Source organism: Paramormyrops kingsleyae, chromosome 16 (genome assembly GCF_048594095.1).
Source record: "Paramormyrops kingsleyae isolate MSU_618 chromosome 16, PKINGS_0.4, whole genome shotgun sequence".
NCBI classification, from domain to species: Eukaryota; Metazoa; Chordata; class Actinopteri; order Osteoglossiformes; family Mormyridae; genus Paramormyrops; species Paramormyrops kingsleyae.
In genome coordinates, this window is record NC_132812.1 from 8876466 (window position 1) to 9020644 (window position 144179).

At 46.7% G+C, this 144179-nt stretch overlaps 3 protein-coding genes and 2 long non-coding RNA genes across 5 annotated transcripts in view; 2 read left to right on the top strand and 3 right to left on the bottom strand.

Annotated features, from left to right (window-relative positions):
• LOC111849062 (transmembrane protein 163a) overlaps positions 1-1516 on the top strand; it is a 38005-nt gene extending 36489 nt beyond the window's left edge. Inside the window, exon 8 of the mRNA XM_023821588.2 lies at positions 1-1516. This exon is cut by the window's left edge and continues 437 nt beyond it. The gene's annotated coding sequence lies outside the window, so the exon portion shown is untranslated.
• Positions 1517-2915: 1399 nt separating this feature from the next.
• mgat5 (alpha-1,6-mannosylglycoprotein 6-beta-N-acetylglucosaminyltransferase) lies at positions 2916-60985 on the bottom strand. Its single transcript, XM_023821651.2, has 17 exons — positions 60800-60985; positions 48356-48761; positions 42268-42447; positions 32166-32242; positions 31558-31647; positions 29563-29634; positions 27974-28135; positions 27423-27592; positions 26137-26271; positions 23132-23265; positions 14160-14293; positions 9235-9384; positions 7997-8143; positions 7371-7487; positions 6040-6114; positions 5573-5730; positions 2916-4811 (listed from the first exon to the last, which is right to left on the bottom strand). Exons 2-17 carry the CDS (start codon positions 48594-48596, stop codon positions 4613-4615), a joined length of 2241 nt encoding a protein of 746 aa, XP_023677419.1. The 5' UTR covers positions 48597-48761; positions 60800-60985; the 3' UTR covers positions 2916-4612.
• Positions 60986-92788: 31803 nt separating this feature from the next.
• LOC111849060 (parathyroid hormone 2 receptor-like) lies at positions 92789-122824 on the top strand. Its single transcript, XM_023821587.2, has 13 exons — positions 92789-92999; positions 96752-96851; positions 100592-100702; positions 101063-101184; positions 101330-101427; positions 102294-102477; positions 110660-110813; positions 112273-112333; positions 113128-113194; positions 117921-118015; positions 119415-119553; positions 120495-120536; positions 120883-122824. Exons 1-13 carry the CDS (start codon positions 92829-92831, stop codon positions 121261-121263), a joined length of 1725 nt encoding a protein of 574 aa, XP_023677355.1. The 5' UTR covers positions 92789-92828; the 3' UTR covers positions 121264-122824.
• Positions 105293-110671, bottom strand: LOC111849061 (uncharacterized). Its single transcript, XR_002839449.2, has 2 exons — positions 108832-110671; positions 105293-106700 (listed from the first exon to the last, which is right to left on the bottom strand). It is a non-coding gene; the product is annotated as an uncharacterized lncRNA (long non-coding RNA).
• Positions 122825-140361: 17537 nt separating the features above from the next.
• Positions 140362-141662, bottom strand: LOC140578795 (uncharacterized). The gene is made up of 3 exons (XR_011983070.1): positions 141366-141662; positions 141036-141183; positions 140362-140570 (listed from the first exon to the last, which is right to left on the bottom strand). It is a non-coding gene; the product is annotated as an uncharacterized lncRNA (long non-coding RNA).
• Positions 141663-144179: the final 2517 nt, after the last annotated feature.

Sequence of the window (144179 nt, forward strand, 5' to 3'; positions counted from 1 at the left end):
TTTATTCTTAACGGTGCCCCAGTGGTTGTAAAAGTTTAGTGTGATTTCCCTTCTTGCTGGTTTTGGGTTTGGGGCAGAGTCCTGTGTGAGGGCCGGCAGCATATATGCTGCTTGGTCCTGAATGTAGGACAGGTAAAGAAGGCATGTTAAGACCAAGCCCAGACACTAAAATGTCAGCCTGCATACTGAAACATTTATCACATACAAGCTGTCACAGGACTCTGCAGATTCATTCGACAAATTATTTTTGAATTTCTTGGCTTATTTTGGTCATTTTCGATATAATTTCTCTGGGGGGTGGTGGGGCTTGTAGTTGACCTTCACCAGGACATTAAGGAAGCTGTCATTCAGATACATTTCCTGGGTCAGAGAGAATTTGACTTACAGGAATCTCAGTCTGAATTTCACAGCATTTTCACCAACAGAAAAACCCAAGAATACCTGGTCAGGAAAGTGATCCTTTTCAGAATGCATATAACCTTTTGTTTTAGATATTAATACATTTTGTATATATGGTGACTCTGGCATATACCATCTATGAAGTATGTTTATATAGTTATTTTGGTTGCGGCTGAACCTTGCTGAGTTCTGCTGAGTGCCGTCATGCTGGCTCGATGTCGCAGTCCCTCGTAGGACGTGTCGTCCTGTGGGTCGGAGGCCGCTACCCACCAGCCACTGTAATGCACGCCACCTTCTGGCGGCTTCCTCACACAGCCGGTCATTCAGACGCACTTACACATTCCCTCAGTTTCTTATATGGCACATTATCAGGGGAGACTCAACAAGCACATGCAGATAGCCGACTGGCTAATGTCGCCGACTGCGGCCGGAGCACAGCCATCACTGTATACAGCTGAGAGTGTCTGCCGTCACTGTATACAGCCGAGAGTGTCTACCGTCATTGCATACAGCCGAGAGTGTCTGCCGTCACTGCATACAGCCGAGAGTGTCAGCCGTCACTGCATACAGCCGAGAGTGTCTGCCGTCACTGCATACAGCCGAGAGTGTCAGCCGTCACTGCATACAGCCGAGAGTGTCAGCCGTCACTGCATACAGCCGAGAGTGTCTGCCGTCACTGCATACAGCCGAGAGTGTCAGCCGTCACTGCATACAGCCGAGAGTGTCTGCCGTCACTGCATACAGCCGAGAGTGTCAGCCGTCACTGCATACAGCCGAGAGTGTCAGCCGTCACTGCATACAGCCGAGAGTGTCTGCCGTCACTGCATACAGCCGAGAGTGTCTGCCGTCACTGTATACAGCCGAGAGTGTCTGCTGTCACTGTATACAGCTGAGAGTGTCTGCTTTTCTGATGCTTTTGTGAAGATGATCCAGTGATATGAAACTGCTGTTTAATGGATTACTGCTGACTTGTGTACAGAAATTATGTTCTTTTTGGAAATAATTTTCAGCAGAAATGTTTGTTTTTATTTAAGTTTTGGCTAATTTATTTTTTATTTAATGGCAAATATTAAATATTGACGTTGTCACATTATCTGTATAAATCTGTGAAATAAGCTGTGAAACTCTCAGTCTCTGTACTGTAAAAAATTTGATGGCCTGTGCTATCGGTTATAAAACAAGTAAACCAGGGCCAAGCACACACACACACACACACACACACACACACACACACAGGTTTGTAATTATCTTTGTGGGGACTCTCCATTCATTTCTATGGGGAAAACTCTAATCCCAACATGATGACCTTAGCCCGGACACCCAGCCCTAACCTTAACCATAAGCAACAAAACAAAATACAAGACTTTTGGTATTTTTACTTTTTTGATTGTGGTCACAGATTTCTATAAAATTGAATTTTGGTTCCCACAACATGAAAATAACAGGTATTTAACACATTGTGGGGACATTTGGTCCCCACAATGTAATGTATATCTGAGCCACACACACTTGCACAGACACATGCACACTCACAGCTGGGACATCACTGCACTCTGCATGCAGAGCATGTTAATGAGCTGACTGCACGTGTGATCAGCCTCATTAGTATTTTCCCAACTTGATGGAGGTGGGGTTCCATGACTCATCTTGGCCCCAAACGGCTTAACACAGTTCAGCTTATATGGCGACCTTGTATGGAGCTGAACGTAGCCGGACCCTGTGAGGTGGGGTGGGGGGCGGGGGGTGGTCTGGGGACGGATTTCACGTTTGACTGTAAATACTGTAATGGCACTGTGGACAATATTTACACACCGCGTGCTTAAGGGAGCTCTCCTCTGAGTGAGGTGGGGAACGAGAGAGTTTATTGAAAAATAAAATCGATCCTGCTTATCCATCAAAAGCAGCTGGCATGAGTGGCTTGTTTCCCTCCGGACAACCACACTGTGCCGTTTAACCAGAGACCCAGTGACTTTTCTTTTAATTCAGTACCTGGCTGCAAAACAGGCTTTTATATTTATTTAAGAGACACTTTTATCCAAAACTGCATACATTTTGAGAAAGTGGGTCAGACAGCCACTGGAGCAAATGGGGGTTAAGGGCCTCACTCAGGGGCAAACGGTGACATCACTCTGCCGAGCTGGGGATTTGAACTAGTGACCTTCCGATCACAGGTATAGTTTTGTAACCCACTGAGTCACATGGCGCCCCCACATGGAAACAGCTGGAATTCCCATCTGTCATCCCGCAGATGGGAACTCCTCTGAGGAACCAGAGGACAGCTCTGACAGTCTCTCCTGGCGTGATTGCGTCGAACCCCGTGCACTCCTACTGCCAACACGCGGACGAGGTTGGGTGTCTGAGCTGCTGCACGCAGGACGCCATTCCGACTCCGCAGACCGTGCTTGCCGGTCCTGGTCTCTGCTGAGAGGTAGACCATCTGTAAGTCACACTCACTGAACACACCTCTGCAGGAATGCTCAGAATCAAAGAGAGAAACACTACCTGCACCAGCAATATAAGAGGATGACAATCTGTATTTAAAGTCGTGTCAGTCGAGAGATCCGAGCCTGCAAAAACACCATCGCTGTCCCAAACTCAAACAAAGTCACGTGGTAACAAAAATAACAAGTTTCTGGTCAGACAACTTCCACTGTTCTTTTTACAAATGCACACACTTTAACAAACTTCGTTAAATTAAATCTTTTTCTTCCTTAAAGGAAATCTCCCCCGTCTTTATAAATAAAAACAAGCAAAACATTTTCAACAGTGATACAGATCTGTATATAAAATAAATTAAAAAGCAGACCTTTAAACCCCATATGAAGAATGCACACGTCTTGTGTATTGATTCGCCTGACAAAGTGCAGTGTTTTCTTTTAAAGACTTTCCACAGAATCAGCAGGCAGAATAAAAATCCCTTTAAAACTTTAATTACCCAGCCCAAAATAAATAAATGTATCAGTAGATCAAACTGCACAGGCAGTTCCTGTTTAAGGGATTAAACCCTATGAAATATAATATCAATGACTGAGGTCTATAGCAACCACACTGTGAGCGTGATCATAACATGGCTATTGCTGTCTGGTGTGTAACAGCAAGTCATCTCTGACCGCTTTCTTGCTGCTCCCTGACCATTAACTGACCGCACCCTGACCATTAACTGACCGCCTGACCATTAACTGACCGCACCCTGACCATTAACTGACCGCTCCCTGACCAGTCTGGCCCTCTCAGCCCACACAGAGAGCCCACAGTTGGATTTGTGGTCTCAGTCAGATATGTGAAGGTGCGTCACACCTAAGAGTTAAAAAAAATACTTAAATTTAACCTTCAAGCCCCTGTCAGACAGCATACTTTCAGATAAGAAAGACAGTTACATGCTCACATTTTATCCAGAGTTCCAGTATTTTTTACTGCCTTTAGAAAGAAAATTGGGCATATGTGGTAATGCCAAAGCCTGTCAAGTCAAGTGACCAATCGCCAGATCACTTGTAATAATAGTTTGCATCCCCCATCCCCAAAAGGAGTTGGATTAGAAAAGACAACAGTTAGGCTCTATGAAAAAAGGTAACTACAACAATATTTAAAAATAAAATTAACCCCGTATCTAAAATCTGTACACTCTGTATCCGCTGTGTACAGCCGCTGGCTCCAAGCAGAATGTCTCCAGCATTACTGAAGTTGGTCCCACAAACGTGCATCAGCCTAACCTCGTGTGTCCTGGTGTTTCCTGGTGATGCTTGACATGGTAACACATTTCTGCGTGTTTATAAAGGTCTATGGACTCAACCCTCCAGCTCAAGGCCCAGAGACCAAGCCCACGTTTACTGGTGATGGCATCACTGGTTCGGTGCTGTGATGATGAGCTTAGAGGCAGAAATGGTGACATTCAGCACAGCCCCGAAACAGGGGAGGGGTGTGACTGATCACCCCCCATCTCTGTGCCGGAGAACCTCAGGCCGCCATCAGCTTCAGTCCTGCCTGCTTCACCAGCCCTGCCTGCTTCACCAGTGCCGCTTCAGGTGCCAGAAACATCCCACCAGTGGACTGTGCTCCTCTCCCTCCCCTCCTCCCCACCAGTGACTGGTGTGAAACATGGTTATTCTAGTTTGATGTGTCAAATGGTGACAACATGCTCTGGCTCTTGCACCACCGACGTGTCCGTGAGTCTTGGCCTGGTAGAGTCCTCCTGGACGGTGAAGCTGGGAGGGTGTTATAGGCAGTCATGGCACAGTGCCACCTGGCCCTTCCTATAGTCCCGGCAGGGGCAGATGCGCTTCAGTGAGGGGTGTGCCCCAGCGCAGCTGAAGAGCAGCAGGTCGGCCTGGAAGATGCAATGCTTGCGCGACTCACTGTAGGCTGGCACTAGCGTGTCGCTGGACGACTCGGCGGTCTGGCAGTCCACCCCGAACCTGCCCGGGGAGAGAGCGTCCACTGCTGGTCAGAGCTGCAATTACACCCCCCCCTCAGGAAAACTCAGAACACATTTAGATATATATGAAGGTTATATAGACTATAACATGTGGGGTTCTGCAGGTTAGGTCCAGTGTCTGTGACTGGAAGGTTGTTGGCTCAAATCCCAGGGTCAGCAGAATGATGTCACCATTTGGCCCTTGAGCAAGGCCCTAAATCCCTTACTGAATGACCCTGCTTTCTCAAATGTATGTTGCTTTAGATTAAAGCTTCTGCCAAATAAATTATAATTATATAGTACAGAACGTATGTACTACCAGTAAGTGTATTAAATGTAGATGCAGCAGTATCTAAAAAAAAGAAAGGTAAAACTTTGAGACACAAAAACTTAGTAGTAACTCAATTACTACTGAAGTACAAATCATGAACAAATATAGGGACTACTTCAATCATCATTCATTAATGATGATTGAACATGAGATCAATACTTATTCATTATAGTTGTTCCTTCAGTAGCTCCTTATAAGTTCATTAGTAATTCTTTCTGTAGGTTACAAAGGTTTACAGAATTAACAGATTAATTATTGGGATAGATGTGTTTGTAACTAATACTTAGTACATAAGTAATAGCATACTACATTATTTGTCTCCCCTCAAGTAAAGTGTTACCCAAAGAATCAGCAGCACCATGAAAGTTTTGGTATCGCATTGCCATCTACTGGCAGCAGATGCACATTGCAGCATGACTGCTGCATCTCACCTGGCCAGGGCCTGGTCCTTGTTGAGATGCTGGAAGAATGACGGCTCGCAGATCAGCTGCTCCTCCTGGCACACCTGCTTGCAGGACTTCCCCGGCCGTGCGAGCCTCACCTGCAGTGCGCTCAGGGGGGGCCACATCACCTGGCCGTGGCAGAAGTCCTGGGTGGGGAGGGGGGTCTTAACTTAACAGAGGGGATTCTCAAGGACGTGGTCATACCCTGGCTGTTACTACAGAGTTAGCAACTGAGTCCAGGAAGAGTCCTTATTTGTTGAAAGTAACACAAAATTAAATACATTACATATTTTTTAGAAATCCCTTCATGTGTAACACTAACATTTGGTTGCATCAATCACATTTTTGAGTTTTATTTGGAACATGTATCAAGCTACATTTGGTGGTTCCAAAAAAGACCCCAAGAATTTCAAAATGTGCTATGGAAAAACAAATGAAGTATGGAGGAACGGTACCTGGTTCTCGATGAAGGCGTTGACCCTTTGCAGCATCCCTTCACATGTGAATTCATATGGCAGGTAGGGTTCAATCTAAGGCAAAAAACATAGCAACCATTCAGCTGCCACTGCTGTGTGATTGGACGTTTGTGGTGTCAGTCACCGTGATGTCACTGTCAGGCCTGGATTTATTATCATTCATCCTTGTTCATCATAATTACAGTCAGCCAATCTTGTCTGTTTTTATGAAATGTGTAACTACATGTTGATGACCAAGAGGGTGAACTGGGAAATGAAATCTGTCATAATGCCAGTCTTTGCTCTTCCATTTCCTGTAGTTTGTCTGCTATTTTTATAATAATAAAAAAGTAGATATTGTCTAAATACACATTTTGGTTTTTACGTGGAATTAAATGGCTGTACAGAAACCTGCCTTTATCACATCTAATTATGAATGTTTTTAAACAGGTACCCAAAATTACACTGACAAGAAATTAGTCAGTGTGCCCGTCTGTGTTTAGAGGAAGACTTTGAACAAACATGCTCACAGTAGTCGGGCAGCCAGGAAGGCCGTTTTCTGGATAATCGCTGCGGCGTGAGCCAAAACGTTCCACATCACTTACCACGAAATGTCAAACAGTTTCATTATTAATGGTTTTCTGAGGATGACTGAAGAAAATTAATGTCTGAGTGGTTCTCTAATGACATCCTGAAGGAATAATGCTCTGTGTCATCATTATATCACATTAAAAACACACGTAACTGGCACATTAAATCTCGCCCCTAGAAGCTTCAGTCAGACTCCCAAGGCAGAAGCGTCACCCAGTGACATCATCATAAAGAGCCCTGGGAAACTGAAATCCCCCCCCGGCGCCGGAGTCTCTGGCGTCACCTCACTGAAGATAAATGGCCTGCTTCAGGACCGCAGAGATACACAGGATGTTGGACAGGGAGGGTATAATGCTCTCTGACATTTCTCACTAAAGCACCTTAAAGTCATTTTTATTCTGCTATTTATCAGAGGTCTCAAAGTACTGGCCTGGGGAGACGGCTTTATATGGCTCGTTACATGTTTTCAATTTATAATTAAATGGGGCCCGCAGGTCGGGGATTTCATTTTCATTTAAGAGCTCTGCATAGACTTGGATTTCTTATAGATCAGCGAACTATAGACGTTACATAATTTTTTTATTCTCTCTTGTTACTCCTTAGGCTCATAAAGCTCAGGTGGCCCCCTTGGGAGAAGAGCTCCTCACTAGTGGCCCCCAGGTCATTCGAGTTTATTTTTTACGGGAAAGTAACACCACCACCAACAACAACAGAAGCAAAGCCAGGCTATAAGCAGAGACCTTCTGGCTCAGGATGGACCGTATGGCCTGTTCCACCTCAACGGGGTCGTCGATGTTGACTGTCCACACATGGGGCCGACCGATGTACACTTCTGCGTAGGGGTGCTGGGAGGTGAGCTTGGGGGAGGGGGAGACAGATGTAACCATGGTAACGATGATAGCAGCAGCTGAATACTTCAAACATGGCTGCTCCATTAGTCTCTTCAGGAACTTCAGATCCACCCCCCCACCCCCAACCCCGAAGAGGCTGATGGAGCATGTGACCTGCAGTATCTTCTCTAGCACTGAGGTACTCACAAAGGGGGCAGGATACCCAGGATGCCATCAGCTTCACAGATAAAAAATACCACACTGAGCACTGGCCTGAATGAGGCTCACACTGGGAATTACCAAACATCCCATTACATCCTTCATCAGAATCATGTCCTGAACCTGACAGCTTAACACGTAGACTAACTGCTTGGTATTTGACAGTTTATCAACAATCCTACAGACAGTTGCTGTATTGTAACAGACATGTAGCACTAAAATAATCATAGTATCTTATACTGTGTGCCTATCTCAGGTACATCTCCACCAGAATGAGCCTGGAAGACCTTCGAGGTGAAGGTCCCGCCCCCCCCCACCTCTCGCAGCGTGGGCTTCCCTTTGAAGAACTCCGTGTTCTTGCTGCTCTTGGGAGGGCTGAACCTGGGGTTGAGGAAGGCGCAGCCATTGGCGATGGCCTCTAGGGGGGCGGGGCCCTCGTAGGGGAAGGAGAGGCCCACGAAGAGCTGCGGAGGAGCCACAGATCCATCAGCAGAGACTCAGCGGCGCCGGCGCGGCCAGCTTCTGGTGCATATGGCTACAGCCAGAGGCGGGTGGCAGACCCATCAAACAGAAAGGATTAAGGGCCTGATCTCAGATCTGCCAACATCAAGGTGCCCATGCAAGGCACTGATCCACAGCCACCCGGCAATCTGTGTGAAATACATGGGTCCGCCTTGGCGTTTTAATCCGCTGTTGTAATTGTTATGCTCTGACTTGCTCATTACATCAGACTCGACTATCACTTGTCCCAGGAAATGATCAGCAGGCAGGACCCTCTGAAGTCTGCGTCTCATGGCTGAAAGGCCCACACACACAGCATTTCCTTCAAACTCTCTGGAGGTCACTGCCAGCTTTCCGTCTGCTCGCTGGAGCCGTGCTCTCCTGCTCTCTGCCAGTAGGTGGCGGCAGAGGTGCACCATGTGGGCAGCCAGAGCACAGCATGTTACAGACTGTCTAACTGTCCTGGCAACAAGGTGCCCAGCCATCTGCGTGGCATGTTCCGTCACTCCTCAAACGCCTGGGGTGAGGGGCGCATTGTGACGGAGCTGGATGCTGATCTGGGTCTATGTGTAGCCCCCACAGCCATTCCCAGGTTGTAATGAGATAATCTGACTGCGCCCCCCTGCTATCGCTCACCACACTCCCCCCCCCCCCCCCCACCACTCGCATTTTCGTTTTTTCCCCCTTGCCCTATTACAGTGAGCATGCAAACCCGCCAGAGAGATTTATAGGGTGCTAAAACCCGCTGTGAGCCTTGCAGCTGACTGATTGTAAAACCGGGGCAGGGGCTGGGGGAGGGGGGGGTAGGTTTGCTGACTAGCATTAGCCAGTCCTCAGTGATGACGGTGTGGGGACGTCATGCCCGAGCGGTTCTTAGGGCTCCACCACAGGTCAAACGGGTACATTTAAGACTTGGAGACCCCATAGTACTAAGTATCGGTGATGCCCCTTCAGAGAGTCACAGTTCTGCTCTGAAGGTCTTGGGGGTTTAGCTGCTCATTCCTGTAACAGCCTCATTGCAGACTCTGGGAGACCCCCCCCCTGCCCGCCTGACCTTGGTCTGCCGGAGGAGCAGCTGCAGGTCTCGGCCACTCAGGATGCCGTGGTTCTTCACGTAGGCGGGCAGGTGCAGTGTGCTGGTACCGTGCACCGTGCCGTGCACCTCCGTGTAGCTGTGGATGATGTCCAGGTACCGCCGCTTGTCCTGCGACACACACAGAAACATGCCGTTTGGCGCGCGCCGGCTCACGGCCCCCCGGAGGCCATACGGTCCGTGCCGACCCCCGTACAGAACGTGGCGCGCTGATGGACATGATGCCGACAGTCCATTAGGAGAGGCGGAGTCTGACCTCACGGCCGGTTCTAATGGAGCTAACGGGCCGCACCCAGAACAGGAGTTGGCTATTTCGGGAGGCGAGCGTTTTCAGCATCCGTCACGCACGTCAGGGAGCCTTACTGTTCACGTCTGGGACAAGTGAGGACTAATGCAGAAATGCACGTACTGTTCAGGAACAGAGGGATCTACACTGAAATGCCATTTAAACTGTGGCTATTAATAGCAAACACACAAAACAATGATTCGCCTGCCTCCTGTGAGTCACTGGGACTGGCGATGGTGCGATTCCCCCAAACTAACAACCTGCCATTTTCAGGACTTTTTCTGATTTTGTCACCGAGACTCAGTCGCTCTTTATAATCACTCCCCCACCCCAAACCCATTGTTATTAAAGAGGATTAAAGTAAAAACCCAGAAACAAAATCAGACCTCGCGGCTTTCCAGTTAAATACAAACTGGTTTTGGGGTCGCGGTGGGCGTTCTCCCATTACACTTCTAAGTGGGGTGTTTTTATAACGTTATCTTTATTTTCCAGCATGAGGAGCAGTGTCAGACTCCCCCCCCCCCCAGACATAAACCAGACAATAAACACAAACACATAGAGACACATAGAGACATAGATACACAGACACATAGAGACACAGATACATAGAGACACAGTCACACACACACAGAGACACATAGAGACACATAGAGACATAGATACACAGACACATAGAGACACAGATACATAGAGACACAGTCACACACACACAGAGACACATAGAGACACATAGAGACATAGATACACAGACACATAGAGACACAGATACATACAGACACAGTCACACACACACACAGACACATAGAAACACAGACACCCACAGACACACAGAGACACAGAAACACACAGTGGCATTCTGTGGCCACACTTGTAAATGGCACCTTCCCGCCCGGTAGGTGGACACACAGGTGTCACCATGGAAACGCTCGCCTGGAGGTCATGCATGGCCCTGTAGTGCATGCCAAAGCATATCAGCTAACCGCTTCCGCGTTGGCGTTCAAGGACACGACGCCAGTAAAGGTCCCGCCTGCCGGACCTCCTGACAGCAGCGGTAAATGGGCCTCGTTTCTGGAAAGAGCCGTCGTGAAGGTGCTGGGTACTGGGCCATGTGTCTTTGGGGCCTTAGAAAGCTGCACTCCTGGCTGAAAGCCTGTGAGATTTTTATGCTTAATCGATTGGCCTCAATTAAAAATGCAGTAATACAATTCCATTCTCATCTACAAAATACATTCTGCTCTTTCAATGTGAAAGGACAATTTGAAGCTTTATTCAAAAAGTCATTTAAAATGAAGAATGAGAACAGTCTTCATTGTATTTCATTGTTCCGTTTCATATTAAATCAGACCTTCTCTGTGACTCCTCGCTAATCATTCCCAAATGCCTCACTGGCGGCATCACAAGTTTGCAGATGGATGGTGCTCTCTGCACAGTGTACAGCTGCCTGCATCTTTGTCACATACATGTACCAGTAGGACCCAAACGTCCCCCAGAAGTTCCCCAGAAGCTCCCCTGAATCTCGCCGGTCTCTGTCTATACTGACATCCTTTCCCTACTCTCCCTTCTTTCTGCTTCAGGATGTTTGTGGATCAGGGTGATGAAGGATCAGGGTGCCACTGGAGATTTTGGATCCCATGAAAACATATCATATGAAGCCCCCCAACCCAGACCAATCCATGTCCCAAATTGTTTAGGGCCCCGCCATGTCCTAATCGTCCTATTCCCCCCCACCCCCCCCCTTGTGGAGTACCCGGAAGGGGCGGAAGGCCCAGCACAGACCCCGGGCTCAGTCACACTGCAGCAGTGACGCTAGCTCCTTGGCTGCCATCCACGGCTCCCGTGACCCATGGCCCCGGATTCTGGAGCGAAGCCTGATCAGGTGACGGATCTGACTGTAACTCAGGGGACAGATAAAGACACAGGCCTTTTTAAAGCCTTTCCGCCAGTCCCTAACCTGATCCCAGCGGCAGCACCAGTACGGACAAAGCAGGCTCTGTGTATCTCAATATTCTGCACTCGACATAATTTGTCATTGTATGTGAATGTCGAATTTTATCCTTTCCAATAAAAAAACTCACCAACCATTTTGTCTAAACTGAATGTCACCGAGCTTTCAGTCGCTCAGACGGATATGAGGCATGTTTCACAAGAGCTCTGCAAAGAACAAAGCATCAGATATTTATCCTCTGTGACAGAACAGGCTCCCACTGCAGGTGTAAGAAGGAGGAGCCATCCTCCATTACAGAAAGGAGGTGAGAGTAGGTAGAGAGAGAGAGGGAAAGAGAGATGTGAGAGAGAGAGAGAGAGAGAGAGAAGATGGAGAGAGAGGAAAAGATGGAGAGAGATGGAGAGAAGGAAAGAGAGAGATGCTAGAGATAAAGACGGAGAGAGAGAAAGATGGAGAGAAAGGGGAAAAGACGGAGAGAGAGAGAGAGAGAGAGAGATCATCCATTAGATAAGTCATGAACCTCTGTAAACACACTCAATTTCAAAACAAGCATGTTTCTGTAAGAGCAGCACAGTAATCAGAACAGGACTCCAGCGTTACTCAGACATGTCAACATGACACGTCACTCCACGCTTAGGTCTTCTGGCCGATTTTTAATGGCTATTTTTGAGCTGTTGACAACCGTAGCCACCGTGGAAAGATGTTATTTAGTTTCCTGCGAGGCCCTTCCACAGAGTCAAGCAGAAGGATAAGTGTGAAGATCACAAAGGAGACAGACCATTTGTGCCGGAGTGAGGGGAGACGGTGAGGAGCAGCATGGGGGTGCTACTCAGGAGACAACGAGGAGCGATGCGGCCGGCTAACAGATGGCTCTCTCAGCGGCATGTGGAGTCCCATAATCAGACGTAATATCACTCATAAAGCAAACTGATCCCCTCGTGCTGACTGAGGCCTTTCCCATGAATCCTGATTGGGCAATTAGTTGGGCCATGTGACACATACTCAACAGGAAACCCTGAGCGTATGAAGGCGATGAATGCTCTGACCCCTGGCAGTCCTGCGGGGGATGAGCAGTTCCAGTCAACTGGGCCCCCGAAAAATCTATCTATCAGTGAGGAGTTTGGCCCAAATCTCCCTCGTCTTCAATAGTTCTCAGGAAAAACACGTATTCATATCGATTAGGTCAATCTGGGACCACGGTCCATGCAGGACCACCCTGGAGTGTAACACAGCAAGGCCTCATCCAAACAGCCAAACAGAGAATATGCACAGTGCCTAAGGAAAATCACGGGCAGGCTGATTACAGACTGAAGTCGACTGGTGTCAGTCTGTCCTTCAAGGAACGTGTGAAGGGGCTCCTTCGGGTTTGACGGCGTTTCATGTGGAGAATAAAAGATGGCATCTGTCAGGGAGGCTGGCAGAGAAACGCAGGACCTGGGGGTGTGATCTTTGCTGATGTGAGGTCTGTACCTGGCAGACCGCAGGCCATCAAACTAATAGGTCGTGCAACAAATCATCAAACCAGTGTTTCCCAATCTGGTCCTCAGGGACCCACAGCCGATCCACATTTTTTCTCCCTCCTAGTTCCCTGCCAGACAGTTCACATTTTTGCTCCATCTGGGAGGGAGCAAAATATGGACTGTCTGTGGGTCCCTGAGGACTGGATTTGGAAATACTGATCTAGACCGTACATATAGCACCCACACCCAAACACACAAGGGAACAGAAAAACAAGATTGTGGCTTTTCTGTTCTGCATCACTTCTGCTTTTCCACAGGAAGTGGATGCTAACGGCCTAATGCTCCGGATGGGCCAGGAACCTGGGTTCCAAAAGTAGGCCCTTTGTGCTCAGTCTGTACGGCCACTTAAGACAGCTGGGGAGTGGCTCCCACGGACCTGAGATCATTGTGTAATTTTCCTTTCAGAGGTGTTAAACTCAAAGACCTTTGCACAGCAGTTTGGAGACTGGCGCAGTGTAGATCGTTGCGGAAGAGGATGAGCTAACCTCAGCTCAGAGGAGGACAAGGGGCGCTTAGAACCGCTGTGTTCATTTAGGTTCGACCCGGATGATTCCTTATAGTGACGTATCACTGTATTCACATAAGGTAAATACGGCCAAAAGTCCCAAGTAAAGGAAACCAGCGTTTTCATCTACAGGAGAAATGTCTAAGCAAGCCTGAAGCCCCCCACCCCCCAATCCTCGTCCACACCGTGTCTGACGCCTTTGATTTCCTGCCGGAAATTACGCTGGGGGGCACTTTCAGGGCCTGTTATGCGGGGGAAATCGTTAGGTGTCATTTTCGCCAATTAATCTGGCTAACCCTCACTTAGGTTAAACAAGCAGTTCAGATTTATCTGTCCATGCTGTACTCTAAAACCGTCGGTGTGACATTTCTCTGCATCTGAGAAATAAACATGTCAGTTTTTCTTTTGATAGATGTGAGCAACGTGATAAATAAAGCAAAATAATGAGTGTCGGTGAGCACTGCTTGTCCCAGCCATTTTCTAGCCAGTCAGTCAGGATCAGGATCAGGATCAGGATCAGGAGTACGAGCTACTCCAGTCGTCAGGGGTGGAGTAAGGCATTGGCTACAGCCCAGGCTCCCCCCACGCCCTGTTCCCCTCAGCCACCTCCCCGCCCCTACCCCAGCCTACCTTCCAGAAGCTGTCCACCTTCCCGTAGACCAGGGACTGGTTCTGCCTCTTGATGTCGTCGATGTGTCGGATGTCGCTGGCGTTCAGGTGCTGCTCCACCACGAAACCCAGGAAGCTGTTATCCGGGGTGTGAGCTGGGGGGAGGGCGAGTCACAGGGGCCCTGAGACATGAGCGGGTCCAAAGAATTCGTTACGTAAAATATATCGTTAAAATATATCTGAGGCAGGAACCGAAATCAAAGTGAGTGGCAGATGGCACCAGACAGTGTGACATTAATGACACCATGTTAAGTAGGGTGACCATAAACAGGTCAGTCTGTCAGCAAGAAAGGCTGTGGCACGATGAACAAAATCACACCAGTCGTCATCAAGTCTCATCACCTTCCTGCACTCATACATTTATTTGTAGTAATAAAGTCTCTGATTGGATGGATACAGAGATGTTTATGTCTCACCGCCCCGCAAACAATGTAATGCTGTTTCACTGCCAGATTTCTAAAGGGATCTTGGGCAGGCATTTCAATGAGCAGGGTGAGTGCCCTTAACCGCTACGCCCCCTGTCCCTGGATCCGTGTTATATACACCTTCTCGAAATGTCGGCACGGGGGGTGGAGGGAATATAAGCTTCTCTCAGTGTAAAATACTGGCTCATCTTCCCAGGAGCTCAGAGCCACGGCGGCGAATTGGCTGCGATTTCCTGCGGCTCCATCTGCCCAGCGAGAGCAAAGCACACAGTCACACTGTATTTTTGCAGCTCTCTGCAAAATAAACAAGCAAACAGATTACGGAGATTTAAAAGGACAGGATAGTAAATGATAAGGAAACAGGTTTATATTCTGAACAGGGAGAGAAGAGGATAGAAAGGGGGCAGCGGTGATGTTACGGCGAGAGCGCCCCCTACAGCGCGTCTGCGTGTGTGACCTCACTGATCCGCAGAGCTACCGACACCTTCACGGGCCGACTGTTACCGTAGCTACGCCGACCGTAAATCTCAGAGTGGCATTAACAATGGGCGCATTAGCGACCAGGGTGGCCCGCAGAGGCATGGGAGGGGCCCGGGGCCTCACTTGGGGGAGGGGAGTTCACTGAGCGCTGCGGCAGCGAGAGACGGCCAGGCGAGAGCGGAGCGGCGAGGGTGATGGGATGCCAGTGTGACACTGCTGGTGACGCGTCTGTCACCACATGCAGAATGTATAGAGGATCGGCTGTCATTTTTTTTTTTTTTAAATGTGAATCTCCTGGTTAACTGTAAGAATAGCGGTCGGGGGGGTGGAGGCTTGCCATGCAGGGGGGAGCCAAGCCCCCTCGAAACATGTGGCTCCCCGGCGCTGCCCGTAATTCCACCATTTTACACCCCCTTCCCCCACTATGCTTGTGGTGCAGACTGTGAAATCCTCAAAAAAGTAAACAGGCCACAACATCACATTTCCCGCTGTGCAATGGCAGCTCCTCCTGTCTGGGGGCCTGAGACAGAAATCCTGCCCCCACCCCAGAGACACACACACACCCGCACATGTAGGGTAAACATATCCTTATGGGGACCGCTCATTCATTTCAATGGGAAAAATGCTAACGCTAACTATGACAACCTTAACCCCAACCCAGCCCTAACCATAACCATAAGTAACCTAACAAATTACAAGAGTTTTTGCATTTTTAGTTTTTTCATAGCAGTCACCAATTTTTATAAAATAGAGTTTTATAAACCAGGAAACCGGTCCCGATAAGGGAAAAAAAAACGGATATTTATCACGTTATGGGGACATTGTGTACCCATAAGGATAGGTAAACCCACTCGCTCGCACATGTAGGGTAAACATACACACACACACACACACACACACACACAGAGTCAAGCAGCAGTGACGAGATGCTGCACCAGTCGGCAGCTCTTGACAAGCTCCCTTCCACCTTCGCTGTTGCTGAAATGTACCACTGTCACCACGGGTCACTTTACGTTACTGTGACAGGAATGCAGCCATCGCCCGTGTGCCTGAGGGCACGAGGGCAGCTCCTTGAGGCCAGGGGACAGCGTGTATCGCTCTGCAAGCCGGGGACAGACAGATTCACCGGGGAGAGCCGTGCCTCCTCAGGACCAATTCCATCCTGAGCACAATCAGAAACAAACTATACAGTGTTCCCTAGGGCATGTCAACCACTCCTGTACTTTCAAAGCCCGCCAGCGGGGGCGCCAATTCATCAGCGTGCTGAGAGAGACGGCCGGCAGGACGTTTGCTCAGCACGACGACAAAGTCACGGAAAGAATATGACACCAAACACACGGGCGACGGCGTACACCCGAGAGGAGCTCATTACAGGTCTGCTGGGGAATGTCACATCACGGCACGAAGAGCCAGGGACACAGGCGGAGGTCAGGCGAAGGTGAACCGCGATCCCAAGTGAGGGAGGCACCAGGGAACAAACCAGGAAACACGCGCGGGATACGACACATTTCAGAAGAATGTCCCATAATGCCGAGGCTAGTGTATCAGGTCCAGCTGCCCGTGATTTTACCCATCATGCTTTAAAGAAAGACACTCTGTGAGAGGGATGGTCGGCCATTGGGGCATATTTTGTGTGAACACAATGACCGTGGTGATGAGAGCAGGGGTGCGGCAGGGAAAGACACCCTCATCACCTGGGTGCAAATGCAGATCAAGAGCTGGCCTGCAGCGTCTGTGCATTAGAACACCTAAAAATGTACTTTCGTCAGCAGAGAACATATCCAGTGCTCCTGTGAAGCGTCCTGTGGTCAGGTGAGTCATTCCTCATCCTGCACTTGACCAGTCAATGAGTACGAGTGACGCAAAGCAGAATTAGCCTGCGGGCTCCCCTGGCGATGGGCTGGGGTGAGCTCAGGTAAGTGCCGGCGTATTCACTCTGAAGCATTTACATGGGGAGGGGGGGCTTTCGACAGCATGGCAGGAAGGGTGGGCGATACGGCAAAAATATCATATCACAGTTATTTTCAGATAGGCTCATGATCCACGATCTTATCACGATTCTTTTTTATGTTGGTTTTTAAGTCATTTTGCAAATTACTGAATGGTAACCGTGTCGATTTTGGAAAATCCAAACTAATTCCATATTACCGATGTTTTATTCTTCTTGACCAGCCCCTCCACGTCGCCCATACCATTGCATTACCAACTGCGGGGGTGTGTTCCACATTGCATATTGCATGCTGGGACAAAGGCACGAAAGGGAGAGAGGAAGAAATCCAAGGCATTGCCTACTGTTAGCTATTACCAGTATATTGGTGTGTCGGAACGGATTTGGCTGACAAAACAACTTTAGATGCGTGTACGAGCCATAGAACTGCAACAGATAGAATGTGAACCGTAGCACAATACTAATGATCCCTCCGTAAAGACAGATTGTTGAGACATTTTAATCGTTTACGATCTAATACTTCGAAATCATATACTTCTGATGGGAGTCTCCATCCACAGAGGAGTTAGCTGCACATTCACACTGGTTCCCATTATACTGTTAACTCTGCGGCAGTGATGAAATCATAACAAACTATCAAATCTGAGTGCCAGTGTGGGTGGCACTGTGTCTCTGAGGGTGGCATTGTTACCTCACAGGTTGGGCTTTGAATCTTGCCTCTCCTGCGTGTGTGTGTGTGTGTGTGTGTGTTCATGCGGCAAGTTGCCATGCACTTCTGGTGTGGCGAGCCCACATTGCACCCTGCAGACAGGCTAACTTGTGTACAGTCGAACCTCGTTACAACGTACCCCGTTTATAATGTCCCGAATTCGCGTAATGCATTATTCCATTTGCCGGTATCGCTTAGAACGTACACCTTTACAGCGTAAACTTCGATATAACGTATGATTTTCAGAGGAAAATAGGCAAACTGACCTTCGTTACAACGTACAGCCTCATCTTCCGAGCGCGCGCACAATTCAGAATCGGCTGTTGCCGGCCATCTACATCGCTTAGCAACGCCTAACTGTATGAACCTATCCTCACGAAGCATTCCACGCCGGCCGGACTCCTTGCATGCAGCCCCCGTTTTTTCATGGTTTTGCATGGTGTCATGCTGCCGCATATCAAGCAAGATGCCTGCTAAAAGGAAACGGATTTCGCTGACCGACAAGGTGGAAATAATTCAGAAATATACATGGCAGCCTTATACTGCCGACGCGAACTAAGTTCTGAAACTGTGTGGTTATTGGGGTAATTGTGTGACATATAGTGAAAGAAATTAACAAAAGACAGATGTCTAACACATGTATCGAAATTTATTTCAGCCAATTGAATCATATACAGGTGCATAATTTCAGTTTGACATTAGGTTACAGTAAGGCGATTTGAACGATAAGCCGGCAGTGGATTTTGCGTTATGTCGGCTGTCTATGAGTAACTGATATTAACCTAGTTTGAAGAATATAGTTCCTATTATATTCTTCAAACTACACAAGCTGTATGTCATAGTGTCAACTTGAGGGGTGTTTTCTAAAAGTTTTTTATATACATTTTGTGTTCATATTCATTTTGAGGGACTTGGTTACAACGTACTATGGTTACAACGTACAAATTCTTAATGTCCCCCGAGGTACGTTGTAACGAAGTTCTACTGTATCTACATTCCCGATAGTGCTTGACTGAGTGTATCTGGACTGGCATCCCATCCAGGGTGCCACCTTGCCTGGTGCCCTACACTGCCTGGTGCCCTACACTGCCTGGTGTCCTACACTGCCTGGTGCCCTACACTGCCTGGTGTCCTACACTGCCTGGAATAGGCTCTAGGCCCACCGTGACCCTGAGCAGGATAATCGGCTTTAAGATGGATGCACAATGTCAAAGAGGGGAGATGAGTCTGCATTCAGTCTGGACCTGGCAGGGGTCCCTCACAATCCAGCAAACATCTGACACTGATCAGCGCCACTGAGGTTCTGCTCAGAGATTAAAAGGATCACGTGGGTGCAGAATGGGGGCAATTTCACACCCCCGAGGCGCCTCCCCCCAGACTGGATTACCTCTCGAGAGCCAGAGATGCCTTTCTGGCAAAGCTTTCATTTGGCCGTGATTAATCACAATCAAGTGTGTATTTCTGCCTGATTGGTAACAGGAAAACAAACCATCTGTATAATAAAAAAACATACATTAAAAATAATGTTCCCTATTTCACTTTTAAATTTGTTAATAATTAAAAATATTTGCAAACACTACCATAAGCTAAAAGCTTTCTTACAAAGATCAGATTATTGACAGAAAAGGTATTCTATGAATTCCATGTCTATATGAATCCATGAATGCATTCATAACACATAATAATGCAGTCACAAAGCATTATAAACATGGCTATAAAAATTTATCAAAAGGCATAACACATTATAGCTATGTCTATTATGCATTATGAAGGCTTTATGAAGCTCTCATCTATGATGCACTACAGATACCTTTATAATGCAGTAAGCATCCTTAAGTCTTATGCTGACCATTATAATGCATTATGAAGGTATCTATAGTGCATTATAGATGAGAGCTTTAAGTGAGGTATTACCAAAAAAAGCATTTATATGCACTGGAATACATATATGCACTGGAAGGGAAAATAACCTTGAAACATCCATTGTGTCTTTGGTGCAATAAGGAGATGATCATCCCATCATACTTAAAGTGGGCATATGGGGCACCACAGAGGGGTGGGTCTTTGGGGGGGACCAATGGCGTGGGCCTGGGTGGCACCTCTGGGGGGGAGCGTGTTTATGGGGGGGACCTATGGGGTGGGCCTGGGTGGAACCTCTGGGGGGGAGCGTGTTTATGGGGGGGACCTATGGGGTGGGCCTGGGTGGAACCTCTGGGGGGGAGCGTGTTTATGGGGTGGGCTAGAGGACACCCCAGGGGGGCAGGTCTATGGGGTGTGCCTATGGCGTGGGCCTGGGGGGGCACCCCTGGGGGGGTATCTATGGGGTGGGCCTAGGGGACGGCCTGGGGCGGTAGATGTAGGGGGGGTCGGCCAATGGGGTGGGGCTAAAGGCTGGCCTAAGGGGGTGGACATACTGTAGCGGGGGCGGATCAATGGTGTGGGACTAGGGCCCCATAAAGCCTTTAAGCAGCCTTTAAAAGCCTGACACAATCCCAATGAGATGTCAGAACAAACAAGACATGGAATGCAGCTAAGATCTGCTACACAACAACACTGATTTTCTTGTTTTTCTTTTTGCTGGCCGCACTTGCTGTCACTGGGCCAAGGTCAAACGAAATACAAACGAAAAACATGCTTTTATTCATGCGTACCTCCGTGTTACATCACTCTGTGAAAAGCGGGGTTCCAATAGGGCCCGTCGGGATATCGAGGGCGGCCAAACTGGGCTCGAAGGCAAACCATAGGGTGTGTGAGGTGAACAGATTGTGCTGCTGGGAATCTCCGCAGAAACACGGTGACTCACGCAGGACGCGGGCCGGGCTCGTCTGAATCTGCGGAGTAATCACTTCCCGCTGTAGCTGTTTTTACACTCCTAAACTCCGGACACTGAGACACCGGACGGCAAATGCCATCGGTTCCAGATGTCGCTCACACTTGAAGTCACTCATCCTTTATGACAATAATGCCACTGTCACCACTGCTGTCACTACTTGCTGGTCCACTGATCCTTGCCAGGGGTGAAAATGGGGCCACGAAACTCACAGCGGGTGGGATAGGCTGCTGGAGCTGTCAGTCACCATCTGGAAGCTAAAAGCATTACTGATGGAGGGCGGAGCATAAGAGTCAGCGAATCATAGGGGTGGATGATCCCGGTGACCCGGAGTCTCCGGACAGGAAGCAGGAAGTCTACGAGGTGTCCATCGCTGACACCTTGCAGGAGGTGTCCTTCCTTACTGCCTTAACGGCCCATAGTGTGAAATATGTAACACATTTCTTCAAACTAACTCATTAAAAGTATCTTTTGGGGTGAAAGCAGACATGAAGGCAGGTCTGTTTGCTCACGATATCAGGAGAGATACTCAGAGCACTGAAAGTGCACGCCTGTGCTTAATGTGTCACAGTATCATTGACAAACATAAGGATATATACGTGATGTTGTTCTTTACCCCTTCATCGTGCACCTCCCCCTTTGGCAAATTTGCAGAGGTATGCAGTACAACTCAGACATTAGTGGGCTGATATTGCCGACCCATAACATTATAGGTGATCATAAATGTTTAATGGGCACAATGAACCGGATCTCCTTAAAACACTGAGTGATACTGGAATAAGGATGGGCTGCCCAGTTAATGTATGGCTCTTTGGATTAGTGTCTGGAAGGTTGCTGGTTTGAATCCCATGGATGGCAGTGTGATCACTGTTGGGCCCTTAACTGCTTCAGGGGTGATGGGTAAAAGGCCCTGTCCTCTAATCCCTGTGAGTTTCACAGCAACCACGATGGGAAATGCCAATTATGACGATGCCCGATCAGCTGTGCAGGTAGGGGGCGCTGCAGCCCTACAGGTCAGCCCTTAGCTAATGGATATAAGTCAGTCCAGGGCCTAGACCTCTGAGCCACAGGTCATGTGACGAAAAGTAGAGCAGGAACAACTCACTCCTGTCCAGTGCGGTCAGCCCGTTAATGCAGGCTATGCTCTGCTCAGCATTTCCAAAGCAATCTTGCTGTACCGTAGTAAGATCACCTCCTGAGGGGTATTTCAAATGCCACACGGAAACAAGGCTGTGGGTGGGCTGATGCCCAGAGATGGTGACTGGCTGAAGCCAGACATATAAAATACCTGCGGCTGATCCCTCCCCGCCACCCTCTTGCCATGACAGACGTCACCCCTGCTTGTGCATTTCGGCCGAGACCTTTGAAAACCCGCCGTTGTCATCAGACACTCCATGAAAGGAGCTGCCCCCCCCCCAAAAAAACCCCCCGCTGCTTACAGAGCTGTGAAGGGGCTCTAACTGGGGGTTATGGACGTCGCTATCGATAAGGGCTTAGAGAACGAAGCAAAGACTGCAGTGTATTAATGTCTTCCTGGCAGCAAAGAGCCAAAATCCCTGATTAAAAGGCTCCCACCCACCAGACAAGGAGGACCAAGGCCCTTTGGCCTCAGAACAACGGCACATATAAACACATCTGCTTCCCAGCATGCAATTCCCAAAACGGAGCCAATGTCCTTTTGTTTACATGGATTCATCCAAGTCTCTACAATGGTAATGACTGCAAGCCAAGCCCTGGGCTTCTCTCTTTCCACACTCTGAAGGTTGCCTACTGATCAGTCGTACATTCCAGTACTCCCAGTAAACATACTTAATATTCATCATGATGTTTATGTAACGGCTTGATGTTATGGCAACACGGATGGTAAGGGAGGGGGATGTTACCCCCCCCCCCCCCCCCCAGGCCGCGCTGAAGAGTAAGTCTCAGTGATAGGGGTGTAATACTGCACGGTACAAACTGAATTACCTTCTGGGTCTGGCGAAAAATGTGGTACGAGGCTAAATGCTGTGTTTTGGGTGCATGAGAGACAGCAAAAACTGCTGCATAATCTTTGCCCATGTAACATGGTGTTAATCCGTGCCACAAAGGTCTGTTAAACTTAAGGGAGTTTTACTTACACAAAAATGTTCTGAGGGCAGAGAGATATACCCAATCAAATAATTGTTGTCTGGTGGGTTCAGAGAGATAACTGATAAGATTGTAGAGGAGGTGGGTTCAAGCAACTAGTGGAGGTGGGACCATTACATCTGGTTGGTTAGTCCCACCTCCTCTAATTGCATGGGCCCACCTCCTCTACAATCTCATTGGTTATCTCTCTGATCCAATCATTTTTCATTCTTCCCTCAGAACATGATTGTGTACATGACAGTCCCATGAGTGTCTGTTACGGTGACCAGGAAGGGTAGGTGAAGTGCAGAACTTTAACATCTAAGCTTCTTTAGAGCTCCACCGCCGACACGTGGCAGATTACCCTACAGAGTTACCCCACGCTACCCCCCTCCCGTAACCACGCCAACGCCTGGTAGCCTACGGTGGACTTACGGAACATGGTGTTGAACTGCTGAGGGTTGAGGTTCCACTTGCCCCAGGGTGTCTTGTGACCCTTGGACTGGGCGTAGTGGGCGTGGTTGAACTCGGGTTCGGTGCCGAAGGAATCCAAGACTCGCAGCATGCATCTGGTGAAACGGAAAGAGCCGGATAAGAACATAGACGTTCACCCCTAACCATGTTAGTGTAATCCCATTTCAGAAGCTGCCTTCTGATAGCACCCAGAGGTTACCGTAGTTACCTGAGTGGCTTTAACTGAGAGATATTTCAATTTCCCCTTTTCAGCTGTGATAAGCATTTCAGTTTTTAACAGTGGATTTGAGTAATCCTTTCATTATTTTGCCTTTCGCATACAGATCCCAAACCGTGATGAATCTTCCAGTATACACTGAGAAGTAACAGGCATGAATTAAATTTCAGAGGGGGGCGGGTAATCATGCACTGTAGAGGCCAGGCCCCAGGGCCCTGATGACCAGGCAGATGTTCTGCAGATGGCCAGATGTTTGTTCAGGTCTATCCAAGATGTTTGTTCAGGTTTGTCCAAGATGTTCAGCAAAGAAAACCTGGAAATGGGGTTACAACTGGGAAAGGGATATTCTTGGGGACAGGAAGTCTGCTCGCTGCTTACACATGAGCTACAGGAAACCCGACATTTTCAGGAAAAAACGCATTGGCTTTAATGGCCGGCAGAGCAGACAGTCTGTAAATCAGGAGGGGGAGGGGAGTTTGGTCTTCATGGAAATGACCAAGTTTGTGTAAAATCACATTCACAGCTGAAGACGGGCTTCTCCAATGAGATCCCTGGGGCAGGTAGAGGTTCAGTCCCCCTCACACCTTAACATTAAACTGAACACTAACTGGCAGCGACCTTTACTGAGCACTTTGGAACACATTACATTTACTTAACGGACGTTTTTATCTAAAGTGACATATAATTGAGAAAGCAGAGTTAGCCAGTTCATGGAACAACTGGGGGGTTAAGGGTCCATGCCCAGGGGCCCAACAGAGAAATCGCAGTGCCGACGCTGGGATTTAAACTGGCAACCTTTGTTTTACAGGCACAGCAGCCTAACCCACTGGGCCGCACACGCCCCCATTAGTTTGGATTAGACTGGATCAGATCGTTATTTAGAGTCTTATTTTTACAGTTTCATAACATTGCGGTGGTGGAAAAGCATTTTTACAGGCCGGATTCCTGCTGAGAAGGAATGGCGTGTGACAATATGCGTGCTTGCGTGTTTGTCACTCTTCGGGAACATTCCAGAAAAACTTTGCCGCCGGAATGAGAAGAGTTTACCCAATGCCAGACATGAACACCCACTCCATCCAGCCAGGCGAGAGGCCTGACATTCAGGCATACGCCAGCTGCAGGGCACTGACACTCTCACTTCCTTAAATAAGCATCTAGTCAGCTTCCCGAGACGTGCCGTGTATTAAACTGCAGCAGAGAGGGTCCCAGCAAAGACGCGTTCATTAATCAAGGTGAAGTATGGAGCCCTCTCTATCGCCCCACTGTTAAAATGCGAGGTGCTGCCTTGAGACAATTAAAGGGGGGGGGGTAATTAAGACAAAGAGACGAGCCGTCAGGGCCACAGGTAGACCCCTCTCAGACAAATGAGCTTCAGCAGAGATGAGGACAGCTTCACAAAGGGAGGCTCTGCCAACGCTGGCTGTCAGTGCGTGGAAACACATGCATCCCTGTCGCATTTCACAGAAATCAAATATCACCACGGAAGGATCCCTGAAAGCCTGTCGTCTGCGGATCCAGAAACCAGATGCTAGAATTTATCTTGATAAGCTCTTCACAGGGCAGCGGCCGTTAGTGTCATTTTCTTAAGCTGGCGAAGTAGGGAAAGTAGGCCTTTGACTGGCATGTGAGACACAGCCTGATGTAGTCGCAGCGCTTTCCAAATAAGGGAGCCGTGCCAGCTTCACATCAGCAAAATGTGCTGCCGTAGTGACTATAAAAAGTGCATAATCACAACAGCCCCAAGGCAGACAACACATTATGCTAGGAAAAGAAAACCAGAGGGATTTTTTTAGCACTGAACAGTTTTTTTTTTTAAGTCACAAAAAATCTGCTGCTCAGAACTGATGACATCGCAGAGCTAAGGACACCAGGGCCAAGGGTCTCTGGGCTGTTCCCTCCACCCTGCGGAGTCTGACAGCACCCCAGCAGGGGGATACTGCTGCATTTTAATCAGATGCAGGGAACATGCACTTGGGAGAATAATAATAATAATAATAATAATAATAATAATAATTAAATGAATGAATAACCATTTTTTGACAGGGGAAAAACCTAAGTTCAGGTGTTCAGCACAGAAAACATGGTAATTGTGCTTGTGAGCTGGTTATGGTTAATGCTGGTTAAAGTCAGTCAAAATTGGCTACATGGGAACATTTTGGTTTCCCAATAAATTACACCAGCATTGGAGAGAGAGTAGCTGAAAGGATCAAGACTGTCTGTCGGCTCTGTTATACCAAACTCGGATATGTTGCTGGAAACGCATCCTAACACATGCTAACTCATTTGAGATGACATCATCCGACTGCGTCTATGACATCATCCGACTGCGTGTATGATCAGAGCTAGGTAGAAACCGCCTCTGTTTCTGCCAGGAAATTCAGACTGGGCTAATAATTATGGCTATAGGGGTGTTTATTGCTACAGATATGCGACCAAAGTCTGCAGCAGAGAAAACGGGGCTTCATTATAATCGTCATGATATAATGTTATATTTTTTATTTTATTTTTCATACATAAAGTGCAAATAATCATCTCTTAGGTTTTGTTATTCAGACACGTCGACGGGAGCATAGTCTATGTATTGCGACTGTTCCTAGCTGTGTTTGTGTTTGCAGTTTTAATAATAATATCTTTACCCTTCCCAAATTCAGATTTCCTTGCTATATTGAAATTGCACCAAAACATGAACCCAAAATGGGGGTTTGTATTGAAGTGTAAATCCTGTGTGCCGTTACAGCCTGACACTCACTGGTAGTGAACCCAGGACGGCCCCAGAGTCTTCTTGAACTGCGTCAGGCCCACGATGTCGATGTAGATGAGCTCCACCACTCTGTCGCCTTGGGTGGGGCAGCTGGACTTGTTGCCCATCACTCTCCTCATGATCCTGGGCGGAACAGAGAGGGACAGCAGGCTTCAGCACAGCAGAGATGGAGGGTGATCCACAGGAAAATGCCGAGAGTGGTGTGGAGGGAAATGGAGGTGATCTCACGTGCACAGGGGGCATGATGCAGGATATCTGAGTGATTATGATCGAGTATCTGATGTGACAGGGTATCTGAGTAATTATGATCGAGTATCTGATGTGACAGGGTATCTGATTGATTTGATTGGGTATCATTCATTTAATTGGGTATATGTCTGATTTGATCACATAACATTGATTTGATTGGATATTTGTTTGATTTGATCGGATATTTGATTGATTTGATTGAATTTCTGGTTGATTTTATTGGGTATCTGATTGATTTGATCAGATATTTGATTTGATCGAGTATTTGACTGATTTGATCGGATATATGATTTGATTGAGTATTTGATTGACTGAGTATTTCATTGTGCATTGTACATTGTGTGTGAGGGACCCGTCACACAAAGCAGCAGGACAGTGTGGATGTTGGCTGGTTCGCAGAGTTACTCATTCCTGGGATAGATGGAAAACACGTAATTCCTGCAGCAGCACAATAGTGCATCCACATCCACAGGGGACTCCTGACCCTCCCACATGCGACCCCGCCCCTAGGTGACAACAGACGACTGACCAGATGACTGGGCTACCATGACTGCAAGCCAAGAGGTGAGGCCGCCGGGGGGCCGCAGGGGGCCTCGGGACGGTCTGTCACCCTGCCGGACCCCGGCAGTGAAGGCCTAATTAAACCGTGCACCTGTCCCTACTCCAGCACAGCGCACATAAACTCCTAATCAGCCTGCGGGTGACCTGCATTCCATTTGAAATTCATGGGGCAGGTTTCCTGCCGTTAACTGAAACGTGAATCAGGAGTAAACCCAGCAGATAATCAATGTCACCATCAACTAGGAGATCTAATGTGTGAGAAGTGCGCAGGATGCAACCCTCTGGAACACTTTGTTTAAATAAGCTCCCTGGCCCATCCCTGAGATCAGCGTACCCTTAAAATAACATTCAGTGTAGTTTTATGAGACCGCTAGCAAACCAAGCCTGTATCAGAATCTCTGTTTCTGCAATCTGTATCTCAGAGGGCGGTGTGCGCCCCACGGTGGCGACAGGAGGCGTCTCACTCTTTGAGCTCCGCCAGCGAGGCGGAAATGCGGATATCGTGCCCCAGCAGGTAGAGGGCGGTAATGAGGTCACTCCACTGCACCAACTCCCCCAGGGGACCCCCACTGAAGGCGTTCTCGGCGATCTTGAACCCGGACTCCTTGGTTAGTAGGCCCAGGTGCACCAGAATCTGCAGGATGCGGGCGGGGGGGAGAAAGTCATCGCTGAGCCCTTGGTCTCTGTTCTGCAGGTGACAGCCTGGTGTTGTTCTGGGTGATTAATTCATCCAGGCATCAGATGACATCATACGGTGCTGTTACACCCACAAGCTTCCTCCTCTGACATACTTTATTATTGCAGAAACAGAAGCTTTTGTTAAATCGATATTAATCTAAGCCCAGCCAAACATTACATAATGGCTCCTTCAGGATATCTAGAGCAGAAGTTAAATTAGACCCCAGAGCTTTGCTTGTTTTAGGGGCATGCATTCAGCACAGCTGCCGGACCCACACGCTGAAGGCTCCTCCCCCAGGACGCCCCACCTCTTTGCCCCGTAACCCCGCCCCCGCACCTTCTTCCTCTTGCGCTTGGTCAGGTTCTGCTTCCTGGCCAGTGAGCGGATGGCGCTGACCCAGGGCTCGGCCATGCGCTGGATCCGCAGCATCATCCAGCGGAACTCCTCTCGCCGAGACATGACCTGGTACAGCTCTGCGAAGTTGGTGCGGATCTCCGTCTGGGGTGGGGGGGGGGGGGGGCACAAGAGAGCAGAAGATCAGCTTCCTGTTGGTGAAGGTTAGGGGTCACTACTTTAGTTCAGGGGTGCGAACTCTCACACTCACTCAGCAAATCTGTTATTCCATTGTAAACTTAACATTAGCTACATCAAAAACCTTGGGCAAGTTTGCAAACCCTACAGACTATTTACAAGGTAATAAAACAGTTATATACACTTAAATGTGTGTGCACACTTCTCGAATTGAAAATCTCACTCCAGCCAGTTGAAGGTGGCAACCCTAATTCAGTTTTGTGTTTTATTTTATTTTTTGTATTCTTTTATTTTTGATATTCTGAAGAATGATGCCTTGGCACAGCAATTTCCCTCAGGATAATCTTATCCCGTCTACCGACGCCTCTTCATAAAGGCACAGTGATGGTACACATGCAGAGCCGGTCACGCTGGATGGTCACGGGAGTGCCGAGGACAGATCCTGTCATCGATGCTGTGTTTGTGCTGACAGTCAGTAGGCATGCTCAGCATGCTCCATTTTACAGAAACAAACGGCATACATAATTCACTCCGACAATAATTAAGGGAGCCATTACTGGATGCCTGTGGCTGTATATGAGACACCACTCGCTCCCCCCCCCCCCCCACAGCTGGGTCACTGGAGAAGTGAGGCAGCTGGGGGGGACTAGGTTTCCGGACGAGGTGCGTCACTGGCTTGAGCGGGTGTCCCTCGGTAACCAAGCCCGTCGTGCCTCATGCTGACACGTCTGTGAGGTGCCTGGGGCTGTCGGCATGGAAACAGGCGCCGCTCCGTCACCATGCCTACTGGGCAGAAGCTCGCGAAGAGTGGGAATCCAGCAGGTCAGAGCTTCTGCCTTCATCACCACTGAAATCTTCGTCTCCTCATAATCATTATTTCATTATTACTGTCTTCGTTATTAATACATCACTTAAGTGACTGTCTTACTGAGATCATAGCTTTGCATTACACTGCGGTCTCAAAGATCAGGGTCACACTGCAGCTTCATAGCTTAGTGTTACACTGCGGCCTCATAGCTCAGGGTCACACTGCAGTTTCATAGTGCAGGGTTACACTGCAGCTTCATAGCTTAGCATTACGCTGCAGCCTCATACCTCAGGGTTAAACTGTAGCTTCATAGCGTAGCGTTACCCTACGGTCTCAAAGCTCAGGGTCGCATTGCAGCCTCATAGCTTAGAGTTACACTGTGGCCTCATAGCTCAGGGTTATACTGTAGCTTCATAGATTAGCATTAAACTGTGGCTTCGTAGCTTAGGGTTATACTGCAGCGCTGCATAGCTTAGCATTAAACTGCAGCTTTATCACTTTGGGTTACACTGCACTGGGGCAGCTCCACCTCACCACCTGGTCGTTTAGAGGGACAGGCGGGTCCTGCTCAGCCTGCCACACCCACCTGGCCCTTCTTATCCTCCTCCAAATTGAGGTGCTTCAGCCTCCAGGGTAGCCGGGGGCACCAGTTCTCCACCTGTGGAGTGAGAAAAAGTGGGAAGTGGGATGTCAGAGTGTGCTGGAGGTGGGGGGGTACAAGCTCACTCGTAGGGGACATTGGATGGGGGATGCAGGGGGCCGGAGAAGTAGCCAGGCCTGCTAATTGGCTCCATGTACAAGCAGATGCTGCCCAAAGCCCTCTGCCTTTGTTCTCACTTCAAAGGTGTGGATACGACCCGGTTCTGGTAGGTGGACCTGTGACGGCCCGGCACCTGATCTGATCTGGCTGACACACTTCATGTGACGGCAAAGCAGTGACATGTTGACGCAGGTGGACGTGGCCTCACTCTGAGCAGCCAGAACACAACACTGAATGTATCCATACATCCATCTATCTTCCAACCACTTACCCTGATCAGGGTCACTGGATGTACTCTGCTATCTAGCCTCTCCCAGCAAAAACATCCCACTGAATGCATTTCAAATATGCCGTATCAAAACCAAAGCTGGCTTAAATTTGACTACCTTCCAAAGCAGGTCTAGTAAAGTAATGATGATTAGTGCAGTCACTCGTTCACAAGGACACGCTGAGGGCACCGCAGGGGAAACATGATCCCAGATAGGGGGCAGTGTTCGGAAAAGCAGGGTCACACTGCAGGAACAACGAGGGAGACCAGCGAACACGGTGCTCAGGTCAGACTGTTAATCTCCAAAAAGCCCCCACGCCTTCCCTGTGCCACAAACAGCCATTATCAGTTAAGCTCAGCACACAGATCTCCCTTCATCATCCGATTGGCTGCATGTGTTCTGTGCACACACCTCCCTCTTCATCACCTACGTTCTGATTGGCTGGAGACACTGTCAGCCCATACAAATCACCCATGGAAATGGCATTCAGCTTTTTTTTGACAGCCTTAGAGAAGAACAGGACTCGCAATCTTGCTTTTTAGGCTGGTTACTGAAGATTCATTCAGGGATCCTCAATCTCGGAGACCTAAGCTCCAGCCTATGATGCTGGTAATTATTCAGGATTTCTGAACTCTTTTTCAAGGTTAATCGTGCAAATTTGAAATACACGCTTGTGCTGCTGAATGGGGTGAGGGGGAGGGCGAGCGCATTGGAAAGCATGCAGATCTCCATGGTGATTTTGAGGGTCACATGACAGTGGAGCGCTCTGAAACAGCCAGAGAGACTGCGGGAACTCTACAGTGCCTGGACAAAACAAACAGGAAGATTAAAACGCTCCACAATGGCCCCCCACGATCCTGACCAGGGCAAGTGGTTAAAAGATGGATGGATGGCCCCCATATTTCTAATCGCATCACCTCTGTAATAAATGAGTCACTTCCCAAAGCTTTGCTGTATTTTTTTATTAAGCGGTGTGAGCACAGGTGAATACAACCGGCCTGCCCGCCACGTCATCCTCAAACCAGTAGATCAGCAAACAAACCCACAGAATTTTGCTGGGCGACCTCATGGCTCATTGGGTTCATGGACATTATTGTGTATTTAGCTTTAACAGGAGGGGCGTGCGGCTGATCTTCACAGCAACGCTGCGACTGACACACCTCTCTCCAGGACCACGATGCATCTCAGAAACTCCACACTTTAAATGATTATTTTTCCGAATCAACCCCTAAAACCACGTGACCGTTTATACGGGGAGCGCTGTTACATCGTGAATCATGTAAATAAAGTTTGGATTGAATGTATTGGATGTTTGGCTCTCAGCAATGTGCACATTGTGTTAGCAATTAGCAGCTAAAGGCTTATTCCAAGGTCTTATTTTTGTATGACATGATGACAGATGTGTTTAATGAGAAACAAACAATAGTGGCTATTTACTTTTTCGAGGTGTACGTCAATGCTGGTATGAAGCCCGTCACACTCAGAGTACGTTAAACACCTTCAGACCCACGCTAATGCTATACGACGGGAGTTCGACACTCTGCTGACTGACCTCACTCAGGTAGATGAAGAAGGAGCAGGTGGAGCCGTCGACACCATACCTCCCGTAGCAGGGGTCTGACCGCCACATGTCCTTCATCCACTGAGGAAGAGGAGGCACACATGAAGGTACGCTAACGGGAACGACAGCGTCATCCTGCCAACCCGGTCACACTGACCACAGAAAAGACTTCATGATAACCGTTTCACTTTCATCTAATACACACTGAAATAATGCTCCACAGATATTGCGTGATGGGAAAAATACGTGAAGTGCAGTTTTCACAAAGAGCTGATCAGGCTGCTCTGTAACGCACCAGAAAACAGCCTCCGGTATTTTCATACCTGTCTTCCTGCATAATAACTATGCCATAAAGAGCGGAAGGTGGGGAAGCGTTTTGATAGTTTCCAGAAGCATCCGTGCATGAGAATTACCAGGAAATGAATGTAGCCTAATGTTTAACAATATGCTCAGGTCCTCTTCTTAACCAGGTAATTCAGTGGAAAGTTGTGATTAAAAGGCAATTGCATGGAAAGTTATCACCAAACACATAAACCACACACAGGGATCCAGAGTAGATGGCGACACATACTGGCGGCAGTAGAGTGACGCAGCCTCACCTTCAACTTGCCCTCGCAGTGCGGAAACCCCTCCTGAGAGGGCAGCTCACATTTCTCCTGGGCGCCGTTCAGAAGCTCTGGGGAGAGGAGCAGATCAGGGCAGTCAGAGAGGTGGGGGGCACTGACCGTGCAGGGGTGGGTCTCCTGACCAGAAAGGTGAGGGGGTATTAACACCGAAGCTGCACCAAGTCACAGAGGACAGGAAACAGCAGAGGCCAGAGCGTCGAAAACAACCACCCACGATGCCCGCCTCAGGTCACCTGACCACGTCAGTATAACAGAGTAAACACTGGGGTTGCTTATTCTGAGGCCATAGTTATAATTAGCAAAGCTGTTTGACCATGACGTCAGGCTGCCCTGTTCCAGAGGTGTGACACTACTGGCGTGTGAAGGTCTGCACACATATACGCACCCAGAGAAGTGCATGCATGGGGGAGTGAGAGAAAAACAAACCGCTCACACAGACAAACGCGGGCACTCATGGCTGTCGCCACTCCAGCTGCCATCCGGGAATCGTTATTTCATCTCCTGCCAAAGTGAGTGAAAGAGCTGGCAGCGCACCTGCTCCCAGCTTGATTGGGCAATCTGTGGGGGACTTCAGAGACCCTGCCCCATCCGCATGGCAGTGAGCTCTCAGTGCTAGATGGAGAGCTTTATACACACCTGATGCAGGCGACAGATAAGCCGGGCTCATTCGAGACAAACCCATCATCTGCCCGGTGTATCAAAGACCAAAAGTGTCCAGCATGGTAGGCGGTAACTTCGGGGTGAAGGTCCCAAATGGGACACTCCTCTCCGCTAGGCAGCGGCACTTTCCGGAACGCTGTCGTGTCTGTCACTCCCGAGGGGGGGGGGTCAAACAGCTAAGCTCATAATGCATAAGCACACAGACCCCAGAACCAACCTTGTCCCACCCGAGACCAAAGCGGAACCTTTGAGAATTCACCCGACTGGAACCTTTGCCAAAACTGGGTCAGGGATTACTTTCCGCAGGCCATTAAATCAGCACCTCCTGGATCTGCAGAAGAATCAGAACTGAAAAGGTTCCAAATCTCGCCATCTTCAAAGAGCTTCATCTAAGGACCCAATATTCAAAAAGCTCATTGCGGGAGCACTGATAGCCTTAAATCAGTACTCTTAGAATATATAGTATTCCTAGTTAACTTCACTAAAAAAATAATAAAAAGTGTGCATTAAACACACTGACAAGGTGTTTTTTATATAAAAAAATAAAATAAAAAAAATATATATATATATAAAAAATAAATAATAAATAAATAAATAGACTTCGAACGTCGGGAGAACCTGTGGGGTGACATCATGCAGATCCTACAGCCAGGAAGCCGACAAGGAGCAGGAGCAAACATCTCAGAACTTCCTGAGGGAGTCAGAGAGACTCAGCAGGGTGACACTAATTCACTTACACACAGTGATAGGCTTTTTAAGCAATTGACAATACAGATTAATTAAGACATTATTTCGGGATATTGTATTATCTGTATATACACTACATTTTCACTTATGTATCTTGTGCAATACATGTGTGTATGTTTTTACTCAACTGTAGTACTGCTAAACAAATTTTTGCTGCTCAATGAACAGTGACAATAAAGGTTCAAATCCTATTACGTTTCTTATAGCTCTGCTGTAAGCAGCTGTGGCCCCTATGTTGGCTCTATTCGCCCTCTGCTTCTGCGGAAAGCCGAGACCATACTATTCACACATCATCAAAGGATTCTGGTACAGAATACAGCTCCAGAACATTCCCAGCACAACTGGCAACAGTTGCTTCTCTCTCTGAGTGTCAGTTTAAGCTGGTTTGGATAAAGATCCCATGATACACAGGTGAACCCGGCAGCTGATCTGTCACCCAGCTCAGGCTAACGGTGTGGCTGTAATTGGTAAAATAATGTGGTGACAGATAGGGGGCACTGCACTGGGGGGAGACCAGGAAGTTACACGCTGATAAAAATGATTTGCTCACTTGGCAGGGATGTGACAAATAAAGAGGCCTATTAGGCTCCGTTTCCCAGGGCAACGGATCTGGGACGATTAGGGGATGTAGACGGATTAGGGCTTTTCAATCAGGCAGCACAGAAAGGGGCCAGGGTAGCTAGTGGGTGAGGCTCCTGTTTACCCACTGAAAAGCGCCTATCATCAGCTCCCCAGTAACCTATCACTGGCTCCCCGGTAACCTATCACTGGCTCCCCGGTAACCTATCACTGGCTCCCCGGTAACCTATCACTGGCTCCCCGGTAACCTATCACTGACTCCCCGGTAACCTATCACTGGCTCCCCAGTAACCTATCACTGGCTCCCCGGTAACCTATCACTGGCTCCCTATTTACCTGTCACCAGCTTCACACTAACCTATCACTGGCTCCCCGGTAACCAATCACTGGCTCCCCGGTAACCTATCACTGGCTCCCCACTAACCTATCACTGGCTCCCCACTAATCTATCACTGGCTCCCCAGTAACCTATCACCGGCTCCCCAGTAACCTATCACCGGCTCCCCAGTAACCTATCACTGGCTCCCTATTTACCTGTCACCAGCTTCCCACTAACCTCATAGTCTCATGCACCCAGGTGACGGGCCGGAAGCTGACCCAGCGGTGCAGGCCTGCCCTACGTGAGCGGCCCATCTGGCTGGCATACAGACACCTGGCTCTGCAGCGCCGTCCGGACACCAGGCTGCCGGTGGGGTAGGAGCCGCCAGCGGGGGGCTTCGTTAGCATATCTCAGGCATGACGAGCGGCGCCCCATTTATCCAGATCGATTAAGAGAGGAGAAATGAGCAGGAGAACCCCATGCTGAGCGACCCACCCACCCCCCCCCCCCCCCCCCCCGAGAGCTGCACCCTACAGGCTGTTCATATCCCTGCTGTCGCCGGTGCATGGTGTGGGGGAAACAGCAGCCGACGAGGAACCCGGGGGCCCGAGTCGCTGCCTGGCCATCCGGCCCCGGACGCTTGTCTTCTCCCCCCAAAATGGCCCCCTTTGCAACTGAGGACAAAGGCCAGCTTTCTATCCACCCATCATGAGATCTAAAGAGGCTAAAATGGGTCCGTAACCAGCCCGAAAAGCACCGTGTATGGACCCGGGTGCAAACGGGGTCCTGCCCTGGGTGTTTCTGTTCATACGCATATAGCTCTTCGTATTCAAAGCTGGGCACTTTCTTAAGGAATGTGCAGGCAGTCGGGTTTATAGCTACGTTCAGCGTAAAGTACTCTGGCCAGCGGCCGATGGCTCTCCTGTGAGCCATAGGGCCCCCATGGTGCGACTAGAAATTAGGAATCCAAAGCAGATGGAAGGTTAACGACTGTGAAGCAAATACATATTCAGTTTATTCGTAACGGCAACGTGTTAAACCTTATTAAAGGTAACATATGCACTGGATACTTTTTGGGCCCTTTTTCACCACACCAAGCACTGTACTTTTGGTACTTTCCCTTTTTTATTGACTTCCAGTCGAGTACCAGTAACAAAAGTTCCAGTACCTAAAGTACCAAACCAGCTGGGGTACTGCTTTAGTACTTCAGTACTTCGGGCTGGGAAACGCTTTCTTTGTTGACAGGTTATGCAAATAGCTTGCCTCTAAAGAACCGCAATCTTGAAAAAAGTTACAGATTCAGAAAACAATGATAGACAAAGTAAAAAAAAATAATTGCGATCTGGTCGGAAGAACAGATACAACAAAAAGGTCAGTATAGCATAACAAGAAATTTAAAAAGTATTTTGTATGATATACTATGACAGGATGGATACAGCAAAGATGAAAATGATTATGATTGCAGTGCTCATGCGAATGCAGTGGATGTAAAATTTAAACAGATTTTTAAACATATATTGGATAATCTATAAAAGGAATAATCATTAAAATTGCAAAACTAGTTTTCTATGACAGTAAAAAATTATAGCGAAACTGAGCTGTAATGCTGTAATCTAGCTGACTAGCGATGTAAGAATTGTATGTGCATAACATGCGATGTGGGTATTAATATCACACACTGTCCAGCCCTATAATACAATTCAGCCATTTTTCAGTACAAATACAATTCAGTACAAAATACCCCGCCTCACGTTGTCATGACATTCAGTGTCGGTACCAGCTTTTACGTCACTGGAAAACCAACACCTTGAAGTACCCTACTTTTGGTACTTTCTCAAAGTACCAAAAGTACGGTACCTGGTCCAGTGGAAAAGCACCCTTTAACCCTTCAGATGCTGATAAAGGGCAAACACAGCATCAGCAGCATCTGTGATGAAACAGGAAGTCTCATCCTCGTGGGAGGAAGTTCCAGGAATGTCCAGGTAGGGGCGCTCTAGTAGGGCCACATACATTTATTAAATGATTGAAAGCATGGCGAATGTAGGAATCAGTAACTGGACCCAGTGGACAGTGACTAGTTTTGGGACAAATGAAAACATAATTGGGGCCCTAGCCATCTTGGGACTTCAAACACAGTGCAAAGACGTGGTCCATGACCTTGGCTAGCAGCATACAGTCATCTGTATGGCAGAGTGATAATTACTATCATGCCCTAAAGGGTCTTTTCCATTTCCAATCCTCCTGGTCACATGGGAAAAGTAAGTATCTTTCTCTTACAAAGACAGAAAGCAGTTAAATCCTTACCGCTCACAGATGTGTGAATCTGGCTACCGGCAGGAGAAAATTCTGGAAGCTTTTGGCACATTAAAAACAGGTGGAGAAAGCGGTGGCTCAGAACAGTGCAAGGTTTAAATACAGCTCCTTAAAATTCCAAATTCAGTCCCAGGAAATTCCCATCGCAGGTAATTTGTGCTTTAGGCTTCCAGGTGGCACCAGTGATCTCACGCGACGGGGAAACATCCAGCATTCCTCCTTGATTTTCATTCCATTGTTCTTCCGAAAAAGGCCCATCATCAGTCGGTGCCATTACAGGCGTGATCATCCGGCCGAGCTGGAAGGCACTTTGCGGAGCCTGGCTCTGCACACTGCGCCCTACTGGTGCTTTACAAGGGGGGGTTTAACTGCAGGATGCACACAAAGGGTGGGGCCAGCAATACTTTTGTTATGTGCGGGACCTGCTTCCAGAGAATATTACGTGCCCACGTGCCACAGAGCCAGCAACTGTGCCAAGCCCTCCCCTGATAGACTGACATATCGGTCCACATGTTGACATGCAGCTGTCGTGGGTTTGAAACTGATCCTCTATTCTGACGAACGATAACCTACGGTCCACCCTGTGGTCAGGGGCAGGAAATTACACTCCACCCCGCGGTCAGGGGCAGTAACCTATGTCCCACCCTGTGGTCAGGGGCAGTAATCTACACTCCACCCCGCGGTCAGGGGCAGTAACCTAAGCTCTACCCCACGTTTTGGGGTCGTAATCCACACTCTACCTCGTAGTTAGGGGCAGTGACCTACGCTCCACCCTGCAGTTAGAGGCAGTGACCTACGCTCCACCCTGCGGTTAGAGGCAGTGACCTACGCTCCACCTTGCAGTTAGAGGCAGTGACTTACGCTCCACCCTGCGGTTAGAGGCAGTGACCTACGCTCCACCCGATAGTTAGGGGCTGTACCCTATGCTCCATCCCACAGGAATCTTACAAACCTTTGTGCACAGCCAGCTGCATTACAGACAATCACTCTGCAAACAAGGGTAACTATGACGTGATCACACACACTGACAGAGAACAGACGCATGAAAACCAAATCTGGAGCCCTCAGTGGAGAATGACGACCACAGTGAAACAGTGGTGTAACTGAGTCCATCATACAAAGCCAGGTCTCAAACCACAGAGACAAACATGGGCTTGAGACAGGATGACACCCAACAGCCATCCCTATAATTATAGGAACATGTGCTTTTCCGTGGCACTGGGAATGAGACAGGATGAGCCATCAACCGTCACCCCATTCGCCGGAAAATCACTGGCCTAAGGCAAGATGCAAAAAGGCAGAGACAGGGGAAAACAGCCAGCTGTAATCAGAGTGATTACATCATCATGCCTCCATGGTCACTCTGCTCCGTGGAATCCCTGCCAGGCCAAAGATTATACCGAAACACCAAGAGCAGGAACACTGGGTGCGGGATTCGAGCATGCAAGCCTGCTGGATAGACATGGAAGCCAGCAGGACCATATCTCAGGATGGTGTTTTCTGCACGACCCTTGGCGTTATACAGAAATCGGGAAAATGAAAGGATTAATGAATGGTCAAGGCATTCGCACGGAAATCCATATTTCTGGAAAGATCCAGTTATTATTCTCTAAAGAGAACCTGAGAATATGATTTTGGCTTTAGTGTGAGTGGGCAGAGTCTCCCCAGGGCTGATCAGCATTGAGCGAAGGCACATTCTGCCACGGCGAAGATACACAACCCCACCTCCTCAAGGACCCGCCATGGAGTCACCTCTACAGTCACCATGCCTGACAGAATCCTCCACCTGATACTGGGAGTAGAATTACGCCTAGTCAGCAGAAGGCTAAGGGCAGACAGTCAGAGGGCTGCTTTTCATAGCATTTTCATTTCAGGCTTGTATTCTGTGTCTACAAGTAGCTGAAAGCAGGATAACAGCTTCACAGGCCTCGTCCGCGGACGCCTTTCGGACACTGACGTGTAAAATCCTAAGATGTATCTTGGAGTTGTTGCTGCCTAAACCCAAACCCAGAACTGGGCCGGGCATGCTGACCTAACACCCTGTGCAGTTATCCAAGTGTTTGCCGGGAGCTGAGGACTGAGGACCCCCCCCCCACCTGTCCGCTGCAGCTAGCCGAGTATCTGTGTTGGCAGGTTTGCCCTCACTTGCCACAAACACCCCCCAGCGGCGACCAGACAAGAGAAGAAAAGCCCCCCCCCGGCAGCCAGAGGTCGAAGGGGGGGGGCACTGCATTGATCTTTTAAAGCGATCTCTTTCAGCTCCTCGGATTACACTGGGGGGTCAGGGCTGCGTTTAGGCTGATCCCAGCGGGATGGACACATGCCCCCTCCGGCTGGGTACATTCCTTTGTTGACCCAGCGTTTCTGAAAGTTAACTGGCGGCTCTGACGCAGGCCGATGGGATTTCGCCCAATCAATACCTTCTCACATAAAAAGTCAGGGGGGTTAAAGGCCTATCAGATAAAGCCACGCGTGCCAGACTCAGAACTGGAGTGTGGGGGAGGGGGGCATGATGGTGGCACAGTGGCGTCTTTCTGCATGTGAGATCTCACTGACATTAAAGGGGGGGGGGCAGGGGGAGTACATGCAAGTTGCTCATTGTCACCAGAACAACGAGCACGTTGTGGCCGCGTCCGCATGGCTCGGCGAGGTGGACCTGGAGGAGGACAGCGGTAGCGGGGCTCTTTGTAGGAGGATCGCTTAGACTTTTTGGGATCAAATGCGAAAATCAGAAGACGCTTTGTTCTGCAAATTAGTCATTGGCCCTGCGTTATGTCTGGAGCTCTCAGTTTGCACTATGTCAACAAAGCAAACTAAAAGAGAGAGAGAGATGCATTATGGGAAGGTTTTTTTTAAACGAAGCCAAGAGAACACTTCGCAGAGAGCCTTGTGGTTTCTACAGGTCCCACTAAACTCCTTCATGCAGGTTCATTCTAAGAAAACGGCTTCCTCTGGTTACGCCTCATTGGCTGCTCAACAGACACCTACTCTTGCTGCTATCTCAAACTTTCCCATTTTACAGCTCTGACAGCTTACTGCCAGAGTGAGCAGGAGTACAACCCGCGAGGGAAAGTAACAGACAGTTCATCTAGTGCCGAGAGGTCTCATCAGCCTACAGTAACAACTGTTAGGAAAAAGAAATCGATACGTTTGCATCTTTCCTTCAACCTGCCTTTCAGGGCAACAAATCGATAGTTACATTTGCCTAGTGCTGTTTTCAGAGTGCGGAGAACATTTATGAGATGACTTCAGGGCTATTTAAGGTGACACTCGCTAGTCAGTCTACACAAATGATCCCAGTAGCTCAGGGAGTCGGAGAACGGGGGAATATTTCATCTTAATCCCATGACGGATTGATTGCTCCCGTCTGACACATTAGTCGTGGAAGATGAATGTCGAGGGTCTCTCGTCCATCATCCCATAAGGTCGTTATTTCTGTGATTTTATGGTTTTAATGACATCGTCTTGTAGTTAAACTGTTACTAATGGCCCTCGATATGAGCGAAGACGAGTCAGCGCAGATCGAGTTTGGCTCAGCGCCAATCTGTCTCAGGCCCCCCAGCTCTGAAGGACCTGGAGAGGCGCAGCAGAGCGCAAGCACTGAAGAGCTCTGACGTGGCTTTAATTGAGACCTTGTGAAGCTGGGGTTCCATCCGGAGGGGCTGCATGGGGAGCCCTGATGGTTCTGTCATTGCACTGTCACTGTGTCGCCTCCCCAGTGTCCCCTCTCTGGGTTCCAGGTCCTCGCAGATTCTATCTCTATAATTGGTTTCCAAGCCAAGCAGAAGAAAGGCAGCTCACCTCCGTCAGCTGGAGGAAGATCGCTTTTCTCTGTACAGCAGCACCTTCAGGAGAGCCCCTGCCCCCAGCATCTGCCCCCTGCCCCCCCCATCCCCCCCCCCCCCCCCCCCCCCGCACGCCAGGGACTTCCTCTGCTGCTCAGCTGCCCTCATGTTCCCATTATCGCTAACGGAAAGCTGGACGTCCAGAGGAAAACAGGAAAGGCTTTGCGGGGCGTTTCGGGCCGGCTGATGCTCTGGCATGATGGGTGACCTAGGCCACATTACGCACAAGGAACAGAATGTTCTGGGGTGCCCAGGAGAGCTAGGCTCGTTACGGCATTGACCTCACCGCGTGGGTTCCCGTGCGGTCAGGCGTCCTGGACACACAGAAGCCGAACGGCAGCGATCCGACTTTCCTGGCGTGCCCAGAATCGCCGGTGTGGAAACAGCCCTGCTGTTAGTAACACAATCATTATGACTTTATTTTAACCTAATTGGGTTTCTACACAAAGACCCCTTTGAAAAAGCTGGCTACTGAAATTCCTTCCCTGAATCCAAAACCAACACAGCGTCCATTTTCTCAGCTGCACAGTCCTAAAAAAATCGTAAATAAAATCAATTAAAGCAATAAGAGTGGATGTTGTGCTAATTGGATTACTAATCTGGATTATTTATGGAGCGAATCCTTTAAAAGGGGTTTCTGTACCCTTGCAGACTGAAGCGTTTTTGAGTAAGAGCGTCATTAATGATGGACGCTCAGATGTGCTATGGCGGGGGGGTTGGCAGCGAGGACAGAAAGAGGAGGCAGACCATGGGGTAACAGTGAGATTATATGGTGGGAGAGAGACTAGAGTGATAGACAGACATATATAGATAGAGTTGACCCTTCTGCATCATGAGGTTTCAGTTCAATATATCATGGAGTCAAAAGAAATGAAATGAGATAGATAGATGCAGACAGACAAACAGACAGACGGATACAGTTGACCCTTTTTTTTCCAATATATCTCAATATTTCAATACATCGTGGGGTTGGTAGAAATTAAAGGAGAATAATTTTTTGGGAGTTTTTGGGAGTTCTGTGAAAGCCACAGATGGACGGACAGACAGACAGACAGATAGATAGATAGATAGATAGATAGACAGACAGACAGACAGACAGACAGACAGATAGATAGAAACAGACAGGCAGAGACAGACAGATGAACAGACAGACAGACAGAGAAAGAGGCAGAAAGATGGATAGATGGATAAAGAGACAGACAGACAGACAGACAGACAGACAGACAGATAGATAGATAGACAGACAGACAGATAGATAGAAACAGACAGGCAGAGACAGACAGATGAACAGACAGACAGACAGAGAAAGAGGCAGAAAGATGGATAGATGGATAAAGAGACAGACAGACAGACAGACAGACAGATAGATAGATAGATAGATAGATAGATAGATAGATAGATAGATAGATAGACAGACAGATAGATAGAAACAGACAGGCAGAGACAGACAGATGAACAGACAGACAGACAGAGAAAGAGGCAGAAAGATGGATAGATGGATAAAGAGACAGACAGACAGACAGACAGACAGACAGATAGATAGATAGATAGATAGATAGATAGATAGATAGATAGATAGATAGATAGATCGATCGATCACTGGCAGACCCACCGGCCACGCTGACCCTCTCCCTCTCGGTGTTGCTGGTGCTGGGTGCTGCCTGGCTAGGCACTGTTCCGTTGGTCAGGTTGCTGCCTGAGCTGTTGTACAGCATGTTATCCACCTTGGACTCCAGCCGGCCGAGTCGTAGCAGGATGTTGTCCAGCAGCACGGCCAGCGTCTTCTTGAGGTCTGCGGGGGACAGGGTGGTGAGCCATCCGGAGTGAAAGCCAAACCCTCCGCATCTCCCTGCAGGGATAGTTGGTCCAAAGCCCCCCCTCAGGGCCCCCAGAGCAGAAAGAGTGTAAATCGTCACATCCGTGATGAGGGATCACAAAGTCACAGCAACCGAAACCTGAATGCAGACACAAATGAGATCCATGGCCCAGGCGGCCCCTGACTGTTCAGGGTCTCCATAACCTCTCTGTGTCTGCCGTGTAACGCTGGTGGGGCTGTGAACACAGCAGGGGCAGGTAAGCAGCATTCGGGGCCGCCTGACTCTGGGTCACGGTGGTGGGTCATGTTACTATGGTAACCGGCCATGGGTGCAGACTGGCTCTGCTGTCAAATCCCCCCCCCACCCGCACCTGTACCTGTTTCCCTCTCCGGATCCATCCGCCAGCCCCGGGGCAGAAATCCCCTTTATTTGCAGTTGGGATGATTTACTCAGGGCACACTGGGAGCAAAAAACAAAACTGCTTTATCTGCGGGGTGGGTTGTCAAGCCCTGGAATAGAATGTCTCTGGTGGTATTTAAAAGCAGGGCTGGAGGTAGTCTGTCAGCACGGCCCCTCTGCTCCGGCTCTGTGTCACCGTGGTGGGGTGGGCGTGCTGGGAGTTTGCAGGCGCTCCTTACTCAAAGGGCTGCATAATTCCCTCGGATCCCCCTGGATCATCAGCCATTCGGCCTGGCCCACATCAGCCTGTGGGTTGCCACTATTCAAAAACAGGCTGCCAATAGGGAAAGCATGGCAGGCCGCTGCCCCCAACAGGAACGGGTCTGCTACTGCGAATAACTCACTCACCCATAGATGACTTACACCAAACACCAGAAAATATAACAAAAGCAGACACAGAGACGATGTCAAACAAGGATTTCGTATGACGTCCTAGTACAGCAATGGTTGCTTTGTATCCATGTCTGAGATAGGGATGATTTTCAGTTGCCATTTCTCTGAGTCTCTAGATATCTTTGGTCCTACAGTATAGTAGAAGAGACCTAACACATAAACAGCCAAATAGGCTCGGTTCCCTCCAGAGACGATGGCCATAGAGCTTTGAGTTGCTGTTCTCATGCATCACTATCAAGGTTTTTTGCATCCTTCTGACGTGTTCGCATCTGAATCACAGTCCAGAACATTCCCCAGAGTCACAGCATCGCCAAGATGCAGAGAAACTAGGCCAGAATGTTGTCCGGCGATCTTCAAGGGCCCTTGGGATGGAATAAAAAATAAATCTTGTCAAATGCTTGTCAGATGCTAAAAATGTCACTGTTCCGGTTGAGGAGTTCATCATGTAGACCACCAAACAAACCTGAGCCACTTTACCCTAAGTGTCATATGCGCCAGGCTGGTCAGCCGACCTCTACACACTCTCCAGAAGGACACCGGTACCTAACAAACACTGTCTCTGTGCAGCTTTGACAGAGATTGGCACCACGGTGAGTCTGATGAGTAGCCCAGATTTGGGCTGAAATCCTGCCAATGACATGACTGAACATTTTTGCGGGCTGCATCATGCAAACGAGGAGTCCCTACTGATAGGCTGAGCCATCGCAACATGCCAGTGCGCATCACACTCTGAATAGTGCTGCAGTGATGGGAATCGCCACGGCGACAGGGATAACTCTCCACCTGCTGATGATGTCCAGTGGAAGAACAAATCGAGACAGAGGATGGACCAGTTGCACGAAGGTCACATGAGTAGGTACCAATAAGATAAGGACGCCTGAATGGTGTGACGACCACCTATGCTGTCCATCCTCCATTAGGATAAATGGGAGGGGATGGAACCTTGAAGGAGCATCATGTGATCATCTTGTCTCTAATGTTATTTTTTTCTGACAAATTCCTTAATTCTCTCTGGCTGCCTAGTCTCATACCTGGGCTTTCACTGGAAGCTCAGCCCAGCTGCATTTATGCCTAGTCGGCACCTCGATAGCCGTATGTTTGTAATGTTTGCCTCACTCGTACATCCCTTTGGACAAAAGCATCTGCTAAATCTGCAATGTGTAAATGCCCGGTTCCGCCAAATCCTGGCCCCAGCTGCAAGTTAGTGACATCACTGCTTCTGATAGCAATGGTAAAGCCCTACAGCCCTCGCTGACCAGCAGGTGACCAGTTCCACGTTCCACGAAGGGCAGGAACCTCTAATCTGAAAGGCCGCTGGGCACAGTGGGCGGGCGTCCCGCTTCATGGCACTCAGTCACAGACGCTGTTTGTTGGGAAAGTCAATAAACAGGTTTTAACTGAAAGCTTTGAGTCTGAGTCGCCCTGGTAAAAATACCATCGACACGAAACACGATCCCTTTGATTTAATCAGAAAAACAAATGAAATGACTTATTGTTACTGCAGCAATGTTTATCTTATGAAGACAAACTAAACCGGGTCAGTGTTCCTAAGAAAGACCGATTAACTATTAACGACGGTAAACTCAGTTTCCCGGGAGCTTAAAGGACCTCAGAACGGACTGTGAGACTTCCTTGCTCTGTCTGTCCCATTTTCAGCAGGACATGAAGGAAGGGGAATCGTGGGAAAAAATCTTACTGCCCTTACCTTGCCTGGTACCCCTTCATTGACTTGGGGTGCTGCTGTAAATACCGTGGCAGCCATTGCAGGCTGTTTCCACGGCAGCCGCCGTACACCCCCCAAGATCCCGCACGCCGCTCACCGGAATAAAATATTTACGGGAAAACAGCATGAAATGCAACGTGAGGCATTTCTTCAGCCTCACAGTGCATCTCTCCCTTGCAGCCACCTCCGGACAGCGCCCCACCCCACTCCAAACACTCGCCCCATTGTCAGAGGCACCGCTGAACTGATCAGGCACTGATCAAGCAATTTCTATTAGCAATGACAGTGGGTGGAGCTAAGAATCACAGACTACAAAGGGAGCAGGTGGAGGAGAATGATCTGTGTGCCCCCCCCCCCAACCCGACCACCACTCCAAGGTGACCCGCGAGTTGCAAGTCACATGAAAGATGTTGCAACAGACGGCTGACATCCCTCTTCTAAAGAAAGTGGTCTTGCCTGAAACTGCTCAGAATTGCACCATGAATTACCAACAGGGGGTCTCTCCTCTGGTCTGTCTTGAGATGCAGACCTCACCCTGGCTCTGCGCAGTCCGGCCTAGCGGATGGATGACTGCGAACAATACCCCCCCCCCCCCCCCCCGCCCCTGGCAGACTGGGCCGTAACTGGATCCATCGATATCCACTTCCTGCATCAGTGGTCAGAAGGTCAGGGGAACAAAGATTCTGTGATGGCCGATCCTTCTCGATAAAAATACAATTATTTCAGTGGTGAATGCAACTCTTTTTGGAGAGACCAAATATCGAGTGTCGGTGGTGGGGGTGTATCAGAGCCGACGTCACAAACACCACCTCTCCCAAACTCCACCTGAACACTAGTGGGTGTTCTTCACGACGCAGGACTGCCAGTAGAGTGCAGTATGTGTGTGTGTGATCACACCCCCCACCCCCAGGTCACGGCTGCCGACTTTCGCCCATTTTCCTGGCCCGACATTCACTGGACGTAACTTTAAAGCTTTAAAAACCACCAAACGGGTTGCAGCCAAACGCCAGTTCTGGGCCCGAGATCCCCATGCTGGGATATACTGTACATTTCTTTACTTTCGAGACACCTTCCCAGCGCAGTACTGGTGCGGTGCTGGTGTTTCCTCGTTACAAGTCTAATTCATATTCAGAAACACGTTAAGCAGTGTTTGCGGAGGGAAACAGGGAGCGGCACCTCTGACTGAACGGACGTCGTGTCGACACTAAGCCCATGAAGAGGCAGCTTCCAGACATTAGCCTTGGCCTCTGCTGTTGTGGTAAACGGCATAATATCAGCTTGATTTAATTTATCAGAGTGGGATAAAAACTGCGCTGTACTGTATGGAGTGCTCAGCATGGCAGGAGATGATTGTGAATGACTGTTTTCTGAACTTTGGGTCTGGGTAAGGAAATGGCGATAAATTCCAGGGCCATGAAAAGCCTAAGGTTTAGTTCTGATGTTAGGGGCCCCTTTTAAGACCCTCGAATGACGGGGTGAGATTGCCCCCAACACGCTCATTTTGCGGGGCAAGGGGCCTGTGTACATGACTGCTGTAAGACAATTCAATTAGCCACAGTGGTAATTCCCCCCGCTCCTCTGCCGCTAATTTCCCATGACCGCCTCAAACGGCACGGCAAACAGATGTACCGTCCCTGTCGATTCCTCGTGCGTAAACTCATTTCATGCCTTCCTGGAGATAATTCTCCCTGTGCCTGAAACCTAAATAATCATGCTCAGTTAATGATATCATTATCCAGATCTGGGATAATGGAGCCACGTTCCGCCTGCTATCGCTGTGGGAACCATCTACTAAACGGACCAGGGGGCGGCCCACTTTAGCGACTCCACCCATGCCCCCCAGGGGACTCTGGCTGGGGCCCCTCCAACTTCAGCGCCAGTGTTTTTCAGAGAACTTTGGGGGAACGAGGCAGAAGGTATACAGTGGTCAAGAAGTCAAGGGTCCTAAACTAGAGCTGCAGTTGTACCCTTGAGGGTGGAGTGAATTCTCCAGCTGTGTACAGTAAATGGATATAGCAGAAACTTCATTAATTACAATTCAGTGAATCCTCCGCTGAATGCTAGCAGTTCCCCTCCACAGGACACCCCCCAACAGGGAGGACCAGGCCACGTGTCCGATGCGGTGACGTGACTGCAGCCCAGGGGAATCTGATATGCAGGCTTCAGGGCTTGCTGGAAGAGCTGCGTCATTGCGTGTGGCCCCGATTCAGTTACGTGCCCCACTGTGTCATTCCTGCCCCACATGAAGCTCAGCTCACTGGGACTCTGCCTGTGATCGCCTCAAACAGCTCATGTGACCACTGACCTGCTCCGTCATTGGTCATTCCTTGGTTATGGTCTCCTGGCAACAGTAGATGTGTGCGGAAATCGCATTTGTCTAGTAGGTCCACATGGTACTGTACCTCGCTGGCTCCTTGACAGGTGTTTGTTTGTGATGTACTATCTGCCTTGCTTGTATATCGATGTGGATAAAAGTGTGTACTAAATAATCAAATGGAAATAAAGTGTTGAAAAGTTCCAGACCACTATGATGGGGTTGCTTCAATGATGAAGTAGCAAACCCCCCCCCCAACCGCTCATGACGCACCAGACACTTTCAGTATCACAGCAGACCTCAGCCCAAGCCCCCCCACCCCATGTGAGAATTTTTTCCAACCAGAGGGAGTCCGACTCTCTTCTTCTGGGTCTCCTCCAACACCCAAGTTTCGGTGGGTCACGTGTGTCGTCACCGGCTACTAAAGACAGCACAATGACGGCGACCTGCTAGGTCAGCCCCCCCCCCCCCCCCCCACTCTTCAAGCTTCCAATTCCCCCCCGAATCACATTATTGCTCTGGGTTCAAATGCAGCAGATTAAAAACCCATTTCCCTCTGTGAAATAGCAAATCGATAATGGGTGACTATTAAATTAAATAACACAGTCTTGAAACTTAATAAATGCATTATATTTCCTACAATAGATCCATTGCATGTATAATATATTTGTATACTGCAGGATAAAGGCTATTAAATAATCACCATCCATCCTGAAACCGCTTGTTCAGAGCAGGGTCACAAGGTGGGCCTGGAGCCTATCCCAGGCAGCACATGGGCAGAAGGCAGTGGTACAACCCAGACAGGCTACCAATCCAACACCAGGCATGTGCACATCACACATTATGGACAACTTAGAGACATCCATACTGCATGTCTTTGGACTGCAATAGGAAACCACATGACATGAGCGGAATTTGCAATCCATACACACACAGGAAGAGCGCCGGCAGGATTCGAACCTATGAGCCGAAACACCCGGTTGGCCACACTCACCATAGGCAGTCATGGTGCCCACGTAAGGCCCGTCCATGGCCCCGTGGTTCTCCTCGGCCAGTGCCTTGACGTAGCGTTTGCTGAGCTCCAGGATCTGCTGGCGCAGGGCGTCACTGCTCTCGTGTTGCGACCGCTGCTGGATGGTGAAGTGCAGCAGCATCATGCCCCAGATGAAGCCGAAGCTGACCAGGAGGAAGCCCAGCTTCTGGGAGGACAGCTTCCACAGGTACGAGGAGCCCATGGCGGCCGGGCGGCAAGGAGCGCGCGGGGGAGCGAGGCTCAGGAGGAGAGCCGGGTCATGGCGCCGAGGGGGGGAGAGGGTGCCGAGCTGAGTCCCTGCCCTCAGGCGTGCCACCCCCCCACGGAGTCAGGCACGTCCTGGGCGGCCCCCGGGCCAGGAGTCATCCTGTGGGGAGAACACAGGGAGCATGTTCCTGAGCATCCGAGAGGCAGATCCAGTCATCTGGCAAAGGAGCTGCTTGTTTACAAGAGACAAAGCCTCAGAGGCCACGCCCAGCCCTGTCCGACCGCACCTAATCATAAGCAGGTACAAACCCTTTTGGCCTCCAGAGCCCCATCCTGGTCTGAACTCAGACTTCCTGTACACTATTGCTCAGTCTGCCCCTGCTCCTCTCACCTCCTGCATTCTGTCCCTCCTGACCCTGTCACGTGTGAAACTCCCAGCAAGGCAGCTGTGTCAGAGCTGCTGGGACCAGTGTGCCAGGCCCCGACATTCACACCGCGTTCAGATTCGCTGAGGTCAGGCCCCCCACCCGCTCGCCCACATACCCTCACGCTATATAAGTCAACCTACCCCCCGTCTGTGTTCAGATGTAACCACGTGATTGTGTAGGGTTTATAAGATCTCCCTGCTTCTCGGCTGATCTGGTCATTTCAGTCCTGCCATTAATAACTCCCAGTTCATTAATCCATCCATCATAAATGAATGCAAATGACAAATCTATACTATTAAGATAAGATGATTTAGCACTAAGTATTAATCCTTCTGCAGGGATTTCAGTACATGGCTGTACCGATCACAACTCTAAGATAATGCTTTACGGCAAGGTGAGGTGCTCAAACATATCTCACCATAATACATCTGTCCGTCGTCCACATCTGCCTCTGCTGTGCTCTGCAATTCTGAGATCTCAGACCTTATCCCCGGAGCCATGGCAACACCACAATGTCACTGGGAAGCACTCAGTCAATGTACGGATAACTTAGTGACATCACTTCACCTGATGGCATGTTTTAGGACAGCAGGAGGAGACCGATAAACCTGCAGGGAACCCAAACAAACGCTCGGGGGAATGTAAGAAACTACACACACACAGCTGGGGGGTGGGGATGTAACCAACAACCTACAGTGCGGAGACACCATGATCCTCATCAAGTACATTTAGAGTAAATTATGAAACTGATGGAGTTCCGGTTTGGAGAACCTTTCTCAACAGGGAAAACTACTCTACAAATTAATGATCAACATTTTAAAAGACAAACACCAGTTTAATAATAAAATGAATGAACATAAACTTTTGCCGTGATACACAAGAATCCCGCTATACTGTACTGTAGCTCTCCAACAACTAAAAGCTAAGCAGGCTGTCAGGCATGTATCTCAGGTTCAAACTGGGCTGTGTGTTTTGAAGAGGATGACTGGCCCTGATGATCCCAGTGAAGTCTGCGCTGTGACCCAGAGCCAAAAAGCAAGAGATAAGAACACAGAGGCAGGTGCTGTGGTAAGGAGGCCGTCCCCGTGTTTCCATGACGCCAGGATTTCCCATTTTTGTGCGGATGATGGAGATCATGCAGCACTGGGAGTTCCTTCTCTCTGACTCTACAGCCAACATCAGGCCCTCTTTACAAAGAGTGAATTACGGTCCTGATGTCTGGCCGGACTGCCGCTTAGGCAAACCCAGACCGGCACTGTGGCGACCTGGACAGAGTCGAGCTGACCTCACATCCCGAGGCTGGACCCGCGCCTTAGAGGCTGCTGTGCTCAGCCTCAGGGCTGGTCTTTAACCACAGGACGAGTCACAGGCAGTACAGGTTTGACGCCTCCATGCCTGGGGGAGGGGGGCTCCTGCCGTACCTGAGTGCTGAGGTGTGAGGGGCGGAGTCCTGGGATGCAGATTCAGGATGACAGGTGTACTGGGGGGGGGGCTGGGGGGAGGGGCGTGAAGTGACAGAGATAGTTGGTGTGACGCGATATGGGATCTGTGATGGCGGGAGGGCATGACACACTCACAGCGGCACTCAAAGCTGAGACATGCTTCCCGCACTCAGCTGGGGGGCAAAATGACCACAGCCAGACGCACACTGTGTAAAACCGTTTGCTTACTTCTGCTTATGTTTCCTAGATAATTACTCTGACAGATAGATTAAACAGATTTATCACAGTTGTTTCAGCACCTGGGAAATGACAGGGCAGCCTGGTGGCCCTGGATGTGACCTGGCGATGAGGGTGAACGTGTTGCTAAGACAGGCAGATGGCACGGTCCTTGGGCATCCTGTGGGGGGCGGGGTCTGCGTCACACGGGTTCATCGCCAACGGAAGCGCAGGGACTCGCTGTGTCACACGCCATGCGACACCAGAGACCATCTATCCGCCACTAAAATCGGAATCTGCACTGGGGGGTTGCGGGTTTCGGAAGACCAGAAGGCCTCTGGGGGCAGATCTGAGGGGCCCACTTCCACAGACAGATCCTCCAGCCACTTATCCTGGTCAGGCAGGATGTCCCAGCCAGCACGGGGTGGGGGGGGGGGCACTCTGGATGGGATGACAGTCCACATACATACACAATTATAACCTATGATGATTACAGCCTAATTGCAGGCTAATTAGCCTAACTACAGGAGGAAACCCACGCAGATGGGGCAACATGAGATTCAAACCCCCCACCATCGAGCCATCAAACCCATATCTCCTACAAAAATAACACATGAACTTAAAGTAGTAAGCAGACTGTCAATCTGTGAAATCAGACCATGATGTGAGAGGGTAAATGTCACATACAGGAATAAAGCTCTGCAGATGTGTGAGAAAGTAAATCCAGGGCCACCAAGAAGCAGCTTCCCCAAAATCCAGGGTCTGACAAGGACCCCGCAGGAGCCTCACAGTCTCTCCCTTACTGACGACGCTCTACATCATCTTAAAGGACGGCAGCACTGCAGAAAAATTGCCACAGAGAGATGAGTGCTACTTGGCAGCAGCAGAGGCCAAAGCGCCACACGTTTCTCACATGCACGGCTCTCTTTTAAATGCGATACCTGCTGCAGTCTTTCAGAGGCGGCCAGACGCGTTCTGAGAGTGGAATGACACCTCCTCACGCAGTGACTCACTCAGCGAAACGGACAGAGAAGCTGAGCTCATCCGCGACGGACCCTCCTAAAGTCAGCGAGAAAGCTGGCCGGGAGGATCGGGAATCCCTCTGTCATGCGGCGCCAGAGTAACAATCGTCACGCAGAATCGCAAAGTGAGCAAATCCTCTCTTAAGCTTTTATGGTGGATAAAAGCTGCTCTGTCTCCAGCACCCCTGCACCCCCGGCCCCAGAAAAGGCTCTTTGAGGATATGGTCTTCGTCCACAGTGTAACCACACGGGTCAGGAGTGGAGGAAGCTCGTTAGCGTAAACGAGGGCGACTCACTAGAGACAGATTGATGAGCCTCCAGGGTTCACATAATATACTCTGAGATACCCCCCCCCACCTGCTTCCCAGACTGTGACAGTGTGCTGGGTGATACTCCATCACGTACGAATTAAGTGAGACTCAGGGTAGATGCTTTCACCTCAGGAAGGAGCAGCTCTGTCATGAGGCCAGCCTCACCTTTGTTCAGTATTTTGGTTTTATTTTATCCCCTAACGTCTGGTATTGTTAATCTATGTCTTTGCTTTGTGTCTCTGTTTACGGTAACCCAGCCCGTGCCTTGTTTAGTTACGTCTTGTTTTACTTGTGTTCCTAGTCTCTCCTTGTGTAGATAGCCCTCGAGGTTTGTGAATGTTTCTTACTCTCTAGTGCCTGTTAATTGTAATATACCAAGGGGGGGAAATCTGAACCATGGACAGCCGCTGTGGGTGAGGGTTCTTGGGATGACCTCTCAATCAGCCAATAACAGTGGGTTCCTATGACTGGAGTTGAGAACCACTGCTTTATTATCCCAAAAACCCACAACCACACTGGCCCTCCATGGATCCGGTTTGCCACCCCTGTAATATACCTAAACCCCGCCCCGAGTCCCTAGTAATTGGTTGATTAATTATGTTTCTCACCTGTCCTTCATCTTTTTGCGTTAGTAGCGTATTTAAGTGCCTGTTCTTGTTCTGTTCCTCTGTGGTTCATTGTGGCTATTTTCCTGTGTTGTTGTATGATTATTAGTTGAACTTACATAGTTAGTTATTGTAGTTTTCCCTCTGTTCCTCCCTGCCTTAGTTTCTGTTTTATCAGTTTTATTTTGACCCCTCACATTCCCTTTGTTTTCTGGTTCTCCCTTTTTGTCTGTTTTCTTCGTAAAACCCTAGTTGTTGAGAGCTGCTACATGTCACGCTTCGCTGTAACACGCATGGGATAATCACTGAAAGGAATCTGACATTAAACACGCACTAAGATCAGGAATGCCTTCTGTGCATGGAGATGCAGATCAGCGGGGGAACTGAACAACACAGCCTCTTTCCAACCTGTGGGCTGCACTGCAGCACACAAACAATCACCTCTGATGAGTGCAGATGCTTCGGATTCTTCGACTCCAATGGCGTGATACCTATTCATAATTCATGCGCCACGTTGAGACGTAAAACGAGCTTCATGAAAAATGCAGAAACCTACAATGGAGGCTGATTAGGGGGGGGGACGTTTCGCACACTCATGAAAGCATGCCGGTCCACATTCACACTCGAGTGGAAACATATTACCTGTTACCAAAAAGCTGAGCCTCTGCGTCACTTTGAAGGGACTGAGCACTGAGCGTGACCTGACAAGCTGACTCTCCCGGGGGTGGCCCGTCCCCCCAGCTGCAGGCCCCACTCTCCGGCCTCCGCCAGATCTCCTCCACTCAAAAGAGCGAGAGAAAAGTCTGGAAACTGGGGCACATTATGGTACAGACTTACCACGGTATGTCAGACCCCCCACCGAGGGAAGCTGAGGATAGACGCCATGGGTGTCTGGTTCAAGGACAGCAATGGACATCTGTACGTCAAACTTGAAAACCGCCCTGGACAGAATGACCGCAGAAAGAGGACACCCCTGCACCTTGACGACCAGGGGACGAGAATGACACGTGCTTTTCCTCGGGTGTCCAGAAACGGCACATTCATCAGGCCCTCGGGTCTGTTAGAACCTTCACAGTGCACGTCTCACGCTCACACAGCCATGCTAATGCTAATGCTAATGGCACGCCGCTCTGACGCTTCATGCCGAGAAGAAAGGCCTGCCGTCCCCGACAGCAGCTCAGGCACCCCAAACATCACAGGAATCCATCCAAAAACCAATGCACTACTGCTCCTTTAAGGTTAGGGGAAGGTTAGGTCAAGCTGTCGGGTGCAGAAGCACTGACCTTCCTCGGATTCTGCTCCCACCCCTCCCAGCTCATGGCATTTAACTCCTCAGATGTGTAAAACGGCGCTAGCATTTAAGTTGTGTTTACATTTCTCACAGGAAATGTGTGAAATGAAGGCGAGAGGCCCTTCTGGCTTTCAGCCGCTCCTCTAGACAGACCGATTCATCAAGACTGCAGATAAAAAGGCACAAATGGCCCAGCTCCTGTATCTCAACCATCCCGCGCTGGTCGCTGGTCGCAGACGGGCAGCCATTTTGCTCGGCCCGTGTGCTGGTGTGTGCGTGGCTTGGGCCGCTGGTGGGGACGCAGTTTCTCACGGCTGGCTGCCTTGTGCTCTAATTGTACTGCGGGGGAGACTCAGGTCCCAATCTCCCTCACGAACAACAGGCCCAGCTCGTCAGGAGATCAGACTGCCTTTAATAACCACCTTCTGGGGACATTAAAGCTTCCAGGTAAAAGATGGACATTATTTGAAGTAATGTGTAAAACGAGGGGAAAAGGCAGAACCACAAGATTTTTGGCTTCCTCTCCCTTGAAAAGCATCTGTACTCTGCATTTCCCCTGAAGAGGAGGTACAGGCCACACGGGACGCTCGCTTGCTTCACTTACTTACCTGGTGAGGGCACCCCATTAACCCCTCGCACCTCACACTCAACAAGGGAAGAGGAATGGGACACCCCATTATACAGGTCCGTCAGTGCGCTGACATATTACCTCTCCTACTCCACGGGGACATCGAGGTTGGTAGTTAACCACAGTAGGGTGGTCCAGCTGCTTTGTGGAAACCGGGAGAACCGCTCACTGTTTACCTCAGGCCAGTTCGCAAGGTCTACCTGGTCATCATCTAGTTTTGTAGCAATATTGAAAACCATAATGCATATCACAGACCGTTCATAGGAATCAGTGAGTTTAAAGCTTCTGTATAACACATCTGGCAAAGGGTTCAAAGCAGGTCATTTTCCATTTGCGATTCCAAGGAAAGGGAAATATGTTCTACAGGGAAAATCAGATTGAGGATAACGACTAGATCCTCTTGGACTGGAATACTGTGAGTATGAACATTTTAACTTGCTTATCCTGAATGTACTGACCGCATGAACAAAAATAATTCAATTTTTCCCTGATCTTTTTTCCAGCAACGCGCAGAACGCAGCGACGAACCAGCCGAGCGGGTCGGTGACCCCAGCAACACCAGTGAACAGGAGGTCGGTGTGTCCTGGAGGACCTCATCCATCTCAGGTGACTCAGGCCAGACAAGCTTTTTGCATCCCAGCTCAGCTGGGCTAAATGTCTGCTGCGAGCAGGGTTCTGGAAAGAGACGTGTGATTGGTCCACCAGGGTGGCGTAAGCGGGACTGTGTGGTTCTCAGGTAACCTGCAGGTGTTGGTCCCCAGCAAGGCACATGCTGTTCCCTAAATGTGCCTAAAACTGGGCTGTTACACTTTATGCTATGGGGAGCCAGTGGGTTTGATTCAAATTAATGTGCCATCTTCTAACAGGCAGAGACTAAAGCTACCTACTGGCCAAAGCGGTACAGGGCCCCTCTCTTGAGAAAAGGGGCATCTAACCACAAAAGTGGGGGGGGAGAGATTCCTCTAACCGTCCAATCAGACACAGACAAACAGAAAGGGACGTGGGGTGAGACTCCCAGAAGCTTAATGAGGCCTGGAGTGGTTTGAGTTCAAGACGAGGTGGTGAGACTCGGGGTCTCAGTATCTCCGCAACGACACACACGGCAGGCAGATTTACGCGCAGACACACCAACACACCACAAGAATAAGTCCAGTGGCTACACAGCCCCCCCTGAGCTGCGATCCTGCGGGAAGCACGGCTACAGGGCGTGACCTCTGAACACACTCAAACAGGCCCCTTCCCCAGGGGGGATATACAAGCTCTCCAAGACAAGGGTGGCATCCAATTAACAAAAATAAATGTCCTAATTGAGGAAGTGCATAAATGATGCAGACTTCCCTTTTGTATGAAAACAAACAGAGATTTGTAGATGGGGATATTTCAGGGACTCGTGACTAGTATAGTATAGTAGAGTGGAATAGAATAGAGTAGAGTATAGTGTGTGTTTGTGAACATGAGGATGGATGGATGGATGGATGGAGGGATGGATGGATGGATATTTGTATTCCCCTGGCAGAAATCACGCCAAACCCTCTTCTGTATAAACATCCTACAGTTTGTGCAGCTAAACCCACTGCTTGCGTGTCATTTCATTTTAACATTACTAGCCATTCTATCCAAATCCAACCTGCTGTAAGAGCAAGATTATTTCTAAACAAATGTTTCATTTACTCCCTGTCTACTATCAGTTTCAATTAGTCTATGAAGAAATGGACAGTGAATGAAGTAAATTCCCCAGTACACTAATACTGTATGACAGCAACGCCAGTGGACAGGCATTCCAGATTCTGCATATGCCAACAGTACCGGCACAGATTCCAGCACGCCCCTGCCACTGCAGAACTCCGCGTTACAGGGGGAATGCCCTCCACGCAGACAGTCAGGTCCCAGCCTGCACGGAGAGAGGAATTGAGTGCAGGGAGCTAACCAGGAACACCGGAGTGCCGAATCATCGTGCCTCCCAGCAGGAAGACTGCAGCCCCACTCACAATATGAGCTTACTTTGTCAGTAAAAGGTCAATTCCACATTCCAATAATTACCCATCATTTGCCATTGTTCAGAATCTTTCACATAAGGTCCAGTGTCAAGTTTTTGAGTGTGTGTATATGAGAATATAAACAGACAGGACTGAGACGGCACATCCTTGAGGGTTTAGAACGTATCAGGGTGTGGAGCAGACCTTCTAGAGTCCTGAGATTAAGTCAGAGGCGTGTGACACCCCTGCAGAAGCCAGTGAGCAGATAACTGCTCATGTTCTTCCAATACAAAGGTCCGCATTCCTGAGGCCATCGTAGAACCAGCCTTAATTACAGGCTCACCGTCTCACTTCACCGTGAAGACCTGCACTCGGCCCACAGAACATGGAGAGATGGCCTTCTGCAGACCAGACAAGCACTCAGGCAGAAAACCAGCCATCGGCGGTATAGAGAATCACCTCCACAAAAGGGAAACGTGAGCCTCCGTCTAACATGGACAGCCACACCTGTGCCGTTACGCTGAAAAGCCAGAGCTTATGGGCACATGGATGCAGCGGGTGGCTTAGTCACCTAAGTCTCCATGCTTGTGCTGAGACAGTCGCCGGTTTGAGTCCAGCCTCAGTAGCACAGTCACATCTGTGGGCCCTTGAACAAGACCCCTATCCCCCACCTTGGATGTAGATGGCTGTCCTTTGCTGCCAAGCTTGCTCTCACCTACATAAGTGTCTACATGATGAGGTAGGCAAACAGAGCTTCTCCTCACAGGGACCAATAAAATATCATCATTTCATATACATACCATCTGTTTCATCTTATTCAACATAACAGAATGACATTTTGAGAAATTTATTCACAACTGACTTACATGGCACGCAAAAATTGTTACAGTACATCTGATATCATCTGGAGTTAAGTCTAGATTTATTCAACCATGAAGGTATTTCACCCTTGGGATCAATAAAGATTATCTAATATAATTTAATATGAATGGAGTTTCTGAAAACAACAAAGAACCGACTTCTGCTAAGGAGAAACATCCTGTATAAATTATACAAAACACAGAAAACTCAGTTTTTGTGCTTTGCTTTTCACTGGTGCAAGACACAGCAGGAGAAAATCTGAGGGAAGCCGCAGATTAGAATAGGAGACACTGACTAAGACTCAGAACAGATGGGCAGTCCATCAAACGTTTGCAGGGGGTTGTGAGCTCGCAATGCTTTCGCGGGGTGCAATCAAAGCAGCCGCACATGTTTACTCAACACGCCACGCTATTTGGGCCTGTTTGAGGCTGATGCTTCTCACAGGTTGGATCAGATGCACACGCACAAGGGAATTAAACAAATTCAGGATGTTTCACTGCGAGACTGCAGAGCAGTAAGTAATTCTGAGGAACATCTAGAGAAGATGTAGAAAGATTTATAAAAGCAGGAGGTAGGGTTAGGGAGGATTAACGGCTGATTATTTTAAGGACTCTGAAAACCAGACGGTACCTTCTTCAGCTAATTTATATAGAAATAGTAAAATATCCTGCGGGGGTTTAAAAATAAGATAGAGAATGGCGAGAAATGGGAGTCTTGCAATTAAACAGCCCCCCCGTTCCTGTGTGTGGGACACAGTTAATCGTCAGGTCTCCATCCTTTCCCTTTCTGCAGAGAGCATGTATATTTTGGTCTATGCCATTTCACACAGGAATGTTCATTTGTGATTCAGCCTCAGCAGATTTGTTTCACCGTGCAGAGAGGAAGCGAGACCAGAGTGAACCGTAAGTTTCCCTTTCCGTAAAAGTGCCAACAGTGTCAGGGGAATAAAATAAGGACCTGAATCAGCATGTGGAGGGGGTGCAAGGCAGGGGTCTTCCTGTGATGATGGGTGGGTCTCTTCTAATTGGGAGGGCGGTAATACGGTCTGTAATTCCTGTGAGACAGACCAGTGTTTCTCAAGTCAGTCCTTGGGTAACCTCAGACAGTCCACATTTTTTCTCCCTCCCAACTCCCAGCCAATCGAGAACACAGAATACCTGCATGGTACAGGAGTACTATGAGCTGAAAGGGAGCAAAAATGTGGACTGTTTGGGGGTCATCGAGGACTGGTTTGACAGACACTGAGATAGACTGACATTCTGGCTCAGATATGAACTTGATTCAGTCCAGAGATTAACTTGTTATAATTTAAGAATCTCAAGAACATGTCTGGTGACAAAGACTGACATTTTATTCAGCTTCGCTCCTAGTTAATCTTCTTCATGATGCGTTAGATGTGTTTATAGATTTTGCATAGATGTTCTCAAAGCGTCACGTTTTGGTTTTCCAGAAAGGTATGCATTTGCACAGTCTACCTGCAGTCTGAGAAATGTACCACACGAAAGCATTTTGCCTGTACATGCAACTGTTCAACAGCCTGCCTTAAAACAAGATTCATCCAATCAGTGGAACAATAAGAGCAGTTACTTTAGTGGAGATCACCCCAATGCCCTAAGATGTCGCTCTCATTCTTTTCAGTAAATAGAGCTCCTGAATTTTTAATGAACTGGAATAAAGGCTCTAAATAGCCTTTTCCAAAATAGCTGTTTAAAGCGGGATTTTCTTTGGTCTCTTTAACACATGCAACCATGCATTAAGGATGCTGTCACATGACCGCCACTTCCGTGGTATTTACACACCTTAAGGGTCTACGGACACTGCAGAACTCTGGCACAAACAGCTGACTCTGGCGTATAAACCTGCGCTGCTTCCTCCTTACTGTCTGTATGTCACATTCACAAACGGAGCTATTGCTGCTCTATAGTCCAGGCGAAATGCCTGTCATGCCGCCCCCATTATCGCACGAGCGCTGCCCATTCTGTCGGGTTTCTCTCCTTTGTCATGCAAATGGAAAAACCCCTGCTGGATCATGTTCATATGAAAATATTGCCCTTTTCAGGAAAAACAAGGCAACTCGGGGCAGGTGGCAGATATTACCCTTATACGGGATACCCTAACGTGCCTTTGGAAAGCGCCTTAAAGGAGAATAGTATGAAAAACACAACACTGGACAGAAACGCACTGTTGTCTGTGAGTATTTACTGTAAAAATGCTGCATTCAGTGTCTGTTTGTATTTTTCCTTGACAGCCCAGCCCTAAATGTGGGAAACTCAACGCCTGACACCAGGGAGGCTGGACTTGCAACACCCCAACCAAGTTATGGTTTTATTGGTCATGCAGTGTTTTCACCTTTAGCAGAGCACAGAGACGGACAGGTTACTTTGAGCAGAAATGCCGTTTAAAAAAATGGTTTTGTTTTAAATTTAAGCGTAAAAGACGCTTCTTACCGTTCAGCGTTTTGTGCACATGAAACGGTCATACTATCATAAACTGTATCTGTCACCTACGCTCCACGCAGTCATCGCTGTGCACAAATAATGTCTCTCATGTACATCACTCAAGTATTATTTTTCCGTTTCTATTCCTATGTGTCGATTGCGGCCCGACGCGGGGACGCGCTTCCTCGGCGCTCCGTTACAGGGGCAGAGCGCGCGCAGGTGCCCGCTGATTCTCTTCACGCAAACACCGGGAAACACGCAAAGCGTCTCATTATCTGTCAGCACATGGAAGCTGATCAGCAAGCAGATGCCAGTGAACCGTGGCATATGAGGGAAGAAAGGGGTACAATGAAAAAGACCTACTTCATAAAATCATGTAACATATGTAACACAGCTGTAATCTTCCTACAAACGTCTTCAGTAACTTCAGTAAGTTGCTTCTCATAAATAAATCTCAGGCATACTACATAAAACAATAATAAAATAGTAGAAGCATATATATATATATATATATATATATATATATATATATAACCGCTATATGTATAGCGGTTATTTAAGTGATTCGGTTAACACCACCTGTGTGCAAAGTGAGGAGTATTCCCATCACTCTAACGCAAACCATTTACAAAAATAAGCAACTACACAATTAATTATGAAGATTACAAACACGTAATACAGCATCACGTAGTCGGCTCCAAGTCTATCCAGTCGAGAGTCAACAGCATTAAACAAGATTCAGTACCACTTAAAATACAAGAATCTAATAATATTAAAAAATAAACCATTCCGTTTCCTCCATATCGAAGAAGATGAAGTAAAGCATCGTGACAGTCATTCTTCCCACGGTGATACGCGATGTATTTACCTCCTTGCGCAGTGGGCAGCCAGCGCTCCCGATAGGCGCAGAGAATATTGCGTCTCAATAATTTACCCTTAAAAAGAGGTATGAAAATGATCGCATATGGATGGCGGCGTACCTTTTACGTGCTTTTTCCTCCGTTACAGATTGTACAGTTATGGGTCCCCAGGTCTGCGGATGACGCTCTTCTGGAGCAAAGACGCACTAAACGACACCATGCGTCCGCTACTCAGCCCCGCAGCCGCCTCTCAGCTCCGAGCAGCGAGTGCATAAAGACGGCGGCGCTTAGGTACCGTCTCTAAACTCTCCGAGTACTGAAAGACTGCGGAGCTTAGGCATCATCTCTAAATTCTTCGTGCTCAGAAAAATGCTTAGGCACTGTCTCTACATGATCGTACTCATCAAAAACGAATACTCATTTTCAGAAGCATCGCAACAATTTAATGACTGTATAGTCAAATTAGTATTTACCAAATTTATACTCGCCCCACCTATTTCGTCTGATATGTATAGAATGGGGCTGAAGTGGTCACCAAATATTTTAATCAAGTATTTAATTAGATACTCAATAAGCAGTAAGTACAAAAGCATGTCACATTATTTAAATATTAATATACATATTTTCGGATAATGCTATTCATTATCAGAGGTTATTCCATGAATTAACTGACAAAAATCTATCATTCAAATAAATCGATTTAAATTTTTTGTTTGTAAAATTTTAGGCTACCTACACCGAACAGTGTATTTGCATACTTTATTGCAATCTTGTTGTTTATGTATTTGTGTTAATATTTTTCTTTCTGAAAAATATGAGGGTTAAGCGAACAAACCCTAGATTTGACCTGCTCGGTGCTCACTTTCATAACTTGATATATGTCGCCATCTTGTGGCCACTAATCTTTACAGTATTTAAATTTATCTTGGTTACTTAAGGCTTTTTCTCCTCATATCATTTTTTTTACAGTGCACAATGACTGTGCTTTGACGATAGGATTAAAGGAACAGATGTTTAGGAAAATTAGTAATTAATTTGGCAATGAAATTAAAGATAGGGTTGAGTTGGATATGAATGTGATATTATTGACAACTGTATATTTGTCAATATGTCAAATGTTTAAGAATCGACCAGCGGATAGGCCTATATTAATATTAATAATAACTTTTAAAATCCATAAATGAATGCTAAAAACAATTCTAATTTTAGTTGCTGTTTGTCTATTGTATTGTATATCATTTTGCTCAGAGCGTGTCAATGTCATACGTACATAATCACGCTATTCCAAAAATAATCACAATCTGCAATTTTTAAATTGTAAAAGCAATTTATATTTTACGTTATGTAAAATGTTCACTGAATGCTTCATCTGAAACGTATGTTTATTGCTAAGTACGTTTACATATAATGAATTTGTATGTAAATTAACCAGCAAAAATCTGTAAGGAAAATGTATGTAAATTAACTGGCAAAAATCTTTAAAATTTATTTGGGGTAGCATGTGGCTCAGCGAACAAACCCTCTGTGCACGTGATCAGAAGTTGGGGGAGGCATAAGTACAGCTTCCCCACGGGGATCATTTTTTAATATTATTATTACTTTGAATGTCCTGCAAAACAATCAAGGACAATCGATACAATATAATCAATAAATTATGCACATACAATTAATATCCATTATCATTGAAAAGGTTTTCATGCATTCGTTACCAGGTATATATGATTTGCCTGAATCTTTTAAAGAGATTGTCATTACTCTGACATGAGGACATATTTTTGTCTGACCACCAGGGGGCACCAGAAAACCAAAATTACGCAAAACAGGACAACAGTAGAGATGGGTGACACCGCTGATTTTTCGATCCAATACCAAGCAATTATCGAGGTGAATCTTATGCCCATGAGTCTTCCCCCCATCCCATGGGTAGGCCATGCCTGATAGTAGTTCATGTCGTGTTCCTTTTAATAGTATAAACATTTTAATTTATATAGAGGAGCCGTTATAGAAATGGATGGATAATTAAATGTAAAAAATCAATATTTTGATGTAAGAAACGATTTTCAAAATGAAAAATGCAGATAAAAAAATAATGGACTTTTTAATATCGATCCGCACATTATGTGGTCCGTTTTTTTCTAACCAAGCCACTTAGCAAAACGCCTTTTCGGTAACCCCCCCAGGTCCACAACTGCTATCGTGGCGCCCCCCGCCAGTCAAAAAGTCTCTGCACGGTCCTGACACATAATGTCACTACCAACAATTCCTAATTCATCAAAATGTATTTCAATGAAAATCTTAGTCTTCGTGTTTCACTTCGTCTTGGTGTTTTTTTCCAGCCAAAAAGACATAGATATTGCGTTGAGCCCGGGGTCTTCACTTCGGACAGAGATGTTTCCATTGTTTTCGTTGTTTCCCAAAGGAGGACGTCCCACGGTATAGCTCAGCCCTGAATTTCATGGACATTATACATTATAAAAATAATTTGGCACTTTCAACCTTCTCTCCATGTCCACAATTTAAAGTAACTAGATCTTCAGAAATGTCCAGTTTAACCAGCAGGCGTCATGGGCAGAAGCGGTGATAGGTCATTATACGAGTATAAAAAAGTGAAACTTTTAATATAATGCCTTGCATCACTTGGCTGTTGTCAGCATATTTTGATTGGTGTGCCAGTAATAATTTGAAGAATAGCAGTAAAGGTATATTATAATAACACATAATACAATAATAAAATAATAAAGTGACTAATTTACTAGATTACTAATAAGACACAACACCATGCTCAATTAGAATGAGTGATACAGCCAATTTTCTTTTCAGTCATATACTAAGTAATACCAAGGTTGGTATCACAATACTAATGCTGTTATTCAGTGTATTGACAATAAGATTTGCCAATGGGGCTGTGTACTGGGTCCCCTGTCATGGCAACAAATGTGACGATCCACTTGCGACTGAGAGACAGAGTTTATTAATAAACAGAACTGAACACCAAAAGGGGAAACTGCAAAATAAAGGGACCTCGAGGGGTCAAAGCAAAAAGAAGAAAAACAAGGATTAACAAACCAAAGAAACAATAACAACACAACTAGGGAGGAGGACGAGGGGAACCAAGCAGAGGAACATACACACAGGAACAGGAGTACAATGACTAACTAAAGAACAGAGTAGAAGCAGGCACTTCAATACAAACAGACAACCAGACTAACGAGGGGGCATATGTGGCAAATGAGAAAATTAACCAATCAACACGATACGGGGAAACGGGCAAGAGGTGGAGAAACTTGAACTCTCACAATCACCGAAACTAAGAACATTAATCACACACTGAGAATTATTACACTAGGAATAATTAACATGGAACCAAAATACAGAAGTGAACTAGACACATGCAGGGCAAACCAAAGATTGGGAAATCAAAAACAATGAAACAAACATGGGGGAAATAGAAATCCAACAAATACTATTAAACAGCAGATGGTCCACAGAGGACAGCCTTGAACTCATGACCAGTGGGTTAACAGTCCCTGAGTCACATGCTCAACCCACTGAACTATGCAGCAATCCTGGGAACCAACAGAACACACTAGAGCTGAAAGGCTAGGAGACAGAGATGGGGAAGAGGATGGCCAGCAACACCTGCTGGCCAAACACAGACATAACACATAGGACGGGATGGATACCTTTCATATCGAAAGAATCACCGTTTCAGTATCGATCTGCACATCCTTACAAAACAGCTTAAGCCTCAGAAAGGAAATATCAGAAATCCTGCAAATAGCACTGTTTATGTGTAATGTAAAAACTTGATCATATACATAATAACATCCCGACACTACTTTCAGCAGTTTGAATAGTATGAAATTCTTTTTTAATTAAAAACCTGCCTGCTTTGTTTGGAGTGGTGGATATATACTCACCTAAAGGATTATTAGGAACACCATACTAATACGGTGTTTGACCCCCTTTCGCCTTCAGAACTGCCTTAATTCTACGTGGCATTGATTCAACAAGGTGCTGAAAGCATTCTTTAGAAATGTTGGCCCATATTGATAGGATAGCATCTTGCAGTTGATGGAGATTTGTGGGACGCACATCCAGGGCACGAAGCTCCCGTTCCACCACATCCCAAAGGTGCTCCATTGGGTTGAGATCTGGTGACTGTGGGGGCCATTGTAGTACAGTGAACTCATTGTCATGTTCAAGAAACCAATTTGAAATGATTCGAGCTTTGTGACATGGTGCATTATCCTGCTGGAAGTAGCCATCAGAGGATGGGTACATGGTGGTCATAAAGGGATGGACATGGTCAGAAACAATGCTCAGGTAGGCCGTGGTATTTAAACGATGCCCAATTGGCACTAAGGGGCCTAAAGTGTGCCAAGAAAACATCCCTCACACCATTACACCACCACCACCAGCCTGCACAGTGGTAACAAGGCATGATGGATCCATGTTCTCATTCTGTTTACGCCAAATTCTGACTCTACCATTTGAATGTCTCAACAGAAATCGAGACTCATCAGACGGCAACATTTTTCCAGTCTTCAACTGTCCAATTTTGGTGAGCTCGTGCAAATTGTAGCCTCTTTTTCCTATTTGTAGTGGAGATGAGTGGTACCCGGTGGGGTCTTCTGCTGTTGTAGCCCATCCGCCTCAAGGTTGTGCGTGTTGTGGCTTCACAAATGCTTTGCTGTATACCTCGGTTGTAACGAGTGGTTATTTCAGTCAAAGTTGCTCTTCTATCAGCTTGAATCAGTCGGCCCATTCTCCTCTGACCTCTAGCATCAACAAGGCATTTTCGCCCACAGGACTGCCGCATACTGGATGTTTTTCCCTTTGCACACCATTCTTTGTAAACCCTAGAAATGGTTGTGCGTGAAAATCCCAGTAACTGAGCAGATTGTGAAATACTCAGACCAGCCCGTCTGGCACCAACAACCATTACACGCTCAAAATTGCTTAAATCACCTTTCTTTCCCATTCTGACATTCAGTTTGGAGTTCAGGAGATTGTCTTGACCAGATCCACACCCCTAAATGCATTGAAGCAACTGCCATGTGATTGGTTGATTAGATAATTGCATTAATGAGAAATTGAACAGGTGTTCCTAATAATCCTTTAGGTGAGTGTATGTTCAATGGCGTAGGACAGAGTTTGATGGGGGGGCACAACTTAATTTAAAAACAAAGGTCTACATATTCAGGAGGATGAATGAATCCAAATGAAATATTGGGGGGTGCATGTCCCCCCTGTCTCCCCAATTCCTACGCCCACGTATATACTATATATAATTGATATCATTTTCAATGGAAGTTTGCCTTTTTTGATGGGTGATTAGCCTCAAACATGGGATTAACCTCAAATGGGTGATTAGCCACAAACGGGTGATTAGCCCCAAATGGGTGATTAGCCTCAAATGGGTGATTAGCCTCAAACATGCGATTAACCTGTAATGGGTGATTAGCCACAAATTGCTGATTAGCCTCAAATGGATGATTAGCCACATATGGGTAATTAGCCTCATACGAGTGATTAGCCTCAAACGGGCGATTAGCCACAAACGGGCGATTAGTCTCTAACGGGCGATTAGCCACAAACGGGCGATTAGCCTCAAACAGGTTATTTTCCTCAAACGGGCGATTAGCCTCAAACGGGTAATTAGCCTCAAACGGGTAATTAGCCTCAAACGGGCGATTAGCCGCAAACGGGCGATTAGTCTCTAACGGGCGATTAGCCACAAACGGGCGATTAGCCTCAAACAGGTTATTTTCCTCAAACGGGCGATTAGCCTCAAACGGGTAATTAGCCTCAAACGGGTAATTAGCCTCAAACGGGCGATTAGCCGCAAACGGGCGATTAGCCTCAAACAGGTTATTTTCCTCAAACGGGTAATTAGCCTCAAATGGGTGATTAGCCTCAAACATGCGATTAACCTCTAATGGGTGATTAGCCACAAACGGGTGATTAGCCTCAAATGGATGATTAGCCACATATGGGTAATTAGCCTCATACGAGTGATTAGCCTCAAACGGGCGATTAGCCACAAACGGGCGATTAGTCTCTAACGGGCGATTAGCCACAAACGGGCGATTAGCCTCAAACAGGTTATTTTCCTCAAACGGGCGATTAGCCTCAAACGGGTAATTAGCCTCAAACGGGTAATTAGCCTCAAACGGGCGATTAGCCGCAAACGGGCGATTAGCCTCAAACAGGTTATTTTCCTCAAACGGGTGATTAGCCTCAAACGGGTGATTAGCCTCAAACGGGCGATTAGCCACAAACGGGTGATTAGCCCCAAATGGGTGATTAGCCTCAAACAGGTTATTTTCCTCAAACAGGCGATTAGCCTCAAACGGGTGTCCTATTTTCCTCCATGCAGTGGCACAGCGGCTAGTGCTGCTTTGTACCACTGCTGCTTTGTACCACTGCTGCTTTGTACCGCTGCTGCTTTGTACCGCTGCTTGGAGTGCACTGTACGTCCATCCCCCTGTGTCATGTGGGTTTCCTCACACAGTCCAAAACCCTGCATCTGGGAGAGCTTGCATCTTCAAATCACCCATAGTGTGTGCACTTTGATGGAATGGCATCCCATACAGGATGCAGTGTTGAGAGTCGCTCCTGGTTCTGACCAGCGCAAGTATTCGGAAGATGAAAAATAAGTTAAGTCAGCAAGTTAGTTACACTGGCGCACAAACATTTCTAAATATTGCTGACTGTGTGCATCAGTAGCCATGGACTGTGTTGAAAATACGGACATTAAACTCCTGTAGAGAATGACATACATCCTGTGTAATACACCCTCTGGAAGATGCATTACTGTGTGATCTACCTTCTTGCCCCCTTAAAAGTCCTTGACCAAAACACTGAGAGTCTCATTTCATTCCCTTTTATCTTCGAATTGTGCCAAAGCCTTTCAGCCTTATCTAGCTCAAAAGCCCGTCAGTCAGAGATTCCACCAGAGTGAGAAGCCAGCAACTGAAAGCAGATAAAACATTACAATGACAATCTGATATGTCTGATACTGTGGGTGCCATGATTTCTGTGTGTCTATGAAGAAACAGTAGATCCTTCATAGCAGTCGCTATTGCTATGGAGCTGCTGTTAATTTGGCTTGATTTTTATTCCTGTGGGCACATTTAATTAAGTCCAGCAGGCACATTTAAAATTCAGATGAACATGAACAAAGTTTTAAGTATAAACTACAAGATTTTGGTTTGTTTGATCGACATATAGTGACAAGGATGGAACGTTCTAGTCCCTATTAGCTCAACAACTGGCTCATAAATGAAGCAAAATCACTCAGTTCAAACCTTTATTTGTCTGTGTAGCTGGCTGAGTGTTTGTAGCAGTAAGCTCTCGTTCTCACAGTGAAGTGGCACACAGATCCTGCAGTGGAGGCTCCCAGAACCTCATTGAGAATCTCAGGTTCCACAAATCCCAAAATGCTGCACTCTGAAGGCTGCAGTTTAAGCTGGAAGTCAGGGGAGACCTGATCTGAGGTTGGGGTAAATCTCGAAAAATAAGGCTGTCCTGCTCACTCTGTATTTGATCTGTGTCGATTGGCCCTTGTTAAATTGTGAAAAATAAAACTGCATGTTCAGTAAATTCCCATGTGTTGTTTTTTTTTCTGAATGGAGAATCCAATCTAGAGATCTCAAAACTGGCACAAGAGACAGAAGTATTGAATTGTAGAAACAGACATCTTGGAGTGTGTTCTGATTCCATACATCAGCTGCCTTTCCTTCATCATCAGCTGCGCATCACAACTTATAAGAGAAACAGCTTTTCTTACTTGACGTTTAACACAGATCCTTTGGTTCACTTGCCTGCCACTATGAATAAAATGGTAATCTAACTGGAACGGAAACACTGTAGTAAGTACGCATTACCGATTAGTGAGGGCGAAAAACAAGGGTCACACTCAGTGTGAATGGCTTCCTGTGAGATGTGTGGATTCATGAAATTCAGTGAAATTGAGTTGCCACTTTACAAAATGACTTGTTGAATCAACAGTGTAGTACTTGAATAAGTGAAGACTGAAAGGAAATAGCAGGTATCAGTGGGGAGAGGAAGGAAATTAAATGGCAGCTCACATAAAATTATTAATGACGCATCAAACACACATCTAGTTCTTACAAGAATTTTGACAACAATCCAATTGAATGTAACCTGGTTCCGTACTGCTGGAATCTCGCCCCTGAGACGGGTTGCATTTGATTATAAGGAGCCTAAGGACTATTCTGACAGATTGGAAGGCACCTCTGAGACTTTGGAGACTGGGGATACCTATACCAGTACTACAGCTTCACTCAGTGCCTATGGGGTTCCAATGTTAAGCACTGGGAGATTAATCTTTTTTTTTCTTCTCTGTAGCACTTTGAGATTTGTTTTAATGAAAAGTGCATTAGAAATAAAATTTATTATTATTATTATTATTATTAATCTCCAAGCAAGCAAGCAAGGTCAGTAGAGCCTGCAGGGTTGAATGTCAGCGCCCTGCATCATTTATAGTGAAGGATGTCAAGCTTGATTGCCAAGGGCGGTAACTTACTGGCCAAGCTGGCATATGAAATCGCCTTTTCCATTTATTTCAGATTTGCACTCGTTGACGGGCATTGAGTTCCTGCCAATTTAAGCCCACAAAACTGCCTATGTGCCACTGCAACCTCCCCGCGTTACAAACTCACTGCCAAAACACAGTGAAAACACGAGAGCATGCAGTGAGTTGCTCCCTGAGTCCTTCACTGTGTTGCTCAAGCGAAGGAGACCTCTGCTCACTTGCCTTGTCCAGTAAAGTGTGTCTTTCACAACACGAGCTGCCTGCCTTTCCTGTCGTGTGGCAGAAAGTGACAGGTTCAGAAACTGACTTGATGTAATGTTACTGTAACTCACTGCACATTTTCTAATTATGCAGTAAGTGATCTTGTTAGGATTGGATAGTATTTGCTGAGAATGAAACTCTTACCCCTCTAACCAGCATGAGGTTCTGAGCATGTGCGGGGTGTGGGCTCCTCACCACCTGAATTCACTGGGCGATGGCCTGAAGTAGCGTGGGCAGAGAGACAGCCTCTCGCTGTGCCTCAGAGACACCTTAAGAAGGCAGTGGGCAGGCCTCAGCATTATTCCATGCTTAAGTGGAGATGGTGCATGGGTACTAAAATCATCCACTCATTCTTTTTCTGTAACTGCTTGTCCTATTCAGGGTCACAGAGGGTCTGGAGCCTATGGGACAAGGCAGGGAACAACCCAGGATGAGGTGCCAACCCATCGCAGGGCACACTCACGTACACCATTCACCATTGTGGGGAGAAACCGGAGAAACCCCATGAGGACACGGGCAGAACATGCAAACTCCACACACGGAGCCATGGCGGACTCTCGAACCCTGGTCCCACAGGTGTGAGGCAAAAGTACTAATCACTGTGCCACCGTGCCACTCCATTACTCAAAGCCCTATTGGGAGAAGGAAAAATAGAGGAGTTAAAATTTTTTTTTCTAGTTTTTAGCTGTTGAAAAAAACATTTTCCAGGATTTATTTGTAACTTGGCTTTTTTTCCGAATCACTATTTCAGACGTGCGCCTTATTGGTGTGACCTGCATCGCTGGCGTTCCTGGGTCTTGGCCGTGATTGGTCATGTTTACACAGCCAACACTGGGCTGAATAGATGGAAAAAACACGCAGTATAGCACGAGGAGCACTGCTCCCACGGTACATCTCATTATGGATAAAAAACACTGCCATAGCAACAGGGTCAAGGACCAAAACTAAATCCAGAAAAACCCAATTAGGGTGAGGTAAGATAAAAAAAAACATAAAACAAATCCGAGCAGCGATGCAGTTCATTACAGAGTAGATGTAATTTAGCGTGCAGACAGTGAGCGTGTGACTCAGAGGAGTTTAACGCTTTATTTGACTTTCAGCTTTGCGGGATATTTCTGTGAGGTGCTGAAGGTCCCAATTAGCATACTGTCCTGAATGTTTTCACTTTTTACATTAGAAGAGCCTTTTGATATGAAGTCCACTTTTCAGAAGAAACAATGCTGCTTCGGTGCCTTACTGCCACCCCCCCCCCCTGCAGGGTATTATCAGCTCAGCTGCATCCCTGTCTTCATATCTGTCCCTATACAGGTGACTGCCAATGCAAAAAGGCAGTATATGAGCAAACCATCTAATGCTTAAGGTGGCTGTTGGCACATGGAGTGAGTCCCTGAGGTAATAAAATAACTGATTTATAAAATCCTGTGTAGGCCCAGCTCAGATTATGCATGTTGTTTAAAAGTTAATTAAGCAGCAGGGATCCTCTAGGGACCGGCAACCTTCATGTTATAGCTAATGTACTTAACCACCATGCCCCCCGCTGGTTAACTTATTAATGCACCCTATTTTTTTTGTTTGTTTTTTTTTTTGCAGCGCCGAAAAGGGCCCCCACACCTCTACATTTCCTCTTCTGATGGCCTGGCAGAACTTTTCAAACTACCTATCACTCATTCCTGGCACACATAGTCAAAAGACTACAAAGGAGAGCTTGAGGCTTTTCAAAGGGGCACCACAACCATTTGATGTGTCTTTAAATCAAAGTGTTTGAAAAACTGAAATGTTCCTATGCATACAACCCAGTGCTTGTTATAACAAATCAAGTTAAATGCTTTGTCCATCCATTCATCCATCCATCCATCCGTCCGTCAATCAATCCATCCATCCATATTCCAATCCCTTATGCGGTTTAGGTTTGCAGTGAGCCTGCAGCCTATCCCAGATGAGATGCCAGTCTGTCACGAGGCATACAACAGAGTTTCTGGACTGCAGTGAGCAACTCGAGTACCAAGAGGAAAGCTGGATCAGGAGAATACAAACCACAGACTGTGCAGTTACTCACATAATAAAGATAAGATCTTGACATCGGCACTTCCTCCAACTGTACCATTCATGTAGATTCAATCAATAAACAAAAAACAGCTCAGAAAAACATCTCTATCTTTGTCTTTTGTTCAGTGTGATGGTGGACTGGGGGGGGGGGGGGTTGCAGTGAATGCTACATTCCTTGGGTGATATCAGAAAAATAATAATAAAATCAGCTATATCATTTTGTCCTGTTTGGTATTGAGATGTGAGTGTTTTGTGTGCAAGACATACCAGGAGTAGGAACTAGAATCCTCAGTACTGCAGGCCATATGGTTCTCACAAGAGGTTATTTAAGTGTAATAGTACATATAATGAGTGGGACATTCACCTTTAAGGGTGGGGAGCAGATCAGGTCGTGTGACTGAGGTGACCAACTTTTGGATGGTGTTGGAATAGACCAGGAAAAACTCCAGTGAAGTTACTGTAGTAGTTTCTCTGTTCTCCTAGCAAAGACGGATCTTCATGCATGCAGGTGAAGATCAAAGACACACAGATTTGCTATGTGACTGAGGTTTCCTGAAAAGGTAGGGCCATGATAGACGGCACTGCGTGTTTTTGAACTCTCCAGACCACTGAATGACTTGGGTAGAGACACTTTGTAGATGAAGTGTCCATTGCCATGGAACGTTCAAGATCACAGGTGACAGTGGTGCCATACGCATCACCGAGCTTTTAGTGCAAGCATGGAGTGTCCGACTCCCACTGCAAACGTTAATCCGTCTTGTGTGGGACGCGTCACCAGCTGATGCATCATTTTTCTTCAGGAAATCCGGCTTGTGCATGAAAGAACCAGAATGAAAGATTCAGCCGCCCTTCCTACACCCCCGCTGACGGGCCAAGAGGGGTAGGGGGTGGCGAATAAGGAAGTGCCTTTGAAGTCTCTCTTTCTCCTGTCTCTCCGCAAGTCTTTCGTTTTTGTTTGAAGGAATGAAGATTTTTTAGAGAAGGTTGACATGGCTGTCATTGGTGAAAGTGACAATTGCAATAAATAAAAGATGTTATAGCTCTAATGCATTTTGCAGCTTTACTCTGACTGGTTGATGCCAGAATTCGGAGAAGGTTGTTTCCCAACCATCCCTAATGAATTCAGGATTTTGATCATGTAGCAAACAGGTTGAGCAGCTCAGCTCAGAGCAATGGAGCTCAGAATTTTACCACTTCTTATGCTCAGCCTCTTCATTCTTATTCATTACCCCAAGGTCTATGGCCTGGTAATAAGAGTTCAATCCTGGAACATAAAATTCCTGAGAATAAGTCACAAGTGAGTCATGCATCTCTATGAGGGGGTCATATTCCCCTGGAAAGCTTTGTGACTGACCTTGCAAAAGATGCAAAGCTTGACAGCTCATTCCCATTGGTTGTGAGCAGAATATACATGTGGGAACAGGAAGTACAAGAGCTTCTCATAGTGAAATCTCCTCTCCATAGAGGTTCAGCAGAAAAGCATGCAGGAACAGAGTTCAGCCATCATGGTGTGATCATGACATCACTCAATGCAGGCATCCAGCATTTCGCCTGCTGTAGACATTTTGTGTAGACATTTCAACAATGCATCAATGACATCGATGTTTAGAGTCATGTTGATGTCATTGATGCATTGTTGGAATGTCTACATAACGCATAACTCTTGTATAATAGACAAACCTTCAGAAAGTAAATCACAAGGTGTCATTCAAAACGTGAAATCACATTTCTCTAAAGCAGAACTAAGATTCCCATATTATGTCTCATTTGAGATAGAAGAAATACTGTTTATTAGGATATTTTCCCATTATAACTTATAGAAGCAACATAACATTGTATATTATCCCCAGGCAGACAATAATTTCAAAACTCTGTAAAGAAGTTTTATGCCCCAAGAAAAAACACATAAATTTCTATATTTTAAAAGAATTGCATTTCAGAAACAGGAAGTTACAATGAAACAAATAGGATATCCCATAACAGGGAAGTTACAGTGTAACAAAGAGAATACCCCAAAAACTGGAAGTTACAATGAAACAAATAGGATACCCCAAAACAGGCAAGTTACAGTGTAACAAAGAGGATACACCAGCCATACATGGAAGCAAGTATTTTTTTTTCTTGACAAATTAATTATAATAGAACAAAATACTTATTTTCATAATTTGCCCTGATGTTGACAAATTACCTAGAGGATTCTTAAATCAGTATGTTAAAACAAAGAAGTTTAGAGGATTTTCCTAAAATCCTGTTTTCCACAGGGAATAGTGACAGAAACTAGCATAGGCTGATGCCATCTACACGTCCAACAAGTCACATGGCTTAACAATTGCATAAAAAACAATTTCATAGCATGACTATGAGGAGCTATTTGGATTGGCTGATCTCAGGTCAGCCCAACCCAGGAGGAACAGCAACCTGTTCATAAAATGCTGAGTAGCATACATACTCCTGGCTTACTTACCACCTCAATGTACCACACATCATCAGGGAACCAAACCAGAGCAAAATTGCAGCTCCTGTTTCATGGAATAACCTCATATTTCTTATTTCTCATTCAAACATCAGCCTTGAGATGGTCTGCAGGGAGGGCATCTAATCTGTCCCACCCATGCTTCCATTCCAGCAGTCAGGTCTGACCATGGCCTCCAAATCAGAAACACTATTCACACAAATAGTCACATATTTTTGTGTGTTAATTATTTAGGTGGATGTTGAGCATATTTACAATTCTACATTCATATCTAGTATTGAGGACTCAATGGGGTCATAAGCAAAGTTCAAGAGGATTTTAATTACACATGGTGGAAAACACAACTTCATTTTTATTTTAAATGTGTTGTCTAGTGGCTATTGAACATGATTATGTGGGTGGTAAAATGCCTTAAATCTGTAAAAACACACTGACATAACTGAATCAGAATCCAGTTTACCTGCTGCAGGCATGGCCATTATCCATGGCCCCGCCCACTTCATCATGGCCATGCCCACCCCCGATGACCCTGTCCACCTCCCAATGACCTGCGTGTGGGATCAGCCATACCTGCCATCAGCACCTTTAGGCTCATCTTGAGAAGCTTTGTGATTTGCTTCTTCCTGCTTGCCCGTCTGTTCTCTTAGTCTGGCTTTGTGGGTTTCTGAATCTGTTTCTGATCTCTTAGTTAGCTGGTTCTGTTGCGTATGTGATCTGAATTTGTCTGATTGGTTCGGGTTCATTTGCTGGCTTTTAGTGCTGCTCTGTGTCTTGGTGCCTAATCTTGCTCGGTTTTACAACCTTGTCTTTCTCCTGACTCCTTTGTGCTCCGAGCTTGAGTCCGTCTCAGATTCCTTAGCTGCATGACATTAGAGCAACCTGAGCACTCAAAGAGTAAAGAGTGGATGACGGCACCCCGTGGGAGCCTACACACTTGTGCAAATTAATTGAAACGAGTTGCCGCGTCTCTGTGTAGACAGACTGACCACAGTGAAGGGAGACATCACAGTCACATTAATTCATACTTATTGTCTTGGTCTGAATTTAGGACCTAGTGGATTGATAAAAATTGTACGGGAATAACCCGGGATGGGGCACCAATTCATCAACTCCAATTAACCTTAGCATGTTTTTGGACTGTGGGGGGGGGGGAAACCAGAGAACCCGGAGGAAACCCCACAACTCAGGGAGGCACCCCAACCCCAGAGCATTCATTTGAAACATACATGGATGGCTGAAGTACAGTCATACCACCCAGCTCTAATTCCATCTGAGCAGGCCTGCCAGTCAGTGGGCAGAGTGCCTCCTCTGTCCACCCACTCAGCATACTCTCTGCCCTGTTGGCTGTGCAAACCAGCAGGTCCCAGTGTATAGTTCATGGTACACCCTGCGAATGTTAATGATATCATATTTTCCTTAACCTTTTCTGTTGTTGTGACAACAGCTTTTACTTAAAGGAATTCAATGGTCTGTTAAATTTGTAGACCTTCTGCGAGGCATATAAATATTAATGTGCAAAACAAAACCTGAGCATTGGTCACAGGAGCTTACTGTGCTCAAAAAATAAGCAAAAATAAGCATCGTTTATGACAGTTTTAAAATAATCACTCTGAAAGATGGCCGGTTAATTGGATTATAAAACACAGACGCTCCTCTACTTACGAATGAGTTACGTTCCAAATGGCCGTTTGTAAGTCGTTATTCAACATTATTTTAAGGGCATACGCAAGTACAAAGCACTAGGATGCTGGGAGTACGCATGCTACGCTGCTGCGCGGAGGGAGTAGCAGCCAGATGTCGTACTAGACGGAATTGCCGCAGAAAAAAAACACCTCAGTACTGCCTGAAAGCCCGAGTAACAAAATTTGTGTCCTGACTGTCATCATTTTGATGATTGTCTGAAATATTACACCGTTCTGAAGCATATCTATTTGGCATCTCTCGAAGAATGCTCCGGAAGCTTCCGGCTCACCTGCAAGGTCTGCAGTGTGTTTCTTTATGCTTTGTGCTGGATTTACCGGGTGTTTGTTGACAAGCATGAGGAGAACACGCTTCCCAAGATGCCCTTCACAAACTCCGTGTCCAGTTTGCTATGCCTTTCTGCTTCGATGAGTGATATAAATGGAGAGTTCCTGAGCTATGGGCATGTGCTCTCTGCCCCCTTAATCAGGCTTCAACCTGCTAAGGATAATGAAACATCCATGAAAACTCAAAGCAGCTGGATTTTCTGTTTCAGCCGCAAAAAGGACTGTTTCGAATTTAGAATTTGGTGATCAGTGGTCATTGTCAGCACACCACAGCACACAGTGCGCAACAACGAAATGTGTCCTCTGCATTTAACCCATATGTGACTTTCGTGACATAGCAGGGGGCAGCTAATTCAGCGCCCGGGGAGCAGTGCTTGGGGGTGGTACCTTGCTCAGGGTACCTCAGTGGTGCCTTGCTGGTCGGGGATTCGAACCTGCACCAGCAGTTCCCTTAATCAAGATGCTTCACACAAATATCTGACCTCAGTGATCACTTGCTGACATACTTTGATTGTGTGTCCCGTCCAGGTGCCCCCTCCCTTGTGCTCTTTGCTGCCGGAGAGAGACTCAAGGCCTCAGGCAAACCTGTGATGAATGGATGGAAGATGAATTTAAGCTGCTTTTATGTCTCTTTCCCCCAGAAATATACGATGTCTGCCATTTTTGTACTTGAGTACTGATAAGGCTTCTCTTCTCTCACTTAAGGGTCTCAAAGACATCAAAGTGAAGTAGAAAGTATTATGATTCATATGACATTATTCATGTGACTGGGAAATATGTGATGCTAAAGATAAGGGTCTAATCAAGTCTTAAGGCACTTCATTCTAGTTTGGCAGTCATTATCAGTGTCCTTCAGGCATGTCGTATCCCACATGATAAACAATGGTGACTTGGTGGGTATGGAGGAGGGCTCAGACCCCACCCCCTGCTGGTGCTGGTGGCATTTGCAAGGTTCCCCTGGCTACCCTAGCCTCCTCCTGCACGGTTTTGTGTGACTGTCCATGAAAGATGGCAGCCGCAGCCCTATCACCAGCGTCCTGTGCGATGGGTGATGCTGGATGATCATTCTGAAACATGCCAACATTCAAAACAAAATTCAGTAAAATACAGTAAAAGTTCTCCTATCCAGCAGCACTGGGATATGCTGCAGGATAGTTACTCTTGTGTTCTTAAAATGTCAGATGAAATTGGACATTAGATGAAACATGAGATTGATAGTGGAACAGGCGGAAAGACAGTAAAGCGTGTCACTCATGCGGGAACCGGCGTATGCACTGCACGCTTTTCCTTATTTTTAGCTAGTTTGGTACAAATGTTTAATGGAATAGTGTTATTAACATTATTCATTTTTAATTGGTAACACTTTACATTAACTGTACCTTCGTATTGCCTTTAAATGCACTCATAGAACATTCATAAGCAGCATTTAAGTATCCCTTAACATACATTAAAACAAACATCATATCATTATACAGTTAGAATGTTTGATAAAAGCTGTAAAGGAATTTTGAATGCTAAGGTATGCTTACATGCTGCTTATGAATGTTCTATGAATGCATCATGAAGGTGTCACGGCGGGGCACGGGAAAATAAGGACGACGCGATAGCGGACCAGTCCGGGGGAAAAAAAAGGCTTTATTATCTTCTCCGTAAAACCAGGAAACCAGGGAAAAAGCGGTAGGACAGAAATGGAAATTCTAAAAATGAGGAGATAGAACAGGCAGGGGTCAGTCGATCAGCGTCGGTATCCAGGGGAACAGGCAGGGCTCGGAATCCGGGGACAGGCAGGGGGTCAGGCGATCGGCGTCGGAATCCAGGGGGAACAGGCAAGGCTAGAAATCTGGGGACAGGTAGGGGTCAGGCGATTGCAGTCGGCAGTGAGAGGGCTAGGCTAAGAATCGGAGGTCAAAAAAAGGCAGAACAGAGGTCAGGGAAACAGGCATGCAGAGGTGCAGACAGGCAGGGAATAAACGCTTGAACTTAGCACTGAAGGCTGAAGATCTCACGTCAGCCAGACGCGAATATAAAGGCTCTCCAATCACTCCGACAGGCATCAGCTGGTAGAGGAGGGCATATGGTAATCGGTCCTGCCGGTTCTCGGGACCGGTGTGGAAGAAGCGCTCCGGCTGCTGCTCGACTCCCGTCTAGGGCAACCCTGGGGGCGTGGCAGGGGAGCCCTGCGTGATGTCATAGGGGCTTCCCCTGAGCGATCCATGACAGTACCCCTCCCCCCACAACCGCGACCCAGTGGACGAACATGCCTCCTGGCACGCCGGCGTTTGAGGTCAGAGATCAGAGATGGATCCAGCACATGCCGAGCTGGAACCCAGGACCGTTCTTTGGGGCCATATCCCTGCCAGTCGACCAGATACTGAAGGCCACGACCACTTCACCGGATGTTCAGCAAGTGACGGACGGTATACACCTCCCCTCCGTCGACCAACCTGGGGGGAGGAGGAGGCAAAGCAGGAGAAGCCAGGGAACTGACCGCATGGGGCTTCAGCAGGGATACATGGAAGGTAGGATGGACTCGCTGCATGGTCACCGGAAGATGAAGACGAACGGCCGAGGGACTTATGACCTTGGTGATGGGAAAAGGACCAACAAACCGGGGTGCCAACTACCGAGACGGAACCCGTAGCGGAAGGTTCCTAGCGTCCAACCACACCCTCTGTCCCACACGGAGAGTGGGAGCCTGAGACCTGCGGCGGTTGGCATATCTCTCCATGCGTTTACGGGCACGTAGCAGGAAGGACCTGGCCATTTTCCAGGTCCGTTGACAACGACGAAGAAAATGGTAGACGGATGGGACCAGGACCTCCTCCTCCTCAGCTGTAAATAAGGGAGGTTGATAACCAACACAACACTGGAACGGGGACATACCTGTGGAGGATACGGGCAAAGAATTATGGGCATATTCCACCCAAGGAAGGAAACCACTCCATGATTCAGGTGAGTGCAAGGCCATACGACGTAGCATCCGCTCCAGGTCCTGGTTGGCTCTCTCTGTCTGTCCATTGGACTGTGGGTGAAATCCGGAGGACAGACTCGCAGTGGCACCAAGCTGCCTACAGAATTCCCTCCAGAATCTGGAAACAAATTGTGGACCCCTGTCAGAAACAATGTCAGACGGTAGACCGTGCAGCTTGAAGACGTGGTCCACCACTAACTGAGCCGTCTCGTCAGCTGAAGGCAGCTTGGGAACAGGAACAAAATGCACGGCCTTAGAGAAGCGGTCCACAATCGTGAGAACTCCTGTGAAACCTCTGGATGGGGGAAGGCCTGTTAAAATCCAAGGATATATGAGACCAGGGGCGTCGGGGAACAGCAATAGGCTGCAATAGACCTGCTGGAGCACGGAAGAGATTCTTATTACGAGCGCACACCGGGCAGGCCGCGATGTAACCACGGATGTCCTGCAGCATGGCAGGTCACCAGAAGCGCTGTCCAAGAAGTGCCCAGGTGTGATGTACGCCAGGATGGCAGGCTAAGAGGGAGTCATGTCCCCACTGGAGGACCCGGGAACGCAGGAAGTCAGGGACAAAAAGACCGTTAGGCGGACAACCCCTTGCGGGCTGGACGAATCGTTGAACAGCCTGGACGGCCTCCTCAACCCCCAGGATACTGCTCCAATGAAGCGGCAGTCCGGCAGAAATGGCCCCGGGCACTCCTCTCCAAACTGCCGCGACAGGGCGTCAGGTTTGCGGTTCTTGGAGCCCGGTCTGAAAGAGATAAGAAAATGAAAGCGGTTGAAAAATAGTGACCACCTAGCCTGGTGTGCATTGAGTTGCTTTGCTGACTGAAGATATTCGAGATTCTTGTGGTCCGTGAGGATCAGGAATGGGTCCTTAGTGCCATCGAGCCACTGCCGCCACTCCTCCAAGGCCAGACGGACTGCCAGCAGTTCTCGATTACCGATGTCGTAATTCCTTTCGGCTGTGGTTAGCTTATGGGAAAAGAAAGCACAAGGATGCACCTTATTGTCTGTCGCGTGTCGCTGGGAAAGAATGGCCCCTACACCAGTGCTGGACGCATCCACCTCCGCCACAAACTGTCGAGAGGGATCGGGGATCTGGAGAATAGGAGCCAAGGTGAAGCTTCTGCGAAGAGCCAAGAACGCCTGCTCAGCCACTGGGGACCACTGGAAGTGGACCTTGGTAGAGGTGAGTGCCGTGTGAGGGGCCACAACGGTGATGTATCCATTAATAAAATGCCTGTAAAAATTAGCAAACCCCAAAAAATGTTGTACCTCCTTCTGGTTGTGGGGCCGAGGCAACTCTGCGATGGCTCTGATCTTCTCCGGATCCATCCGAAATCGAACCCTCCCCGAGAATAAACCCCAGGAAGGAGATCGACTGCTGGTGAAACTCGCACTTCTCCGCCTTGACAAACAACCTATTAACTAATAAGCGTTGGAGGACCTCACGCACACATGTCTGCACACATGTATAACGTGATCCTGTTCGGACTGGGAAAACACCAAAATGTCATCCAGATACACGAAAACAAACTTGTGCAACATGTCTTGCAGGACGTCATTAATTAACCCTTGGAACATGGCCGGTGCGTTGGTCAATACAAAAGGCATAACCAAATACTCGTAATGCCCAGAGGGCGTGTTAAAAGCGGTCGTCCACTCATCTCCCTCACGGATCCTAACTAGATGATAGGCGCTTAGTAGGTCAAGTTTGGTGAACCAGCTAGCTGTAGCACATCAAGAACCGAGGATAACTGGGGTAAGGGATAACGGTTCTTGATGGTAATCTGGTTCAGCCCGCGGTAATCAATACAAGGCCGGAGAGTACCGTCCTTTTCGACGAAGAATAACCCCGCTCCTGCTGATGAAGGCGAACGCTGAACAATTCGAGACACAAGCACTATTTATGTAATCCTCCATAGCTTTCCTCTCACGGGTAGGTACTAGGGGGCGAGGTACCCGGTAATAAATCGATCGCACAGTCAGAAGGTCGATGAGGAGGAGAGAGGATGCCCAGGCCTTACTGAATACCTGTTTCAGGTACGAGTAGGTGGCAGGAACCGAAGACAGGTCAGGAAACTCCTCCTTCTCCTCCGGAACCAATGAAGGGAGAGCTGTGCAGAGACACTATGAATGGCAAAAAGGACTCCAACCCATAATGGACCACTTCTTCCAATTGAGGTGAGGATTGTGCTTAACCAACCAAGAGTGGCCTAACACTATAGGTGCTTGGGGAGAATCAATCAAATACAAGGATAGTTCCTCCATATGATTACCCCAACAGCAAGGCTCACCGGAAGTGTAGCGTGGGTGATGGTGGCCATTCGACATCCATCGAGCGCATGGGTCACCAACTGCGTTGGACCGGCGTGGTAGGCAGACTCCACTGGCAGACCAGCTTGGTGTCAATGAAATTGTCATCCGCTCCGGAGTCCACAAGGGCGGCCAAGGGCTGCTGGATCTCAGCATAGGAGAGCAGCACCGGAAGGAAAGTGCATTGAGCGAAGGAGGGAAATATAGGAGTTACACCCACCAGGACCCTCCTCTTCACTGGTGGGTGCGTCCTTTTACTGGGCATGTCCCACCTGCGCACAGTACAGACAGGCATTGGCAGTCTGTCGCCGTTGTCGTTCTGCAGGGGATAAACGGGTTCGGTCCACCTGCATGGCTTCAGCGTGGGGCTCAGGAGAGCTCACACCAGCTGTTACCTTGGACACCCGAAACATCAAACAGTCTGTGACGTTCCCTGCGGCACTGACGGAAGCGGTTGTCCACGCGAATAGCAAGGCTTACAAATTCTTCGAACATTGCTGGCATTTCTCTGGATGCCAATTCATTTACGTTTTCAGACAGCATCAAACTGAGCCTGTGCATCCCAGCCCGTGGACAGCACAAAAGTCTGAAAAGCGATGGCGAAATCAGACACCGAGTGGTTGCCTTGACGGAGCTGGAGTAATTCGTGTGCTGCCTCTCTGCCATGTGTCGAGCGATCAAAAACCTGCTTCATTTCTGCAGTGAATCCCGGCAGGGTAGTACAAAAAGGTGCCCCGGCTTCCCACGCTGCAGTCGCCCATTCACGAGCGGGTCCGGTCAACAAGGTAATTATGTAAGCCACCCGGGTTAGCATTTACTATGTAGAAGGCTGCAACCCGAAAATCAGGGAGCACTGCGACAGAAAGGAGTGACAGGTTCCTGGGTCACCATTATACTGTGGAGGCGGGGACAATCGGGGTTCACTGATCGGGGTGATAGTGGAAGGACGAACCGAAAGGGCATGTTGTTCCTGAGTTGCTAGGTCTGTCAGGCAGGTGTTAAAAGATTCCAGGGAATCGCCGATCGCCGTGAGCGCAGACTCATGCTGCCCAATCAGGGTACCCTGCTTTCCCAGGGCTTCAGCGAGGTGCTGAATGTCCGGTCGATCCGCAGGGTCCATCCCGATGGCAAGATCTTCTGTCACGGTGGGGCACAAGAAAATAAGGAGGACGCAATAGCGGACCAGTCCGGGGGAAAAAAAGGTTTCATTATCTTCCCCGTAAAACCAGGAAAAAAGCGATAGGACAGAAATGGAAATTCAAAAAACGAGGAGATACAACAGGCAGGGGTTGGTCGATCAGCGTCGGTATCCAGGGGAACAGGCAGGGCTCGGAATCCGGGGACAGGCAGGGGGTCAGGCGATCGGCTTCGGAATCCAGGGGGAACAGGCAAGGCTTGAAATCCGGGGACAGGTAGGGGTCAGGCGATCGGCGTCGGCAGTGAGAGGGCTAGGTTAAGAATCGGAGGTCGAAAAAAGGCAGAACAGAGGTCAGGGAAACAGGCAGGCAGAGGTGCAGACAGGCAGAGAATAAACGCTCAAACTTAGCACTGAAGGCTGAAGATCTCGCATCTGGCACGTCAGCCAGACACGAATATAAAGGCTCTCCAATCACTCCAACAGGCATCAGCTGGCAGAGGAGGGCATATGGTAATCGGTCCTGCCGGTTCTCGGGACCGGTGTGGAAGAAGCGCTCCGGCCGCTGCTCAACTCCCGTCTAGGGCAACCCTGGGGGCGTGGCAGAGGAGCCCTGCATGATGTCATAGGGGTTTCCCCTGAGCGATCCATGACAGATGGTGCACTGAATGTTCTATGAATGTATTTTAAAGGCATTATGAAGGTGAAGTTAATGTAAAGCATTACCAGTTTTACTATATTAGTTTGCCTCAATAACAAAATGTTTTGCAGATTTTCAACAAACAGGAGAACTACTTAATTAAATTGTAATTGCAATTTCAATACCATTCTTCACTTGTATTTGAGGCTCCTCATAGTAAAATGGGCTCCGCGAATGGGCTGCTCCTCTTGGCAACCCAGTGATACAGGCATCTCCTTTCCGCGACTCAGAGTGCCCAGCTTTCCCCTGTCTACAGCACTTTTTGCTGATTTATGCCGATGTGTATCGTACTGCAGATTGACGGTCACATTGATAAGGTTTGCTGACTCTGGCCTGGCAGCTCTGCTCTAATGTCAGCTAATAAGAAAGATAATCAAAGCTGCTGACAGAGAAAGGATAGTAAATGCTAATCACATAAACCTGAAATAGCGCCATTATGAGAGCTCAACAAAGGCTGTGTTTGGAGCTCTATTTTCATAATTACAGGATTTGATTAAAAATGTTGGCATATGAAGACGGGGTCATACCAAAAACTGCATAACAGCACATGTGAAGTACCACCTGGGATAAGAATGTCATGGATGAGAGGATCCCAGAGCAAACCGCTTTATGGAAACACAAAATGGGCCTCTGGTCCTTCAGGCGCAGAATCAAAATATAGAATTATTCATTAAAATGAAAAAGGAACAATAAATACAATTTAGAAGTAGAGAAAACTTGTAAGTGCTCTGTTGCTCTGTTCCAACACTGCAAGGTTTCGGAATGCCATCTCTGTCCATCCATTTACTGAGGGCAAGCTTTGAGGGTTAGTCTTAGTCTACTTTATTTTCTATGTTTAAAATCCTGTATTACATATTGCTTATGGTCTGATTATTTTGATCTGCAAATTTATTTATGGAAACCTGTAGTATCTTAAACACTATTACATTTTTTCCTCAGTTGCGTTCTTCTCACGAGACTTAACATTTGCATAAAAGCAAGTGAATTTCTCAAAATACTTAGTGCAAATGGCAAAACATCATGGATGACCCGCAAAAACAGGTAACCTCTTCAAAATCCTTAGTCCATGCCTCAAAACAAGTATTTGCATCACTGAATATGTCAGTGCCATCAAAATCCCAAGTCCATTAATCACTGTCCATGGACATGACAGCCAAAATGCAGTCATGTCATCAATATAAAATTGGCACAATCTAAACATTTTCTTATGCACAAAACATCTGAATGACAAGGGCAGGAAACATAAAAATAATAAACACTGATTGCAGAAGTAGGGATGTAATAATACATCGATTTGTATCGATATATCGATTCAACAGCAAACGATCCGATGCATCGATGTGACCGCATAAATATCGTTTTTATTTTCCTCACCTGTTCCAGTATTGTTTTCATGATCCACTCCGACGTATACATGGTCTACGCCCAATACGTCGATCGCGACCTACTGGTCGATTGCAAAGGTAATGTGTGTAGATCGTATGGCATAAAAAATAGAGGATGGATGACGCGTTGGCTTAAGGAATCGATATTGTATCGTATCGCGAGGAAAGCTGTGATTTACACCCCTATGCGGGAGGGAGGTTATTAAATAAAGCAGAACACACTGAGGTAAAATACAAAACAAAATAACCATGAGGGGGTAGAACTAAACAGGGGAAAATAATAGAACCATACATACACCAACTAAAGGAACCAGGGAACCACAGGAACAGGACTAAGCAACAGGCAGAATTCAGTAAACAGTAACATAAGCACAGTAATTACCACTCAGAGTAACTTCTCACAATGATTCACTAAAGAAAAGAACACAGGCAGGCACTAAAATACAAATAGACTGGGCTAAAGAGGGGGCAGATGTGGCACATGACGCAAAAACGACCAATCAGCAGAGACAACAGGTAGAGCAATTAACAAGGACTGGCATAGGAAAATGGGCATCAGGTGGAACTAATAACAAAGATGATCACTGAACTAAGAAGCTTAACAGACAAACTAGGAAACATAGTATGACACTACAGGAAACTAGCAAAGTAAAATAATCACAAAATCTCGACGGTACAAAACACAAACCAAAACAACACAAGGAGGGCAAACCACAGGAAGGAACTAAGACTTGGGAACAGAAGACTAATTCTATAAACAAAAACTCAAATAAGCAAAACAAAAGAGGTCAGGCTATATTTAAGCGAGCCTCAAACCCATAACCAGCAGGTTCAGTCTCTGAGCCACACACTGAACTATGTGGCAGTCCAGGAAGTACGGAAAGGGTTGAAGGAAGTGATAGGGAGGAGAACAAGATGACCAACTGCTGGCCAAATGGGCAGGAGACATGAAAGGCAGGGTTGAACAGGTGCTGACCCTGACAGCTTCCCTGGAACTATTATGCAAGAGAATACAACATAGTCAGCATAATATCCTGGCCATCAGATGGAATGGGAACTTGTACTTTTTCCATAGTTCAGTTCGAGTGGTAAGCTGGTTTTCCTGCTGTGCTGTCACTTCTGCCCATGTAGGTTTCTCGGAGGAATATGAGTGAAAAGCTGATCCTTACACCATTGACAGTGGTGACTCAGGGGTGAAGTGATGAGAGTTGTCACTGTGGGGAGGGGGTGCTAAATCCCCAAGGGGTACATTTCTCGTTCCCGTGCTTTGGTAACTTCCGAGAAGCCGTACCGATGCAGCTTGAGACTTCGGAATAGGCATTTTTTTACAATAATGAGAAGAAGTGGATTTTTTTGGTGGGGGGGCGGTGGGAGGGGGGCGGAGAATGAAGTGGCAAACTACCCTTGGCTCTGCACTGTAGGACCCCATGCTGTACTCAATTTTCTTTTGCTTAGTAACAAAACACGTAGATCCATCCAATCTATAATATATCTTAAATTTTTCCAATCGATCCGCCAGCGTGATACCCCACCCCACCCCTCAATCGGTGAATCTGGCCAACAGCACTCCCGTCCCCCCGCCCTGATCAGTTCTTTTACCACTGGCATCCTATGCTTTGACTAGCATATTGTCACAATGTCAGCATGGTGAGACATACTTAGTGAATTAATACGCAGAGACGCAAATGACAGTAAATGCTGTTTGCTTGCCGCAATTGCCAGAGAGGTACCAGCAGCTGCACGGACAGGGGAAGTCAGCAGTACACACATCAAACACCATCGGGGTGGGGAATTACAAACACACTTCAATGGGAAACACGATACTCTGCACTTCACGACAATTAGACACACCTACATTCACTGACATACCTACATACTGTGTCATGGACATTATTTACACAAGTATTTACATTATGTATAGTCCGGCGCAATGCATGGTGGTCCAAGAGCAATTAAGTTCTGAGGGGTCATAATATTATTGATATTCTATAGTTCTATAATTCTATAATTCCCTCTGGTTTGTTTTTCGGCTGCAAAAAATAGGCCTACCTCAAATGACCCACTTTGAAAGGGACTACCCATGTTCGGCAAGAGCCCCAAGAGGAGTTAGTCCACCCCTGGAAATGAGGCTATGCTCAGTACGACTCCTTCCTAGCCGTGTCATGAGTCTATACTACAATTTTCCACAGAATTATACGGGGTCCGGAGCCTATCCTGGAAGCTACGTGCACGAGGCGGGGAACAATCCAGGATGGGGGGCCAGGACATCACAGGGCACACTCACACAACATTCACTCACACATGCACACCTATGGGCAATTTAGTAACTCCAATTAGCCTCAGCATGTCTTTGGACTGTGGGGGGAAACCGGAGTTGCTACAATTATGCCACATATTATTATGCAGTAAAACCACATCAGAGAGGTCCTCGGGGGTCTCCCCAGTTCCCCTACAATGGCTGTCCAGCTTGGACGAACGCCCCTTCGTACGGATGGGATGGTACACCCAAACCGGATCCCCGTTGTTGAAATCCCGGCTTATAGTAGGCTGCATGCATAGTAGGCATGCTTCTGTTGGGTGGTTGCTGTGCCTTGCTGCTGTCAGGCTAGCTTGTGTACACCCCTCACACGCTGTTGGAGGCACTACAGGTACGGCATGCCTGACTCCCTTGGTACCTCAGGCTTTAAGGGCAACCTGAACACCAAGTCCACCGAGGTGCAGAACTCCTGCCCAAATATCAGCGCAGCCAGCATGCACTATGTGCTCTCCTGCACCATGCAATTGGCAGGAGTTCCCTGCTGGTCACACAGTAATTCCACTCAGGGCAGTTGATTGTGTTAGGTTTGCCGCACGAGTGTGGAGCGGGGAAGAAAATTCGGGAGACGGAAATCCAAAAAACGGGGTTTATTCGACAAACGGCAGCACAAGACAAACGTTAATGACAGATCTCGGGAAAACGGACTCAGATGCAGACTTAATACACAATCAGCAAGTAACTAGTGATGGGAAGTTCGGCTCAATTAACTGATTTGATTCTTTCGAACTGTCCGTTGTAATGAATCTATTCTGAAACCAATTCTATGATTCACTTTTTTTTCATCTTTTTTTTTTTGCACCTGACCATGTGACTCAACGAATCATGGGATCGGATAATAAATCTGTCTCAAGGTTACGTTATTTGACTGAAAGATAGCGCTGGTGTTCAACAAAAATGTTCAGCCTGACTATTCACAATAAAAAAAATCAATATATAAAAAGTAGAAAGGGTGTCGATGCTGAATAAACTCGTGTGTATATTTAGTTCTTATTTTCTTTACTTAAGCCAAATTCATGTGCATGAGTATCAAGGACTACATCACAGTTAACAAGAACTGCAATATTACCAATAATACAATCACACATACTGTACACATACAATGAGCATGAGAAAACTTGTATACGTTGTTGTGTAAATGTCAAAGTTAATAAATATCATAGTTTGTTCTTTGATGAAAGACATATAGTTTTATTATACAGAAATGCAATAATTTACTGTTGTGATAAATGATGAAGAATTGCGTTTATTTTATTCCTTTTAACAGCGTAACTGCATTTCCACAGTAAACGCCGCGAGGGCTCTTGGGATAGGTTCGCGAACCGTTCGTTTGAGTCACCGACCAAGTGTCCGAAAACCCGTAATTTCTAATTCATTCATCGAACAGGTTCTTTTGAGTCATGGAGTGTCCAAAAACCCGTAAGTTCGATTCGTTCATCGAACAGGCTCTCGGGTGTTTTGGAGTCAGCGAGTTAGAGACCAGGTACTTGGCCGTTCGGGTGTTCTCAGCACCGGTAATCCAGTTAAAAAGAACGATTCTTTCATGAATCGGCCATCACTAGAAGTAACACGAGGTAACAAGGAGGGCGTGGCACACAGGAGGATCAGACGAGCCAGGCATGACAGAACCCCCCCCAAAGGCGCGCATTCTGGGCGTGCTTCAGGGGAGGCGACGGGGACACGGGACCTGAAAAACAAGAGCAAAACATCAACGAGGGACTGGGAACAGGACAGACATACAAAACAGGCACAAGGGCAACAACCAGGACAGAACCTGACACAGAACGGGAAACGCAGACAGGCAGATGAGGAAGGGAGAAACAGGGGAAACACCAACAGGCAGAACGAAAGGGCCAGGAGTGAACGTGGGAGGCACAGAGGGATGAGGAGCAGAGGCAGGAGGGACAAAGGGACCAGGAGGGAACGGAGGAGAGACAGAGGGACAAGGAGCAGAAACAGGAGGGAGAAGGGCGGAGGAACAAGGGGAGCCCGGGGGAGCTACGACGGCCGGCAGCTGGAGGGGCTTTAGGCGACCGGGAGGAGGAAGCAGGAAGGGACCATGAAGGGGGCAAGGAGACAGGCAAAGGGACAAACGGAGGAGTCAAGGAGGAAGACGGAGGGGGCACCAGAGGAGACGAGGAGGGAGTCGGAGGGGAGCCCGACGCAGGTAAGGAGGGAGGTGGAGCTGCGGCAGGCGACAGCATAGCCACAGCGGGCGAAGGCACAACCGACTAACGAGTCGACGTCGGGGAACCCGCAGGCAACCGACAAGGTGTCGGAGGTGGGATCAGGGTATGCCAGCACAAGGGCTTCTGTAAGTGCAGTCCTCAGGTGGTTGAAGGCAGCAGCGCAGTCTCTGGTCCACTTGAAGTGCTGCCCCTTCTCTTTGAGGCAGCAGGAAAACTCTCGAAAAAACTGCCAGAAGTATAAGGCAAGAATCAGGAAGCTGCAGCGCTCCATGACACTGCAAAATGGGCCAGTTTCTGACCGCAGCAATCTTCCACAGGTTATTCTGCGCAGTGTCAAAATAGGCAGGGTGGGTGAGCAGGTCATTGAGGTAGATGACACACTGGCAGTAGGGCATGTGGGCCAGCACTCATGCCATCAACCTCTCAAAGATGGCTGGTGCATTGCAGAGCCCCAACAGCATCAACCAGAAGTGCCTTAGACTATGACCGACAGTGAACAGTCTTAGATCAGGCATTTGGGACTAGTTCGACCTGCCAGTAGCCATTTTGGAGGTATAGGGAGCTAAACAATGTCGACCCAGTGAGTCATCTAGTGCATCATTGATTCAGGGCAATAGATGAGTCCTACCATGTCACAGCATTCAGATGCTGGAAGTCCATGCAAAAGCATAATGACTCGTCCTTCTTCCAGACCAGGACTGGCGGCACAGCCCCTGAACTGTCTTATAGTTCAATGACACTTGGTGCTGCCATATCCTGAATCTTCTATTCCACCACTTGACCATGATAGCCTCCGCCGTTTCCAGGGATGGTTGCACTGCTCCACTGCTGTCTTTGTGCCACACCTGTCTCCACAGTGGCAGCAAGGGGCATCACATGATGATCAACGCCTCCGCCATGGTTTGGTGCAGGCTGTTTGGATCTACTGGCTCTCATCACCACTGAAGCCCCCAGCCTCACAGGTGCAGTTTTGACAAGCCATGGCTGGCGGGGAGTGCGAATGTACAGGTGTGGACAGAATCGCCTCCGCTCTCTCCAGCTCCACCAAGGCTTCACTAAGTGTAGTTGGTGCATGCAGCTGTACATGCTGGCACAGTTACTCCAGTGCCAGTGCCTTGACAAAGGCATGGAGAGCCAGCTCATCCTGCACTGCTCTGGGGAAGTGTGGATAGCCCTTATGCACATAAATGCAGAGATCTGCTGCAAATGCCCCCAAGGTTTCTCTGCCCTGCTTCCGCTGACTTGCCAGCTCTTCTTTCATCACTTCCTCTGATGGCCGTTGACTGAAGAGCTGCTCCAGTGCCACCACCAGGGTGGCAAAGTTCCACTGCTAATCAGGGGCCAGATTGCGGAGGCCTTGGAACGCCACCCCCTCCAGCACCAGCCCCAGGTGCACTATGGTCTCCTCATCACTCCAGGCATTGTGCCGGGCTGCCAGGGACACTTGTGAGAGGTAAGGCTCCAGGGCTTCTTTCCCACTGTAACACGGGAGCTGCAAGGTGGTCTTCATCCCAGCCCTTCACGCAGGCAGCTGTGGAGCAGTTACTTGATCTCCAGATAGCACGGTAAATGAGGAGCCCTAAACCTATCAGGTTGCCCCAGGAAAGTGCTACGCTTCATTCCCAGGGTTTTTCCTCTGGTTAGTTGCTGTCCCTCTCCACTGTCCACCGTCATTTCATTTGTAGGGCATGGAAGAGAGAAATCCATTGTAACCAGTGTTGCAAAATCAGCGTGGAAAGATTTGCATACTGAAGAAATACACAAAAACACAAATGACAGTAAATATGGTTTACAAGCTCACCAAAACAGGGAAACACAATACTCCACACTTCACGAGAGTGTGACACGCTTACATTCACTGACATAACTACATATCACAGACATTATTTGCACAAGTATTTACATTATGTACAATCCGGCGCAATGCACGCTGGTCTGAGTGATTAAGCCCTTCAGGGTCATAATATTATTGATATTCCAACGTTTTTAATTCCCTCTTGTTTTAATTCCTTCTTGTTTGTCTTTCGGCTCCAAAAAATAGGCCCAGCTCAAATGACCCACTTAGAAAGGGACTACCCATGTCCTCCAAGAGCCCCCAGAGAAGTTAGTCCACCCCTGGTAATGAAGCTACATTCAATACAGCTCCTTCCTAGTCATGCCACGATTCTATGCTATAATTATGTCATATATTATTATACTATTATGCTATAACGGTAATAAGCACTAAGACAGTAAGAGGTACGGAGCATGCACTGATTACAGCACGTTGCTGCACCCGCTACATGACAAACCACCTCAGGGACGAAAACCCGAGTGCAGCCATGCAGTGGGTGATACCTCAGCACCACACTAGTCCCAATGGACCAGTGTGAGTTTTTTTCTGGTGGCTGGAGTGCCAATCCCGAATTAGGCACTAAGGTTGCAAACAATTCTAAGGGTGTCTCGTCCAACAAATCCATCACGTCATTCTTTACACTTTCATTATTATTTTCATTACAATTACAATTATTTTGCAATACAATAGACGGTCAGATTCCTCTTTTCATCACTTCCTCTTACTTCCTCCATCACTTTTCTATTATGATCAGAAATTATTCGACTTTTATAGAGGAAAACACCGAAAATAAAAATAAAGGTGAAATTAACATTATTGGTAAATCAATTTTAGTTGCTCAAATATGTGTTAGCGTACAATCGTTAAATTCATAGACATTCAGCAGGAGGGTAATACAATACAAGAAAAAGCCGACTGTGGCTCTTATTGCAAACACTGCAGATTAAAAGCCAGCCACTGAGCTTTATTTATTTATAGTTCTCCATGCGTAGCCTCTAATTGTGTGGAAATCAGGAACAGCGCTGGAGAGGCTGCGAGCTCCTCGTCCCGCTGTTTCCCGCAGGGGGCTTGGATGCTCCCCCGCCTGGTCCAGCGGACTTTCAGCACCGCGGAGAGCGGCTCCAGTTTCCCACAATGATAAAAATACATGAATGACCAACGGAAATCCACCATGACAATATTCAATACACATGGTACAAACTGTGTGTGGTGTAATTTTGAAATATTTTCAAATAATAGACTACTGAAAAAGCATATAAGCACAATTTATAAATATAGATTATTTGTTGCTGTCCTGATTGGTGTCATGGTCGCAGCGTTAAATTCTAATAGGGTGTATCTATAATGTTAATACTAAGGCTGCGCGCGCTGTGACAGATCCCCTTTGCACGTGCTCAGCCGCACTCCTTTGCCCGCAAATTGAAAGGCAGGAGTGGGTCTGAACAAGCGAGGGTGTCCTCCGTCGCAGTCCTCCGTAAACGTGTCAGGGGTTAGGGGACGGTGGGCTGTGCATCAACTCGGGATTCATTGCGCTCCACTCCTTCTGCCATTATAAGGATGTCACACATGTTTCTGGACTTAAGCTTAGATGTGATGGAGGGAGGCGACAGTGACCTGTGCGCGAGGCGATGCGTTCGCAGTCAGGTCCAATCTTGCTTCATATTTGATATATAATACTGTTATTTATAGATGTTTCGGTGACAAATCTATCATAGAAACAAACTATAGGCGACAGTGATAAATCGGCTTGGTTTTCTGGATCGCAAGCTTTGGCACGTTTGGGACAGGAACTCGTAGCGTCTTCGCCTCGCCTGGTTTATAAATACCCAGCTTTTACTTCTTTTTTTTTTTGCTTTACGTCATACCATGATACTGATATTTCCATGAATAGGAAGACCGGTACACTGCAGGAGATGGAGTGGACATTTTTCAATGTTTTCATATGGGAACGTTAAAATTAATGCGACTGAAAATTCTTCTGCAGATATAACAGCAGGAACTCCAGCAACAGGTATGAGGCTGAAGTTGAAGCTGAAGATGAAGCATCTGCTGTGTAACTTCGCCAAAGTCATCTGGATGTTCTCCACTTCAGTGCAGGCGCAGGTAATGCCAAGAAAACAGGTTTTTGTGCAAGTTTTTAACATTTTTGTTATATTTTGATATTGTATTTTATATAGTATATCTTTGCCCTTGCTAATCTTGTGTGCTGCGTATAACTCATTAGGCTATATACATCTTTGTCTCCATCGTTCCTTTTCCCACGTGCTGTGCATTTGGCAAATCAAATAGCATAAAATAAACAGGATGAGTTATATATTCTTACCGGGACTTTTAAATTGAATTGTTCCATCTTTTTAATTGTCGTTTTGCTTGTCTTCGTCTGTGAGACGAAAAATGCAGTATTTTATATAGTAAGCGTTTTTTTTCCATTAAAATGCTCTATTTTAAGATGGCAGCTAGATTGTCACCTATTCGTAACCGTACACAGGGTCTTTTAATATTCCAAAACGAATTATGCAAACTGGTCTAGCTATATTTAATTTACCAGTTATATTATTTATTCAGATAATATATAGATGAATATATAGATATAGATGAATATATAGATAAACATAAGGAAAATAAATGAATTCATTCATAAATAAATAATTGCGTGCATGGTGTTCAGTAAAATTTAGTAAAATGACACGCCCTTGGATGTTTTTGAGTTTATATAACACCGCGTTGCAAAAAAGTAACCCTGTGAGGTGTCACGGCAAGAAGCACTTTACTGATTTTCCACAAGGTGATTGCAGTAATTGGAATCCTCAAAGCCGCACAGTGCCAGCAGGACTAAACGTCAGGGTAACTTCTTTAGAGACTGCAATAATTATGTGGAGCTCATTAAAAGTCAAGTAAACAGTGTCGGCATCAAAGCTGGGGTGGGGGGTACGGCAAGCGAGATGGGATATGCGAAATTCACTTTCGATCTCAGTTTGATGCTCGTTTTCATGTTTTATAATTATATACGGCTCCTTGTGGACGGTTCTTGCGTTTCGCGGGTGGCCCCTCGTCTCTTGCACCTCAGCAGGTTTGGACTCAGACCTAAATGTACGCGTTTGTTCATTACGCTCATTACGCGTCCTGTACATTCTGATTTTCTGAGCGACAGTCATAAATCATGATGTTTCGCAGCCAATGCCTTTGGGTCTGCTGATTGGAAATAATACCGGAAAAAGGCTCTTGGGTGTAGAATCACTGCTGCAGAATCACTGGCAACGCAAACGGATTTCGCTTATAGATTCACAACAGCTAGCTTACCAAATTCCCTGAGTGTGGCTGGGAGTCTGAAGGTTAATGAATTGCAGCAGATGTGCAGACGAGTCCCATCCCTGTATTGTGGCTGGATGCGTATGCTGTGGGTGTGACTGGGGTTCAGGGTTACGCCTCCCCTCCTGTGCTGGGGGTGTTGCCCTCTGCCTCTGCTCTGTGTCTGCATCTGTGCCCTAGCTGAAGATCAGCTGGTGTCCACTGTATAACCTGGTCGCATTAACAGGGATGGGCCCCACTCAGAAAGTCACTTCAATCCCTGCCCCCCTAATGTAGTGGTTGTTTATGGCCAATAGGGGGCCCTCAAACCTAGGGAGCACAAATGCTTGGTTTGAGTTGTGTAAACACTGCTGCCCATCAGTAGCTGATGCTATTCTCCCTGATCCATAGCTGGTCCTGGACCAATTGCCTCTGTCTTATCCTACTGTACAAAAATTATTTTAGCAGGTGGACAGGCATTATACTTATAAAAAATAAGTACCTTTATATGCTGTAGAGAGCTTTACAGAAGCATAAATCTCACAGCTGTTTAAACAAAAAGGCTTAGTTTATTCATCTTTCTCAGCTTATGGACTGAATGCTACAACTCTGCTGTGAAAACATCCAATTTTTAAAACCCTCTTCCTTCAAAGGAGCTGTTTACTGCCTCATCCTAAGTAGGCAGAGCTTTGTGAATCTGAATGGTAATATCATATCTCATTTTACTGCTTTCGGGTAGAGTGGGATCTGCTGTAATCATTTCTCTAATGGCTGTCTTGCCAACGATCTCCAAAAGAATGTCTGCATCTGGGAACATCACATTCATACCACTCTCAGGCTTGTTAGTGCAACAGGTTTAAGGTCTCTTTAAAAGAATTTGGTACACAAAGGCAGTGGAAAGCTCTATGAGATGCTTTCAAATGCAACACACACACACCAAAAATCGCAGTTATGCAATTTGAGGTCCTGTCTGGAGCATGCTGAGAGTGGCCAGTTGGGCAATAAGGCGCATTCTGACGTTCCGTTACAGGGACAACGGCTAAATTAGGTTCGGGTTGGTTCAAACACGTAGATTCATCGCCCTGGAGATACCGCTGTATCCGTGAGATATACAAAGCGTGTGCGGATGTACCGAGCAAGAAGGCTGTGGTCACTAAGTGGTGTCCTGGGAGATCCATGTCGCAGTAAGGAGTCAATAACAGAGAGTCCGGGGTAGAAACTTCCGGGCAGCTACATTTAGTCACAGTGTATCACTTAAATGCCATTTAGAATTAGAATTTAGAATTTGGCGATCAGCGGTCATTGTTGATACACCAAAGCACACAGTGCACAACAACAAAATGTGTCCTCTGCATTTAACCCATATGTGACATCATGACATAGCAGAGGGCAGATAATTTAGCGCCCGGGGGTCGGTACCTTGTTTAGGGTACCTCAGTGGTACCTTGCTGGTCAGTGAATCGAACCAGCAATCTTTCAGTTACAAGTGACAGAATGACATCATATCAGAGCCAAACCAACAGTGAGTCAAGGAGAAGAGATTATTGTAAATGGTCTGCATGTTTTACATCAAGCCACTGATCTGGAGCCTAAAGCAGATTTCACTGGTTCAGAAGTGACCCTGAGTGTGACTCAGATCACCATGTAAAGGATGCATCACAATGCCTTCCTCAAATGCGATCTTCAGTCGTTTTATAAATCAAAAGCTTTTGCATTGCTTTTTTACAGTAACTGGCTGCATGGGAGCCCCTGGAGAATCTCTCGCCGCTGAGTGTAGGATATGTGTCAGAGGCCAGGGCTCTCCTGCCTCCAAATTGCAGTCGCTGACTCATCCGCGCACCACAAACACGCTTCAGTTTGTGATGAAGTTTGGCCAAAATGGTGCATTTGTGCTAAGAGAAAAGATTATCACATGTGCCAGTATGGAGTGTGTTAATCAGAGGGCTCTCCTTAGTAGTATTTGTAAAGCAATAATACACTTGTCTCAAATATGAATTAATAAAGTAATTTCTTTCTCCCAGAAAGAGACAAATAGTTAAAGATATTGCTGTTGCACTGTGCTGCATAATTCCAACATTAATAATCGATCCTTTATTGTCCCCGTGGGGAAATTCTTTTTTAAGCCTCCCTCATCTTGCTCTTTGCAGAGTCCGCGAAGGGCAGCCACCCATAGTGGCACCCAGGGAGCTGGGGGTTAAGGGTCTTGCGCAAGGACTCACAGAAGTGCCGAGGCTGGGATTGAACCGGCAACCTTGTGATTACAGGAACACAGGCTTAGCCCACTGAGCCACATGCTTACGAAGTCTGAATTATACACATGTTGCTAACAAATTTTATGATTTGTTGATGGATGTTGATTATGTATTGGAAATATACTTGACCTTGAATTCTGTTTGTGTAATGATTGATTTTTGCCGGAAAATTAATTAAAACGAAGAAACCTAGTAAAACAGCATACAGCAAGAAGGTTCCTGGTTGGGTGGCTTGAGACCAGCCAGTAACAGGCAAGCAAGGGACTCACAATGACCAATGAAAGAATGACATCCACTTATGACGGTCCTCTACAGGTGGGCTCAGATGGCGGAATCACTGCCCAGGAGCAGGTGTACCTCCTGTACGACGTCAAGGTGCAATGCCTGCACAACGTATCGTCGCACGACCCTACAGGTGAGTGGGGGAGACGCTGCTGTTCAGGTAGCTGTAAGGTGACCAGTACAAGAATGCATTTTGAGAGGGACAGTCAGCTTTAAACTGACCAGCAGTTTGAGAGACATGGTCAGCTGTAAGGTGACCATCAGGAGACTGTAGTTTGAGAGGCACGGTCAGCTGTAAGGTGACCATCAGGAGACTGCAGTTGGAGAGGCACGGTCAGCTGCAAGGTGACCATCAGGAGACTGCAGTTTGAGAGGCACGGTCAGCTGTAAGGTGACCATCAGGAGACTGCAGTTTGAGAGGCACGGTCAGCTGTAAGGTGACCATCAGGAGACTGCAGTTTGAGAGGCACGGTCAGCTGCAAGGTGACCATCAGGAGACTGCAGTTTGAGAGGCACGGTCAGCTGTAAGGTGACCATCAGGAGACAGTTGTTTGAGAGGCACAGTCAGCTGTAAGGTGACCATGAGGAGACAGTTGTTTGAGAGGCACAGTAAGCTTTAAGGTGACCATCAGGAGACTGTAGTTTGAGAGGTACATCCTTGAAAATGCATTTTACTTAAAAGACAGGAAATGCCAAGAACTTTCTTGGGTATAATCATGTTTTGCTATTTCGTTCCCATCCTTCTAGACCACACATGCATTAGTGAAGAAGGACATATTTCACCTGTTGCTGGAGGACCAATACTGCTGTTCGATTTACATTAACCTCTACATGAACCAAAATCCAAGCACACTGTGATCAGCTGACCTGGTATCATTGTGCCCTTACGGTTAATGGGTACCAGCTACTGGTAGAGTGGTACAGTGGGCTGGATGCTGGCTCCTTTATTGTAAGGTTCTGAATTCAAATTTTCAGGATGGCCGTGTGCTCTAGGGACTGCCTGACTCGTCTGTCTCAAAAATGTATATTGCTTTGGATAAAAGCATCTGTTAAATAAATGAATGTACTGTCCTCATACAGTCTCACTGCTCCTTCATATCTGATGACATGCCTTTTGTACGTCTGGTCATGTGGGATTTTATGACTGTCATGACCTGCTCGTCCAATCCCCTGTGTGCCACACCCCCCTCACTACCTCATGTGGAATCCCTGTGTTACTAGGTGTTTCTCGTTGTTTTTAATTAGTGTGAAGTATTTAAGTCTGTGTTTGAGTGTGTTTCCCCAGTTCCATCATTAACGTCATATCGTGTCTGCCTGTTCTGTGTTTGCCCGGAATTAAATCCTGTGTTTTCCCCTATTCCCTGAGTCTTGCCTCTGTTTCCGTGGTCCATGCCTTCGTGCAACCATGACAGAATGACAGAACTCGCTAAAAAGACACCTTGCCTCACTGTAGAGGAGTATCTCAATTGGGTGGACGAGGTGAGATCCAGGAGGACCCCGCTGCTCGCACCCTTGCTGCTCGGTTGAGAAACTTGTTGAAGGAGATCTCCCCGTCTAGCGACCTGCATTTAGCCGAAGAGGTACAGCAGGACCTGGTCCGGCTGAGAGGCAATGATGAGGCAGGTACGCTTGGACTGTGGATTGCCTCTTCTCCTGTTGGCCAAACTATCCCCTGCTCCTGCTAAGTCAGCTCGCAAGAAGAAGCAGAGAGACCAAAGACGGGAGGACACACCAGGTGTCTGTGTGGGGTCCATCTCGGTCTCTGCTGCCTCTCTGGCAGCATGTTGGGAGGAGTTTCTCCCGATTTTTGACCCGGCGGTGTTCACATCACCGGATCTGCCTGCTGCTTCACTGTCTGTGCCCGATTCTTGTCTGCCTGCTGCTTCACTGCTTGTGCCCGAGGCTCATCTGCCTGCTGCTTCGCCTGCGCCCGAGTCAGCGCCCAAAGCCTGTTCTGTGGCACCTGTTCCCGCTCCTGTGGTTCCCGTTCCCCTGGACCCTGTTCCGGCCCCTGTTCCCATGGCGCCAGTCCCTGTCCCCGAAGAGGTCCTGGACCGTCGGACCACCATTCCTTCCCCCTTAGAGATGGAGGAGGAGCTTCAGTGGGACCCCTCGGGGATATCCCTGATGACTGCCCCAATGAACCCATCTAGTGGGTCATCCCGACCACCATCCCAGCATGGCAGATACCGGCGAGCTCCCTGTCTCTGTGTCCCGCAGAGGTAGGGGACACCTGCACAGGGGTCGGGTCCTACCTGCCCTACACCCTGGCTCGCCGTCAGTTCCTTCAGTTCCTGCTTGACGGTCGCTTGCGGCTCCCCCTGCGGTGCCTTATCGGGTGGCTGCAGTCTCACCTCCAATGCCTCGTCAGTCGCCTGCGGGTCCCCCTGCTCCGACTCATCAGTCTCCTGTATCTTCGCTGGCTGTGGCTGTACATTCGCCTGCCACGGCTTCTGCTCCCTCCTCGCCTCCTCCTTTGTCCCCTTCACCTCCCTCCTCACCTCCTCCAGCAGTCCCGCTGCCTTCCTCCTCGCCCCCTTCACTGTCCCCTCTGGCTAAGGCCTCGCAGTCGCCGAGGGTCTCTCCAGCTCTGGCCTCATGGTCGCCTGTAGCTGCTGCGGTTTCCCACCTTCCACCCGTCGGGATTTATTCCAGCTCCCTGTTTCCCCCTGCCCTCTGCTTCCTTGCCCCCTGTGTTTGCTCCCCGTCCTTCTGTTCCGCCTTTGTTCCCTCGTAGTCCCTTTGTTCCTCCTGTTGGGTTGTCCCCTGCTGTTGTCCTTCTGTTATTTCCGTCTCTGGTGCCCCTGTGTCTGTCCACGTTCCCTGTAGTGTGTCAGTTGGCGTCCTGGTGGCTGTCTTTTTTTGTCCTGCGTGTCGGTCCTGTTCCCGTTGCCTTGTTAATGTTTTTTGCTTTTGTTTCCCCAGGTGCTGTCCCCACTTTTGTCCCTCCGGTCCCTTTAGGCACACCCAGAATGCATGCCTTTGGGGGGGTTCTGTCATGACCTGCTCGTCCGATCCTCTTGTGTGCCACGCCCCCCTCACTACCTTGTGTGAAATCCCTGTGTTACCAGCTGTTGTCCTGCCTCTGCTTCCGCAGTCCATGCATTCGTGTAACCGTGACAATGACATCATCACTGTTTTGGAACGACTCTGTCAGCCTGTGCTCCTTTGTGATGTGTGGACAGGGAAATGGACTTTATGTAGGGCTCATCACACGGTTCTTATAATCGACTGCTGTAGATGAAGATATCATCTGATCTTCGGAGCAGGCAGCGTAGTTCAGAGAGCAAATTAATGAATCTGTAATAGTTGTGAAATGTCCTGGGGGAGAGGGCAGTAATCCTGGCAGGAAGAGGAGTTCTGCCAGGGCTGCTGTATGAATTTAATCACAGCATTTGTTCCGCTTTTAAGCCCCTTTAAATCCTTCATAAGAGCGTAAAGGCAGGGTTTTACAATAAACAAATAAATAGCCCTTCAGCCAGTTGAGGGCGCTGCCTGTAGTTGTCAATGTGGTAGCTGTCATGCAGAGGCGTGAGTCATCCGCTCGGGCACTGGTAGGTCGCTTCTTTCAATGTGTCCCACCCCCACAGCCTCTTCCAGTTCATTTTCAGGTTGGTGTGTGGTCACAGCTCGTTCTCTCCTAGTGCTGTTCAGATTTGCTCACATATTCAACTGATTGAGTTACCTGACCTCCTGCTCTTCACCATGTACAAGAATCCATTAAGGTTACTGGATTTTTTTCACAGTGGCGTCAGAGTAAATTGTGCTTTCAAAGGTTTCTATTAAAGTAGCGGATGTGGCAGCGGCACCATAACATGGCAGCAACTCTCCTGCTCTTCATCCTCATCTACCTCATATTGCTTGTGTGTCCAGATGAGCTCTGCCCCCCCGGGTGGGATGGCCTAATCTGCTGGCCACAGGGATCCCCTGGAGCAGTCACACAGGTCCCATGCCCCAAATATGTCTACGACTTCAACCACAAAGGTACGCTGCATCCTCTTATCTCCACACATGTCTGCCAGGAAACCTCACAACTCAAGTTCGATGTTATAGAGGAATTCACTGCCTTTGATGCTGCCTGCCTGCCATCACCGACAGCTTCATGGAACTGTCTCCGAGCTTTGACATTCATATCATGATGCTTTTAATGTTTTTTTTTTTAAGTTCAAGTTGCTCATTTTACAGAAAGGTAGAAATTTGGGTTCATGTCGATGATTGTTTTCAAAAGCAATAAAATTTTATGTGAAAACAGGTCAGACAAAACCTCCACGATTGCAGATTTACGTGAGTATAATTTCCTATATTGTACAAAAATATAATATCGCCTGTGTGTGTGTCCTGTAGGTCACGCCTACAGGAAATGTGATGCCAACGGCTCATGGATTTTTCTGGAGAGCTTAAACAGGACATGGGCAAATTATTCTGAATGTTTGAGGTTCCTTCAGCCTGATCATGTGGTGGGGAAGGTAAGCCCCATTGGGGTGTTTTCATATGAACTACTCACTCTCATCCTCAATCCCAGAATTCATAGCCAAACTCCAGCAGATACATGACTGGTCTGTTTCTATCCAAACCAGCTTTTTTTTGACAGTGCTTCTTGCATGTTTCCAGCAGGACTTTTTCGAGCGACTCTACATCATGTACACCATCGGTTATGCGGTGTCCTTCAGCTCCCTCCTGGTCGCCATCTTTATCATTGGATACTTCCGGTAAAAACAGCTGTATCTAACTGTTTCTTGTTGACAGGTGGACTTGCTCTATGATACTTTGGACTTTGGGTGTTTTGACCCAGTCATAAACCCAAGTTTTATTTAGAAGATCATGAATTATAGTCATTCATTCTGACATAATTCGGCCATCTGCTACTCATTTGTTCTCAGTCACAAGCCAAGTGAACACCGTTTCCTGTAGGGTTCACTAAATTAACAGTAACAGTGCTGTTACTCTGTAATTAGGAAATGCACGTGTGTTGGCTGGGGCTTGCCTTGTGGGATGGTTGTTAACTTGTTCAGCTCAGAGTTTCACTGTCATCTTCAGTTGAGATTGCAGGATGTTTATGACTCACCTGTGAAATTACAGAGCCAGTGCTAATCACGCACTGTGAGTTCTCCCATCTGCTCCATGTTTATTTACATATCAGGTTTATGGGAGCAATTACTACTGTGCCAATCTGACATGTCTGAATATTGTGCTCCACCTGAGAGTGACAGGGAATGCACATTCTTAGCAGGAAATGCACATCCTTGACAGGAAATGTACATCCCTGACAGGAAATGCATGGCCCTCAGTGATAATGCCTGTCATGCAATCCTGTGGAAGAGCCCATCTTCCGCTGTTCATTGCAGTTTGGAAAAAGCATGTCAGCTTCATTGACTCATGTGCAGGTGCTTGGACTTGCGCACCACAGACATATACAACGAGGACAGCCCACCAGAGCAGCCAGCCCCAACAGTTCCAGCAGAAGCGAGCCATTCACATCTGATAGCAGTTTTAGCGACTATCAGCTTTAGCAAGTTTAGCTATGTCTGACACCAGCACGCTCAAACCAAATCAAGGGCTCTCTCTCTGTCCTTAGGCGCCTGCACTGCACCAGGAACTACATCCACATGCACTTGTTTGTGTCGTTCATGCTGCGAGCCGTCAGTATCTTCATCAAGGACCGCGTGGTCCACGCCAATGTCGGCTTGCAAGAATTCGACTCGGTGCTGATGGACAACTTCAGGACCGTCTCTGTAATGTCGGTGGACAAGTCTCAGTATGTGAGTCGTTATTCCTTCCTTCCTAAGCTGTAACGTAGTTTGTAAGAGATAGTGTCCGCAGTGATGCCGCCAGCATTATCTCATCTCCAGAGATGTTACATGATACTACAGTACATGGGCATTTTGAGGAAGGAACATCTAGTCTAGATCAGGCTCTGATTGTGTGATAACTGCAGTGTGTGTCTGTGATTGGAAGGTCAATGCTTCGAAATCTTATGCTTGGCAATGTAGTCATAATTCGATTGGGCCCTTGAGCAAGGCCCGTAACTCCTCGAAATGCTCCAGGGCTGCCGGATTAATGGCCTGACCTTGTGCTCAGACACTCTCAGTCACTCTCACCTCTGATACTTGTGCAAATGGCAAATAAACCCTTAAGGTTAATCTCATATACTTAAGCTATAAAGGCAGGTGGCATTACTGTAGTTTAATGTTGTTGAATACACTATGCATGTGCTTAGCAAATAAGGTGATTTCTCACAGATTTATATTAAAATAACCTACAATAACAAAACAAGCAAGTAAGGGCGGCCAAGCCTCTGGGGTCTGCTGATTAGGAGAAGCTAAATGTGGAAGCTGGAATCCATCTCCAAGCTCCTACTTTCAGCAGAACGCCTCCACGTTTTCTCCAAATCGCCGATGGTGCTGCCTGTGGTACCCAGAGCAGGCCCTTGCAGTAAGAGGAGGGGAGAGGAGAGGAGGGGAGAGAAGGAAAGAGGAGCTCACACCATCATGGGCTGCCTCCGAGGGTAACACACGGCCTCTGAGCAGCCATCATGGTGCTAGAAGGACTCATTCGTATTTAGGACCCACACACTGAGCGACTCAGTAGCACCCTGACTTCACACTTGATCAGACAGTTAAATTAGCATTTGTACGTGACCTGACTCCTCTTCTGTCCCATTCAAGCTAATCTGCTTGCTGATACTTTCCAGAGCCACGGACTCTGATGTTGACAAAACAACATAATACAATATAAGTACATCATCCTTCCATGCACCAATATCAAAACATTATCCTCTGTAGAGCAGTAATGTAAATAAATAGCTATCCATTTAAACTGCCGATAAAGTGCAAAAATTCTGATTAGATGTTTAAAAATCCCCCCTAACCCAAATGAATGAGTTCTGGTTTTGCTCAGCGTTTAAGCTCTGTTTCCAAGGGCTTGTTTACTGCCATCTCAGAGCGTTTCCTCTGGCGCAAGTTCCACAAGGAATAAGAAAATTACAGCAAGTGAACCCCCAAATCTGCACATCTTAATGCACATGTACATAACACCAGCTTTCAGTGCTGCGGGGATTGCAGCTGCACTGCATTGATCGCAGTGAAATGCACGCATACACCTCAGTGCCATGCGCGCACTGCATTTTCCTTCATTCTTTCTAAAAGGTGAATCTTTTTGTTTGGTAATATACAGCCATCAGCCCCAGGCCAGCTGAGAGTCTCTGTAGGGGGTGGGGGCGAGGAAGCTACATACAATCAGAAACGCACCCTGTGTCTCCCTGAGATCTCTGGCCTGTGCTGCCTTATTAAATCAGAGAGGCAGAGCAATGACTCTGTCTCTCCTGCCCTTATAATGTCCTTTGGCTACTTATTTATAGAGCACATTTACAGCTCTGACAGTAAGATCATTAACTTTATTTAAGGGTTCATTTAAGGGTTTAGTGTTAACGAACTTGCTGTTGTCTTTAAGCTACTCGTTGTCAAAGGGAAACTTGGAATTAGGTGATGGTTTAATGTGTGACAAGTTTAAAGCACAAATGGGTGTGTCGGTATTAAATCACCCCTCGGAGGCTTGTCAGAGTGCCCAGAGAGGAAGGCCAGCTCACTATACTATCCATTTGAAACCTGGTGGTTTGCAGTTCAAATCCCCCAAGTGACCCTGGTGTGGTGCAGCTGAGCACCATCCAATCACAGGGCTGGCTGTGTGAAGAGGTCTGTGGACTAAAAAAGACTCGAGTTCTTTATCGTCAGCACATCCATGTATCCAAGTACACAATGAGCTGAAATGCTGTTTCTCTTGGGCCCCCTGTGGCACTACAGATAATTACAAATACATAAATATTAATGCATAACATCATCAACACAATACAGTATAAATACTAATAGTGTACATAACTATGATTATGTGGATTAAGAGTGGGGTTGAATCCTAATATGGTATCCGGCAAAGCACAAATAGTGGGTTTTTATGAATTTTTATTTTGTACAAACATTAAATAATTATGCCATCTATATAATGGTATGGTACTTAGCCTATCTAACTTAAAATACCAATAATACTTGATAGTGGTGATAAAAATGTATGTTATGCATTAATTATTTACTTTACAGTAATGTTTTGTGATTTTTTAGGGAGTACAGGTAAAGAATAGGTGCATTAAACCATATAGGTATGTTTACAGTGTATATAATATATCGTAATGGACAGAATGTAACCCGAGCTTGTGTTCCATAGATCAGGGGCCAGATCAGATCAGTTCAGTCAGGGGTAGATTAAGGTTCCATTCTTGGCATATAGTGCTGTCTCTTCAGCATCCTTCAGTGGGCGTGGATGGTCAGGGTCACAGTGTCCACACTGGCATTTATTTGCTTAGAATTTCATTTATTGGTCTGAGTGTGAGCTAGGAACTGAATCTTATGTTTAAAATGATTTTCTTTTTTATGATGTAGATAGTCATACATGTTTATTATAATAATTTTGAATGCTTAAATATTGGTTTATGGTTTTCATAAACCTAGTAATAGTTTATTGAACCGAACTTATATTAACACTTAAATATCCTTAAACTAGTGCAAAAGAAGTGCAATAAAGAAAACTGGATTGTTACGCCTATTTCCACTTTTATTCAAATATCAATATAAATAATTTTATTGCCTAAACAAATTCAGATACAAATACAAATACTGGGCTCTCTGCACATCCTTAAGGTGCATGAAAGCAGTGTAGTGCAGATGTCTGCTGAATTACTGTCAGGGATCCGGGCAGGTTTAGCACGAGGGCGAGGCGTCATGCAGACGGGGAACAGAAAGTGGACGACCCACTGGCGGCTCAGAGGACAAGCGGGGATTCATTAACAAACAGAAAAAACACTAGAAATACTTCTAAAACAAAAATAACCTACAAGGGGTCAAAAGTCAAAGGGGAAAAACAAAGACTAACTACAAATGGGGCCAGTAGGCAGGCAACATACATCATCAAATAGCAAAACAACAACAATGAACCACTGGGGAACTGAACTCTGGCAGGAACTTAAATATGAAAACTGAACTGGGTAACGAGGCAGCAGGAGTGAGACATAGACAATTAACCAATCAGGGTGGGTGCAGGACAACGAGCAATCAGGAAAACACACAAGGGCAGGCACACGAACAGGCAACAATTAATTCAGGGACTGGGATGGGAAAACTAAGACACTGACAGAATCAAGGAAACAGAATCTACACTAGCGGAATTACAGACTGGTAGAAACACAAGCACGGGTACAAAAAATGAAACCAAAACCAAATACAAATCACAAGACACAGGAATTAGAATGAAACACTAGGGAACAAAATACAAAAGTAGAGGAGGCGGGATTTGAACATGCGACAGAGATTTGCTGGTAGCCACATGCTGAACACGTTGAACCACGTGGCTGACAGGGCGCAGGGGAAAACACAAAGACTGACAGGAGGGACAGGATGGCCAGCGACACCTGCTGGCCAAAGAGGGATGGGACACAATAGACTGAGACAACAGGAGTTGACCCTGAAAATTACTAAGAGTGAACCTGCTTTAAGAAGCAACATTCCTGGTGTAGAAAAGAGTCTCGGATATGGGAATATTAAAGCTCAGGTCCCGCCGGGTGTCTCTGTGGTAGTTAGCTTGTCCTGTGTATTTCCTGGGAATTTCACGCATCGTTATGGCTGTAAAGGAGCTGCACCGTGTTTTTGCTTCAGTGATGGTGCTGAACAGGGTTTGGTACATGGGGGCTGCAGGAGCTTTTGGGAAGGGGTGCGCGTGATCCCTCCTCCGGGCACAAGGTGTTATCTTTTGAATGAGAACCCAACTGTCGTCGGAGGAGGTGCAGCAATCAGCAGAGAGGATGAAAGAGAACCAGGCCCACGCTGCAAAGGGGAATGTTTGAAGGGAGAAATTTCCAGAAAGCGTGTAAGCGTTCTGCAGGGATGATCCTTTGGGGGGATTTGAGCCGGATCATCCCTCCACTGTCTTCTGTAAGTTCCTGACAAGAAACAGTAGATGTTACAGGCACGTGAGCCACGACTCTGCTCTTCCCCTTCCATCCATTGCACCATTTTCCTCCATTTGTTCAACTTATTTTGTGTAGTTATCCTTTGAAGTTGAAGCAGAGTGGAGTCTGAGCTTTCGTTTATCTGTTTACTTGTCTTGTCTTTGTATTCTTTAAGGATAACTTCCTTTATTGTTTTCACCATGTTGCTTAGACGGGGTCATTTCCTTTCATATATTTAATGAAGGCTTTTAGGTTTGTACTTGCCTGTCCTTCTTGTAATGAATTAAAATCTCTTTCTGAATGATTATCTATAAATATGATTTTTAAAATTTAAAATTTGCTCTGACTTACCCCCACTAACTATAAAAGTAAACTTACATGAAGAATTTTGGTAAAAGTTAGATTTCCATATTATATGCAGTGGCAATCGCAACTAGAGAACAAGTGACATTTTTGTAATATACAAAATCACAGCTTATCCATATTCAGAGTTATTCTAACATGTTTTAATCATATTTCATAAGTGAAACCTATGCCACATCACAAAATGAATGGTTTAAACAAGAAATTTGAAGAAGGCATGCAATCAAAATTAGAGCACAATAAAAAAAAATTGTAGAAGTCTACAAATGAATTCTGTCAACTTTTTGATGGTTACCACTTTCAGAAATTAATAGGAAGCATACAGGCCCTTGCTTTCAGTGATTGGCACATCAGTGCCCACAAGACATAATCACTTTGTCACACTGCTCTGACTTGATTTTGTTCTACTCGTCTTTCAGTTTCTTCCACAATTTGGCAACTGTACTGGGTTTGTTTGCCATAATTTTGTTGCCAATTACCTTCCAGGGATTCTTGATAGGGTTCAGATCAGGACTCTGGGCAGGCCATTTCATGACCCTGATGTTCTCAGCTTTGAGGAATTGCTTCACCTGATTTGCAGTGTGATAAGTTGCATTGTTTTGTATAAAAATGGCTGGCTGACTGGGTGATGCTCGTAGGGAAGGAACCGCATGTTGCTGAAGGAGGTTCTGATGCTCATTAGCAGTCACCGTAGCATGTAGCTGTATGTCCACATCTCCTCTGTCCACACAACATGCTCCTCAGCTAGTCTCGCCTTTTCAGTTTTCTTGTAGATGAGTGGCTTGGTCACTGCGGAATGGGATTTCAGTCCATATTGTCCCAGACGATGACACTCTGCCAAGACAAGTTCTTGTCCTGCTCAGATCTAATCTGGCGAGCATTTCCAGCTGTTGAACCGATCCCCCACAAGTCTCCCCATCGTCCTGTCCACTTGTGCTCGCGTCATATGTGGGTAACCAGCCTTTTTTCACTAGAATGACTTAGTTTTATTGTACTGCTTCAGTATTTAAGAAATGAAGCTCTTGTAATGATTAGCTTCTCTTCCAGTGGCTAAGAGGGTCGTCCAGTTAGCCTTCATCTGAACAGCCTGATGTCACATGACCTCAGGCACCTTGGAGAGGTCCACCATCTTGCAGAATGCCTACCAATGTTATCAGATAGACTGGGGATGCCAGATATTTCAGATTAGATGCAAGAACTGCCAAGTATAACAAATCGTTCTCTAATTTTGATCGCATGTCTTTCTCAAATGTCTTGTTTAAACCATTTATTTTATGATGTGACATAGCTTTCACTGATTAAATGATTACCTCTCCTTTATTCATGTTAGAATAACTTTGAATTCAGTAAATCTATGACTTTATACATTACAGCAATGTCTCTTGTCCTCTGATTTTGATCACCACTGTAGCTTTTTGTGTTAAACACTCTCTGTGTGTTTGCCTTTCTGTCCTTTCTGCCTTTTATGCACATACTTATTACTGTGCAAAAGTTGTAGGCAGCCAAAGAAAGTGATGTTTAAATTATCATTATGTTGGTGTGAAACTATGCTATTATGTCTGTCAAAGTGTTTCAGCTTAGCCATTTTAAAATCTCTGCTAAAATCACCCCGTTATTTGCAGCAATCATATAACATGCCCATGTATTTTTTTGACTCGACCACTAGCAAACCTTGCATAGCTAATCAATGTTTTCATTGACCTTTTTAACTAATTAATTTAATTAATTAAGTGAGCTGGTCATGAAATGTAATACATACATGGACTGGCTGAGGTGGCCCCTAAGGGGGGGTTTGGGAACTGAAGGGGTGCTCGTCTAGCCGTCCAACTAGATATCAAAATTCAAGATGCAAGACTGTTTATTTGTCACATACAGGTTATGCAATGAAATGTGTAGCTAAGTCATTTCTGCACTGTGCAGTAGAAAGAAATGGAGAAAGAAGAGCCAGTAATTTCATTAGTAATTAAGGTGTTTAAATTAGCAATAACCATTAATAGACTAAGACAATCCTGGAAGAGAAATAAAATTTAAAATAAAATTTTAAAATAAAATGAAATAAGAAAATATATACAAGAGATTAGGGGCAGATTATGATACATAAGTGGGATAATGTGCACGGGCAACGAAGTTACCCTGTACATTGTCTACAATAGTGAACGTAGAGCAAACATGGAAAATTAACAGCATACGAAGTAGCATTGTGCATGTAAGCATCCAGACGTTTGAAGTGCAGACTTAGGTATGTGGAATCTGGGGGGAGGGGGGGGGGTAGGAGATTAGACTTGTCACTGTTACGGATTCTAATTGCATGAGGATAGAAACTCCCCCTGAATCTCTCAGTTTTGGCCATCAGGCTGTGTAATGCCTTTCCCGAGTTCAACAGTAACTTTTTGGAATACAGAAGAAATTTTTACCAGTTTTTATGGTGTTACTCTTAATTTCCATCTGTTCTAATGTTAAACTGTTTTTCAACAGATTGAGTGATCTGGCTTGTCAACACACCATTAAAAGTCGACGTATTGATTCATGGGTGAGAATTCAACCTAAAACATGACAGTGAACGTCAGTGTTACCAAATCAGCACATAACACCGGGTCAGACCCAAGGGCTCCATGGTGGCAAGCAAACATTTAAAGGGCTATTTAATGTTCAGTTTACTGATCAGCAAGGGTGACTGGCGTGATATAATGACGATTTATTTGACATAGCAACAAGGAGTGTGTCACGCCCACGGGGGCGGGGTCAAGCAGGTGCAACACCTTAGCCAAGGATTAGGTCTTCCGTAAAAGAGGAGCGCAGCCACCTTTCACTCGCGAAGTACTGAGCCGATGCAAAGAAGCCATACCGAGCGTTTTTCTGTCTTTCGTCTCCTTCCTCTCCCGTACCTTAGCAGTTTGCCTTTCGTAGAAACCTTACCTTTTGTGCCTTCCCTCCTCAGTCCAGCTCCCGTTCCTGAATCTCCTGCCCTGCTGAGTCCGGCACCCTCTGTCCTCCTCCCCTCGTGTGCTCCTGTCCCGTGTTTCTCCGTCGGACGGACCTTCTGGCTAACGACCCACGCATCCGCACCACGACCACGATCACCTCCTGCCGATTCCAAACCTGTCTGCCCGGTTGCCATCTCTCGAGGAGCTGACTTACCTCGCACAGCCGCTCCGGTCTACCGGACGGCTGCGCTCTCCCTCCGGTGCTCTGTTCTGGTGCTGCTTACCCTTGCTTACCTGTTGTCAGCTTCATTAAAGCACGGCTTGCCCTGCAGTACTGGATCCGTGTCTCTTTTGCCAGCTCGGTGTGACAGAGCGGTCCAAAGGAAGTCTGTTGTCTGCTTATATTGATTTACCAAGCAGGAGCTTGAAGGAGCTGTGTCTCCTCAGGCCAACCGCACAGCTGCCTCTAAACCCAATGACACCTCCTTCGCTAATGAAGACCTGGACCCAGCCAGCTATGAAACTGGATGTTTCTGTGTTTTGGGGGGTGGAGCCACTGAAGAGAGCCCCGCCCTGCAATCCCGAGCAAAGCTGGCTGCCGCAGGCATACGCAGCACCTCCGCAAACAGCCCATCATTTCTTCTCTTTGGGTTCCTCCTGCAGATTGGGTGCAAGATCACTGTCCTCCTCTTCATCTACTTCTTAGCAACCAACTACTACTGGATCCTGGTGGAGGGGCTGTACCTGCACAGCCTCATCTTCATGGCCTTCTTCTCAGACACCAAGTACCTGTGGTGGTTCACCATGGTTGGCTGGGGTGAGTTTGGGGGTCACGTGCCGTACCCAGAGCATCATGGGAGCAGAGATGGGAAAGACGAGAGCAGCATATACAGAGCCTGACTCTAACACACCCTATTCCCAGGTTTATTCAATTCATATAATACCAATACAAATTCAGATGCTGCTTAAATAAAGGAGCATGTACAGGGGCGGGGTCACTGGGGCACGGGTCTCAGCTGGAAGCTGATTGGCCCCCAGTTCGAAACATATCATTGGCTAATAATAAGGTTGGCCCCTTTTATGTCCCTTACTTTTAAAAAGTTGTACAATTGCCCTACTCACTGAGAAACGTACAGTATCTGTATGTCTGGCATTCGCATCGACTTGTTGCCTCATTCGCTGTTTGTCTGGCCGCTCACTTCACTTCACTGAAGCCGGAATCTTCTGGCACACCTCTGATTGTCCCCCGTTAGGCTGGGCATGGCGCTCCGTCGGGGTCACACCAGGGGGCTTGATGTTTACACGCCACAGAACCCCAGGTTCTCGTGATGAGCAGGATCATCCGAGCTGGAGGAGATGTCCTGAGCACACCCTGTATATTCAGCCCTAGCATGAGGTTCTGGCGCCATGAGGGACGGGGGGCAGGTGTTCAGGCTGGATGGGGGGGGGTTGAAGCAGACCCCTATATACACATAGAGAGGAGAGGCAACTTCTGGTAAAAAGACAGAAAAGAGTGAAGCACAAGAACGAGAAAAAGCGTTTTTATGTCTGACGATATCATTCTATCCACATGACAATCTGGACATATCCCACCCTGTTTAAACATAATCGGTTATTATTTGCTGTAAGGTAAACAGGAGCCTGGTGCTTCTCAGGAGTCTGTGATGCTCTGCAGGGCAGGATTACGACTGGTGTGTGCCTGCAGAGGTCTGCTCACCACGTTTGATGTGGCGTACGCAGCAAACAAGAGAGCTCCTGTCTTTGAAATGCTGATTACCCACCCAAGCTTTAGGGGAGGATCTCACAGAAATCGCTGTCTCACAAGCGTCTGCACTTTCTGTTTCTCTGTTAAGAAATGCAGTCTAGCGAGTTGAGACATTCATGCAAATCAAAAGATAGGTGTTAATTGGTCATTATCCAATATCTTTACATTTCTGTCATAAAAACAAACATAAAATAGAAATATTTGGTGTAAATTCCTATTTAGTCTCATTCCTTTAATAAGATGGAAAAGTTTTGTTGTCCTATAATGTCAGTCTTATATTTCTCGTCTAACAGCATGTTTGCGGCCCAGTTCCGAAGTTTTACGATAGTGATTCTCCGCCGATATTGGCGCAATGGCACTTCCAGAACAGAAACAAAAAAATACAAAGGACAGCAGTTTCTGAGACGGGGCATGGCATTCGCTGTCACCTTCATCAAAATAAGATCTGATGCGTCCCGTCCTGTGTCCCCGGTCACTCTGAAGTCTCCCTGTGTGTCTGCTGTGGTTCCAGGTGTCCCCGCTGTCTTTGTGGCGGCCTGGGCCATCGTCCGAGCAATGCTGGCAGACGCCAGGTAAGAGACACGCTACCGGCCATATTTGTTGGATGGGCCTTAAACAAATCAGGTCCCGGCCCAGAGTGATTGCAGGCAGATTGTACTTCATCCAATATGTAAACGTGTGACATGTCCACTGTCATCAGGATTGTTTTGCAAATTATATAGCTCACTATGGAAGTTTTCCAAAAATGTCCATATCCTTTATGACAGCTATCTCACGTCTATTAAGAAGTATCTCATGCTATCTCAGATATCATCAGACATGGCTCTGTCTCTCGAGAGCTGGTGTCCTCCTTGTTTTCTGCAGTTTCATGCAGAAGCCGAACCCTGCATGATTCCTATCAAAAATGCACATGAATGCAGAAGGACTCTTGTGTAACTTTGGAGAGTAATGCGGACAGTTTTATTGCTGCTGTAGTGAGTTTTCCTGCATAGGTCTGGCTCCCCTGCCTGTGGGGTGTGCGGGGGGGGGGGGGGGGTTGGGGGTGGATGTCATCAGTGATGGTGTGGGGGATTTCTGTCCCAGTTTGTGAAGGCAAGAAGGCATCCAGTGTGTAAGCCAATCTGTTACTGTTTAGCTAGACTTCACTGGGGGGGGGGCAGCCTACTCTGTCAGCTGTTCCTTTGTTCGATAGGGTACCTTCAAGCGGATTTACTGGGGGGGGGGGGGGGCAGAAGCACCACGGCCTCTGGTACAATGACAACGCTATAGGTGGAGATTTCAGGTCCAGAGAGTACAAATCCAGATGAAGATTTCACCTCTGGAAAACCCTAACCCAACCCAACCCAACTAATTCATGTCCCTGCAGATGCTGGGAGCTCAGCGCAGGAAACATCAAATGGATCTACCAGGTGCCCATTTTAACCGCCATCGGAGTAAGTGAGCTCAGCACCTGCAGTCTTCTGCAAACCCACATGTGTAGCTGGCATCATGCTGAAAGAGGGGCCTTCTAACCAGGGGTGGGGTTATTATTTCTGTGGCATCCCCCTGAAGATCTTAGCTAGCTAGCTGCGTAGCAGAACATGATGTTTCAGCATCTCCCCAACCCCAGGGGCCCCATGCAAATCCATGGTTTGAGTAGTGGTTTGAGTAGTGGTTTGAGTAGTGGTTTGAGTAGTGGTAAATGCCACTGACGCCTCCAACAGGCCTTACAGAGCCTATGAAGGCCATTATAAGCTTTTCTATGGCTCATATTCCATTCCAAAGATTGCGCTTGTATGTTCAATGGCAAGATTTTGCTTCCCCTATCACAGTAGATTAAATTGACATTGTTATTAATAGCTGCTAGAACAGCAGTTCTCAACCTCTGGGTCGCGACCCCTTTGAGGGTTGAACGACCCTTTCACATGGGTCGCCTAAGACCATCACAAAACACATATTTCCAATGGTTTTAGGAACCGAGACACCGCTCTATGGCGTTTAATTAGTGCCAAAACCACACACGCGTATGTGTTTGCGAGCTGAAAACCCATCCTCTCTACACGCTCGCGTTCGCTGGACCCTATCTATGCACTCGCGTCTATACAGCACTTGCTCGATGGGATGAATTTTGACACTTTGGTGGCGGGAACAGTGGGCAATATCTCCACTCCTTTGTTTTTTTTTTTATATTGACTACGATTGGCTATTTGCTTTGGTAGAAGATTAGCACGATTTTGCACAAATCACAAAATGGTTTGAAGCGCAAAAATAATTGGTGTGCATCGTTGTCTATGTACTGGACATCACGATTCTGTCATTAAAAACGCCCCACCTTACTTCCGTTAAAAGTTATTAAAGCCATAAAACTGAATATCGAATATGAGGTTAACTTAACTGCGGTCTTCTACCAAAGCAAATAGCCAATCGTAGTCAATATAAAAAAAAAAAACAATCAAGGCAGTATAGTGTTATTGTCACTATGCTTTAATTATGTTCAATTTCTAACAATGAAAATACATCCTGCATATCAGATATTTACATTACGATTCATAACAGTAGCAAAATTACAGTGATGAAGTAGCAACGAAAATAATTTTATGTTTGAGGGTCACCACAACATGAGGAACTGTATTAAAGGGTCGCAGCATTGGGAAGGTTGAGAACCACAGTGCTAGAACCTTATAATACAAATGAACTGAAATGAATACATCAGATCGTCCACAAAAGATACTCAATTCTAAGCAGGCCGCAGACAGTTAGCAAAAAACTGCCCCCCGGTGCTGGTCTATAAACAGCCATTGTATGAGCTTGCCTTCTGGGTGTAGATGGGTTCTGCCCACTAGCTTGGAACTGAAAGGATCAGTGACAGTCTGCCGGTCTGCCTGAAACCTTTTTAATGTTCTAGGTATAGGAACATGGACCATGAGCTTAAGCAAGGCTTTTTCTGAGTGTCAGATAGCTTAGATTAGCTGGATTAGCTGTCAGCGTCGGTGCTTGCCTGGTCCTATCCCGGGTGTCCTGTCCCCGTGTCACTGCCTATCCTGTTCCCGTACTATGTTTCCCTGCTTCCCAAACTGGGTTACATGTGTGGCCTCAGAGGCTGAACCCCCCTCCCATCATGACTGTTTTTTTGTATTGATTGGTTGCTATTTTCCTTGTGCCTCTTCGCCTTGTGTGCTTGTTTTGATTTGTCCTACTTGTGCCCTGTTTAATTTTGGTTCTGCTTTTGTTCCAAGTTTTTTTTCCTAGCGTCGTACCGCTTAGTGTTTGGTAATGCTTCCTAGTTTGCCAGTTTCCTATGTTTGTAAGTTTCTCCATCTGTCGCTTGTTGTCCTGTGCCTTTGCTATTTGGTTAATTGTCTTATGGTCCGCACCTGTCTCTTGTTAGCCTGATTGCCTGTATGTATTTAATTGCCTGCCCGCTCTCTGTTCCTGAGTTAGTCATTGTGTGTGTTAGTTGTGTAGTTGTTTGAGCTTTGTTCTAGTTTCTGCGTATTGTAGTCTTGCTTGTTTTTTTTTCCTTGTTCTGTTTCCTGTGTTGCCGGTTTCCCAAGTGTGTTGATTTATGGTTCCTTCTTTTATCATTATCACTCCCATTTTGCTCTGACCCCACATGGTCCCTATATTTTCTGCTTTCCCATTCGAGTTCTGTTCAGTTCTTTAATAAAAGTGTTTTTGTCTTGGAGCTGCTCCGTAGATCATCACCTTTTTTCCGCCAGTGCCATGCCCCACCATTACAACTAGCCTCAAAACATCACTCATACTTTCCAAATTAATGTAGGATAGATGCCCAAATTCCAATGTTTCTCAGATACTGTAACTGCGTATTTGTTTGGCACTGGTGGATGCTTCATCTTTACATTCATTTTGTTTAGTTTTATTTACACAGTTCACTGAACGAATCATGTTTATGTATGAAGTCGTTTAGCTATTACTTTCAGCTGCTTTTCTTAATTAAAGGCCCTACTGTGGAGCAGTTGTGTATTGTTCAAACTGGTTTTCCTCTAAAATCTAACAGAAATTAGTTGTAAAATGTTTAATAAAGAAATTGAAATTGAGTTTGAACACAAACTTGTCCAAAGGGCACACACAACAATTGAACAGATAAAATACGAATACGAATGAATACGAATACGAAAACACACACAGCTATTTTTCTCCAATGGAACTTTTTTGGATGCATTGAATAAATCAGAATCACAAGGCTCCTGCGTGGCTTCAAACTGCAGAAAAATGGTGTGCATATTTAAAATCTCCAGGTATTTTCACCCAAAATCACTGTCATTGTCCACTGCAGTCAACTGACGTTTCACAGTGAAAGGCTGCAGCTGCTGTAGCGTGCTCTACAATGCAGTGCAATAGAGCACAAACAAAACAAATGAATCATAGCATCTTCAGTACAATAATCAGGCCTGGAACAGTCTGTCTGTTACCTGCCTCCACTCCTTAACAATTAGCATTATACACTCATATAATACTGTGATGTGTCAGGCTGCTGTAAGAGCCATATTCCTGATAAAATGGAAGAGATCATTCATATAATTAAAATTCACAAAGTTCCAGTTGCAGGCATAGACCTGTAATATGGTCAAATCCTCATCATGGTTTTAATTACATGTGAAGCAAAGGGGATTGGTTGCATTCGCTGAAGCCAATAAAAATCAGCCCCCCAACAGAAAAATGGTCATCCAACTTGTATAATTCATCCAGAACTGATATTTCAAGATGCAGGGAAAGTATGGAGAGTGGTAACCGGAAGGACATTTAGAGATGCTAAATGTATAATTAATATCATGATATTAATATTGTGACCCTAATGGTGAAGAATGAATCCATGTCCTTTTGTTTATCTCTGTAGTTACAGTCCCTGAGTGAAGAAAAAAATGCAGCATGTATATTAAGTGAATTCAGTATCAGTATAATAAAAAACTAAAATTTACACTGAGATCTTCCTGACATGGATTTCATTCCAAACCAGTATTGTTATAGTTCTGATTTTTTAATTTAGTTTTACTGTTATATTATTTTCTGTTTTCATTTGAAATACAGTTGAGTTTTAATTAGTTTTCAGTGTGGTTTTATTCACTTTTATTCATTTTTATTTTAAAGGTATATTTCTGTTTACTTTTTATATATTTTAGTTTAATTTTATGTGTTAGTAATTTTATTTCTAAGGATTTACTGAAAGCTGTGGAGCTATTTTATGTGTCTGATCTTTAAAGGATCCTACAAGAATATGCAATGTATAATGTACTAATGTCCTCAAAAGGGCAAAACATTATAATGGTAATTAAAGATAAACAAGCCATTACTTATGCAAAATAGTATTAAATACAGTAATGGAAAGTATTTGATGTTTGTTTTTATTTTATTCATTTTTGTTCATTTCAGGAACAATTTATAGTTTTTGTTTTGTTTAGTTTTTTATTTTCATATCTTTATTTCAGTTTATGAAAATGTTTTCTTACAGTGTCAGTTCTCCTTAATAATAATAACCCTGTTCCATGTCATCAGTGTGGTAGGTATGTTGACCAGATAACACTTGTGAAACTTTCAGGAGTCATAGTAATGAAGTGATGGAGAGGTGGAGGGATGGAAGGATATGGAGGGATAGAGAGATGGGGGGTGGAGAGATGAGGGAAGGGGAGATGGGGATGGGGTGATGGAGATGGAGGGATGGGGGAATGTGTGGATAGAGGATGGAGCGATGGAGAAATAGAGGATGAGGGATGGGGGGTAGGAGATGGAGGGATGGGCAATAGGAGGTGGAGGGATGGAGTGATGGGGATGGAGCATTGGAGGAGTGGGGGATGGAGGGATGGGAAGATGGGGGGATGGAGGGAATGCTTCCCAATGCCCAGTGCTTTTTACTAGTCAGGCTGGTAGTAGGGGCTCAGGATTTGGGTAGGTAGTAAGCTTGGGTTTATTAGCAAGCAGCTGTTAGTTGTCACTGTACCTCTGGGGCCATAAAACATTGTTTATTTGTTCATAGATCTTGTTTGCAGACAAATGCACTTCAGACCTCAGCATAGTTCTCTCTACTATAATGTTATGATGAAATATTTGTGATTTAAAGTAAGATGTAATGTAATGATCACAAAGAAGTAAATAAATTGGCAGCTATTTGAAATGTATGGCAAAAATGGGGTAAAATTAATATTCCTTTCTTGTTTCTTTCAGCTAAACTTCATCTTATTTGTAAATATTGTACGGGTGCTTGCAACAAAGATCCGAGAGACCAACGCAGGGCACTATGACACAAGGAAGCAGTACAGGTGCATGTATATGTGTGTCTGTCTGTATGTGTGTGCGTGTGAGTGTGCATATGTCTGTGTGTGTGCGCGCGTGTGTGTTCATGCTTGTGCATGTATTCGTGCTTGTGTGTGTATGTGCGAGTTCATGCTTGTGTGTGTGTGTGTGCGTGCCTGTGCATGTGTGTGTGTGTGTGTGCGTGTTCGTGTGTGTGTGTGCGAGCAGGTATACCTTACCTTATGGGGACACAATGTTCTGATAAGGGAAAACTCAATTTAATAAAAATGTGTGACTGCAATGAAAAAAATAAAATTGCAAGAACTCTTGTATTTTGCTTGGTTACTTATGGTTATGGTTAGGGCTGGGTAGGGGTTAGGGTTGTCGTAGTTAGCATTAGCATTTTTCCCATAGAATTGAATGTTTACCCGATAGCGTGTGTGTGTGTGTGTGTGTGTGTGTGTGTGGGGATCCAGCGTCCAGGAGGCCCACTGCGAGTGCCTGTTATACTCTATGGTAGACATAAATGAATGCAGGATAAATTGCAGGGCAGGAGGATAATATGAATGGGGATTTAACCATGGCAATAACATACTGATGCATTTATTAGTGTTGAATATCTGATTTCTCACAATCCGTGTATTTTTAAAATTAGCATTTATATGAAAAGCAGTCATACAAAAATTTGCTTTGTATAAATCAATACATTTTATTCCTGTGAGTAAACATTGTTTTTAGTACACAGCAAAATAACAAGAAAACTGTTCCATAAAATGACTTTGATGTATCAAAAATAGAAGCTCAGAGCTGTGACAGTGACTCATCAAAGACAGCGGCCCCCCGAGGTAGCAGTGATGTCATTTCCTGCCCCTTCAGCATGTCCTGGCGAGGCGGCAGGCCGTGTTCATGGTGATGGACTGTGATGCGTCACGTCCCTATTTGGCTGAGCCCTGCTGTTCAGAATGCTGAGCTGTCTCAAGCTCTATGCTGATTTGTGCTCCACACATGCCTTTTGATTTGAAATGACTGACTGCACATAGTTAGTTAGGCCTGTGATCAGAAGGTTGCCGGTTCAAATCTCAGCAGATGAGTCAAATCTCCAATGGGCCATTGAGCAAGGCCCTCAACCTCCTGAAAAATGCACGTCTTACAAAAGGAGAGCATGAAGCCAAGAGGCATTCCAATGTAGCAGGACTTCTGTAAATAAAGCATCATTTCATTTTCTGGCATGCAATACGTCGATGGAGCCCGAGGGCGGTCCGTGATGTGGGGCAGGTCCCTGCGTGTTTGCAAGAATGGCCTGGAATTGTCACACAGGGGCGATACGGGGCGGCGCAGGAAAGGGCGCACATGCGGCGAGCGGCACTAACATGCGAGGCAGACGCCTGGGGGAGTTTTCTTCATGGTATCGTGTGTCTCCCTCAGGAAGCTGGCCAGGTCCACTCTGGTGCTGGTGCTGGTGTTCGGGGTGCATTACATCGTGTTCGTGGGGATGCCGCACGCAGCCAAGGGCGTCGCCTGGGAGGTCCGCATGTACTGCGAGCTGTTCTTCAACTCCTTCCAGGTACTGGTGCTGCTGGCCATCACATCGAGCATTATCCGGCCATGTGAAATTCTCCACTTATCCTACCTGGTGGCCTTCTGCCAGAATAGCAGGAAGACATCCGAAGTCACGCACAATATCATGACACTCCATTACTGCAACATCAACATAATACATGAATAGGCAGCAGCTAGAACAGGACTAGATGCATGCAAACGTAAATGCAAATTTACACCAAATCGTGTGCTTTTACAGTTCTTAATTTTATCCCAGGAGAATGTTGGTTCTGCAGGGAAGTCCAGCTCAGAAACATCAGCGTAGGACGTGCTGTTCTTCTCAAACACGGTCTTTTTAGCTGTGAGCCCATCTGCCTCCGGGTCTGCTGGAGCTTCCTTATTGGCTGTATTCCTTCCAGCACATTCTTCCTCCTCACATAAAAACTTCTCAAGAAAGTTCCCCTGTTTTTGTAAGGCAGAGCTGAGTAGAGGCACACGGCATTTGGGCTGGATATTCACTGTCACGTGTCGTAAAACATGCTTCACCTATCGGCCGAGCCATTTCATTTATAAAAGAAGGATCCTCTGCAGCGTTTGATCGTATGTTGGAAACACTTAAAATTCTCAGCCACCTGGTACGCTGAGTCATTCACAATCAAATCTGATTATTCACTTTACTCTGTTGTAGCCTTGAATTTAAAATATGTTTTAGAAAGGTCTGTCACCCCTCTCAGCGCCCTATCTGGTCCCGCGGAGTATTATGGCGGAGACGGGAATGCCGTTCACATTTCACCCCCTCTCTCCGGCACCTGCCGATGAGCAGCTTCATTACTTGTCAACTTTCAGTTGTCAAGGCCACCTTTCTGGAAAGGTCGCTTCTGTCCAGTCGCTTCTGTGAGTCACGGGCAGAATGCCTCCCAGTCTTGTGTGCTAACTGCCGACCCCCCCCCCCATGTTCTCTTTCAGGGTTTTTTCGTCTCCATCATCTACTGCTACTGCAACGGCGAGGTGAGAGACGCCAGTCCCACATCCAGCACATGAGCTGCCCCCCCACGCAGACACCACGTGGCCCTTAATTGAGAATGGTCGCTATGCACACCCCACACTTCTGTGTCGATACGAGACCAGGGGGCCCGTTAACATCGTGACACTTTCCTCTGTATCTTCTCCTGCATCTGTGTCTTCTGTTGACTGCCAGTGCCTCACTGGAGAGTAGTGACACCCCCAGATGACACCTTTAACTTAATTAGGCAATTAAGATCTCAGGTGGTGCTAATTCTGGCAGCTGGTTTGTGCTTCCTCACACTGTAAACAAGGTAGATGCTGTATGTGCCTCCCCCCACCCCCGATTCAGGTCCAGACGGAGATCAAGAAGACGTGGACGAGGTGGAACCTGGCCTTCGACTGGACGGCCCCGGTGCGGTGTGGGGGATACCGCTACGGCTCTGTGCTGACCAGCCTGAGTCAGAGTGCCGGCAGCCAATCACAGCTGGCCGCTGTCTCCCGCTCCACCGCCCTCTTCTCCAGCCAGGTGTACCGCAGCCGGGGAGGGCGCTCTGCAACCACCCAGGCTGCCCTGCCGGGCTGCGTGCTCAGTGGCTCGGAGGGCGACAGTCTGCCCGCATCTGCCCCCGAGGAGCGCGACGAGAGCGCTGGACATGTGGACGACATCTCGCTGAAGGAGGCGCCGTGTGGGCCCCGTGGAGCCGAGGCCGAGCAGGAGGAGAGCATATAGGATGGGGGTAGGGGGCCCCACAAGGCCCTCACACACACATGGGGAGAGGGGCCCCCTTGCAAGGCCCTCACACACACAGGGAAAAGGGCTCTATACAGCCCTCACAAGCACATGCAGAGAGGAGCCCCACGAGTTCCTTACAGGTACACAGAGATAGGGGCCACTCAAGGCACTTAAACACACATGGGGAGAGGGGCCCCACATCCCTCACATACACATGGACAGAGGAGCCCCATGAGTTCCTTACAGGCACAAAGAGATAGGGGCCCCTCAAGGCACTTAAACACACATGGGGAGAGGGGCCCCACATCCCTCACATACACATGGACAGAGGAGCCCCATGAGTTCCTTACAGGCACACAGAGATAGGGGCCCTTGAAGGCGCTTAAATGCACATGGGGAGAGGGGCCCCACAAGGCCCTCACACACACTTGGGGAGAGGAGCCCCATGAGTTCCTTACACGCACACAGAGATAGGGGCCCCACAAGGCCCTCACACACACATGGGGAGAGGGGCCCCATGAAGCCCTTACAAACACAAGGAGAGAGGAACTCCAGCAAGGCCATCACATGCACATGGGGATAGGGGCCCTACAAGGCCATCACATGCACATGGGGATAGGGGCCCCACAAGGCTCTCACATGCAGATGGTGATAGGGGCCCCACAAGGCCCTCACATGCACATGGGGATAGGGGCCACACAAGGCCCTCACATGCAGATGGTGATAGGGGCCACACAAGGCTCTCACATGCAGATGGTGATAGGGGCCACAGAAGGCTCTCACATGCAGATGGTGATAGGGGCCCCACAAGGCTCTCACATGTAGATGGGGATAGGGGCCCCACAAGGCCCTCACATGTAGATGGAGATGTGGGCCTCACAAGGGCCTCACATGTAGATGGGGATAGGGGCCCCACAAGGCTCTCACATGCAGATGGTGATAGGGGCCCCACAAGGCCCTCACAAGCACATGGGGATAGGGGCCACACAAGGCTCTCACATGCAGATGGTGATAGGGGCCCCACAAGGCTCTCACATGCAGATGGTGATAGGGGCCACACAAGGCCCTCACATGTAGATGGAGATGTGGGCCCCACAAGGGCCTCACATGTAGATGGGGATAGGGGCCCCACAAGGCCCTCACATGTAGATGGGGATAGGGGCCCCACAAGGCCCTCACATGCAGAGGGGTAGAGGGGCCCCAAGGGGACTTCACACACTCACACACTGGCATGTGCATGGACACACGCAGACGCAGTCTATCACGCACAAACACGCTCTCATGCCCACATGATAGGCCCCTGGTGAGGCAGGGGGTGGACAGCCACACTACTGTCCTCTGCTCCTCTGCTTTTTCCTGTCATTTTATATCTTATTGTCCTCATTGCCTGGCAGTATGTGAATGGCAGCTGTTTAACTTTGCCTGTAAACACTGAGCATTACAGGGAAGGAGCATGAGGGTCCCTGTGACCACCAACAGCTCTCAGAGTATCACTGTTAGTGAGGGGATCTCTGCTGATGTCCCTCTGGTCAGCAGCTCAATAAACCACTATATTTTTCTGGCTTGTACAATATACTCTCCTTTGTTTGTGTGTGTGTCTGGCGTGTGTCTGGCGTGGGCCCTGTACATGCACCCTGCTTGGGATCACTGCACTGGAAAAAAGTTTCTCACTATTAATTTCAAATCTTATTCCTCAAGACCTGAATTTTAAATGTCTCTACAGTGTAGTGATCAGGTCAGGGACCGATGCTGGTTCTGTACATCTGATGAGTACAACTTAGGCCTTGCAAGCTAATAGTCAGCTTGTTTGATTAGTTCAGCTTAGTGGCTGGTTTAACTGCAGTTTTCATGATAGACTCAGATCAGAGAATGAGAGCATGACCGCCCCCCAGTGAAAAACAGGACCCAAAGGAGTTCAGCATGGCAGATTCCAATGATGCTAACAGCCTTACACTGTGCACCCCCACCAGTGAGATAAGAAGGTAGCGATTGGCTCCTTTAGTGAAACACACGGAGCTAATCGGTTTTTGATTTGTTGCTTTGAGGGACGCCCAGCTTGTCACCTGCAGGCTCAGCCTCCCATTTCCCGAGGCGTAATGCCCTCCTTACCTGTGAATCATATGGTCATGCCCTCTAGCATCACTGCTTTTCAGTGCTTTTCCGCACAAACCTGCAGTCTGCTCTGTTAGTCACTCGCCGTTTCCAGAATAAACACCATTCAGTCAGAAAATAACAGGATACGACAGCCTTTCCGGGGGGAAGAGCAAATGTTAAAATGGTTTGTGCTGAAAGCTTTTGCTCAAATTGTTTCCAGTTCCAGTATAACAGAGGTATCTTCCTAAGCAGTTATTCATAAATCTATATCTATCCATCCATCCATCCATCCATGCATCTTCCATACCTGTGTATCCAGTTTTGGGTCCTAGTGGGTCTGAGCCTAACCAGGAATAATTATATATTATCTGTACTTGTGGGGACTCTCCATTCATTTCTATGGGGGAAAACTGTAATCCCAATATGACGACCTTAACCCCTACCCAGCCAAAACCTTAACCATAAGTAACCAAACAAAATACAAGACTTTTGACTATTGAAGTTTTTTGACTGCAGTCTCAGATTTTTGTAAAATTCATTTTCCTCTTATGCAGACTGAAGAAATGCTCACCACAATGTCAAAATATCTGGCTTTTTATCACCTTGTGGGGACTCACAGAAGCACACTAACGCGTGCACAAACACACATTCCAACAGAAACACTATGGTGAGCTTAGAGATTGCTGAAGGCCATTTCCTTCATTGGCAGGTAATTTCACACAGCCACCATGAATTGGATGTTAACACTCACTGAGTCTCAGAAAAGACCAAGGCTAATACCTCAACTTCATAACATCCCCCCCCCCCCACACACACTCCCTGTATAGAGCACAGAACAATTATCACTCCATCACCTCTGGCTTCTCTCTTTCTCTTATGTCGTCACTCTCATGAAGGTAGGACATGCTGTGTGCACTTCAACATGACTCATTCATATACAGTGGTACCTCAGTACTCGAAATTAATCCGTTCAGAACTCCGGATCGAATCCTAAAAAGTGTGAGTTCTGATCGAATTTTCCCCATAAGAAATAATGGAAAACCAATTAATTGGTTCCCGTCCCCAAAAAATTACACCTAAATATGTTTTTTTAAACACAAAATGAACTGGACAAAACAATATACTGTACTAAACATCTAAGCAAATTTATCAAAACAGTAATTTTTAAAGTAAGAAAATAAATCCAAACAATGTGTAAAGTTAAAAAAAAAAACAACGTGTCATGCCCCGATCGTCCGCTCCTTCCGTGTGCCATGCCCCCTCGTTAACCCCGTCTGGAATTCCCGTGTGATCAGCTGTTTCAGGTTGTTTTCATTAGCCCTCTGTATTTCGTCCGTGTTTCAGTTTGTTTCCCCAGCCCGGTCATTGTATTGTCTGTCTGCGTTTTGCCTGCCTTACCTGTAATTAAACCCCATATTCCCCGATACCCTGACGTCTGCACCTTTGTCTCTGTTCCGTCCGCTGGGCATGACAATATTATTATAATTAAATGTATTAATGGTTTATTATTAATATTAAAATAATTAATAATAAATCTTTATTTTTAAATATTTTTTATTATAAAATAATAATTACTGTTACTGTCCATCATTGTCTAAATGTATTTTTACTGTATAAATATATGTATTCAGCTAGTGTAAACATGCATGATGCTATCGCAGCAAATGCGAGGCTGAGACTGAAGCGTTACCCTTTTTTTCCACTGAGAGACGTGCCGTATGACTCATTTCCCCGCGTGTACAAGTTATCTTAGATCGGCGTACACGGTTTGACTTCTGAGATTCAGATCCAGTTCTAGGTTATTTTTTTTTAACTGGTTGGTTCGACTTTTAAGAAATTCGAGTTCTAATGAGTTCGAGAACTGAGGTACCACTGTATATAAATATCAGCGTTGGGAAGTAGCTAACTACAATTAGTGACGCTACTACCTGAACTACTTTTTTCAGCAGCTTATTAGTAGCCCAGTTACTTTTAAAACGCTGTAGCTTTTCCAGTAACTAACAATTATTTTTTCAAATAGCGATGTAGTGGCGAAATGCTACACTGTTAAAAAATACTACAGGTTGTTGTTGACCTATATGACTTATGACTGATCGACTTTACAACCGTTCTGAGGGCGCAGATATCTGGCTGCGTCTGGCAGCGCAAGTGTTGCCCCATATGAGTATATGAGAGTTTCTGCCCCAACTGCCAATAGATTATCAAAATCTATCTTCTTTTTGTTGTAACCCCTCTAATTTTCACACAGCAATTGTGAAGTACTCTTGGTTTACACCAAAGAAACCTTTATTGTTTGCATTTTGCTGTTGTCTCTCTCTCTATATATATATATACACACATACACACACACACAGCTCTTGAATAAAGATTAAAGACTAATAAGACATGACTAACACAATCTGGACAGGAAGTGATGTTACCTTGTTCTCTTAGCTACTCCAAATGTCCTTCATTTCCAGCCTATTAAGGAACACAAAGTGGCGAGTTCCTCCTGGCATTTTCTCATCAGGTCATGAGTGATATTTTTTTTTACCATCTTTAGTCATTTAAAGGGCATTAAATGGCACAATGTCAGCTAAGCGCTTCCTGAGGCTCAGAGGCCAGCTCTCAGGTACAGCCAGCACCTGATGTCACTTTAGTCACAAAGGTCACCTTCATGCACCAACCATTTCAATGGCAACACACTGAATGCAGGAGAGAAACACGCTCACTGTAACATTATGGTTACTCAATGAATGAATTTGACAGATACTATAAACAGCTGTTTCTGAGCTATAAAAACATTTGAAAATCAAATGCTGTAAACATTTGATGCAAGCAGGAAAAGGCAGAAAGTTAATGTGCAGATTTAATGTATGTTTCTTTGTATCCTCACCTTCATGTGCTGATAAACGCTGTATTCATCCATTTGTAAGTTGTAAGTCTTATCTCTTTGCACACAAAGGCCCTCTCATCTCTGTTTGACTAAAATAAATGCCTCAATCCCTCCATTCTTCATGATTTTATATTTCTGTCCACTGCTTCTTTCCACCGCCACTATGACACACAAGTCTCTCTCCCTCTGTCTCTCTCTCTTTATCAGATCATTTACATTTTATTTATTCAGTGGATGCTTTTTCATACATTAAAAAAAACTTTCAATGAATTTTCGCAAGCTGTCCCCCATGATTCATTTTGCTGAGTGGTGGGGCAGGTGGCCGGATACGATTTGGCGCATGACAGTCTGTGAACCCTGAAAAATGGGCTTTTATCCAAATGATAATACAACAGAAATAGTGGGGTCCAGCAGACCTGGAAGAGTTCATGGAGAAGAATCTGCTCGTGGCACCAACGGTGAAATTTCTTTGCTCACCACAGGATTTGAACCAGCAGCCTATCGCTCATGAGCACACCATCTCTATGTGGCATTTGAGGATGTCCTTTCTGATGATAATCTGTAGGAATAATTATGGATGTCCATTTCTTTCATCATTCCAGAACATTCTGTTTTGATCCACCATTACAAATAGAAACTTTTCTTTACACTGTCAGAAAAAAACAGGATACGACAGCCTTTCCGGGGGGAAGAGTAAATGTTAAAATGGTTTGTGCAGAAAGCTTTTGCTCAAATTGTTTCCAGTTCCAGTATAACAGAGGTATCTTCCTCAGCAGTTATTCATAAATCTATATCTATCCATCCATCCATCCATGCATCTTCCATATGTAATGGACACTTTATTCCCCAAGGTGCAAAAAATGTTCCTCAGAGTCGATTTCTGTACCATTAGATTGAGGTACATTTACCTGCAGCTAGGGTATAATTGGCAGACCCTTGAGGGTACAGTCCTAGTTACAAGTAATTGTATGATGATTCCACCCTGATAAAAACCTCACACATTTCACTATCTCAGTACACATGATGAGCCCCTCAGACCCCTTACAGAATTGTTCTGTTTGAAAATCCTTAGGGCTGCCTTTGATAACAGCCAATGTTTTTTGACAGTAACTGGGACTGAGGCAAGTCCTCTGAGTACAAGATCAGATGGTACTGAAGAGTCTCCATGTTCCTCACAGTCTTGCACCACTTTTGAATGAGCTTTCCTCAAATCCAAATCCACATTGAATGTCCCATGCACTCATCTTCATCTCACTTTTGTGTTTGACGCCTCTGATTTTATCCTGCACGTCTAACATTCTTCTGCCTGACGAATCTCCAGCAGCATCGCAGCCCTTCTCTAGGCAGCCAGCTGAACACTCTCTGTTTGTGTAGCTCTCTGTACCCTGCTGGGTCCACGACTGACATGTTAATGAGGAGTAAGGATCCGTCAAGGCCGCATGGCTGTTCTCTCTTTCTCTGTTTCTTTGCACAATATTTCTGTTACATTTGCGGTAATATAAGAGATTTTTGGAGAAAATATCCTTTCCTAGAAAGGAGCTTTTAGGCTGACCAGAGCATGGGCAGCTCTCTCTCTCTCTCTCTCTCTCTCTCTCGTTACATAACTATTGCCCACGTTTTGTCCATGTATAGATGCTGTTTGCATGTCATTTCATGCCCTCTCTCATGTTTGGACAATCATGTGAATCACTGGGTTTGTCTGGAGACCATCAAACACATGCACATACTGTTAAAGGCTATTTCTATTTTCTATATTTCTATTTTTACCTTTATCTGAATACAAACAGCCATGTCACTATTACAGATGCCGCTCCTTCACACATTACACTGACCTTACAGACTGGCTGTAACATTTGGAAAAGCCACCATTTCAAGGTCACTCAGATCCAATCTGCCTACACCTGGTGTCACATCCTGTCTCCCTCCCTCCTGTCCTGTGTCCTTTTGGCCAGCAGAGGTCTCCCTTGCTGGCCATCCCATATCCTTGATCATTCGCACCTGTTCCTCGTTGGCTGTAATTACGACCCTCACCGGTGTTTGCTTATCTCTGGCCCATTGTGATGTCTTACACCAAACTGTCCTTGGTCCTCAGTGCATGTATGTGCCCCTCCGTCCTGTGTTCTCCTGTCCGGTCATCATGTTCCTGCTCGTGTGCATAGTCCTGGTAGATCCTTGCAGGCATCCACCCGCTACTGTAAATTTCTTGATCGCCTTCGAAGCTGCCTTTGGGGTTTCTTTACGCCTCCCAGTGTTACCAGACGTGACACCTGGCCTGTGAAGACCTGCTTTCTGGTAATAATCTGTAGCAATAATTATGGATCTGCTTTCCATTTATCATTCCAGAGCACTGTTCTGTCCACCATTACAATTAGGAGCTCCATTCATTGTGGCATCAGCAGTGGGTATCCAGTCTGTAATTACTGGATGATTATGGAAATGAGGGGAGGTGGGGGGTGGTAGAGAGACTTTGAGTCCTGGGGGGGCTGCAGTAAAAGCCCCCCTGCTGATAACACTACTCATAGGCTGCTCTGATAGGTCCTTGCATGACTGTGTATGTATGGTGATGTGTTCCTGTACTGCACATGTGTATTTCCATGTTTGCATGTTTACAAGGTTTATCTCTCGTATCAGTGCGAGACTCAGTTGACCGGCCAAAAACCAGCACCGATTCTCCAGACAGCCTTTATTGGTGACAGCCAAACTGCCATCATTGTTCACCTCGATCAGGCACAGCCGTCTGGGCGGTAGAGGAAAGACGTGACTCTGTGCCAGCTTCAGAGCTGAACGGCCAGCATGGGTCAGCTGTCACCACCTGGACCACATGCACGACAGTGAGAGGAAGCTTTACCCAGCCTGATTCTGTCTGTGATAAATCAGTTTGTTGTGGGTCATCATCAAAGGTCTGCACACTGACTGACTGGGATGTACAGAATTTAGAAACATCACATGTCTGAGGCCCCCTGAGTTTGCCAGCCATAGCCTGTTAAACAGGAAATTACTTCCCCCGGCGGGTGACATAGGACTGAGGTCTGACCTTCTCACATCAGGACGGCTCCAGCATCACCAAACAGTTCCCACTCTGATGGTGTTCGTCACACTTCACTAAAACCCAACTTCTGCAGGAATAAATCAATGAAGAAGGACAGGAAGTTGACTATAAATGCCCCTTTCAGCCTTGGAGATGATCGCAGAGGGAAAAAAAAGCAATCAAATCGTACAAGTCACTCTGTTCTCCTGTCTGTGGAAGCTAATGGTCTTAAGTAGAGGAATCAGCGTGAGTTTTTCCTCCCGTCACGGCAGAATAAATGCCATGAGGAGATTATAGCATCGACCGGACCACTGACTTTTACCAGGCTTTTAACGATGCAAAATCACCAACTCTTGTGTGCTAAATTGTTAGGGAGGTGTTGCTGTGTTCAGGAGAGCTCTTATCCCTATGCAAATCGGTGCTATATCCCTCGCACACACACGGGCACGGTCAGAGCGATCGGCACATGGACCGGAAGCGTTAGAGCAGCCGGTCTCAAGCAGCTGCCCAGCAAAAATTGTTATTATTACTTATTGTTTCATCCAACAATTTATTTATGGGTTCTTCCTAAAATCGTTACTCAGTTTTAGACCAGGCTTCCACATTGACTTTGCAGAATCCCCTGCCCAAACACACCTTCTGAACCAGATAATTAGCTGCTTAAGTTGTATTTGAGAAGAGAAAACTGCAAATTGTCTTGGATTCTGGCCCTCCCAGATTGGAATTGGGGAACCCTGATCTAGACGGACCCTTCTTTTTGGCCTCCAGGAATATCAAAGAAACAAGAGGAATATAAATGTAACAAACCTCAACGTATTTGCTGAAGCCATTCTGTCTGTGCCCTTTAGCCAATGTCTTGTTAGCACTGAGTGATTCCTGTCCTGCCACAAGCGCTGGTTTCAGGAAGGTGTCACTGCCGTTGTCACCCTGCTGCTCAAAGCAAGTTATGGGAGTGGGATGGGCGGAAGCAAGGGCGTACCCCACCTGAGGATTCCTGAGCGGCGAGTGGGCTAGGTTAATGACTGTGACAGCTAGTCAGCAAGTGTGACTGTGACTGTCACTGTCGTAGACCGTCGGTTTGGCTTACATCGTTTCAGTCTTGACTGCCTGTTTCCTCTTTAATGAAAAGGAATGCATTCTTTAAGCTTCATTGGGGAGTTGAAAAGGACTTCTTTTTCTTTGCTTGGGGGTGTTTCTAGCTAATGCAAAAATCAGGGGATAAGTGAAATTTACGCGGGGCTTGACTTTTTTTTTTTGATAGAAGATTGGCATCAGGGCTAAAATACTCAGTGCTAAGCTTAAAATACTCGGAGTTAAAGCCCCAAGTGATCATAGCTTATAACAAATATACCTAGTGTTGAGGCATCCCCCTCTGTACTAACTTTGTGATGAATAGCACATAAATCATTTCACAGAGAATCAGAACAAACAGCACCATTTCCCATCAGTGTGAATTTGCTGTGTTTATCACACAAGTGGCTATTTTTCATGACTGGTCGGCTTAAAGGCCCACGGAGCCCTGTTAGTGCATGATCCGTCTTGAATGTGCCACTTTCATTCTTATTGACAGGTTATGATTTACTCCGTATGATTCTCCAGTATTTTATGTAATGAAACATTCCTCATGGTAAATTTTCGATTACACATATACTCTTTCTTTTCCTTCCTTCCTTCCCTTCTTTCCTTCCTTCATTCTGTTCTTTCCTTTCCTTCCTGTCTTCCTTCCCTTCTTTCCTTCATTTCCTTCAATTCTTTCTACCTTCCCTTCTTTCCTTCCTTCCTTCCTTCCTTCCTTCTCTTCTTTCCTTTAATTCCTGTCTTCTTTCCTTCCCTTCTTTACTTCATTTCCTTCCCTTATTTCCTACCTTCCTTCCTTCTATCTTTCCTTACTTTCTTTCCATCCTTCCTTCGTTCCTTCCATACTGCTATGGAGTTACATTTAAGATGTACTGTCTGGAAGATATTTCTGAAGAATTAAAAGACTGCAGCTTTCAGACCTGACTCTGCCTGTGAAAGTAAACATAACTTTGATATGAGGCCCTCTGACCCACATACACCTAGTAGGTAATGGACACTTTACTATCTGCCAGAAAAGGCTCAAAGACGGAGCTTCAGTATTCTTTCCTTCATCAGACAGGCAGATGTTAAAAGAAATTTGGGAAAAAAATCGTCTGAAGAATATGCGAGAAATATGCTGTCAGAAAAGCACCGTTTATTTCAGCCACAAGACAGCTATGAAATAGCTGCCAACGCACAGTCATCTGAGTAGGGGGGCCAGGCTGGGATCCAGAGCAGCCCCCTCCACGTGGCGACACCCCCAGAGTGCTCTGTGCTGCAATTAGAGCGCAATTAGGCTGCTATGGGGCCACATGCAGGATGCCTAGTAATCAGCCGATGACATTTGCGGGCTTTTGACTCTCTTAAAAGGGTCTGCATGGCCCCACACAGTGCTCCCACCTCACCCAATCGGTGGCTAGCGATTCAAAAAAAGGCCACACCCCCAATCCTGGCCAGCCTTCTAGTCCCTAATGATGCTAGTACTGCTCCCTCAGACCTCCAAATCACTGTTATGTCTTTAAGAATCTCAGAGCTTTCTGTGAAGTGTAATTCTGTCTACAAAGCATGTGATTACATCCATCTGCAGGCAGGGACGTGCCCCATTCTTCCAATGAGGAGTCCAGCACCAGCCACAGCGCCCCCTACCCTCTGCTCCAGAACAAAACACAGCTTGTGATTTCAGCTGGTGTCCTGCTTGGGTGATGAACAGAGTGTACCAGGATCAGCTCTTGCTGGGCCACAGTCCTGCTGGCTCAGGGTTAAGTTCTGTGTGAAAGTTTAGTCACTCTTGAGGGAGAGAGGGTGAGCCCTGCTGATTCACTCTTATGGTTACAGGCATAATTGCTGGAGTTTTGCTAACAAAAGTCAATTGCTGTGGAATATCATATGAGGCAAACTTTCTCTTACATAGGATATTATATTGTTCCCAATTTGTTATAGTAATTATTTCAAATAATGAACCTTTTCCTTGTAAAAGTGGGAAAGTAAGCTGCAGTTATAAATTAATTTACAATGAATCTCTAGGAAACCAATGAACTGGCTGGATCTACACTACAATTTCTCAGAATGCTGATCTATGACGGTAGTGGCATAGGAGAGAGCAGGACCTGGAAAAACCCAGGAACAAAAGCAGCACTCAGAACAGCATGAGCTAAATTAGCACTACTGACAGTATTACAGACCGCCCCCCTCTCACCACACAGCATTACAGACGACCTGCTCTCACCACACAATATTACAGACCACCCTTCTCTCACTACTGACAGTATTACAGACCGCCCCCCTCTCACCACACAGCATTACAGACGACCTGCTCTCACCACACAATATTACAGACCACCCTTCTCTCACTACTGACAGTATTACAGACCGCCCCCCTCTCACCACACAGCATTACAGACGACCTGCTCTCACCACACAATATTACAGACCACCCTTCTCTCACTACTGACAGTATTACAGACCGCCCCCCTCTCACCACACAGCATTACAGACGACCTGCTCTCACCACACAATATTACAGACCACCCTTCTCTCACTACTGACAGTATTACAGACCGCCCCCCTCTCACCACACAGCATTACAGACGACCTGCTCTCACCACACAATATTACAGACCACCCTTCTCTCACTACTGACAGTATTACAGACCTCCCCCCTCTCACCACACAGCATTACAGACGACCTGCTCTCACCACACAATATTACAGACCACCCTTCTCTCACTACTGACAGTATTACAGACCGCCCCCCTCTCACCACACAGCATTACAGACGACCTGCTCTCACCACACAATATTACAGACCACCCTTCTCTCACTACTGACAGTATTACAGACCGCCCCCCTCTCACCACACAGCATTACAGACGACCTGCTCTCACCACACAATATTACAGACCACCCTTCTCTCACTACTGACAGTATTACAGACCGCCCCCCTCTCACCACACAGCATTACAGACGACCTGCTCTCACCACACAATATTACAGACCACCCTTCTCTCACTACTGACAGTATTACAGACCGCCCCCCTCTCACCACACAGCATTACAGACGACCTGCTCTCACCACACAATATTACAGACCACCCTTCTCTCACTACTGACAGTATTACAGACCGCCCCCCTCTCACCACACAGCATTACAGACGACCTGCTCTCACCACACAATATTACAGACCACCCTTCTCTCACTACTGACAGTATTACAGACCGCCCCCCTCTCACCACACAGCATTACAGACGACCTGCTCTCACCACACAATATTACAGACCACCCTTCTCTCACTACTGACAGTATTACAGACCGCCCCCCTCTCACCACACAGCATTACAGACGACCTGCTCTCACCACACAATATTACAGACCACCCTTCTCTCACTACTGACAGTATTACAGACCGCCCCCCTCTCACCACACAGCATTACAGACGACCTGCTCTCACCACACAATATTACAGACCACCCTTCTCTCACTACTGACAGTATTACAGACCGCCCCCCTCTCACCACACAGCATTACAGACGACCTGCTCTCACCACACAATATTACAGACCACCCTTCTCTCACTACTGACAGTATTACAGACCGCCCCCCTCTCACCACACAACATTACAGACGACCTGCTCTCACCACACAATATTACAGACCACCCTTCTCTCACTACTGACAGTATTACAGACCGTTCCCCTCTCACCTCACAGTATTACAGACCATCCCCCCCCTCACAACTGACAGTATTTAAAAGATCATCATACATGGCTATTGTCGGTGGGTCTGCGGAGGTCATCGATGTGGATCTGATTGGCCGCCATCACCAGCTGAAAGCCCAAACTTAATTACGGGTCATCATGATGACATCGCTGACCCACGCATTCACCATTAAAGGCTCTTCAGACGTGAAATAATCATCATTATCTGATTTTCACTTTGTTCTATATTAGGAATGGCGTGTTTAATACTCATTATGTGTTAATAAATAGCCGCTATGTGTCATGCAGGGGGCAGGACTGAGAGGATGGTGTTCTTTCATCTGGTACAATGGGTACAGGCTGCCGGGATCTGGGAATCAGGATCCTGCTGGTGTTGGAGCTGGATTTGGTACGTACTGGCACAGAATGGCTGCCATTGCATCATCTAGGTGGGGGCTACACAGTGGTGGTAGTCACTCCCTATTTAAAGTCGCTCCCTATTGCTTCTGTAAAGTGCTTTAGCTGTCTTGAAAAGCGCTATATAAATGTAACATTCATTCATCGTTCATTCATACAGTGCTGACACTGAGGCCAGCGGCCAGGATGTGGGAATGGGCTCCTGCTGGTGTCACGGTCCTACTCAGCCATGGCTAATCCGATTCAGTAGCAGGGATTCGGAAGATGGGGCCCCCACCACTACCCCCAGAAGACAAACAATGTTGTTATCAAAGCTGGCTATTGCTTTGCGAGGAAATTTGAAGTGCAATTACATGAATGGCGCCCCCTTGTAAGATTTACAGCATTTAGCCTCAGATCCAGGGTTTGGATCTCTGTTCTTCAGTTATGGGTCCAGAGTGGTTCGTCCAGATGAATGATCTCACTGTCACCGTGCAGATTACCTGAAGCTCAGGAGCACTGGAGGGTTTAGGTATGGGCAGCCACCCAGGGGGGCATCTTACCAGGGGCAGTTTTCTATTGCTCATTTGCACGTCACGTCAGTGATATCATGTCACTGTATGTGTCCTTTCACCTTGCTGGAGTGGGCGCCGTGATTCTAATTTCAGAGCTAGACAGCTACCACTCAGAAGTACGAGATGGGGAGGGGGGCGGAGCTGAGCTGAGCTCAGGTCGCCCCACTGGAAGCCCGAGGTGGGGGGAGCAGGGGAATCCATTGAATAGTGCACCACTGACTTTGTACAGTACTAATGCAATTAACCAAATCAGTAACACTATGAAATGCTACTAAATACTAAATATGCTACTAAATGCAACTAAATACTAAATAAACCACAATGCATTCATAATACTGTGAATATACTGTTTTACAGACATATTGCTCCATTTTTCTGGTTTATGTGAAATCCTCCTGAATGATATAAAGCCAGTCTGCGCACCCCCAAGGTGAATTTGTTCACTTTTGACTCTTGGCTGACAGTGTTGGAGGATGGGTAATGTACTGAAGCTCGAGTGGAAAATTAACACAAATGGATAAGAAAAGGTCTGAGCCATCAGGTGCCCAGTTTAGTTTATTCCAAATACCTCCATAAAAATGACGGTTAGTGCTGAAGGGTGCTTTATCTTTACTGGTGGGGGGGAGGAGTAGGAGTAGGAGATGGACACACACTTTAATGTTGCCTGTGGGGATGGGTGCTAAAGGGGTGGATCGCCCAGAGTTATAGATAAGCTAAAAACTGTCACTGGTCAGGATTCCTCATGCATGATCCAGGGAGGGTGTGACTGGTGGAATCTATGCCCTCTGCATGCATCTAACCCAGACCCTACACACACTCCTGCAAAGGGAAAACATCTCCCCGAAAATACTCCAGTAAAAGTCTCCAGTCTTGTACTGATTTTTCTGACTGAGTTGGTCCCTCCCCACACCAGAAGCCCCAGGAAAGTCTGGGGAGTGAACATTAAACTGAACATCAGACCCATTTCCAAGGCTAATGATGTCTGATTAAATGGCAAACTGGAGAAGCGGGATAATGAGTCACTATTTTGCAGAATATATCTGAAATCAGGGAAATTTAAATCCAACAATCTCACCTCATATCCTGAATCAAACGAGATCTCTTTATATCAGGGGTCACCAACCTTTTTGAAACTGAGAGAAACTTCACGGGTACTGAGCCATACGAAGGGCTACCAGTTTGAAACGCCCTCCTAAACTTGTCTAAACTTCATGTATAATAAACATGTTTTAAATGCTTTTTTTAGATATCGTCATTTTCAAATCTATATAAATGCAAATGTGATTAAAGAAGAATAGTAACAGGATAAAATTAAATTTTAGACGCTGCTCACTGGTGAGTTGTGCTATTTTTAGAACAGGTCCGTGGGCAACTCATGTGGTCCTTGGGGGCATCCTGGCGCCCACGGGCACCATGTTGGTGACCCCTGCTTTATATAAATATGACACCGTTGTTGTGCATGAGATGAAATATTTAATAAGGCCTAACATATGCAATAATCACACTCGAGGCTGACCCAGTGAGCCCCCACCCCACCCAAGAGCAGCAGAAAACAAATTCTGTCATTTCATCTATATTAAAAACATTTCAGGAGTACCGAGTAATTGGTGTCAGTTTCACAAGAAACACAGTGAAGGTTACTAACTGTAATATCATGGAATGCAACCAGAGGTATTTCTTCTGATTTTTTCACTCGCTGTTTTGCACTCCCTAATCAACTGGTGCCCTAGGCAGATGCCTATGTTGCCTATAGAGTGAGCTACCCCAATCCCATTTTATTTCCATAATTAAATATAACCAAACAGTTAAAATCTTACAAAAACGCATAAGGACAGATTAGACATCAATTTATCAATATTTGGTAGCTGTTAATTTTTTTTTTTACATTTTTTTTTTGCAAAACAAGCCCTCTAAAATTGTGCATGTTTTTCTGTATTTGAATTTTTGATTTAGCTCCTAATGACACAGGCTATCAAAGCAGCTTTGTTCTTTTAACTTGAAGAAGCGCTTATCATGCACAGCGACGAAAAGGCAAATGAGATATATTCCTGTTGACATCAAAAAGAGCTCTTTTTAAACTGCATGCATGAAAGAGTTTGGCCTGTGATCCATACGGTAAATAACTTCTCAAGGAAAATTGATAGTAGCGGAGTGACTTCAAGTGGGATAAAACTGGAACTGGCTCTGTGTCACTGGTGAACTAAGACACCAAAATTGAGCCCCAAAGATATGTTACATCTGGTCCAGATTCCACTACACAGGTTACTGGCTGCAGGCGTGGTCACACCGTTTGGCTACACTCACCTATAAATGGCATCAGTCATTCATCATTCACACCTGCAATTAATCTCAATCTGTCGTTATCCTCATCCTGCTTATATCCATTTCGACCGAGTACTTGTTTCCACCCCAGTCTCCTCCTCTGTGTAACTCGCGCTCAGTTGCCTGGCCCGCTCCTGTCAGTACTGCCCGCTCTGGAGACTCTGACAAACAGGGGGCCCCATACCTACCTGAAAGGGTCTATGGCGAAGGGGTAGCAGATGAAAGATTCACTCCTGTGGAAAAGAGGATATCTCCACCTGTAAGTGTTCAAGTTGTCATGAAATGGAAACTTTCTAATATTATATGATGGACCCAATTATCAAAGTGTGTTTTCTGTAAATGTTCAAGTGTTAATGAGAAAATGGGCAAGCGGCTGCTGAAACTGACCCTAACTTTCCTAGACCTTCCTTGAAATGCAATAACTGCTTTAATAAGGAGAGAAATTCGCATGCTTACGTCTGTAAGACTGTGCCTAACAAACTAGCCTCATTAAGCAGGATGCACAAGTAACTGCAGTGTGTATGTTAACTCCGGCAGGTCAGTCTTTCTGGAATAGCCAATTTGCATTCAGATGGTATGTAGTGTTGGGCATTTCAGGTTCAGAAGCTACAAATCCAGACCAGGATTTTGTTTCTACCAACTAGTGACTTTGTGACTGTGACTCTTTATGCTCAACTGGTTGGTAGAAACAAAATCTTGGTCTGGATTTGTAGCTTCTGAACCTGAAATGCCCAACACTGATGGTATGGGTGTGTTCTCTGTGTATAGCAGTTTGTCTAGGTTGTTGTTGGACTTTGGAGTGGCTGAACAAAACAATATAAGTACTGTCCAGGTTTGCTGAAACCCCTGTGCCTGCCTGTGTGACTCTGTGCTCTGCAGTGAAACAGCATCCTATTCAGGGTGCCAGTTAAATGGGTCTGAACCACAGCTCTGTACTGGATAGCCATGGATGGAAGGATGGATAAGTGTTGGAGTCTATAGAAGACAGAGGGAACTGTCCAATCAGGCTCTGGGAAGCTCTTTTTCTCTGTAGGGTACTTCCTCCTCCTCCTCCACCTCATCAGGTCATGCTGGACCTTAACACCAGCTGGGACAGTAAGGTGACTCCAGGTTATCAGTAGGTCATCTATGGTGGTAGTCACTAATGCGACTGGAGTAATTCAGCAGGAAATGGCAGTCCCCTTTAATAAGGTGTGAAGTTTGGTATTGATTCTGGGAAGTTCTCTCACTACTGTGTTGGACTTTTTCTGTGGTTGGTGATAGTTTGGGTTGGAGACTTTGACTCATATTTTCAGTTTAACAATGAACGCCTGGGGTCCATAAGACCTCGCATGCATGGCGATGCAAACAGCCCTAATAACTAATGTCCTATTTCAAAGCACTCTAGTTCAGCCCCAACTGCAGAATTTCAGATAAACTCTTACAGCTTTGTTCCTACTTGTCTTTTGAGATATTCATTAATCAAACGTCAGAGTCTGCAACAATACTATCTTCTAACCACATTTGCTGGTCAGAGTTGCAGGCGGTTTCCAACTAACGGAACTCTGGATGTTCAATTATAGAGTTTCTTGGTTTCAATGGTTTGCACATTAGTATGTTGTGTGGAGCATGTATTACGTAATGTATTTAGACTGACGGTGTTAGATAAAATTGCAATTTAGAGAAAGTTTAAATAGTATATACCAGTGTTTCTCAAAAGTTCCCTAGGGGTTGGGAGGTAGCGAAAAAGTGGGCTGCCTGGGGGGGTCCCTGAGGACTGGTTTGAGAAACCCTGGTATATAGAATCCACCCATTTTCTGAAACCACTTATTCTATTCAGGATTGTGAGGGATCCAAAGCCTATCCTGGAGGCTATGGGCACAAGTCAGGGAACAACCCAGGATGGGGAGCCAAGACATCATTCACTTACACCTATGGGCAATTTCATAAGTCCAATCAGCCTCAGCACGTTTTTGGACTAGTCTAAAAACTAGTCTAAAAGCTTACAATTCAAATATCATGATAAACATTCCGATGAACACATAATAGGATGTTGGGTTACTAGGTGTGAGTTTAAGTCAAGGGAGGTGATGCTAAGATTATACAATTCCTTAGTTAGACCCCACCTAGAATATTGTGTGCAGGTTTTGTCACCATACCTTAAAAAGGACATTGCTGCCTTGGAAAGGGTGCAACGTAGGGCTACAAGAATGATTCCTGGTCTTAGAGGAATGTCTTATGATGAGAGGTTAGATGAGCTGAATTCGTTCAGCCTCAAGCAAAGGAGACCAAGGGGGACATGATCCAGGTATATAAGATTGTAACAGGTCTGCATGCTGTTCAACCAAATGGTTACTTTGATATTAGTTCAAAAACAAGAACTCATGGCCATAGGTGGAAATTAGTGGGAGAACATTTTAAACTGGATTTGAGAAAGCACTTCTTTACACATTTTGTAGTCAGCGTATGGAATAGTCTTCCTGTTAGTGTAGTGTAAGCTAAAACCTTGGGTTCCTTTAAATCGGAGCTAGATAAGATTTTAACAACTTTCAACTATTAGTTGAATTCTCCCTGAACGAGCTTGATGGGCCGAATAGCCTCCTCTCGTTTGTAAATTCATTATATTAAACAAACAGTAAATTTAAGCGATGAATAAAGGAGATTCGCGCAATAAGCCTGTTACACATACAGATACTACGGGTGTAAATGCACCGGAATCTGCGGTGGACCGGGCGAAGCAAAATTATCGAACAGCGGCACCTGCTGGTCTCCGAGGCGAAACGTTTAATTGATGTCAAGAAGGCGTTTTTTTTTATTTTTTACTTTTTAATGACTCGTTAATTTGAATACAACCACTAACCTAAATAATTACAAACGTAAATAATTTGAACAATTAAGTGACAAGTACAATGCCAAATATCCATCCATTCGATTGTTTCTCCTGGACAGAGGAGGGCAATAAATATTTTGATACACTTACAAATGAGATATTTTGTATCAAAATAAACTACAATATTTTATATTTTAAAATTACTATAAAATATTCTGCATACTTCTATGCAACACCACCCTGTTCTTTCACAAGCACACTGACTCAAATGAGCAAGCCGCAGGTGAGGCTCTGCACTAGTTCAGGTGGAGTTTGTTGTCGCCATGGGATGTCGATGAGAACACTTAGGACAGGGCACGACTGATGCTTACTCTTGGGTGAGGATTTATTAACTTTCGAACAACTTGCGGCATGAGTCTGTACCGGTCTGTATACTGTTGAGATCTGTGTGGTCTGAAACGAACAACATAAATACATAAAGGGACTTTCCCCAGTAGAGTACAGCCTATGCAATAACAATGACAAATAATAACACTAAAAGTTCATGCTACAGTATCTGTACAAGAGATACAGAGTACATGTAAAATATTCAGGAATAACACAACAGCAGAATCACAAATTACCAATAAATAACAGAGCCATAATAACATAAACTTTACTGCAGCTTTTTCCTAACACAATTACTATTCTACAATCTCTGTAGCCTAATATACTGTAACACGGCAATACAGCCTTCAATACACAAATTAATTTACGACTCTGCGCCAAGCGATAAACTAAAATGTGCTTTCTTTCTATAATTAACTAACGGAACAATTTATATATAGGAAACTTACTTTATATTAAGTTACACACACGAGGAATTACGAAGACGTCACCACTAAATAAATAATTAACTACCGTCAGAAACTAGCACACCTGGGTTGTTTCGTCTCGTTCGCAGCTCTGAAGCTCCACACTCCGATTGGCTGAGAGATCGCGAGACCTGCTTTAGTCGGTGGAAAGTCTTTAAAATCGCCTCACCCTCCATCTCTCTTGTACACAAGCATAAGAGCCAGGGACGTCACTAGAATTGAAAAACAAGGGGGGCTTAGCCCCCAGGGTTGTAGGAAGGAATCAGCGCGTATAGAGGGCTGAAAATTTTTCAACAAACCTAAACAGGCTTCTTTAATTTTATTATCTCATTAATCTAGAAGGCTCCACCCTGAAGAAAACGACAACAATAAAACAATTAAATAATCTCTTTACCTGTAAAGCTCCACCAGTCTTAATCATGCACGCTCCCTCAGCATCAGCTCCCCTGCCGCTCTCCTGCTTCTCCCTCAATCTTTCAAAATACTTTCGTATTCAGTGTCCATGTTTTTGCTGTTGTAAAAATATATCCACTTAATGGTAAGTGTCCCAGCAAAAACAGGGACACTTGCCATTAAGTTTTTGATCATAATAACTAATTATGACAGCAGCATTATCCCAGCAAACAGCAAGTCATCCTTAGGTCGTCCATAGGACGTCCTCTTTTGGTCCGGATCTTGTCCTCAAAGGACATCCTTAGGACATCCTGATGGAAAGTTTTTTTTACGTCCTTAGGATGCCTTTTAAGGACGTCCTAAGGACGTCTAGAGGACCAGTTATGGACCTTTTAAGGACATTTTCAGGACCAGTTATGGACATTCCGAGAACATATTATGGACTTTCCGGGAACATTTTAAGGACATATTGTGTGAACATATTATGGGCATTAAGCCCACGTAAATCCCTTTTTCTAAATAATTAATATTTGACATTTTACCAGTAATACTAGGGACATGAACAAGGGACAGCCTGAGGATGTCCTTTGGAGGGCCAGCTCAATGTCCTTTATTGGGTACATTCTTAGGATGACCATGTTACTGACGTGCTGCTGTGGCCAACAGGTTACCCCATACTGTGGTCTGTGTGGATCCCAATGTCTCAGTGCAGTGATGGGGACACTGTACCGTAAAGTGTTGCCGTCCTTCAGATAGACATAAAACTGAGGTCCTGACTGTCCCAGGTTATAAAAGATCCCTGGGTATCTTTCCAAACAGTAGGGTTGGTACCCTGATGTTCTGGCTAAAATTGCCCACTGTTGCCTTATCAAATGTTACCTAAGGTGGCTTATCAAATCTGGCCTCCTAATCATCCCCTTTATCTAACTGGTAAATTCTCTCCTGCTCCTTCACCACCTTAGCTACTGTGTGGTGAGCGTAATGGGGCAGAACGGCTGATGTCACATCATCCAGGTGGGTACTGTCACGCTCGGAGACGGCGAGCAGGGAAGCAGGCGAATGGCAGCCAGAACTTCGGGTATACGTGGGTTTATTGCACGACAGGCGGACAATACAACAATGACTGATCTGGGGATGACTGACTCTGACAAGGACTAAATACACTAGACAAGCTGCGGGAAACGAGCAACAGGTGAGATCCATCAGGGAAGAACACGAGGTAATGAGGGGGGCGTGGCACACATCGGGATCGTACGGAGCAGGGTGTGACAGAACCCCCCCCCAAAGGCGCGCACACCGGGCGCGCCAGAGGAGAGGCGACGGACGAGACGAACCGGGAAAACAGGACCTGGAAAACAAAATGCAAAAACATCAACGGGGAACCGGAAACAAGACAGAGACACAGAACAGGAACAAGGACGAAAAGAAAGACAGGACCCGACAAAGGACGGGGAACGCGGACAGACAAACCAAGAAGGGAGACACCAAGGGAACACCCACAGGCGACACAAAGGGGCCAGGAGTGAACAGAGGAGACACAGAGGGCAGAGGAGCAGAGACAGGAGGCAGAAACGGAAAGGGTGGAGGAAAAAGGGGAGCCCGAGGGAGCCCAGGCGGGCGACGGGCAGCGGCCGGAGGGGCCGCAGGGGAGAGGGAGGAGGGAGCAGGAGGGGACCACCCAGGGGCCAAGGGAACGGGACGAGGGAGTGACGGAGGGGACACGGAGGGAGCACCAGTGAAGGCAGGCAGGAGGGGGAAGCCGCAGCAGGCGGAGGCGCAGCCGAAGCCGGGGAAGGCGCCGTCCGACGCCCAGCCGGTGCAGGGGGGCCCGGAGGCGACCGACATGGAGCTGGAGGCGGGACCGAGGACCAGCACCGAGGATCCAGGGGGGGACCCGGAGGCGACCGCCGACCCCGAGCCAGAGGACCCGCAGGCAGCGACCGAGCCACATCCAGGGGCCGAACGGGCGAGCCAGGGGGCAGGGCGGGCGGGACCCAGGCCCGACGCCTATGTCCCCGTCCCTTACGGGACACCGAAAGGCGTGGTCCTGGGGGGCGTTGGCCTTGCCGGGGTTAGGGCGAGGGAGTCAGGAGGGAGGACACAAGCGGGGCAGCCGGAGCCTCGGGCGTGGCCGCAGGCGGGGCAGCCAGAGCCGCGGGCAGGACGGGAGAGGCGGCCTCAGCCAGGGCCGCGGGCAGGACGGGAGAGGCGGCCTCAGCCAGGGCCGCGGGCAGGATGGGAGAGGCGGCCTCAGCCAGGGCCGCGGGCAGGACGGGGCCGCGGGCGTGTGGCCAGCAGGAGGCGCCTCGGCGGGCACCTCAGGCAGAGCGGAGGCAGCTGTAGGCGTGCGACCAGCAGGTGCCGCAAGTAGGGGTGCACCGATCGATCGGCCTCGATCACGTTAATTTGAGGGGATCAGAAATCGACCATATTCCCATGAGATCCACCGATCTTAGTTATATGCTTTTAACTCTTTGGGGTCGAGTATGTCGTCGACGACATCGCGTACTTTTCGCGTCTATTTCAGTTTATAAATATCTCGCTGAAATCTTAATGTATAATCATGAAAAAAACGCTGGCTAAATCCGTAATCTGTCTTCTTTTCAAAACGTCCATTGTCGGAAGTATTAAAGTTTTTTTAATTAGGTTAAATCGGCAAAAAAGTAAACCATGTCATCTTACTTTGTTTTACCTGCATCGGGGGCGTGTAGTACCGCTCTCACCCGAAGATCGCTATTCACATTCTAAATAGCCGCATTAGCGCGTATTCAAATCGCATTCGCATGGTAATTTGATTAACAGCGCAACGGTGAAA

What these genes read in the sequence shown, in the direction of transcription:
- mgat5 (XM_023821651.2), bottom strand. Translation starts at nt 48,596, where the DNA reads ATGGGCTCCTCGTACCTGTGGAAGCTGTCCTCCCAGAAGCTGGGCTTC. An exon ending in ACTGCGAGGGCAAGTTGAAG is followed by an intron (nt 31,648 to 32,165) that starts GTGAGGCTGCGT and finishes CCTCTTCCTCAG; the next exon opens with TGGATGAAGGACATGTGGCG. An exon ending in AAGGACCAGGCCCTGGCCAG is followed by an intron (nt 4,812 to 5,572) that starts GTGAGATGCAGC and finishes CTCCCCGGGCAG; the next exon opens with GTTCGGGGTGGACTGCCAGA.
- LOC111849060 (XM_023821587.2), top strand. Translation starts at nt 92,829, where the DNA reads ATGTTTTCATATGGGAACGTTAAAATTAATGCGACTGAAAATTCTTCT. An exon ending in ATCGTCGCACGACCCTACAG is followed by an intron (nt 96,852 to 100,591) that starts GTGAGTGGGGGA and finishes TTGTGTGTCCAG; the next exon opens with ATGAGCTCTGCCCCCCCGGG. An exon ending in ACTGCTACTGCAACGGCGAG is followed by an intron (nt 120,537 to 120,882) that starts GTGAGAGACGCC and finishes CCCCCGATTCAG; the next exon opens with GTCCAGACGGAGATCAAGAA.